The sequence below is a fragment of the Lissotriton vulgaris genome, chromosome 2_1 (assembly GCF_964263255.1).
Source record: "Lissotriton vulgaris chromosome 2_1, aLisVul1.2, whole genome shotgun sequence".
NCBI lineage: Eukaryota > Metazoa > Chordata > Amphibia > Caudata > Salamandridae > Lissotriton > Lissotriton vulgaris.
Window position 1 is genome coordinate 290,748,595 of NC_141687.1, and position 144,179 is coordinate 290,892,773.

Consider the following 144,179-nt stretch of genomic DNA (forward strand, 5'->3'; position numbering starts at 1 on the left):
GTAGATTATTTCAGAATATTGAAGTGGCAGAGTGGAGTGGTGCAGGGTAGAATGGAGTGGTGTAGAGTGCACTGGCATATAGTGGAATGGTGCAAAGTGAAGTGGCCAAGACTGGAGTGGTGTAAAGTGCAGTAGAGTAGGTAGAGTTGAGTGATGCAGATGCACGCCAACCGACCAAGGTATGTAAGGCGCGCTGATTAAGAGCGCGATCAGAAGACCTTTGACCTCCTGAGGCGGAAGCCGGGAGAGACGCTTGCCGATTTTAACATTTGAGTGTATTCTTGTTGTGTTTTCTGAAATCACCTTCCACTCTCCCCTGGGCACCCCCGCACAGCGGATTCTAGCGCTGCCGCGGGCTATTATCTCTTGCTTGCCGCCATTCCCCGGGACACATAGGCCATGCACACTACCGTCAGGCCACGCCCCCGACCAAGGTATTTAAGGCGCGCTGATTAAGAGCGCGATCAGAAGACCTTTGACCTCCTGAGGCGGAAGCCAGGAGAGACGCTTGCCGATTTTAACATTTGAGTGTATTCTTGTTGTGTTTTTTAAAACTCACCTTCCACTCTCCCCTGGGCACCCCCGCGCAGCGGATTCTAGCGCTGCCGTGGGCTATTATCTCTTGCTTGCAGCCATTCCCCGGGACACATAGGCCACGCCCACTACCTCCAGGCCACGCCCCCCCGACCAAGGTATTTAAGGCGCGCTGATTAAGAGCGCGATCAGAAGACCTTTGACCTCCTGAGGCGGAAGCCGGGAGAGACGCTTGCCGATTTTAACATTGGAGTGTATTCTTGTTGTGTTTTTTAAAACTCACCTTCCACTCTCCCCTGGGCACCCCCGCGCAGCGGATTCTAGCGCTGCTGCGGGCTATTATCTCTTGCTTGCCGCCATTCCCTGGAACACATAGGCCACGCCCACTACCGTCAGGAAAACCCCCTGCATACTATATATCATGTGCATCTTCCAGACGCGCAGCGGACGCGCCTAAGGCAAGCCCGCCTGCGCCCGTCCGCGCCTGGACCAGGCCGAGGGCCATGCCCCTTACATCTCAGCCACAAAAGACCAGGCAATATAGCATGGAAGCTCTCCTCAGTATAAGGCCTTTAGGAACGGATTGTGGCTTGCACTTTTATCATGCTACAGAGCTCCCAGTGATCTGTCCAAAATGTAAACAATCTCTCAAACCTAAGCAGGTTCAAGATGCGAAACAGGATTACTGTATGTTTTTGTTAAACTGCAGATCCCTGCCAAAACATAGGGTGGAAATTGCCCTTTTGTTAGAGGAACGCATGCCAGATGCAGTGTTTCTCACTGAAACGTGGCTCGCGTCGGACTCCGACCCTGTCTTAGTGACAACCCTTCCTCCAGGTTTCCAAATTATCCGGCAGGATCGTCCTGATGGGAGAGGAGGAGGCCTAGCCATCATATTTAGAGCAACACCACTGTCGAGTAATCTCTGAAGTAATTCCAGATTGTGAGAGCTTAGCATTTACTCTGGAACTCTCCCCTAACAACTGCTTTTCAGGAATGGTAATATATCGCCCCCCCCGGGGCCCCCCAAACAGTTTCACAATCTTCTTCCATCGATTGTGGCTGAACGTGTTAGCACTGCCTCTAATTATACTTTGCTAGGGGATCTCAATTTTCATTTTGATACTGCCCTGGACCATACAGCTATGACACTTGCAGACGACCTATCTGCACTACAATTACTCCAACGAGTGAAGGCACCGACTCACGCCAAGGGCCATTTACTGGACCCTGTGTTCAGTAACTGTGCAGACCTGGTAATTGGGCTACCAATCTCCCTCCCGTGGACTGATCATCTACTGGTGCCTTTCACCTGGACCACATTTAAGCCACCCCCCGTGAGACCCACAGTAAGACATGCCAGATCCTGGGCGCGGTTACCAGTCGATGACTGGGCAAGTAGACTCGCGATTGACCAACCCTCCTACAATGAGGACCCATGTTTGGCCAACCAGGATTATGAAGACTTGATCACACAATCCCTTGAAGCCACTCTCCCCCTGAGTAAAATAACGATGAAACGTTCCCATAGAACTGCCCCCTGGTACTCAGAGGCTCTCAGGGAAAAGAAACGCCAATGCAGGAAAATAGAAAGACTATGGCGTCTAGATTACTCTTTGGAAGAAAAAACCCGATACCGAGAGGCAATTAAAATCTACAAAGCAGAGGTCAAATCTGCCCAATCTGTATACTTCTCTGATAAAATCATACTAGCTAAATCCAAACCTAAGGAAATTTTTCAAATACTGAAAAAACTCACAAAACTTCCATCTTCTAGCTTGCACGAGGAAAAAACAACAGCCCACTGCATTGACCTGGCAGAATTCTTCCACCAGAAAGTTAATCAAATCTATTCATCTTTCCCCTCTACAGCTACTGTCCCCATAGCTCAGGATCAAACAAATCTGGGGGACACTTTATCAGAACCCCTACTAACACTGGACCACTTCCCTCCTCTAGACCTTGAATCCTTGGATTTCATTGCCTGCAAGGTAAAATCTGGGTCTCCATGCGACCCAGCACCTCCAGAAGTCATGATGTTGGCATCCCAGCTCACTTTACCAACCATTATGGACCTCCTGAACGCCTCCATCACCTCTGGCACTGTCCCTCCCGCTTGGAAGCGGACCATGGTCCGAGCTCTGCTAAAAAAAAACAATCTGGATCCCTCTGACTTTAGCAACTACCGGCCGATTTCTCTGCTCCCCTGGGTGAGCAAAATCCTTGAGAGATACATCAATCTTCAGCTGGTGAATTTTCTTGAGAACAACCAACTGTTAGATGCCATCCAGACGGGTTTCAGACCCAGACACGGAACAGAGACTGCCCTTCTAGCAGTCACTGAGGAAACCAGAAAAATCCTAGATCAGAGGGGGTCAGTGGCAGTGATCCTCCTTGACCTAAGCGCGGCATTCGATACGGTCAGCCATGACACCCTGCTGAGCCGCCTCTCGAGTGTCGGAATAGCGGATGGAGCTTGGCTATGGCTCAAATCCTTCTTGAGGGACAGATCATTCCAAGTTTTTGATGGAGAGACAGTGTCCATGAGCAGGCCGTTGAGGGGTGGAGTCCCACAAGGCTCCTCTTTAAGCCCTGCGCTTTTCAACATCCATATGAGACCACTGGCTGAGGTTGTTCGTCCATTTGGGGTTAAGATTATTTCTTACGCGGACGACACCCAGCTGGTGGTCTCCTTGGCGCAGGAGGCCGACCTGCCATTGTCAGGTGGGCTAATAAAGTGCTTAGAGGAGGTAAAGGGCTGGATGACCTCCTCATCCCTTAAGCTCAATGGGGACAAAACGGCGCGGATGCTTCTGGGCCCCTCAAACCCCACCTTTTTCAACTCCTTGTGGCCTTTTTGTCTAGGTACCCAAGAGCCTTGGGGTGTGGCTGGACAAGATCCTCTCATTTAACATCCAGGCTACCTGCTTCGGACTTCTTAGGATGCTAAAGAAAGTCCTCCCTCTTTTACCTATGGAGGCAAAGCAGGTGGCCATCCAAGGTCTGATACAGTCCCGCTTAGACTTCAACAACGTCCTCTACCTTGGCGCCCCGGAGTACACCTTGCGTAGACTACAGATAGTGCAGAACTGTGCGGCCCGCACACTGTTACAGCTGCCACGCAGACAATCAGCCAAACCTGGTCTGATCAGCCTGCACCGGCTGCCAGTGCGATAGAGAGTCATCTTTAAGGCCATGTGTATTGCCCATCAGGCCTTTTGGGACACAGGACCAATGATTACCCGGTACCTAGTAAAACAGTACCAACCCAGCAGAAACCTTCGCTCTAGCCAGGCCTTTATGGCTATAGCTCCGAGAATAAAAAAGGCAAGGGCGGGCGGCAGGACGTTCACCTATAATGCCGCCAAGATCTAGAACTCACTTCCTCTTCATCTCAGATCCAACCCTAACCTCTCCTCATTTCGAAAAAAGCTGAAGACTGTTTAACCCCCTCAGTAATTCTGCAAGTTACCTCTGTCAAGCAATTTCTATTCTGGTCTCCAGCGCTTGGACCCTCTGGGCAGCAACCGCGCTCTATAAATTTACTTTTCTTTTCATTTCATTTCATTTCAGTGGCATAGAGTGCAGCAGTGTGGAGTAACAGGGTTCAGTGGCGAAGAGTGCACTCTTGCAGATTAGTGTGTCAGAGTGCATTGGCATAGGGTGCAGTGTCTCAGGGTGCAGAGAGCAGTGTCACAGAGCGCAATGGTGTAGCATGCAATGGCAGAGTAGAATAGAGTAGACTATTTCAGAGTAGAGTGAAGTGGAGCAGGGTAGAGTGCACTGGCATATAGTGGAGTGGTGCAGAGTGAAGTGGCCTAGAGTGGAGTGGTATAGAGTGCAGCGGCGAAGAGTGCAGTTGTGCATAATAGAGTGCATTGGCATAGTGGTGCAGAGTAGAGAGGTGTAGAGACAAGCGGCATAGAGTGCAGTAGTGCACAGTAGATTAAAGTGGCGTTCAGTGGATTCACAGGGTGCAGTGGCACAGAGTAGTGTCAGAGTGGAGTAGAGTGACGTAGAGTGCAGTGGCGTAGAGTGTTGCAGAGTAAAGTGGTATGGAGAGCAGTGGTGCAGAGTAGAATAGAGAGGCAAAGAGTTCAATGCAATTGTGTAGAGTGCATTGACGTACAGTATAGTGGCGTAGAGTGTTGTATAGTATAGTAGTGTACAGTTTAGTGGCAAAGAGTATTTGTTTTGAGTAAAGAGGCATAGAGTGCAGTGGTGTAGAGTAGTAAAGAACGCAGAACCTACAGACCTCTTGAGGCGGAAGCCGGGAGAGTCGCCCTAGCGATTTTAAAAAAAAAACTTTGTGTAAATTGATGTGATTTTAATACTGATTTTACCTTGTTGAGTGTATATTTTGTGAAGCAATACAATTGTACCTCGATCCCCTGTGCCACGTGATGCTCCTGGTGTGGACGCCTTCCCCTGGGACACGCAGGCCACGCCCCTCACCCGTTAGGCCACGCCCCTTGCGCCGAGCATTTAAATAGCGCGCCAAGCGGAGCGCGAGGCAGAACCTACAGACCTCTTGAGGCGGAAGCCGGGAGAGTCGCCCTAGCGATTTTTAAAAAAAACTTTGTGTAAATTGATGTGATTTTAATACTGATTTTACCTTGTTGAGTGTATATTTTATGAAGCAATACAATTGTACCTCGATCCCCTGTGCCACGTGATATTCCTGGTGTGGACGCCTTCCCCTGGGACACGCAGGCCACGCCCACCACCCGTTAGGCCACGCCCCTTGCGCCGAGCATTTAAATAGTGCGCCAAGCGGAGCGCGAGGCAGAACCTACAGACCTCTTGAGGCGGAAGCCGGGAGAGTCGCCCTAGCGATTTTTTTAAAAAACTTTGTGTAAATTGATGTGATTTTAATACTGATTTTACCTTGTTGAGTGTATATTTTGTGAAGCAATACAATTGTACCTCGATCCCCTGTGCCACGTGATACTCCTGGTGTGGACGCCTTCTCCTGGGACACGCAGGCCACGCCCACCACTCGTTAGGCCACGCCCCTTCCTCCACCTCTACTTATTATGTGTTGCCACCGGAAGCGCAGCGGACGAGCGCAGCGGGAGCGCCGTTTGCGCGCCGAAGGCGCGCCTAGGGCAAGCCCGTCTGCGCCCGCCCGCGACCAGACCGCGGCCGGGGCCAGACATGCTGCCGGTGGTGGAACACAAGGTGGAAAGATAGCGTGGTCAGGTGAGGACCTAAAGGCATTCGATCCCCCATCTAAATGCTGCCCTCACACCATAGATCCTATAACCTTCGACCCCCCTCAGACCTGTAGCAATTGCGGGATAGCGATTGGCAGCGTTGCCCCCGCGATAACCCCCAATCCCAAATCCCCACCTCAAACAAGCCTCAGGGCGGGCCTACTTAACTGCAGATCCCTCGCCAAACACACAGATGAGGTCTGGCTTCTACTAGAAGAGCAGGAATGGGATATCCTGTTCTTAACTGAAACGTGGATCAAGGAGGATAACCTGACCTCCATCGCTCTTGCAGTCCCTCTGGGATTCAAAATATGCCTCGCCAACCGCCCTGGGACAAAAAGAGGCGGTGGCGTAGCTATTATTTTCAAAGAGCATCTAGTATTGACATCCTCAGCCCCCACTGCTATTCAAGGAATCGAAGGACTCCACTTCTGCTTCCAAGTGAGCCCTCAGCTTTCACTAGCAGGACTAGTGATATACCGCCCCCCGGTCGGCGCGGACCCCTACCTAACTACCTTATTAGACACGATTGTCCAGAGCTCGCTCCTCCACCCCCTTTTTTTAGTGGTAGGTGACTTCAATATCCACATGGATAAAGCCGACTGCGCCATGGCAGAGCTGCTCAGAACAACGTTAGATGCTGCCGGTCTCAGACTGATCAATGAGGGCCCTACACACACTGGGGGCCACACTATTGATCTCATCTTTTCTAATATCAAGAATGTGCTGTCTGAAACACCCCTCCCTCTGACATGGTCAGACCATTCACTCGTCCCATTTACTCTGAACATTCTGAATGACATCCCGGCGTCGAGTAAATGCTACTTTATGAAAAGGCAATGGAAAAAACTGACCCCTGATACCATGTGCCCGGTCCTGGCGCAAACCACCCCTTCCTTGACAAATAATACCAATATGGATGCTATACTCCTCAATGAATGGATAGGAAAGATGGTTTCCTCCATTGCCCCAGCCTCTCGGGCTCTATCAAAAAGAGACTCCCCCTCAGCTCCCTGGTTCTTGCAGGAACTTAGGGATGAGAAAGCGGCCTGTAAAAAATTGGAGAGACTCTGGAGAGTAAACTACGGTTTAGAAGAAAAAACTAGATATAAGGAAGCCTCCAAAAAATTCCGGAAAGCCATTAGAAATAATAAAAAACGTTTCTACGCGGACTCGATTCTCCAGGCAGAACAGTCTAGCAAACAAGTCTTCAAAGTGGTACAGTCATTCTTCAAACCAAAATGCATTGAAAGAGGTTGTTCCCACAGCTACGCTATGCGAGCAAATTTCAGAGTACTTTGATCACAAAATTAAAAAAGTGTACGACTCTTTTGGTCCAGTAATAAAAACAGTGAAGCAGGACACAGCGAACAATGGTGAGCTAGGAGAGACCCTCACCCAGTTCATGCATATTCCCCTGAATGAGGTAAGGCATGAACTCAGCCACTGCAAATCCGGCTCCCCTGACGACCCCTGTCCAGCTAAACTATGGAGTGCCATAGCGGACTCGGTAGCTCCCACACTTCAATGTATTTGGAACTCTTCCATCACGTCAGGCGTTTTCCCAGACGTCTGGAAGCACGCTACTCTCCTTCCCCTAAAGAAAAAACCAAATGGGGACCCAGATGACCTCACGAATCTCCGCCCAATATCCCTCCTAGCTGCCCCGGGAAAAATGCTGGAAAAAGTTATACAACGCCAACTGAGTAAATTTCTGGAAACCAGCAACATTCTACATGAAACTCAATCTGGCTTTCGGCCCGGCTTTAGCACAGAAACAGCGCTCATAGAGGTAGCCGAGTCAGTGAGGTGGTCGATGGATGCAGGAAATTCAGCAATGCTGGTACTCCTGGATCTGTCGGCCGCCTTCGATACGGTGGACCACGCCAGATTACTCAGCCGGCTGGCAGAGATAGGCATTCAAGACAGAGCGCTGGGGTGGATAAACTCCTACCTATCTCAGAGAACGCAGAAGGTGGCACTTGGGACGATTTCTTCCACACCCAAAACCCTCAGCTGTGGAGTCCCGCAGGGATCGGCCCTCAGCCCCCTCTTGTTCAACATCTACCTGGCTCCCCTCTTTACGCTAATTGCCAACTGGGGTGTCAAGGCAATCTCATATGCCGACGACACCCAGTTGGTATTTCCATACTCTGAGATGACGCAGGACTCTTTCTCAAACTTTAAAGGCTGTCTCCAGGACATTGCACACTGGATGAACACTAATAAATTAAAACTAAATGCCAATAAAACCGAAGTCATTTTCTTCGGCAAGGGTCCCACCCCCGCCCCAGATCTCTGGTGGCCTTTGGAGATGGGCCCCCCCCCCTTCACCCAGTCACTCGGCAAAAAACCTTGGAGTGAGATGGGATGATAAAATGTCCTTTACATCCCATATCCAACAAGTGGCCGGATGAAGCCTGAGCAAGCTAAGAAATCTCCGTAAAATTCTTAGACTTCTACCGGAGAGCTGCAGGAAAACGGTCGTCCATGCAACTGTCACCTCACGGCTGGACTATGCCAATGGTTTATACCTGGGCCTCCCAAAATACCTGACTCACAAACTTCAGGTAGTTCAAAATGCGGCTGCGAGACTGCTACTGCGAATCCCTTTCAAGCAGTCAGTCTCTCCGCATCTTCGAACCCTGCATTGGCTGCCAGTGGCCAACCGAATAAAATTCAAAGCTCTGACGCTTGCGTTCAGATCTTTGCATGGCTCCTGCCCACATTACCTAAAAAAACGCCTTCCAAGATACTCCCAAAGCCGCGCACTACGGTCCAATGACCGTGTCCAACTGGTCGTCCCGCGAGCAAAAAAGGCCCGACTTGGCGGTCGAACCTTTTCAGCAAACGTCTCCGCTTTGTGGAACTCCCTGCCACAAGCAATCCAACAGGCCCCCTCCGAACCCTGCTTTAAGAAGATGCTAAAGACCTGGCTCTTCACCCAGCCACGGTAGTTCTCCTATCTTTGGCCCAGGTTATCTGCGTTCTACTAGCGCCGGGACACCTCCTCGTGAGGTAGCTGTTCGCGCTGTATAAAATCCAGGATTATTATTATTATTATTAAAGAGTACAGTGGAACAGTGCAAGCTAGATTGCAGTGGCGTAGAGTGGAGCGTCAAAGAGTAGCTTGTTTCAGAGTAGAGTGAAGTGGTTTAGATTGCCACAGAGTGCAGTGTCATAGAATGCAGTGGTGCAGAGTAGATTAGTTTAGAGTAGATTGGCGTACAGTGGAGCGATGCAGAGAAGGGTGGCATAGAGTGAAGTGGCATACAGTGCATCGACAAACAGTCCAGTTAGAGTGGCATAGAGTGGTGCAGAGTACAGTGCAGTGGCATAGAATGCAGTGGTGCAGAGTAGAGCGGCGTAAAGTTTAGTGGCGGAGAATGCAGTGGAGTGGAGCAGAGTGGAGTGATGCAGAGAAAAAGTGGCACAGAGTGCATTGGCATAGAGTGGTGCAGATTAGAGAGCAGTGGCGTAGAAAGCAGAGGCATAGAGTGGAGTGGCCTAGACTGGAGTGGTGTAGAGTGCCGTGGTGCAGACTATAGTGGAGTGGCGCAAACTAGATTGGAGTGGCGTAGAGTGGAGCTGCATAGAGTACATTGTTCCAGAGTAAGAGCGCAGGGGCATAGAGTGACAGAGTGCAGTGGTGCAGAGTAGATTAGAGTGGATTAACATAGAGTGCAGTGGCATATAGTAGTGCAGAGTAGAGTGCAGTGGCATAGAGTGGAGTAGTGTAGAGTGGTGTAAAGTTCAGTGGCGGAGAGTAGAGTGATGCAGGGCAGAGTGCAGTAGCATAGAGTGGGGTGTTGCAGAGTAAAGTGGGTGTCGAGTGAATTGGCACAAAGTGCAGAGTAGAGTGCAGCTGCAGAGAGTGCGGTGGAGTGGCTTAGAATGAAGTGGTGTAAAGTGTGGTGTGCATAGTACAGTACAGGGTATTGGCACACTGGCTGCCAGGACAGATCGGGGCAGGAGTGGGAGGTAAGGGGGTGAAAAAAAAAGTACTGCAATGCAGTGTTGTGATTGGTCTGAGCACAGTGGATTGGCACTTAGACAGGTAGTGGGAGTCTGGACATGTTCTCCACCCAGGCTGAAAAGCAGCCTGGGTGGAGAACACGCGAAGTGCGCATGGCTGCTTGGCCGGCCCGAGATGGCCGGCCAAACATTCATGCGCACTTTGCGTGTGCAAACCACTCCTCCCCCTGCACAAGCAGCCCAGTCCCACCCGCCCGGAAAGGTGTAGCAGCAAGAAAACATAAAATGATAACATGGAGTTATCATTTCATGTTTCCTTTATTTCCTTGTTGCAAAGCAGTGGGGGGACGCTCCTCTGCCTTAGCGGACGAGGCCCCACTGTATTGGCATAGAGTAGAATGGTGTACAGTAGAGAGGTGTATAGTGAAGTGGCATAGAGGGCACTGTCACAGTTCAATGGTGCACGGTAGATTAGCGGGACGTAGAGTGGGTTGATGTAGAGTGAAGTGGCATCCAGTGCAGTGGCATAGAATAGAGTGGTGCAGTGGTATAGAGTGCACTGGGGAAGAGTAGAGTGTCGTAGACTGCAATGTGGTAGAGTGGCGTAGAGTGTTGCAGAGTAAAGTGGTATGGAGAGCAGTGGTACCGAGTACAGTGGAGCAGAGTAGAATACAGTTGCATATAGTTCAGAGATGTAGAGTGCAATGGTGTAGAGTGCAATGGTGTAGAGTGCACCGACGTAGAGTGTAGTGGCGTAGAGTCTCGGAGAGTAGGGTATAGTAGTGTATTTATTTTGGGTAAAGTGGAGTATAGTGCAGTTCTCTAGATTGGTGAAGAGTACAGTGGAGTGGTGCAGGGTAGATTGCAGTGGCATACAATGGAGTCACAGAGTAGATATTAATGTTAAATAGTTTTATTAAGCATTTGAATACCCGAGTGGGTCTTTGCACTGGCTACAAATGCGGCATGAAGGGTCAGGGAGGAGGAATTTATAAAAAATTGAATAAACAAGTATTGAGGGTCTTCCTGAAAGTCAAAAGATTAGAAGAATTTTTGATATGCAGAGAAAGCTCATACCAGGCTTTAAAAGCTCCCAGCACAGAGCCTCGGCCACCCCAAGCCACACGTTTGAATCTGGGCACAATCATGGATTTGGCAGAAAATTATCTCAAGGATCTGTTAGCAGAAAACCAGTTGAAATTATTTTTTAAGAACACAGGCCCTAGATTGTATAGTCATTTGTATACGATGCACAAAGCCGTGAAAGTAATGGTCTGCCTGATGTAATGAAAATAGTATTTGTAGAGCGCGATAGCTACCCTGAGGCGTCCCAGCGCAGTAGACATTAATGTGGAGAATTAATTGAAAAGGAGGGTTTTTAAAAGTTTGCGGAAAGACAGCAGGTTGGACTCCGCTCACAGCGGGATAGGAAGAGAGTTTCACAATTAGGCTGAATTATAGGAAAAGGAGCGGCCGCCACTTATAGCTCTCTTGACTTTCGGGACGAGGGCGTGATGGGCTGTAGCTGATCGGAGCTGTCTGGGAGGCTGAAAGGGGGAGATCAGTGAATGGCAGATGTCCGGGCCATTATTCCAGAGGGTTCTGTGACCGATGCACAGGACCTTGAACTGATTTTGTTCCATGACTGGGAGCCAGTGGAGGTTTTTCAGCCCAGGTTTGGTAGATAATTTGAAGGGCAGGGAATTTGAAGAAGGGTGCGGGTGGCAGTTTTGTATGATCTGAAGCTTGTGAACAGTGGATTGAGGAGCCCCCAGGTATAAAGCGTTCCCGTAGTGTAAGCGGGACATGATGAGTCCCTGGACCATGATTTGTCTCGCCTGAAATGGGAGCAGGGGAAAGATTTTGCGTAATCGTCTGAGCAAGCCATAGCAGGAGGCGGATAGCATTACTGCTTGATGGTTGAAGTGGAGTGATTGGTCCAGCCAGATGCCCAAACTTTTTATTTTGCTTTTTGGGGGTGGGGAGGTCCGAGACAGGCAGGCCATAGCAAGTTGGTATTGAACGAAGGAGTGTGTCCCAGGAGCATTCAGCTCAGTTTTTTCTACGTTCAGTTTTAAGCAGGAACAGGTCATCCAATTAGCCACCTCCTCGAGACAGCCACTTAGATTGGATGATGCAGCATTTGGCTTGTTGAGAGCCACCACTAGCGGAGTGTCGTCGGCATAGGTGATCATTTTTATGCCCAAGGGACGGGCGATCTCAGCTAGGGGCTCATATATACGTTGAATAGAGTGGGGCTCAGGAAGAAGCCCTGGGGAACGCCACATCTGAGCGGGAGGCTGGAGGAAACGGAGTCAGCCTCAAGGACCTGGAAGGAGCGATCTACTAAGAAGGACCGAAGCCAGGTGATGGCTTTTCCTGAGACACCTAAATTAGTGAGTTGGTGAAGCAATATATCGTGGTTTACAGTGTCGAACGCGGCACTTCGATCTAAAAGAATAATGCCGCGTTACCTCCCTGGTCAAGAATTCGTCTGGCCTCCTCCGTTACTGCGAGGAGGGCAGTCTCAGTGCCGTGCTTTGGACAGAACCCTGTTTGGGAAAGATCGAGTAGATGGTTGGTCTACAGAAATTCAACCAGTGTCGCGTTAATGTGCTTCTCCAAGATCTTACTCAGCCAGGGTAACAGGGAGATTGGTCTATAGTTGGTGGGATTATCCTGGTCGAGAGTGGTCTTCTTTAAGACTGCCCTGACTATAGCATGCTTCCATGAAGGGGAAACAGTGCCTGATTAGATGGAAGCATTAAGCTGATCCAAGACGATTGGAAAATTTTATCTTTAGCCGGCAGCAAGGCTCGCGGAGTTGCTGGGTCCAGAGGGGAACCGGATTTGACCTTGTGCATGAGGGAGGTTAGATTACTAGGGTCAAGAGGGGGGGGGAAGGAGTCCAGGTTAGCTGCTAGTCCTGGTCCAGAACTTGTGGGGGACGCCAGGGCCAGGACACACTGGGAGAGGGGGAAGGAAGTATAGATACTTTGAATTTCGTGTAGGATAAATTCTGTTTCAACATGTTTTGGCGTCTTTTGTATTACGAGGTTACTGGGGAAGTTTAAGCAAAGTTTTAGCTATACGATAGATTGCCTTAGGGGCACAGGCAGCAGCTTTAATTTTTTCTTCATAGAATGTTGCTTGGGATGCTTTGATATCGTCCCTGTATATTTTTATTGCTTCCCTATTCATGGTTTTACTGAGTGGGGAGTACTCTGTTCGCCATTTTCTTTCCAACTTCTTAGTTGCGTTTCAATTCCCGAAGTTTGGGGGTGTACCAGGGAGAGGATGGGCTGCTGCATTTGGCATGCGAACATTGCAGAGGGAGCATCGCGTCTAGGGAGCTGTACATCCAGCTATTGTATTCATCATTTGCTTTGATGGGGTCAGGGTTGGAAGGAGGTCTGGAGGCTTCAAGGGCTGGGAGCCAGAGTCTTTACCAATTACGTTCTTTACAGGTGTTTGGGATGGAGGGAAAGAGCAGATTAGGGATAGCCCAGGAAAGGGGGATCAGAAAGTGATCTGTCCAAGGGAGCGGGCGGGGAATTCCAGCGGAGAGTTGTAAGCAGTGGCTGAAGACCGGGTCGAGTAGATGGTCTTTAGCATGAGTAGCTTCTAGAATTAACTGTTTGAGTTGTAAGGCTGCCAAGCTCGCGGTTAGAGCAGCCAGAGCAGGTTCCTCAAGAGTTTGAACACTGAGTGGTGTTTAGGGAGCTAGAGTAAGATACGGGCAGTGGCATTTTGCAAAGTTTGGAATTTGTGGAGCACATGTAGAGGTGCATTCAAGTACAGACCATTACAGTAGTCAAGCCTGGATAGCACAAGGTAGGTCTACACTGTTTTCCGAAGATGTTGTGGGATGAAAGGAAGTAACTTCTTTATTAGCCCAAGGATGTAGAAAGCCTTGGATGTAACAGCATCAGAGGATGCCAATTTGTCATTATTCAGGACACCCAGTTTGCAAATTTTACTGACCGGAGTGGAAAGGGGACCTAGGTCTTGGGGTCACCAAGAGGGAGTCCAAAACAAAGGCTGAGATCTGAAGAGCAGGACGGTCTTTACTGAGTTAAGTTGTAACCAGTTCCCAGACATCCAGTAGCTGACAGCATGCATACAATTTCAGAAACTAGTCCCTGTGCCAGACTGCTCACTGGACAGGGAGATGACAATTTGAGTATCGTAGGCATAGGAAAGGAGGGAAAAGCCAAAAGCTTTAATTAGCTCAACCAGTGGGGGGACAGACATTGAAAGGCATGGGGCTGAGCCAGGACCCCTCTGGGACCCCGTAAGGGAGAAAGTAAGCATGAGACAAAATTATCCCGGTGAAGCGACTGTTCACAGCCAAGAAGGAACGAGCTAAGTAAGCTCCATTAGGTTAATGTGATACCAATGTCAGCTAGAAAGGCCAGCAGTCTGCCATGGTTGACAGTATCAAATACCACAGAAAAATGGAGAAAGTTTCAGAACGCAAATGAAGGAGAACCCGATTTCTTATGTCGCCTTGATTAATGCCGTTTCTGTACTGTGGCGAGAGCGGAAATCAAATTGGGTAAAATGTTTCAGAGTAGAGTGTATTGGCGCACAGTACAGTGGAATATAGTGGCATAAAGTGTCACAGTGCAGTGGTGCACAGTAGATTAGAGTGGTTTAGAGAGGAATGGTGTAGAGTGCAGTGGTATAGAGTGGAGCGAAAGAGTAGGGTGGCGTAGACTGTAGTGGCGTAAAGTGCATCGATGTATAGTGAAGTATAGTGGTGCAGAGTAGAGTAGTGTAAAGCTCAATGGTGGAGAGTGAAGTGTTGTAGAAGGGAGAGCAGTGGTGTAAAGTGGCGCTATGCAGAATAAAGTGGCACAGACTGTAGTGGCATACAGTACATTGGCATAGAGTGGTGCAGCGACAGAGGACAGTGGCATAGAGTAGAATGGCATGGAGTTCAGTGGTAGAGTGCAGTGTTGCAGAGAAGACTGTCAGAGTGCAGTGGTATATAGTAGAGTGGTATAGAGAGCATTCACATAGAGTGCAGTGGTGTAGAGTAGAGTGTTGCAGAGCAGAAGGGCATAGAGTAGACTGGCGTAGAGTACATTGGCACAGAGTGCAGTGGTTAGAGTAGAGAGCAGCAGCGTAGAGTAAGAAAAATAGGTCTTATGATAATTGCTGCAGCAAAATCTCACTGCTTGCTTCAAAAACTAATGGAGCATAATATACCACCAGTACAACATGGAATGTAGTGGGGAGCAATCCTAGCACATTTTCGTTATGATGGTCTTGGGGGACAGATCTGTTAGTATGCAAAAGTCTAAACCGAAATCCCCTGTGCCATGAATTAGGAAGGGGAGGAGGGGCCCTTTGCCAGTTGGTTGATTTGCATATTTTTAATATATTACTTCAGATTAGGAATGTGTGAGGGCTACTAAGGCTGAAAATGGATGCCAGTGCAAATACCAACATAAACCTCGATGTCGCCAGATGTTAAGCATCAGTTGTTAATTCCATTTTTTAAAAATCATTCTTCATCTCCTACAGACAGCGATGCAGGCCTAGCAGACACTCCTATGTCAGGGACACTAATTAATAACAGCAGTGAGCATGCCATGTAGCCACCCTTGTATAAATTGTATGGGCATGTTGCTTGGGAGCAGGAAAATCAGGTATAAGCGCCATCTTACTTTATAGAGATTGCAGCCAACTTACACAGCCCTTCTCTACCTGCACCACACGTCTGCTGTTCACGCCAGAGTAAGAGTGCTTTGGGCCATATGTATCAATATTAGGAATAGTGATTACCTAATTGTGATTTTCTGCAAATCGCAATTATGTAATCATTAGTCCTGATGTATGAAACTCCATTAATATCATTTAGCAATGCCTAGGGGGATGTAAATCGACTTACTTCACGAACATTAATGAGGTAGGCCTCTATTTCTGACCCATTAGGAATCGCTAAAGTCATGGGGATGGTGGCTTGCTGTCATGCCATGTCTGTCATTGCTTTTAAATAAAGCAATTTTTTTTTATGCATCCCATTTTAAAAAAAAGGAAACTTTTCTTTTAGTTCTTTAAGAGCAGGGAGTAGTCCGTGGGGGCACTGCCTGCACTGCACTACGATTCGCAAAGAGGAAGGGGTCTCTTGGGGACCCCTTCCCCTTTGCGAAGGGTTACCACCAACTTGCAGTTGGTGGCAAAATACAAATGTTTTGCAACAGCATTTCAGTCGCAAAACATTCTTATATACTGCTGTGACGTGGTATTGGGAAGAGAGACCCTAAACACACCCCATCCCAACACCGAATCGCAAACCCTATTTACGATTCGGTAATAGATTAACAAATCACAATTAGGGTTTGGTATATAGCAAAAGGCTGTTTTTCTGGTCGCAAACGGCCTGATTCTGCGATGTGGGCTGTTTACGACCTTAAAAAAGGTAAATACAGGTGGCCTTTTGTCCCTGTTCACATTTGCAATAATGTGCCAAATTAGAAACTAGCACCCACTGGTGTGTGAGGGACAAATTGGATACAACATTAAATGGCACCGCCATGCCAAACAATATTACTCGGACACTTTATGTAAGTCGATACACCAGATTATTTGTTATTATACATGCACGTGATATTAATCACTAATTTCCAGACTAGTGGGTAACATCAGTTGCTTTCACCCCCTTGTAAAGTCTTGGTCACGGAGTATCAGGACTTTAGTACGAAAAAGGCTCCAAAAGATAGTGACTGAATCCTCAAACCCAGAGCCCGACTGAGACTGCATACTAGCCCTGGCAATTAAGTCAGACTGGGGTGTGCTGGTGGGAAACACTGCTGCTGCTTTTGTTGCAGGGGGTTGATATTGCAGCACTGCTTCAAAACTGGCCCCAGTGACAAAAACGGCCCCCATTGGTCCAAAACTGGCCCCCACAGTTCTGGCCCACTGGGAACATGCCTGGTGCCCGCTATGGCCAATTCGGCCATGCTCAAACCACACAATCATAAACAACTCTACCTCTTAGGTGCAGCTGTTTTGTACATGTGTAATTTGGGCCGCCGACAGAGATACTAGTTTGGTAACTGTTAACTGGCAGCCCATGCCTAATGAAGACAGAGTCGGGGCTAAGTCAATGGGTGCCGTTTGTAGGGGTCTATGGGGTATGGGCCTGCACTGATGCACATGTATAAATAAAAAAAGCTCAAGCCTCCTTATGTGCCGTTACTTTGAGTTTGTTGTTAAAGTAATTATTTAATTTGCAGAGATCTTTTAAGGTTTCATGGTGCTGGGTGGCAAAGTCACAGGAAACACCTGAATGTATTACGTACTTGCAAATGACTAGGGACCAGGTCTGGTATTAAGGGTTTAACCCATTCTGCGTCTATGGGGAAATGTGTTGATACATAAAGGTCCAAGTCTTACAGTTTTAAGGAAAAGAGCTAGAGAGAGGATAGAACGGGAGACAGTAAATTCCAATGAGGAGCCAGACTGAAAAAGCTATGCCCTCTTAGGTGGACCTTTTTGAATATGGAGATAGCCAGCAAATATGAAGATGATATAAAGAGTTACACAGGAGTGGGCTGTGGACTTGTAGTGCATGAGTGTCATTGGTTCTTCAGTAGTGCACCTGGTAAAACTATTGTTGCTCCGCCTGCTTATATTTGTTGAGGGCTGCCCCATGTAGTGATTACATGAGGCTTTGCGTCTCAGCACCCTGCTATTTAATATCAACACCAGTGCTTATTTTCAAGGACAGCCTTTCTTTGCGTTCCGGCATTGAGAAGGCTTTGCATCGGCGACTGGCTGTGCTGCTCGCTGCCGATTACCATGGTAATGTATTCACACGCACTTTTACTCGAGAAAACATCAGTTCTGTCAAATTACATATTACGGAAGCACTGCTCTGTATACTTGCAAATATAGGCCCACAGCCCAAATTTTGCCTGGTATAGTTAGACAGTGTGAGCCAAGATTGAGTGCAACATAGCTAAATGCTTAAACGAAAAAATGTCTTAAAATAAATACTGCAGTATTCTTGCCACATTCACTCTTAGCTTAGAACAAGCACTGGCAAAGACAATCTGTCTGGTGTTGGCTGCCAGCCTTTTGGATATGTCAATGCTTATTTTGTATTGTCTGCTTTTGTAAATTGGAAAAAGTATGGAGAACATCCCATAGAGAGGATGACAGGAATCTTTATTGGGCGGCCCTTTCCATCTACCATAAAGCCATTCGATTGGCACGCAAGACTCACATTGCGTCTCTCCTGTCATCCGCAGGAAATGCCCCTAGGGTGCTGTACCAAATTCTGCAGTCCTTTGTTAAGCCAGCAGCGTGTGAAAGTCCAGAGCTGACGTCTCAGCAATTATGTGACGAAGTAGCACAGTTCTTCACCAGTAAGATCGACAGGTTCTATGATAACATCACTAATGCTAATCTATCCGCCACAGGAGGCGTGATAATGCCAAAGGTTCCAACTAATTTCCGCTCATGCTCCCTTAGCGCATTCCCTCCTATCTCTTTAGATGAGGTAGACTGCTATATCAATCAAATTAAGAGTGGAAGCCCATTGGACATTATTCCAGCAAGAATGATGCCAATTGTTGGGAGCATATTGGGCCCAGGTATTCAGAGAATAGTGAACCTCTCATTGGCAAATGGTCAGGTGCCTAGAGAATGGAAATAGACCGATCAGGAAAAATCCTACGATTCCATGGACTGATCAGTCTAATTTAGGACTGATATCTCTACTCCCTTTTATGGGAAAATTAGCTGAAAAGTATCTGAATAGGCACTTATCTAATTTTCTTGAGCAGACCAATTGCTTAGATCATTCTCAGTACGGAGACCGCGCTACTATCAGTAACAGATGATCTTCATAGATATCAAGATAGAGGCTTCTCCGTTGTTCTAGTGCGGTTAGATCTGTCAGCAGCGTTCGATACTGTGTCTCACAGTATCTTACTCTAACGATCTGCTGGCATTGGGCTAAAGAACACAGCCTTAGCTTGGCTAAAAAGCTTTCTATCTAACCGGACCCACACGGGGGCATGGGTACATTTCGTTCCGCTGAAGTGGAGATTGCCAAGGGGGTGCCACAGGGCTCTTGTTTGAGCCCGACTCTTTTTAACATCTATGTAGCCCCCCTAGCAAATATCCTGAGTTTGGTTTCATCCCCGTATCTTACGCGGATGATACCCAGCTATTGTATCCTTTTAGACATCTTACTGACGAAGTGAAGGTTTCCTTTTCCAATGGCATGAAGGGAGTAGCTAAATGGATGTCATCAAACTGCCTTCAATGCAACGTAGGGAAGACAGAGGTCCTGCTTCTTGGAGAAGCTAAGATCCTATGGACCCCAGATTGGTGGCCGCAAGATCTTGGGCCAGTACCTGAACCCAAACTAGTTGTGAAAAATTTGGGGGTACGCCTGGATCGAGATCTTTCTCTGAAGCAGCATGGCAACTCAGTGGTGGGCACATGCTTTCATGTGATCTGCCTTCTTCGAAAAGTCTTCCCCTTGCTGCCAGATGTCACCAGAAAAACCTTGGTCCAGGCTCTGGTTGTTAGTCGTTTAGACTATTGCAATGGGCTCTTGCTGTCAGCCAACGAGGGAGTTAAAGCTAAACTCCAGGTTGTGCAGAATACTGCAGCAAGGCTGGTTTTAAATGCCCCTCCAAGAACGCCATCCAAACCACTCTTGGATAAGTTACACTGGCACCCTGTTCGGAAAAGGGTGATATTTAAGACCTGTTGCCTTATCCATAAGAGTCTAAATGGATTAGGGCCAACATACTGGACAGACAAATGTGTACCTTATACTCCGGTGCGATCTCTCAGGTCCAGTAACCAGCTGCTCCTCACAGTGCCAGTCGCCAAGAAAGTAAGGCAGGGTGGTAGGGCTTTGTCCGTAGCCGGTCCCACCCTGTGGAATGGATTACCCTTGCCACTTAAGAGATGTACAGAACACTTGAGTAAATCACCTCCTTTGGACTTGCTGACAGCGTTCTCTAGGTCACAGGCGCAGAGATACTCCTCTGGGAGTCGATTCGAGCGTGTTACAAACCTACAAATAAATAAATAAACAAATAAATCTTATTTATTAGGGAGCAGCCAAGTCTTTGCTAATATAAAAAAATCTCCCTCGGAAGGCACAGCTTGAAATTTGGCCTCTGTTTTTGAACGCCAAGCAACCGTGACAAAATAAGAACAATAGTTTAAGGCCTGTTTACAGAAAGCGAGTGGGGAGAGTTGTCTGCTTTCCTCTTTCTATAAAGGCTCTCACTTTGAAGTCAGCGAAAGCAGAGTACAACAAGCAGCACCATGGAGGAAGACAGCCTGTAATTTCACCTCTGTCTTTGAATGCGCAGTAAACGCAACACGATAAGAACAAACTTTAAAGGCCTGTTTACATAAAGAGTTTGTGGAAGAATGCAGTAAACACTGTTTAGGCAATGGGAGGGACGAACTGAACCGTGAAAGCCAAAAACAAATTAAGCCTGCAAGTAGAAAGCCAGAAAATGTGAGTTATAAACCACAAAGCCAATGATAATCAACGGGTGTACAGCATTCCTAGGTCAACTTTCTGAAAGTCCCCAAGATGTCTTTAGCAAACCAAAAAGACAGCTTTTGTTTACTGTAGTGGCATTGGAACTTCATGCATCACTGTGGTTAGAGCCACCTATACACTAGTAAATACTATATTTTGGTCAATGTGAGATCCATTAAAGAAGTCTCATTTTCTGGTTACTGTACAGGACGAATTTCTGCTAATAACAGACACAGCTTACAGAGGACAGAGTCTGTGACTGAGGCACTCCCACCAATATTATTAGATCTCTTACAGCTATTAGTCATGCAGATGGTGCAGGCTGAATTTAGTGTGAAAGGCATCTCTCAGAATTCATTCCCTTCTGCAGAACAGAACTCTATCTGTAACTTTACCCATATACGCTGCATCTCATGCCAGCTGTCTGGGGAGACTGGAGGGCTTTTCTTGAAGTCCTTTCCCAGTCAATTTGTTTGTACTAATGCTGCCAGATCTGCCTACATCCTGCGGCTTGCAATATTTCTCCTAAGCTGACAATACTCAAATCCTGTTTGGGCTTGAAGATTTCGTCCAATTTTATCAGTCAGTTTTCCTGTTATATGCCTATTTTGCCCCTCTTGCTGAGCTGAACTACCTGGTTTGTTTTCTGGACGAGCCCAGCATTTTCCCTTCAGTGACCTCAACAATCATTAAAGTACACTGGCAGGCTCTGCCAACAGGGCGCCACCCAATGTGTACTTCCACTAGTCCTCAATCAGGTTATGTGGCAAATGGCAGTAGAAGCAAGTTCTAGTCCAAGGTAACATGACTTTATAAGTTTTGCCTGAGAGAGCATCACTGGCAACACCTTTTGTTTCTTTGTCACTCTCATATGCTTGCTACTCTTTGGTCAGCACGGGCAAGCTTGACATCCTTTTTTTGTGTTTGGCTTTTTCTTGGAACATGGCCCAAGTACTGTTACCTTGGCCTGAGACCATCCTGTGCTCAAGATTTTGAAGCTGATTTTTTTATTACTGTGAGAACACTCCATTAGAGTTCATGCTGCTTGCCCCCCATTGTCCTTGGTGCTGCTTTCCCCCTCCCACTGTCCGTTGTGGTCCTTGCTCCCTCCTGCTGTCTGTCGTGTTCCTTACCCTCTATCCCCATCCCCTCCAGCTCTGCATTTCTAGCCCTGTCCCGCTAATGTCCTCACATTGTACTGTTTGCCCCGTACCCCTCTAATGTTGTGTTGTTTTCCGCTTCCCACTTCCCTGCGTTGTGTTGCCTGCCCTGTCCTCCTCACCCCATCCAGCTCTGTGTTGTTTTTTTATTTTTTTTTTAAACTTATAATGCGCACAGCTACCCTCAATGGGTTTCCCGGCACTAGGGACAGACTAGAGAAGAACTCGCAGAGTGAAATTGCAATTAGAGAAACCTCTGATATTACTGCTGAAAGAGCCAGGTTTTAAGACCCTTACGAAAACGGAGAAGATGACATTCCGTCTTCAGGGTCACAGGTAAGGCATTCCACATCTTGGGCCCCAAATGGGAGAAAGAGTGACCTCCCATTTTAACCAGCCTAAATCTGGGAACGGCGAAATCTCCGTTTCCAGAAGAACGTAATTTTCGGCTGGGCTTATAAGCCTGAACTAAGCCCTGTAGATATTTAGGAGCTAAGCCTTGTTTGATTTTAAATAGGTGACACAGGGCTTTAAATTTAATTCGGCTAGGGACTTTAAGCCAATGAAGGTCGTGAAGTGCTGGTAAGGCGGAAGCTCTCCTCGGGACATTCCGGAAAAGCCAGGCAGCCGCGTTCTGAACAACTTGGGAGTTTTTTAGTTGTTTTCTGGTCGGCTCCAAGATAGAGAACGTTACCGTAGTCCAGGCGTGAGATCACAAGTGCCTGAACCACAGTTCTCTGTGTCGAAGAAGGTAACATCCACAGAATCTTCTGAAGCCATTTCAAGATGACAAAACACATTGAGGCCACCTTCACGGCCTGCTGTCTCATAGTAAGATTCTCATAAATGAGAAACCCGAGGTTGCGTACCACGGCCACGGGCAGAGGGGTGGAAACCATGTCAATAGGCCAATGATGGGGGCCCCATAGGTCCTTACCCTTGCCCAATATCACCACCTCAGTCTTGTCACCGTTAAGCTTCAAAAAATGTCTCTTCATCAATTCAGAGACTCGGGTCAGACCCACTTTCAGTGCTGAAATGTCACTGCCCTCCTTGCTGGAGAGAGAAAAAATAATTTGGGTATCGTCGGCGTAGGAATATAAAGTGAGACCAGCTTCTTCAATGATAGTTGCTAAAGGTCTGACATAAATGTTAAATAATAGGGGGCTAAGTATTGACCCCTGAGGGACTCCGTACGCCGATGAACACATTTTAGAGGAGGCAGAGACAGAAAAGACCTGGAAAGTGCGGCAACTTAGGTAGGAGGCTAGCCAGGCAAGAGCAGAACCCTCCACTCCCAGGGACCGAGGAGTTTCAATGAGGATGTAATGCGACACAGTGTCAAACGCCGCACTCAGATCAAGTAAAATGAGGGCAGATGTTTCACCATGGTCGACACTGTGTCGCAGGCTCTCGGTCACACCCAGTAGTGTGGTTTCGGTAGAATGATGTGCTCTAAAACCTGACTGGGATGGATGTAAAAATCCCGAGCTCTCCACCAGATGGGTTAGTTGTGTATTAATATGCCTCTCCAGGATCTTAGAAAGAATAGGGAGCAATGAGATGCGCCTGAAATTTGAAAAATTGGCAACATCCGCTCCAGCTTTCTTCAACAAAGGGACAATCATGGCATGCTTCCATTCCTGCGGAACAGTAGATTCCAGTAGCGACAGGTTAAGAAGTCGCATTAACACGCGGCGTGGGCCGAGGTCCAATTGTTTTAGGAGTTTGGCCGGTAACGGGTCGCGTGGAGAGCCAGACTTAATACTATTACGGCAGGAAGAGAAAGAGGTGTCATCAAACAGCAGCCAGTCAGTAAGTTTGGTCGAAGAGGAAGGCAGAATCACAGGAGTCAATACAGATCCAGATAACAACGTATCCTCAAAATCAGGACAGTTAAGCGATTTGTAAATGCGTTCTACTTTCTCTATAAAAAATTCTGCAATAGAATTGCACTGAGCCTTGTCTAGAACGGGAGGAGCAGGTGCCTGGTCCGCACCCGTTAATTTTTTCACCACCGAAAAAAGGGTGCGGGGGCAATTCTGGGCAATCGTGACAGTATTAACAATGTGTGCAGCTCTGGCCAATTTACAGGGATGATGGTAGTTTTTAAGAACTTCCTTATAGGCCACTTTACGGGAGGGGAGTAAAAACATCTCCACTTCCTTTCAAAGGTCTTACAGTTGGATCTCATACGTTTTAGATCGTCAGAGAACCAAGGCGCCGGAGAGCGATGAGAAGAAGAAGTCTTGAGTGTCAGAGGGAGGGACTCATCAATAGCTGCGTTTAACCAGGTGGATACTGCGGCATTGGACACAGATACCGATAACTCAATGCCAGGTAAAGTACTCATCAAACACCTGTTAAAACTGGGTATATCGAGTTTACTCCAACGACGAATATACTCCTTTTTGCTGTTATAGCCGGACGGTAAGTTAGTCCGAAAAAGGGAGAAATAAACAGCAAAATGGTCTAACCATTCTAGAGGGCAGGCATAAAAAGGACATTCATATGGGAGGTTGGAAAGGACAGGATCTAATAGATGCCCGGCAGTATGAGTAGGCCCCGCATTACACAAGTGGATATTAAGAGCTTCTAGCTCCGACAAACATTGTTTACTAACGTTGCATTGACCATCCTCAAAAAGAAGGTTTAGGTCGCCAAGAATAGTAAAATTGGCGGACTTCAGGAGTATAGGAGCGATGGTTTCTGCAAAGGATGAGACCCAGGCGTTGGAATTGCCAGGGGGACGATAAATCAGGAGACCTGACAGAGTGAACTGGGGACTAGTAGCTAACTTAAAAAAAGTCCAGCTTCACAATCTGGGAAAGGGAGGGCCTCAAATTTGCATATATAGTTGGATTTGAATATTATGGCAATGCCACCCCCTTTACCAGTATCTCTGTCCTTCCTGACTATTGAATAGCCATCAGGAATGGCCATAGCAATGTCCGGACCAGAGCTTTCATGGAGCCATGTTTCAGTAGGAAACAAGGCATCGGGGTTCTCTTGAGCTATAAAATCGTAAATATTCTCTTTATGCTTAGGGAGTGACCTACAATTTACACTCCAAAAGTGGAGTTTCTGACAGGGGATGGTAGGCTTGAGTACACCAGATCGTCCTCTGGATTTGCCACGCTTATGTAGACGTTTCATGGAGTTACATAACAACATCTTTCCAGTGGCAAAACCACAGTATGTACAACTAAAGTTATTCATAGGCAAAATGCAGGTAGAGCAGCATATCGGTGAAACATATCTGAGTGCTTTCAACTCCTCACTTGTGTAGATGATAGTGGAACCGATGGCAGATGTAAAGGAAGCAGAGCGGGTAGCCCCTAGGCCCGTACTGGCGTGGAAGGGCGTAGACGAGCTTACCTCTGGCGCACCTCCGACGCGCACGCTGGGCTCTAAAGCTGCGCGTCTGCATGTCAGCATTTGAGTGGGGTGTGGTGAATGTCCCAGATAAAGACTAGCACGCTCCCCAAGATGGAGTCTTGGGAGCATCACAAGCCCTGATCCCACACCTAAGATGGCAGGCAGGGGGGAAAGACAGAGCACGAAGCTCACCAAAGTGGTGAGTGATTTCACAATTAGTATGCAGGCAATGCGATAAAGTATTTACACAAATGCTGCGCGGGCTTTCCTATCAATAATACATTTAAAATCGGGTCGTATTTAAAAAGATGAAATGCCGGTCAGCACTTCCAGCAGCAGCGTTTTACTTCAACAGGGAGTAGCACTAGTATGGAGTGATGCGCGAGACTTCTAAGCCCATTAAGTAGTGTTTAAGTAGTTAAGTATCCCATTAAGTAGTGTTTGAGTGGTCCCTCCTGCATTATATTGCTTGCTCCGCCCTCCCCATCAAAATAAAAGTACTAACATGCAGTCAGCTTGCATAGGCACCTGGTACCCTGTGCAATACTGGCTCTCCCCGGTTAAGGATCCATCCATTCCCAATAACAAGAGTCCCATGGATTTGATTCTAAGAGGTGCCTTCTTTTCTAGGGCTCTGACAGAATCACCACCTCCTATGTCCAAATAACAAACCTCATCCTTAGGAAGGAAACATCCCTCATCCTACATAGTCTGGGGAAAATATAAGATCAGTGTCTAGAGCCTTTAGGAAAGCATTAGCAATTGAGCCAATGTTAAAAACATGTATAACACCGAGCACCATGGAACTACAAACGTGTGGGTTGTATCTCAGCGCCATAAGGTATGCAACTGATTTTTACCTAATCTACAAACCTGCCACTAAATACATGTTCTTATTATCCTTGAAATGATAGCACTGACTCTGCACCGATAGATTTGAGTTATTGATTTTTTTCATGTTTTTTCTGTTATTCCAACCGATACCACCTCTTAAAATATTACTGCCTATTGACCGCTCACTGCCCTAGGACTCTAGGAAAAGCCTCACAGTCTGGTGTCAAATACTTGTTTGTTCTTCACAAATAAAATGCTTTTCAAGTAATCAAGTTTTCTCTAAAAGTCTGTTAATACCTAGAATGAGATTTCTACGGTGATTCAGGGCACCATTTGCGGTACTGAAGATCATCTTTACTTTTATGAAAGAGATTACGACCCTCTTCCAAGTCACATTGTAATGGAAGCAGTAACAATGAAAGTGTTGTTCTGAAAGGCCTTTTCATAAAATAAAACGAAACAAAATACTGCCAAATTGATTGCCTCAGAGTTCTACAGTTCACACAAGCTTCATTCTACCACCAAGCTTTGCCCATGAATACTCTTGGACACCTCTTTCTTCCCCAACTGTGCACCCTTTTATAGGGCACGGCATCAATATCGCCCTCAAGCCAACAAAGCTGTGCACAATGACCAAAGCTGAAAATGGGTTACTATGCTTGTCAACCTAGATTCAATTCTTTTATTGGGTATATCTAAGCAGATAGCCCAGATTCTTTAACATTTTCTGTTCCTTGATTCAAGGGTATAAAACGTATTTGCTCTGTTTAATTTGTAATTGAAACAAACTTGGCTGTAATGGCGGCTTACAGATCTCAACAAGTCCTTCAATACTGACAACAAGTGCAAAGCATCCCTGATTTCTGGATAAGCATAACTGGGAAAACTGGCTTCTCTGAAACTTCAGAAACATGGTAGGTCAAGTTAATGAGCATCTAGTCATGCTGCTCTGGGACATACTCCCTCAACATGTTCTCCATTGCTAAGAGCGAGCTCCAATACAAGACAGTGGTCAATTGTCAGATGACTGATATCGGTTTCAATGATACACAAAACTTCATTAACAGAAGTATTTTCAAGGAGTTCCAGTTCACTATGGTAATTTTTGATACTTTGACCCTTTGTCTACTTGTAATGGGGGTCCTCAGCAACCAATCAGTGATTTCTGTGCAAAAACATGAATCATAATCCATAATCTGGCTTCTAAGACCACAGCCAGTCTACGCCATGACAGTGGGCAGGAGCCTCACTGTGTAATGGCCTTGACCACCCCACGGAGTAGCTTGCAAGACAGGAGCTGCTGGTTATCTTTAGGCGGGTAGCACGGTCCCGCTTCAGTTACATAGGAGTAAGGGAGACGCAGCACCCAAAGGCCATCTGGAGGCAGTGTTAGTTCTTGTTTTTCCGGGAAGAAGGCAGGACAAGGCGGCGGTCCAGGCTGCACCTGAAAAAAAAAACGCACCGTTAAATATCGAAGCCAAAGAAACAAAACACCTGACCTTCAGAACAGCCCCCATTCTCTTAGTTGAAGCAGGTGCGTTTTAAGTTAAGTCAATTTCAATTTATAATCTTTATTTCGGTTCTTAAAAAGACACCATAAAAGCACAGATACAAAATACACACATAAAAAGTTTTTAGGGAAAAACACATAAATAAATCAATAAATACGGGAGTCATTGATTAAAATGTTCATGCAATTTAACTCATCATGGGAACAGGCAAATGTCAATGGTCAATTTTATCTGGTATTTCTTAGTCTTATCGCTACACGAATAAAGTTTATGATGCAAAAGAGGGTATATGCGTCCTCTGCTTCCTGTAGGAATCTCAGAGCCGTTCTTGCATGTTTAGGTTTTATGTCTTTCAGAATCCCCACCAGGAACTTACGTCTGGGCATAGTATAAAATGGACACAATAGGACAAAATGAAGGGTATCCTGCGGAGACCTGTGGTCGCAGCCGCAGGTACCCTTCTCCGCCAGTGTGTGAGTAAACCCTGCCGGGACCGCGAGAATATGATGCAGCATGTTTAGTCTGAACCGTGTCATGACAAAGCAGTCCTGGGCGTTAAACATGACTCTTAAATAAGGTTCCATTCAATGCTTTGCTGTGAATTCGTTATAGGTGGAATTTGTGGGTTTACAATTTTCTTTTTCTGCTCTTAATAACTTGAGCTGTGCCAAAAAGAGGTTCTTTACCAGTGATTTACTTTCAGGTGTTATGGAGTCTGGGGATGTGAAAAAGTTTGTGCAATCGATTTCACCCAATGTTTTTTTGAAGGTCTGAGGGAAAGAATGCACTTTTATGCAGGATTCTGGCATTAATGCTAGAACTAATAACAATGCAACCAATTACATACTATTCTGGTTAGCTAGGCCTTACTAATGTGTAAAAGTATCCACCGTGTGATTTTCCAAAATAAGGAAAGGAGTTAATCTGAATATTATCTGGAGTTCCTTCACTTTTGACTCCCACTCCCAGCCAGATATAATGACAAATGATGTTAGTAATGGTCCATTACAGAGTGGCTTACAGCTGATCTTTTTTACAGCTTTAAACAAAGTACTGCTATCAGCATGATTCTTCTTTTAACCAGAGCCTGGCAACCCCTCTGCAATCAATTATGGTCCCCCAAGGGGGGCGGGGCACCTAGTTTGAAGACCTCTCCCCTGAGGAAGGTTAACATGCCCAGGAGCCAGTAATAGCTATTTCCATATGGCTTGGAGACTGCCAACCTCGCTACCCTAGCCCAAGAGGAGCAGTGGTGGGCCGATTCAAAGATTCTTGGAGGGGGACAGTGTGGATGGGACCTCTGGGTACCCTAAGTGCTCATTCATAAAGCTTGGAATCAATAGCCTGCCTCCTATCAACCTAATATATTCCTACAAACACTATATTCATACCAGGTCTGTGTGAGGCCAACTGTGTGTGGCCAAGTATTTTTGGCTGCTAGTGGGCGTGTATTATGGTCTGGTGAGTCACTTTTTACTGATTGATTCACTGATATTACCCCAAATATAACCTGCAGCAAGCACAAATGCATACAGTCTCCCAAAACTTGCAAAACACCTACAAACTGCCCGATTTGCAAATAAAGGCCACTTTTATTAGCTATCTGATTAACTAATGGGGCCACTTTTAATTAGATGCCAGATCTTGTTCGTGATATATAAAACTTTATAAATAAATAAAAATAAATAAGCCTATTTTCTGTCCCAGTTTTGCCCTGCAAGTTCGTTAACCACATGACTGCTAAGGCAATTCCCCTCCTGTGCTGGAAAAGCTCAGCTCGTCATAAGCATGACGAGCTGAGCTAGTCATGAGCAGCGAAGGGGTTAATGACCTAGAACTCAATGACCATTTGTACTGAAAGGTCATTAGCAAACAACCTGAAATATAGATGTGTGAACTTGGTCACTAGTTTAGAGAATGCACCAAGAGGTGCTATACGCCAACCAAAAGCTTTGCACTGCCACTCACTGGCGAACAACAGAACAAAGAAAGTACAAGCAATACACCTTCTGGGACACTAAAACAAAGAATAAATGGAGCTAATAGACATACAAGAACCACCGTGTGCTCTGCTCGTCTGAGTGCGATAATGCTCATTTTGTACTCTAGTTTTCAAACAAAAACTGGGAACATACAAAGGGACAGGATAAAGGAAATCACAACTCTAGAGAATGTTCACTGTGCCTCAGTCTATTCAAACAGCAGCTACAGATGCTCAAAACATAACGAGTATTATAACTCTGTACGGCAGGCCATAATCTAACAACCAAACCACAATCACGAGCACGAGCACACACATACACAAAAAAATCCTATAAGTTTCAAACTAAAGGTAGATGGAGAGAGAGCACTTTGTAGAGATATATTAGTAACACACAAGACATAGGATTGAAACCCGGCATTAATACTTAGCCTTTCCAGGTCAGTAGAATGAGCTCCTATAAGTGATAATGACCCCATTCATTAAGACAGAACTACACTTTCCAACCGTTAATCAAACGAACAAAACAATAGAATTTAAGATCGATATGGGCAGCAATGACAACCGAAGACCTGCCGCGCTATTCACCCTGACCGAGACTGCAACAGAACATGCTCCTTTGTGGTGTGTTATTATTTGAATGTTTAATGTGGATTCTCTACACCGACTACTTCTAGCAAAACAATCAGACGTGCACTTGCTGAACTAGTTTTCTTGGGAATTGGGGGATTCAGCTCAAGGAAAGGATGAAGTTACTTTTATGGTGACTTATTCACTTCACATGCATTTTTCATGAACTTTCAGGGATGTGGTATTCCTATAGCCTGACGCCCAGGACATATTGGTTGGGGTCAAGGGCAACAAGTTTTCATGTGTGTTTTGTCCTTGGGAAAAGTAGGCTCAACCCCCTGCAGCACAAACGCTTTGGATGCCAGTTTGCAGTACCACATTATGGATCAGGGCAGGGCACTGTCTGCAGTTAAGATAATATTTTTGCCCATATGCTAATGCTGTTCAAACCTTTATTTATGGTCATTAATTGAAAGCCTTTATTATTAGGGTGAGCACTCTAAGTAAATGTAAGCTCCGACTGCACTACGGACAGTAGTTCCAGTATGTTACGTTATGTTATGTTAGTATGAATTTGTAGAGCGCACGTTCACCCTGGGGTTTCTTGGCGCTGTGTACCGCTCGGGAACCCGTCCTGCTTTCCCTGTGAGATGGTCCCTATTGGGCATCTCCAAGGTGAAGCCAGGCATCCCCGGCAGTGATGGGGCCGTTGTGGAGATTAAGCAAGCTATTGCCCAGAGTTGCAGTGTGGGACCCATGGTTAGAGAGGCACAGAGGCGAGATTTATCGAGCCCGCTGACATTGGTTCCGTACCCTGCCGCGTATAAAAATGTGTACACACATTTTTAAAGTTTAGCAAAATAAGGCTATGTATAATGCTCCTAGAATGCTCACTGATTTGATGCAAATATTTGCAGAAGCTTGAAAGCAAGATTGATGATTCTTTGCTTTCAAAACAAAATGTTCATAAAAAAATTAAAGCAGGAATTTTGCTAAACTACTGTAAAATTTCAGGTACCATTTCTTTGCAGCATCATTTAGTAACGTGCAGATGCATGCTAGTATTTCCCCAAAATATTCAAAATGGAAAGCCAGTGTAACCAGTTTCAATACGATTATGGGAAACAAAAAGAAACAAGCATTGGCAAAGCCAGTAGGTCTGAAATTGGTGGTTTTAGGTCTCGCCTGTCGATGCGCATGCGCATCGAGCAAGCGAGACTATGGGGGCTTATCCACTCTTTGTCCAACTTGCAAGGAATCGTGGCGATTCCTTGCAGTGCCCGTGACTTTTAAGCTCAATGCGCATGCGCATTGAGCTTAAAAGCGCGTGCACATGCCCCCAGCCGCCTGCCTTGCCTACTCTCCCAGCTGGTGCCGCTCCACCCCCTGCGGCATCAAAGGCTTTCACGGCCGGCCGGCCATGCTTTCAGTTTCACGACCGGCCGGCCGTGTGAAGTGCATTTCAAAGCCTGCTCTCCCTGCTCCGCCCCCTACTCCAGCCGAGACGCATTTCTCCTCCCTCCTCCCCCCTCCTGGGTCAGGTTACCCTGCTTTCTCTTTCGCTTTTTTTTTCACTAGTGATTAACTTTTCCTTCGCCTTGACGCCGGTGGATGCAGCGTTTCCTCGCTCCTAGGTAGGTGTCTGGCTTTTGTGCAGTTGGAAGAGCTTCTCTGCAGCAGTTTTCTTTCGTTTCCTGTGTTTCTGTTGGCTCCTTTGAAGTTGGAATGTCATTGGAGTTGGGTGTTTGTGACTTTCTTCTCGGCTGGGCGGTGTTTTAATGCGGGAAAGGAATTGCGTGTTGTTTATTTTTATTTGTATAGCCCCATACTCTTTTCATGTTCGGTATGGTTACTTCTTGTTGGTCTCAAACTTAAACTTTTGCACAGAAGTGTCTGTAAAGTGAAGTAGTATTTAAATGATTTATCGATGCGTTTTCTTTCAGATAACTGAAAGGTGCAACACAGCATTTTAATGATGTTTACATAATCAGAACTGCATGTATTACGAACAGTAAATGCTGTGTGTTGAAATTCAAGTTCCGCTAACAAAGGTGTGCTATATGCTTTAACAAGTACCGCGCTACATGAAAAGCTAACACAGCATGTGAAAATAACTTTACTTTTCAGGAGCACGTGAACAATAACAACGTGCTGATATCGAATTAGACATGCCTGTTGTTTGTCAAGAGAGTGGAAGTGAGAACTTGTTGTGAACACTGTTTTTAAGTTGTGGTGTTGTGTCTCACTGAGCAGCGCCACACATCACGCATTTGGCATGTGCCCGTTTCACAAAATATCAGCACATTTAGGGAATGTTCCTCAGAGCTCAGCGCGCGTGGTCGGTGCGATAAAAACTTCACTTGTTCATGCACACTAATTGCCTGCCAGCGCCGAGTGATTTGCAGACAGACTGTACACCGCACCGCAGCCGGGTGCTTCATGCCAAAGTGTGCTCTGCAGAGTTTAACATGCTCATTCTCGCGTGGTAGCATGTAGAGAAGGTGCTTCTTGTGTATGTTGTCATGTATTAACATTAATAATAAATCGTATTTCGGAGACTCCAGCATACCTGGTACACAGGTGATTTGCAAGACACGTTTTATTTCTCTCCCAGACACAAACGCATGCAGACAGACATGCTGTTGCTGCAGAGGTCGATGAAATCTCCATAAAATTATCGAAATTAAATATAATTCACTGTTCCTTTGGTTTATCAACTCCTTTACACTTTTGAGTTGCGAATGTGTACCATTAAAGAAAAGAAAATACATTTAAAAAAAGTTCAGAGTGCCTACTTTCTGAGAGGTGTGAGGGCTCCAACAAATAACTTGAAGTAGAAGCTGGTTTTCTGTGTGATCTTGTTTTTTCAAGTCGTTTTTAGGTCTCACCCTCACTCACCCTCACCCTCACTCACCCTTAACCCCTCACACTCACTCACCCTCACCCACCCTCAACCCCTCACCCTCACCCTCACTCACCCTCACCCTCACCCACACTCACCCTCACTCACCCTCAACCACTCACCCTCACTCTCACTCATCCTCACTCACCCTCAACCCCTCACCCTCACCCTCACTCAACCCCTCACTCACCCTCAACTCCTCACCCTCACTCACCCTCAACAACTCACCCTCACCCTCACCACCCTCAACCCCTCACCCTCACCCTCACTCACCCTCACTCACCCTCACTCACCCTCACTCACCCTCAACACCTCACTCACCCTCACTCACCCTCAACCCCTCACCCTAACTCACCCTCACTCAACCTCAACACCTCACTCACCCTCACTCACCCTCAACCCCTCACTCACCCTCAACCCCTCACCCTCAACCCTCACTCACCCTCACCCTCACTCAACCTCAACCCCTCACTCACCCTCACCCTCACTCATCCTCACTCACCCTCAACACCTCACCCTCACTCACCCTGAACGCCTCACCCTAACTCACCCTCACTCACCCTCAAACCCTCACTCACCCTCACCCTCAACACCTCACCCTCAACCTCAACCCCTCACCCTCACTCACCCTCACTCACCCACACTCACCCTCACCCACCCTCACTCTCACTCACCCTCACTCACCCTCAACCCCTCACCCTCACTCACCCTCACCCTCACTCACCCTCACCCACCCTCACTCACCCTCAACCCCTCACCCTCACACAGTGCATTAGGTCTCAGACCATTTCAGTTAGAGCTTTTAGAAATGTTTATGGCTTTTTTTATTTGTAATTCTTTAGCATAGGCTACAGGAAACAAAAATGCTAAACATTTACAAAAAAAACCCATAAACAATTCTAAAAGCACTAACTCTAATGGTGCGAGACCTATTGCATTTCCAATGCTTGTTTAGTTTTGTCAATGTGTGACTTGTTTTGGCATGGTTTTTGTAAAAACCTATTGGTGTAGGAGCTGCCGGGCCATCATCATTATAGCAAACATTGGTACAAGCAAACATGGTTTTTGAACTCAAAAAGCACACACTGCCACAGTTGTTACTGGCACTGAACAAAACTAATGTGTGTGCTGAGATGTTCCTTGTGAAAGAGCAAAATGCTGTCACTCACAGGGAATCCAGCCGATACATAGATTGAGACAGATTTTGAATAAACACAAAAGGTCACGGTCAACCCTAGACCACATTAGGGGCCCAATTATTAAAGAAATTCTCAAAACTGCACCCATGATATAGGTCCTTGCATTAAGTGCAGCTATATGGCTTTCGTGAATTCCCAAGAATTTACAGAAGTATGACAAAAAAATAGTACTCCTAGGAAATATTTGTGAACTGCATTTTAGCATGAGCAAATATGCATGTTTAGATTTGCTCATGCGAACATCTGAGTGTCTGCAAGTTTACTTTCCCTCCAACCACTTTTTCCCCAACTCTGGAAGAAGATTAATGTCTGCAATTGTCGAGGAGTAAATTTCCAACATTTCTCAGTATGGGAAAAGATTAGATAAGAGTTGTCAAAAACCCTGAAAACATGCATGTTCGTAGGTTTGCACAGACTCAAAAGGGCATTCTAACCCCGGAACTATTGATTACCACTACCTTCAGCCCCATTATGTAGATCTGCGGAAACGTGGCAACATAAGGGATTGCAAGTATTCAAACAGTACTATGGGATGAGACCTGGCATAATCAGAAAGGCTATATCAGAGCTCTTTTATCACAAGAGTGCTGCCATAATTTGTCGTTGTACTACATGGCACCAAAGGGGCAAGTGGATTTTGTTCCTGGACAAGATTTATGTAGCAACCTGCCTCATGGACGAGTAGATATTTTATTAAATTCCACACCCCTGACTTTATGTTGGAGCAGGTAACTGCTTGGCAGTTCAGAAAGTAATATTTACGTATGGTATGCAGTTGTGCTTCCCTTTCTTTGTGAGCATAAGAGTGCCCCTATCAGTTCGCTTCTTGTAGTTTTTGGCCAGTTGCAGTTGGGCATGGACATTGTGGAAGAGGCAGCTAAGAACAGTGAATCACAACAGCGAGAATCATAGTGGCCAATTCATTGTAGCAAAAAATAGAACAACGTACCGCAAAAATAAGAACATGGAAGTCAACAGAGATTTGTAACTCGATCACTGGGGAGTTACGGGAATTAAAAATCATTTATTAAAGAATGCTATCAGGCAGCATGTTACCCTGTGTGGAGAAGAGGAAAGGCATGCAAAAGAAAAGAACAAAAAAATGTAAATTAGGAGATGCATACATGGAAAGAGTGGATAACTCCTGTTTGTCAAACAAGAATAAAAACAGGGCTTGGTGCACAGAAAAAAGAGTGAAGTTAAAGGACAGATGGAACTAATCGAACACAACACAAGAGTTAATACAAGCATTAGCAATGCCAATAGGTAATTATCTATGCACTGTCCAGCCAGATCTAAAGAACAAAATACTTTCCTTCGGTAACGCCTTATCTGGTAGAAACTATCTGGCCGCAGATTCCATACCTGGCGGCGCTGTTCAGCTCTGGGTTGGCATCATCCCCAAAACAGATCAACATGGTATCACCCTGGTGTGCTGCAATCAGTTACTTTCACGAATTTCCAGAACAGGAGCGCTGAACTATAATGAGAACTACCACTGGTGTGACAAGATAAAGCCCTGAGAAGGAATTCCCTTAAACTGTATTAGGTTCATGGAGCAGGGAAAATGGGATGGTTGGAAGCAATCTGCGGCTAGACAGAGTTTCTACGAGATAAGGCATTACTGAATGTAGGTAATGTGTTCATCTGATAGACTTCTAGCATCAGATTCATTACCTTAGATATATACCCAAGCAATACCTCCCCGGAGGTGGAACTGCAAAGCCCGTTAAATTAGAAAGTCCTGCAGGACCGAAGGGGAGAAGTGCCCGTCACAACAAACCTGACTCTCCAGCCAGTAGTGCTTCGTGAACGTGTGCAGTTAAGCCCGAGCTGCAGCCTGACAAATGTCCAGGACAAGGACACCACACGCTAATGCAGTGATCACAGCCTTGGCTCTGGTGGAGTGAGCCTTCAGAAGGTTACTTCTTGGCTAATGCATAGAAGATCTTAATGCATAGAATGATCCATCTCAACATGGTCTGTTTCTGCCCGCCTTCTCTTTCTTAACTCTGCGTAGCCAGGAAGTAGAATGACAATGTTCTTTTTGGTCAACACCGTGGAGTCAATCCTCTTCCTTGGAGGGATGAGGCAGCACAAAGAAGGTAGGCATGGTGATATTCAAGCCTACATGAAAGAGAGTCGCAACCTTTGAAAGGAAGTAGGCACATGTCCATAGAAGAAGAGGTTGAGAGGGCACAAGTCTAGGTATGGACAAAGTCCTCTTTCCTTCTTTGGCACTAGAAAGTAGCAGAAATAACAAGCACAACCTACTTCTGATGCAGGCACCCTCTTGATGGCTCCTTAGGTAAAGAGAGCCTGCACTTCTTGAAAGAGAAAGGACAGATGGGCCTCCGTAAGCCGACCGTAAGTGGGTGGCATGGATGGCAGTGTAGTCACAAAGGGAAGTAGCCCCTTTGGATAATCTGTTGGAACCAGCGGTCTGATATCACGAACCGCCAGTGGGGCTTGGAAGCTGCGATTGCCGTAGATGTGGGGGATTGATTGATCAGACAGCTGGCCGCCTGTCCCACATTGTCTAAGAGATCCACACCCTCGGGACCAAACAGGCTGGGAAGCCTGTGGAGGCTAGGAGGAAATAGGCACAGCCGGAGACCCCTTTTGTGGCCACGGAAGTGGCAGAAAATGGCTCGGTGTTGGCGAGGGGTCATAGACAAGCCCATGGACCTGGCCATAGCTCTGCTGTTAAAGCAATCCAGCACTGAATCCGCCTGTGCTCCAAAGTGCATGTCCATGAGGAAAGCCTGGACATCCCCCGAAAAGCCTGTTGTTCTGAGCCAGACGTTGCTATGCAATGCCACAGACAAAGAAATCGCTCTGCCCAGCAAGTCAGTCATGTTCGAGTCCACAACTTATGGTGAACTTAGCTGAATCACGCTCATCAGCTATAGTCTGGAAAAGTAAGGCTTGGGCCTCCTCCGAGACCATAGGCAGCACTTGCGCAACCAAGTCCCATATCGTATGGAAATAACGACCCAATAGGCATGCATGCAGTGCTAGGTTGGCAGCAGAGAAATTTCTCTTGTCAACGTTATCCAGCCTCTTGGATTCCTTATCTGGTGGAGTGGTAGGGAACGCATCAGGATTCATTCTGGAAATGGAGGCTTCGACCACCAAGCTCTCCAGGATAGAGTGCTGGGTAATGAAACTGGGGTCCACAGCAGTGGGGCAATGGTAGAGGGCAATTATCCTATGCACAGGAGCCCATGTGCAGGGTTTGGACCAGGCCCTGCGTAGGACATCTGTACGGGCTTCATTGAAGGGTAGTTGTGGTTCAGAAAGAAAGACTACCAGCTAAAGAACCTTCATCAATACGTTTGTCTTTACTGCATCTGTGGCCAATTATAGGTCTAAGACCTCAGCCACGCTATGCACTACCATTGTAAAAGAGGCTCCCTACTTAGTAGCCACGGTAGGAGGTGAGACCAGGTAAGTGTCAGGTGTGACGTCGAACCCAGTTGACTCCGCCAGTTCCTTCCTCGTACCAGTTGTTCTGTTCCTCTACTAGGAGCTGGTAACCATAAGGGTCCAATGACCTGTCCCATTCATCTCCTTCTCCAGGGCTCTCAAACAAATAAGGTACCCGCACTGTTCCGGCAAGCCAGGACCCGGTCAGAGCTACAGTCGGTAACTTGTTGGGAATAATGATGGGGGTGCACCCCTTCCCCCCCTCCCCCTCACCCCCCCCCCCGGGGGTGTTGTGAAAGGTCTCTGTCTCACCAGCAGCTCCGCTCCAGATCCAGTAAAGGATTCATGTGGCCGAAGGCCAATCCACCAGCGTGGGTCTAGAAGGGGTCCCTCCTGCATCTGTGGGGCCGGGCAGCCTGCATACAGAACTCCTTCAGCTAAGCAAGGGTACCTTTGGATCAGGGAAAATCGAGGACACACGGAGCAGACCCAGGTTCAGTTCCACCAACTCGCCTAAAGAGCCGACACATCCGCGTCTTGTTAGAAGATGACGAAAGACACTGGGAAGAATTCAACTTCTTATGTTTGTTTGCCTTAATTGTCGATTGAAATTTAGAGTGTGATTTCGACCACGAGTGGTTCCGAGACCTTATGCGCGATTGGGACCTCGAGCGCTCAGAGTAGATTGAAGTTGAGCAGTGAGGAGCTTTAGGGAGTGCTCCCTCAGTATTTTGGGATGCATGGTGTTGCAGCCCTCGCAGGTCTAGGAGTTGTGGTCCAGCTCCAAGCCCCACAAACACTCCAAGAGGGGCTCTGTAACCAACATTTGTCTGTGACAGGAATCAAATCAAATCAGGTGTTTGTTAAGCGCGACTACTCACCCGTAAGGGTCTCAAGGCGCTGGGTTTGTGGGGGGTTTGCAGGTTTCAGTCCATCAAGAAGGGGGTTTGTTGAAGAGCCAGGTTTTTCTTTAAAAAAAAATCTTTTTATTATAATCAAGGTACAAATCAATTAGATAGTACGTACATACACTGCATTCTTGTGGCATTTTGCTTATTGGTAGTATTCACAGTACAGTAATTGACAGTATCCTACATATTAATCTTGTGTCTCCCTCCTGTTCTCTTCATCAGAGCCCTCTTCCACCTGTACCCTGGGTGTCTCCCAGATGTATTCCGTGAATTTATTCCAGGCCCCCCAAACTCTGCTCCACTTTCGAGGACAACCTCGACTGACGAACACTGCTTTCTCGGCCACCATAGCTGTGTCCATGTCCTTGCACCATGCGGTGAGTGTCGGCGACTCTTCCAAGCCTCATTTTTGTGCGATGTTGCGTTTTGCAACCATTATCCCCAGCGTGGCCCAAATCTGTGCTGGGCGAGTAAGGTCAGTCGGTTCCCAAATATTTAGCAAACATCTCTTGGGTTCTGGCACTAGTGACACTTCCTCTGCTTGTGATATTGTTCTCATCACCTTCACCCAATACTCCGTGATCTTCGGACATTGCCACATGGTATGATAGAATGTACCCTCCTCCCCACATCGCCTCAGGCAGTATGGGTGTGATGTTGTCCCTATTCTGCAAATAGTCTAGTGTAGTAGGTTCAATGTACCTACTACAATGTAGTATTTTGAGCTGCACTTACTTAGGTTTTGAAGGTATTCCCACCTCACGCGGGGATGCCAGTGCCCCCTGCTATTCTGTGTAGGGGGGTGGCCACGGGGACCTCGGTACCGGGTGGTAAGGCAGCTTGTGGTGCGTGTTTTACCTGCTTATATAAAAATATATTGGAGGGTGCCAGCTCGTACTGTTTTTTAAGACGCTCGAATGTAATTACTTACCCTTTGCTCCACATGTCGCCCACAGTGGATATGCCAATTGCGTCTCATTGAGCCAACCCCTTACAATTCTTAAGTCTTCCCAATCGCTGTGTATCCCAAAGAGGAGTAAGTTAGGTTATAACTCTTTACCAGCCCAATTTAGTGTGTGCCCGTGCCATATGAAGACTGTATGTTTTGTGGGCCCAAGTAATGAGGGGGTTTGCTTCTTGTTATAAAGTGCAGACATCATGCCTTCTGCTCCTAATCTGTGTCTGTCTACTTTGACTGCGGGGTCCGTTTGCGGGGCGTGTATCCATTGATTAACAACTTTCAACTGTGCTGCCCAGTAGAATAATTGTATGTTTGGAAGTGCTATTCCACCGTCATACCATCCTTTAACCAATTTGCCCTGCGCTATGTGTGCCGGTTTGTTCCCCCACAGCAAACTGGAAACCTGAGCTGCTATTGTTTTGCTGTAGCTTGGCAGCACTGGGAATGGTGTATTTTCCAGTGCGTACAGGAATCGAGGGAGCACCATCATTTTAAAAAAACGCTGCCTTTCCCAGCAGTGTCAATGGTAATGTGCCCCAGTGTATCGCATCACTTTTTAAACGCTCTAGGGAGGTATGAGATTTCTTTTTTTAGAATTCATCCGAGTTAGCGGTTATATATATATATATATATATATATATATATATATATATATATATATATATATATATATATATATACCCAAATATTTAAATGTGTCCTCCGTGATCTGCAGTGGATAATCTTTTGGGAGTTGAGGTGGCGGGCCATGAAGTATAAATAAGATTGATTTGGACCAGTTTATGGTATAACCAGATGCCCAACCAAAGAGTTCACATATATTTAGGAGTACCAGAATGGAGAGCCTAGGGGAGGCCATATCCAATAATAAGTCATGTGTATACAGTGAGATGCGGGCTTCCCACTCTTCCGCCCACCTAATTCCCCGGATAATTGGTTCCCACCTAATCCATGCTGCCAGCGGCTCCAGCACAAGGGCAAAGAGCAGCGGTAACAGTGGGCAGCCTTGGCGCGTGCCACGTGTTAGTGGAAAGTCTTTGGATATGTGACAGTTTGCCGTAACATGCGCCAGCGGTTTGGCATATAGTAGACTTATCCATGCGCAGAATTTAGGGGCCATAGCCCAAGTGAGTACGCGCAGCGAATAGGTAGAGCCATTCAACCATATCGAACGCCATTCAAGCGTCCAAGGAAAGGATAACAGCTGGTTTCCGGAATATATGGTATACGGGCCATCACACCATGCAAGCACCTCAAGTTCAGAGCCGTGTTTCTGCTTGGCATGAGACCGGTCTGGACCGGATGTATCAGGGTGGCAAGGTGTGGCGTCAATCTTATCGCAAGGAGTTTCGCAAGGATTTTAGCCTCCGCATTGATTAAAGATATGGGGCGATACGAGGTACAGTCTTCAGGGGGCTTTCCAGGTTTCGGGATCGAGATATATATATATATATATATATATATATATATATATATATATATATATATATATATATATATATATATATTCATATTCCAGAAGACTCATCAGGATCTTGCGAGCTACAGTCACTTCAGCTGCACTATCTAGCATTGTCTGGGCCCATTCCCCGTTCTTGAGTTGTGTTCTCAGGATCCTCAGTATGTTTTATCTTTATGCTTGCGACCTTCTTTTTAGAAAATTTTGATTTTTTACTTTGATGAGCTGGTTCCTTGTCTTTCGACTTGACACGCTCTTCTTTATGTTCTGACCGGCCTCTTCTTTCAGATTTCTGTGAGGAAGTCTGAAAAGATCGAGAGGGACGTGTATCATTATCTTGATATCTGTCAGGTTTTCTCAAATTATCCCTATTTCTGAGGTTATATCTCTTTTCAGAGGGCTCCCTTCGGGGAGACTTGTCTCTCTGTTAAGGAGATCTTCCTCTGGGTTGAGAATATTTTTCTCTAGGAAGAGTTTGTTTATTACTCTCCCACTTCTTTTTTGGAGTAGTGAGATTATTCTTAATAAAAGTTTTTTCAGGATTTTCTGTTAGTTGTGGTTTTAATGGTTTCCCACCCAAACTATCTCTACCTAATTCTTCATAGAACTTTTCAATTATTCTGGCAAGTTCAAAAGGCTGGTCTGTTATTTCTGTTTCTTTTAATTTTTGGCGGCAGGTTGTACCGTCAATTGTCAATTGAACTAATTGTCTATATGCTTTTGTTAATTCATTTAGCTGAGCTAACAGTTCTCGGTCTGACATTTCTTCAATGTCCGGATGTGGTGTATAGCTGGCTAGAACCGGCCATGTAGCTCCTGGTCTACCTAGTGGACCGAGCCTGGTAATGTGATTTTGATGTTTTAGGGCGCCATTAAACCAGAGCTAATGCTCCTGGTAAGTTAGTGGAATTTCAACGTCCTCGAAAGGAACGTAGTCCACTGGAGGTTCCTGTTTTGTAGGAGTGGAACTCGTGTGTCACAGCATTTGCTGCTGGAAAAGATATCCATGAATAGAATACCTCTGTCTGCCGATACTCATGTGCCTCTGTTACAAATATAACTTTACCACCTCTCGATGATCACCATTTTCTATAAGTTTTATAGTTATGGTTTTCCTTATATTTGCCGGGATGTATATAGCATCTGGGTCATTTTGTTGGAGATCTGTTTCATTTAAGACTGCTTGAGCTGCTTTTCTAGCTCTCTCCCTTTTGTCGTCACTCTCCGACATTTTATTGACTGAAAGTTTGCAGAGCAAGTTTTCAAGGAAACAAAGATTAGGTGCACAATATTTTGGAACACTGTATCCTTAAACGTTGAGCAAACCAAAAACTAATACATAGGATTCTCCTCCTACTAAGTTTTGGCAGATATTAACCTTTCACACACTCCAGACGTCTATTGGAGTTTTTACCGGAAAGGGGTCTGTGTGAAAAGCATGACTGAGTTACTCTAATATCTAGCGTTAAATTATCGCCCTATCAAACGTAGGGCGCCATGTAGTGTAGTTCCTATATTCCCAATAGGCTCTGCACATTGGAATAACATAAAAGATAGTTTAGACGTAGGACTGAAGTCGACTAGGTCTCTATTGAATATGTTAGACTTAATTTGTGAATGCCAGCTAGCTCAGAGGTCACTAGAAACTTTCTCGAATACACAAGAAGGGATTAGTTTCTGACAACCATATAACTTGACAACTTTGTTCCCCAAGAATAAGGAATATATCTCCACAGTCGTGGAAACAATAGATGGCTATTTCACTCAGTCAATCATGCATGCTTAGTTTCACCAGAAGTGCAGAGAAATAGAGAGACGGGCATTTTCAATAAAAAGGTTATTTATTGTGCAGTCTTCATTCTCATGCAAGAGAAGTGAATTGCTACAATCGCAATACTTGTCAAAGTAAAATGCGTACAGTAAAAAGAGTATTATGAAATAATACTGTAAAATCATTTATATGGTTTCTAAGCCATAAGATACTTAAAATGGATAAAATACATACAATGATAAAAGATGACTTAATGTATTCAACTGGTGCTTCTAAGATACGCCTACCCCGGTGTACCTAACCTAAGCCTAGTACATGGGAAGGAGTAAGTGAGATGTAGCTTGATTTAAAATAGTTTCTGCCAAGAATCTATCCAAGAATTCTCTAAGGGTCTAATCAGCTCCGTACCTTGTTTGTAGAATGTAGGAGGTCTTGTATCTCTCTCTCTCTCTCAGGACTCGATCTCCCAGTAACCTGCAAGGGTAGCTGGGAAACACCGGAGCTGGATTTCTCGGCAAGAGAAAAGACAGCGTCTCTCTCAGTGCGTCAGCTGGAGGGTCGACTTTCTTCGGCACTCGCTACAGCAGGGCGTCGGGCAAGTAGTTAGTCGATCTGCTCCAAACCACCGTGTGTTTTGCTAGAGCAGATGCTGGTATATTTATACCTGGAAGGTGCCGAGTTTGACGTAAGGTTGGACATAATACGTCACTAAAAACTTGCAGTTCTTTTAGGACTCCAGGAGTTCTAGGACAAATCAATACAGAAGCAGGGGAAAGTCCCGGACTGCTGGAGGTTTGGTCTCTCCAAGAACTCTTGTGATTTCTAGGAATCTGTGGAAGTAGCCATGCCGTATTTGGACTACATTGGCTGTGTAAATATAGTTATGATTCTGATGCCTTTATAAGGATATGATGAGTTATACCTATACAAGAGCATGAATCGGGAAAATTATACTAGAGCCCTAGATTAGTCTACAACAATAGTGGGCAATCGTTGATCTAGTGGGAGTTCACCTGTCTGCAGACTATCACAATACATATGTAACAGGTGTGGGGTAATAGTCCCAGCCGTCTTTTTATAGAGTTCAATGGGTATACCATTAGGTCCCACCACCTTCCCAGATTGAACCGATCGAAGAGCCAGATTTTGAGGTTTCTTGCGAAGATGGGGAGCGATGCTATCTGTCTGAGGTGGAGCGGAAGGTTGTTCCAGGCACTGGCCGCGCAGATGGAGCGGCCTCCCGCACAGGACCCATATGGATTGGAACTAGCCAATTTCTTTGGTGTCATATCCTCACAATGGGAGAAAGTTCTCAATGAAGTTCAACAACACGTTGAAAAAATGCAAGAAGTGGCCATGGGGTAGCTCAGACCGAATCAGTGTTATCTGGGGTGGAAAGGAAAGAACTGACATCAGCGTGCGGGATGGTGCCTATGTAGGTACCGCACACGCCACTTCCGGCATGGATGTTGCTGATGCAGAGATGAAAGAATGCTACCTACCAGAGTGCAGGGACATTACCTGAAAATCTGCCAGATCCAGTCTGATGCCTGGGTATATTCTAAGATAAGGTATCTGTGGCTAGAAGTCTCTATTAGATAAAACATGCAGGTTAAGGACTGCCCTACTCCCATCTATGCTGTTACCAGCGGACAACACCATAAATAATCTAGTTATCTAAGGCACTTTAATATGCATTACCTCATGTTTGTGCCCTTGAGAGTTCAACTTCAGACAAAATGATCACAGCTGTGTGGAGGCAATGCACTTTTTTGTGGAAGACAACGTGTGCGAAATCAAAACAAACACTTGGCTCCAAGTCCGTACCCTTACTGGAAGAGAAGAGAAAAGGCCTTTGTAACACTAAAATACAATAAATTACAGATTAAAATAATCTGTTTGTTGGGGAAAAAAAGGAGATTTCGGGCAGTTGACAAAAGGAGTGACCAGCTTGGCCAAACTGTTTAGCTGTCATTTGGGATGTCTGTGGCTATGTTGGCAGTGGGAGGCGCCTAAAGGTCCAATGGGAACCTCAGAACCACAAATGTTTGGCCCCATAAGATCCTCTACCTCCCTGTGCTCCTTCCCTGGACCTTGATTTCTGGGTCTGACTGTAACTGTTTGTCTATGACAGAGTGGAAGATGGTCTTGTAACCTGGTGCTTTAGCTTTCCCAGGATGACTTGCAATAATTACATAGGTCTACAGGATGCTTCTATAACTCACTGAAAGGGTGGCTACTCAGGGCAGTGCCCAGTTGCTAAGACTTTGTACTCATTTTCTTGGTGATTAAATCCAGAGTATTCTGAGAAGTCGGGGCATACTACTAGTACCAAGAGTAGCACAAAGATTGCAGGTTGCACAAGAGGACTGTTGTCCCAACAAAAAATTGAGTCATTTTCTAAGCAGCAACTGCATAGTATCTAGGACACAATACACGTCTTGAAGCCAAAAGTGTTGCTATCAACAACCAGAGCTCAGAATAGGTGGGATAGGGAGAAAACAGCACACAAATTGGAGAGAAACAAGGGTGTGGCCTCTGCTGGAAGCTATAGTGCAAGAAAAAGCAGGTTTCGATCCATATCGTGAAGTGAAAAAGGGAACTGGAGAGGGCACACATGGATAAGGGCCAATAACAAATGCATAATACATTACACAGGACATCAAAACCTTTATTTAGAAATAGTTACAGGTTCCACCACATGTTGAGAAATGTAAAGAGTCAGTATGTAGGAATAAGAGATTTATCTAAGACACAGCAGGAATTAAATACTAGGTTGTACATTGGTAGACAACTGCCTATATTTTAGGAGCCTTGGAAGCTCATTTGCAGTGTGGCCAAGCAAGGTGTAATTTTGAACACTGCAATGCTGTTCCAGGAATGTCATACAATGAGCTCTAAAGTCTTTTTGGGAGTTAAATAAGGAAAATCATACCTACCAGTAATAAACAGTTTGCAATGTAGTAGATAAACATGCATTGCACTCTCCTACCATGAAGCTGGGTTCAGAACAATGCAGCATGTATTTCTTCAAAGTCTTTGATTCGGCTTCGAATGTGCATGTAATGATTCATGAACAGGTTACCCAAAATCTACAATGTATCAGGATACAGACTTTACCTTATATCTAGTCTCCCCTTCATGCTAAGGTTAGATGTAGATGTGTCGGATATGTAAATGCTTACTTTCACCTACTTGCTGTCAGTGGAGAGAAGGAAGGATCACAAGTGGATCTACAGAACAAACGCCACAAACCAACTGTTTTAAGTTAGTAATTTGGGTACAGGGATCGCCGAGAGGTTTACATCTCAAAACTTTCCCTCAACGGAAAGCCTACTGGTTGATGAAACTGAGAGGGTGTTAAATCTCAATTTCGTGAGGTAAAGTGTCCCTGAGGTAAGGTATCTCCCAGCACATCAACAATACAGTTAACCCCTTCCGCGCTGATGACGAGCCCAGCTCGTCATGAGGCTTACCTGCCGTGCGCTGATGACGAGCTGAGCTCGTCATGTAACGCAGTATTTTCAAAACATCTGCACACAGCGGGAAAAGCCGCCGCAGCGATGCGGTTAGTAAAGGCCCACTCAATATCTAAGTTCTAGATCAATGGAATAAATGTGAGAGATTTATTAAAAAAATTGAAAAGATGGGGTGCAAAATTATTGCCATGAATGTTCTTTGCAAAATTGAGCATTAAAGTAGTGCAAAATCAGAAATATTCACGTCCAAGCGGGTGGCTAAACCAATAGAGACACTGACCGCAATCCTATAACATAGGAAAGTCTTCTGGCACACCCCCAATATCAAGGGTTTTTATAGGAAATCTTCATGTAGAAAGTGCAGATTCATTCTGGTGTTTGCATAAATATCACATTATTAGTAAATCGAGGCACGGTTTTATTCGTCATACTGCCTTAGCACAATGCCACTACATGAATAATGATTCTACTGCATGCCAATGTCGCCAGGAATGACAAGACAAATTATATGAACAATACCTAACTATTATGAACGAATAGGGCATAGTGGAGAAGTGTGGCTCAATGGTTAGAAGAGGCAGACCATGAAGCAGAGGTCAGACCCGGGACCAGGGTTCAATTCCCGACGAGGCAGGGTCTTGAGCCCAAAATGTCCACGGACTCGCTAATTCTCGCTTCGGTGCCTGCTCGAATCATGGGTTCACACTCTGCAACTCTGGGCAATAGCTTGCTTAATCTCCACTATGGCCCCCTGCGGCGGGATGCCTGGTTTTCACCTTGGGGGTGCCAAGTACAGGTTATCTCACAGGGAAAAACCAGGACGGGTTCCCAAAGCAAGCGCTTAGAGACCGTTGGTGGTAATGCGCAATATAAATTACAATTACAATTACACTTACAGGGCTTAACTGTTTGCTGTAGAAATAACAAAAAGTGACATGTGTAGGGGAAAACTCATCATTTTGAAAAAGATGGCCCAAGTTGAGGCCTAGTTTACAGGAGCTAAAACATACTTCTACATGTCACAGGAATTCTGTTTCAATGACAATAGCACTATATGAGTGGGTACGTGTATAATCGAAAGTAAATTCACATTATGTACCTTAATAACGCACAAAAATATGAATGCACAAAAACTCTAACAGTAAAACTTTCAAATGATAACGTGTTTTGCAATATAAACTGTAGAGCAGTATAACGTTCCTCTAAAGTTTCATGTGAAGAAAAGAGGTAATGGGTTAAGTCGCTAAAAATCTGAAGCGAAACAGAGGCTCTTCAAGGGTTGGACACGACCTCAAATATAACTGCAGGACCAATCCCTCAAGTCCCGCATGGAAATCCAAAAGACTAAAACCTAAAAAATCGAGCCTCTTTGATGGATTAAGTCGTTCAGGCAGAATTTCTAGCATGTATACACACAAACACATGTATCGATTTGTAAATCTGTTACACTTTCAGGTAAAGATATATTCCAAAGAATGCCACAGCGGTACTTTCTTTAAACATCACACATACGGAGTGTGATCATGGTACACCTGCTAGGGAATGTTTTACCCGTGCATGGTATATCTGAATTATTTTAACAATCCATCTGGGAATGCTAACCTCAGAGATGGGTTTTCTCTGTGACAAAAGCAACAGAAAAATGGTTTTGTCTTTCTGATATAATTAGTGCACTTAACCAATCGATTGAGCTATGAACCCTCGTCACCATGGTTTTAAATGGGCTGGGCTCCGGCGGTTTTTAAAAGGGGGCCCAAAACAGGTCCCTATCGGGCTCTGTTGTATGGCCTAGAACAGGCAGTCCGTTTTTTTGTGGACTGCAGTGAGAACAGGCACATTGATGTGTGCATGCTCATTTTGCTCACTAGTGCACTGTAGCACTCACCCCACTGACACCCAGAGCCCACGTTCATTGTGAAGGGCTCACTTCCAGGGCCCTGCCCATGGCCAGCCCCCCTCTGCTCTGTAACTAGGTCTGCGCTTCTCGAGTCCACTTACACACGTGTGAACTAATGGCACTATACTGCTGCCGAAGTCTCAGGATTGTGCAGACATTCTGGAAGTGGGAGAACACATTAAGAAATCATTGAAGATATTATCCCATTCCCCAAATATTTGAAAGAAATCCATGGGCCTCGCACTTCTACTACACTTACAAAGTTCATTTGACAAATCTGCCTATCAGCAATACATCTGGTTACTAATTCAACTGTTCATGTAGAAGAGAGCAGAGAGGAACGCCTGGCAAACACACATCAGTCATTTCCAGGAATACTCCCAGATTACTACGATATCTTCCAAGAAGGAGTCCAAAATAAGCATGCAAGCTCATTGTACACACGAGCATAGGCTAAAACATGTGGTGATATAAGAAACAAGCAGTGGCAAAGCCAACTGCTCCCGCCTATACTAGAGCTATTAGATTTGGCAATGTTACTAGAGCTATTAGATTTGGCAATGTGTTTTAGCCATGATTTAGACCATGCCCCTAACTGGATAAGACACAGCCCTTTAAGAGGTCTACCACACCCCTTTTAGAGCACCCCCAGTTTTTTTCCACTTAAATCCCTGCTCTTCACATACCTAAAACATGTGGCAGGAAGACCATAACATGCCCTAGACATTGGACGATATGAAAAAACAAGACGACATTTGGTTAAAAGAAATGTAGGCAAGAAAGAAAACCAACTCTCTCTGTGTACCTCTTAGAATATTTTATCCACTGCCAATGTTGGTATTCCACAATCTTTGCAACTACGTTATTGCCACTAAAATTATTAACTCCCTTGTTAACAAGTTGAGTGGGCATGAATGTAATAATTCAAAAGGTGTACATATTACAATGGCCATGAGTGGGTTAACTCTATTTAGTCCTTCCCAGACATTCATCACAGGTATTCGGTTCGGTACTAGTAGTCTCCCTCTGTTTGGTTTTTATTGCTTTCAGTTCTTGTAGCTTCTTGAAAATTGTGTTGCTGTTTTTCAATGGCTATCTAAGAGAGATTGATGGTCTGGGTAACATTCTGGTGAGGATGTTCTAACATGACCAGTAATGGGGAGAACATGTATTCTCCTTAGACTATTATCTTGTGTGAGGAACTGGGGTGTATAATATGGTGTGGTTGTGCAACCTCACCATGTAATACACTTACCAACACCTTTAGCACCCTTGGGCTTCATCTGTAAAACCCTAAGCCCTATCTTGGGAGCTGAGGCACAGAGCAGCCAGGCCTACACAAAGGAACAAGTGTAAAGCATTTAAACAGTCCCAAAATAATTGAAGAAATTGACATAAGCCTCAAGAAATCCGACACCTATTTATAAAAACAGACTGCATTTGTATAGGAATTTAGACACTAGGACAGTAAAGATCCACCAGACAGTTCCAAAGATGAAGATTTTACAAGCAATAGTAAAGCAAAGTAATTTCACTCAACCGTGAACAAGCCTTGACAAAGTCAATACATTGGACACTTAGACACGTTTTCAAGGAAATCGTAGGTTTAGGTAAGTGTCAAAGTGATTGGTTATAAGTACTTGTGGTGACCATCTCCAGCAGGGAGCTGGTCAGAGGGACAAGCAAGGTCTTCAAGAGCAGTTACTATCATAGAGGAAACATTCCCTCTGCAGTTCTAGGCACTGTAACCATGTTGAAATGGATTCCTGTGGAATTGTCTTGATGCAAGGGATGAAGGATGCTGAAGAAGCTCTAGGGAGGCTGTGGATGTGATGTGGTTGACAGGGTTTTGCCTGCAGGGATTCTGCGATCCACAAAGATGGTGAGGAATTCTTCTTCATTCTGTCTGAAGTCCAGTCACCACTGAACTACTAGTCGCCCGTTATCTCAGTCACTGGCCAACACTTTGAGTTGATAACTTGCCTTCTAACGGTCCCAGCAACTGTCAGACAGCACACTCGTGTTCAGCGAACTCAGAGTCAGGTCTTAGCCCTTAGTGCTGCACAGCGGCGGTGGCAGCAGCTTGAAAAATCCGGGCTACCAACTTGCCCCAGCATGCCTCAGCTGTAGTCGTTGCCCTGTCCATTGAACAGAGAGCCAGTCAGCTGGCTCTTGGAGTGATCTTCGCTTGATTAGGTTCTGGAGATGGCTTCTCCATGAGCAGGCCACAACAGGTACAGTGCCTCTCCTCGCTAGCCACCAGGTGCAGTAGTTGCAGTCCTAATTGCCTCAGCCTCTCTTTGTTGGACCCTCGGTGCAGCAGGACAGTCACTCTACCAAGTCGGTCAAGAATTGGGGTCTGGGTGCAGGGGTGCCCCCTTATGCTCAGAAAGCAGCCTCAGGTCAGGATGTGGCTGGCACTCAATGGTCTACCAGGTTCCCTCCCACCTGGTGACTACTTTCTGTGGGTGTGGTTTTTGGCTGTTACAGAATGCAAGCAAAACAACAAGTGAGAGAGGGCAAAGCGATTGGAGCCACTCTTAGTCCCCCTGAACTGTCTATATCAAACAACAAGAGTGTATCCGTTCTGAAGAAAGAAGAGTTAGTAAAAGGAATTACTCTAGTTAAAAAGAAGAACCCTCACTCACCAACCTAGTTGGTGACATGCTTCATCATCGGGTTCCCACCAGAGAAGCAGACTGCATCTCTGGTGTGCTACGATGAATGATTACAGTGGAGCGTTGTATTTGCGTGACACTAGTGAGTGTAATAAGTGAGGAAAGTGATTTAAAAAGTGCTGCGGTTTCATCCAAAAAGACTTTTAATGGTGGAAAAATCAGCACGGTTAAAAACAGGTGAGTCGGCTATCCCTAACTGGTCGTAATTGACCAGATCCATCCTAAAATAAGAAAAAAACGTTTGGTCAACATGTTTCATCTTCTGGGAGTATTACATGAAGCATTGGTCAGGACCAGCGACACCACAGCGGTATACGCACGCTAAGGCGTACCCTAATATTTGGTGGAATCAACCGAGCAAACTCACGGTTAAATAACAGCCTTCAAGCATTTCTCAAAAGCCGTGGATATCTGTAAAACAAGAACAGAAGGCAATTTACATAGCACATGTTACACATGCATGAATGTACTTAAAAAACTTGTAGTGGTTAGGCTCAAGCCATCTCTTCAAAAATGCCGCAGTTGCAGGCAGTGCTGTTCTATAATGGTAAAACAATTGCGCCAATGACATGCATAGTTATAATGTCACTACACGTTGTTATCAAACACAGAAGAATGCATATATAATTCTACGCACTCGCGTGTATTTACAAAAATAGACAGGTGTATTTGCCTGCAAACCAGCATGGGTAGTACCGGCAGAAATTATATTAAGAGAACATGACTAATCCACCAACATGAAGATGTAGGAGGATAAGGCAGACTGTGCATATCAATGTGAATACCAGCTTTTAAAATCATGAGAGAACACAGGGCTTACGTTAAAAACTGAGTAACACCACTCCTTGGGTTCTGGTGGGTGGCAGGACTCCTAATCAAAATCTGTAAGGGATTAACGGAGTTAAAAAGACTCCAAGCGTACACATTGTTAAATTATGTGTGCCGACAAACAACCAAAACCCACTTACTTAGTACTAGTCAACCGCCCGCGTGGTACCTGCACGATCCCAACCGACCCGGAGATGTTGAAGACACTATTTAGGGAATTTAAGTAGAGAGTGTTTGCCCGGGAAAAGTGTTTCAAGCGTCATGCCGCATTTCAGTATCACGTGACATCCCAGGGATATGTGGGCTACGCAGCTGACGCCAAAGATCTGAAGGTCGCAAAGGAGGCTAAAACGCTAACCTTCCTTGCCGTTTGTCGAGACCAAAAATCGAAACTTTATTGATAGTTGCAAAGATACAATTCCACTGGTGAAGGTTTACATCGAGCACCTGTGTCATTCAATGCACTCTAGTACCTTTTATTGGATGAGGGACCCCTAGATGTAGTTCTAGAAGGTAGCCTCAGAGCTGGTCTTGTGGTTGAGGCAGCTCATCCTCAGGCATTCAATTGCAGTTTGGAGGCCAATCTTGCAATCAGTCGAATTAGGTGTAGCATCCCTTGCTTTGTTTTGTAGATTTAGGAGCTAGATTTGTCCAGTGTTGATCAACTTCATCCAAGTAATTAATCATGGACGGATCATATTCTTCTTTTCTTCCCAATTTATGGTCTCATCATATTTTTCTTAAGCTTTTTCAGGTGCTTCAACAGGTCAGGTTATTGTTTTTACTTTGTGGAGTGAAATAACTGGCAGCTTTCCCTCATTTGGCAAAGAGTGTTTTTACATCAAAATATCAGAAATGTCAAAACCTGGATTTGTTGCGATACCTTGGTAAGCATAACGTTAAGTCCATCATGATAGATAGAAGTAAGCTTTGTTTTACAAGAACGCCAAAATTGAAAAGGCGTTTTTCCATGTTCTTTCAGATCAGAGTCATTGTCACACAGCCTGGCATCAGGTGGTTGTGTTGAAAGCAATCTTCAGAAATGCATCTGCTACAGCATCAACGCATGTGCTTTGTTAACGATTCAATTTGGTTTTCAACAAGTGTGCAGTCTTACTATGGTCACAATACCAACTCTAAACCCAAGGGTGGATAACGTTAATTGATAGTAGAGTTTGTGTCCTGATACACTGTGGTTTCTGGAAACATGATCAGAAATCATTCGATGCACATTTGAAACCGATACTAAAGTTTTGGAAAACAAGCATTTGCAATGCAATAGGTCTCGCATTAGTGAAAGTATAATGTTTGATAGATTTGTTTTTTGGGCCAAAAATATCCAAGCAGTAGCATAGGTAATAATAGAAATTCAACAAAGCAAGAAAAGGGTGCAGTACCACAGACTGTTACTAGGTGTCCCTGTGGAGTTGCAAAGGGGACTCCATTAGCCACATAAGGCACTGCACGCTTAATGCAATATCATTTGAACCACCAATAGCTCAAACTTTCACTAATGCAAGGCAGATTGCAGTGCAATTACTTTTATTAATCCCTCCTGTGTATCCTCCAGCGTTGTATTGTAGGTACTTAGAGTTTCTTGTTGAGTACCTCGCCGAGTTGCTATCAAAGAACTCCGCTGATTCACAGGCTAAATTCTATGCTCAGTTTCGGGTGCCTCCTCCATATTGTTTCATGTTTTTTCGCTGCTTTGTGTGTGTTTTCGAAGCACTGCATTATGCAATGAAACTTTTAGTGATGCACACACTCCGTCAAATCAGAATTTGCACCTCATTGTGCATCATTGCGGCATCCTTTTTTTTCTTATAGTAGTGCACAACATTAGTGCAATCAAGCAATATCACAGTAATATGGTGCAGGGCGAGGGTGCGCAGCACAAATCTGGACACTGCAATCCTGCAAAAATACATTCTGCTGTCTTTAGTGCAGGAGCAAGATAGCACCTCACCAAAAACAGCACAGTGCTGAAAGGTGGAGGAGGTTTGCAGCCGCCAGTCCATCTTTCAAAACCAATGTTTCTGGCCTGAGAGGAACCCCCTGCAGACAAGTGCACTGTGTGACCGCACCAGCCTGTGAGGGAGGGAGAGGGAGAAGAATAACTGACTGTGCACCACTTTATATGTGGAATACAATCGTTGTCCCTTCGAATGGCCTGTCTGGCCCAGCTCCTGTGTAAGAAGTATGGCACGAGGCAAGGCGCCCCTCATGTGCATGGAGCCAGACTCCAACGTATATGAGACAATCCATATGACAGAAGGGGCCAGAAAGCACTAGTGACCCCTTCCCTAAACCCAAAGTGCCTCCCCCGATGGGGGGTAAATGCAGCACACATGCCAGTTGTGCACTGGGGTCAATTTATGCAAATCATCACCAAAAAGGCTCATTTGGCTAAAAAATCTGTGCTTGGACCAATGTTTACAGGTTGAAATTCCAGTATGCCCACTCAGCCCTTCATCCTTTAAAAGTTGGTAAAATAAGTACTATTGTTTTTAGTAGCACTAGGCATCTATTTCCTTTAAGTAGTTTCAAGTCAGCTCCTCAGGTGCAATCGTTTGCTGTTTACACCTACGGGGCAGAGGGCATGGAGTACATCTCTGAGGTGGATGCACACATGATCCCACACCCAATCCGCAAATAGAAAGCCATTGCCAATACAAACCCTCCTTTACATTCGCATTTCCGAAAAGCCCTTCCTATGTTTTTTCCTATTAGAACAGATTCAAGTTAGGCACAGAAAGCAGGTCAAGGCATGTTCGTTATTAATACAGCACTTGCACTGCCGTCAGGCCAAGGACCAAGAAGGAAATGCAGGAGAAAAAGGCGAGGGGCTTGGATGAGAGAAGGGTGTAGGGGAGGTCAATGAATTTAATCTTCTCGTCCGCACCTCGCGGGGACTAAAATGAATACATACACACCGAAAATAATTCCCTCAAAAATTCTCTGAGAGTGTATAATCTATAAGAGACACATATAAGAAAGTGCCCCTTTTTAATGGCCCTTTAGAACTTTCCACTACGCAAGGGTGATAAGTTCTATGTTCAAGTAAGGTGGTGCAATCTGGAACTGCCACGAGACAGGCATAAATAGATGCGCGTTCACCTCTGATGTAGGAGCAGGGCGATGAGCGGAAGTGGGAACATCGTTAGGCAGACGTCTGAGGAGGCTGCAGGGCTGACCATCTCTGCAAGGCCTGTCATTAAAGGAGAAAGTGCTATTTTGGCCAATTTGACACTCTAGGTGGCGCATATTTTGAGGGTATTTACTGAAGTAATAATTCTGAGAACACAATTGCTTTTTATACAGGAGACTGCAATGAAGTCAGCTTTGGACAGTGTAATCTCAATTCCAAGCAAGTCAACAGTGCATACAGGGGGACAAAAATGAGACAGGGACACAAAGAGGAGTGGTGGGGCGGGCACACGGAGACAAGGAGTCATGGCAGCTGCCGCCCTGCTCGTCGCTGCTTGCTCCCGTGGCAAAACGCCATGGGAGTAAACCTTTCAGAAGAGGTGGGACAAGCACCCATCTTTAACCATTTGCATGATTTTAATCTAAAAAGACACGCAAAAGGCAATCGAATGCGTGGGAGGAGTCAGACCCACACAGAGTAGCTACAAGAAGCCTTGCAAAACAGCGCAGGTGCACTGTGCTAGGCTCCACCTAAAAAACAACCTGCATTATTCTGAAAACAACCATAACTATCAGGACAGTGCACAGCAAATGATCTATAACACCATATGCTGCAAACTAGATACTACAAATTTCGGTTTTAAAAGTATTCATTTTCTCTGCCTAAGATGGATACTGTCCTACTGTGATTTGAATATGTGGAGTCACCTAACTGCAAGCTTATTGTCTTAAGTTCCGTTACAGGTGCGCACAATTACACTGCAGTGCAGTTCATCAATACCCTTAGTTTCTGCCCAAGCATATACTCAGTATTCGGCTTTTTGGCTTTTCTGCAAGTAAAATTGATACAGCCTTTTCAAGAGCACCACATTTCCAATCATCATCTAATGCGGATAAACACCAATTAATCATTACGCACGTTATTAGACGTGCCAGCTCCAAACACTTTTATTCTTAACATCATCTACTCCTAGTGACTCACAGAAGGAGGGTGAGTTTAAAGCTCTTTGTTGCTACACCAAGCTTCTGGTCTTGTTCTTATTCTGGTACCTGTAGACTAACTGGGTCAATTGTGAACCAAGACTTCAACTTCCAGAACGCAGCGTTTGTCAACTGAAAATATGACCTACAGGTACCTAATAGTTTAAGCATTGTAGACAGTAATGCACCACATTCCATCCACTATTTGGGAACACATTTTAATAATAACATTTTCATAATATTGTGTGACCAAAAGATACTTACAGGCAGATCTGTATAGTACAAGGTATCTTACCTGAGGTGCAAGCACGATTTGTAATGTAGCATCAGGCACCACAACGAAAATCCTCATGAGCTGAGCATAGTGTGGTTTGAGGCCTCGACCCTGGGATGGCGACAGAATATAAAGCGGCATGTCCGTATTAAGCGCTTTTATGGCAGATTCCTTTGGCCCGCTTCCCATGACTTTCATTATTTTGTCAGGTCCAGAAGACATGACTCTTCTGCCACGAGAGTCTTCATACTCGAAGCCTACAAAGGCCCGGGCAATATCGTCCCTCCTTCTTCCTCTGCCCATGACTACAGCATTTCGCTTCCCTGGTACAGCCTTGTTTGGAGCCGGCCAAGAATTTGTGTCTAAATCTCCCTCTTCTTCAGCCCGTGTCCTGATGACAATGTCCCATGGCATCAGGTAATTAGTCCCCGGAATGAATCCCTGCTGATCCAGTCCTGTATGAAAATTGTATGACTTGGCAGAGCCAAGTTTCAACAGGGACCAGCTGGAGAATTTGGGCAGCAGACCTTTGGGGCAATTTGAATGCAGCATTCCAGGCAGATACTCTATGGTAGACACCTGGCGATCTATTAAACTTGGTCTTTTCTCGATTTTGGCTTCCACCCCCTGCCCATGGGCTTCTGCGTTATCACCACCAGCTTGCGGATCTGCTGGGTAAGTGCCCAAACTTTCCATTGACTGCCCTAAGCTGAGAGCAAGGCTCAAGCTGGTGCTCTCCCCCTGAGTCTGTGGCTCCTTTTCTTTCATTTTCTCAAGCTCTACTTCTTGGATGGACTCTGGCTCCTCGTCTTTGGCCGGTGCTGGATCCGGTGTGCTGGGCTGAAATATTGGGAAATTGATGTGGTCCAGTTTCCCGCAACATTTTTCCTCTAGCAGCTGGAAAAAAAAAACTTTCATCAAAACCAATAATAGTAATCTCTAAGAGAATTGACAAAGTTGAGACATGAAGGCAGCAAGAAAATGACAAACTATAGTAAATAACTGGCAACTAAAACGTGTCTAATAAATTAATAAACTATAAAAATACAAATTTGGTATTTTAAAATAACTTTTGTTTTCTACAATCGGGTTGTTTTTCACCATTCTTTATTAAAAGGTGATAAAAACCTAGTTTATATATTTCTACCCTCTAAGTTCGGGTATTCATGTATTTCAACACAGTCAACAGATACACTACTGTGCAAGAGAATACAAAGGTAGCTTGAAGCCTGGGATGGGTATGCTGTAGAGGTAAATTAAAATCTCAGTAGGGTCTTGTGCAGGAGTGAAGAGAAGAAAAAGACCAGGACTGTGATAATAGCAGCCGCCCTAAATGACGTCAGATTTTTACTTACTATAGACATGAGTAGCTGGTGGAAGGTTGCACATGATGGGAGGTTAGGTTGTAGAGGCACGCGTGTTCATGGATGTGCGTTATCCTTTTAGAGTGGTGAATTATACCATTTAGGGCAGCATGTGCACGAAAATGAAAACACGTTTAGTTTCTGGTCTTTGGGTTGGGAACCACAATATAAGTCCTAGGCACACATATTTCAAAAGTTATTTTTATTTTATTTAGTGTATCTTATATAGCGCACGGCTACCCCAACGGGGTGTCCCGGCGCTCGTTGTATGTGAGTATATTGATTTACTGGCTCTTGATGGAGTTTAACAGAATAAGAATGATTTTACAGCTTTTCGGAATGGTAGTTCTTCTTGGATAAGTCGAATGGGTTGGGGAAGGTTATTCCAGAGAGTGGTGGCACCTACTTGAAACGTTCTTCCACCTGAACGTACCTTTTTGAATTTAGGGATGACAAGAAATTTTTTTGAACTGGAGCGGAGGAGTCTGGTGTTGCTGTAGGGGCGGAGGGATGAGGAGAAATATGCAGAGCCCTTGCCCCTTACAGCTCGGTGGGTCAAAGTCAAGGCCTTGAATTCTGCTCTTTGTTTGATCGGAAGCCAATGGAGGCGTCGTCTGCGAGGGGAGATGTGGTCACGCAAGGAAATGCCACAGACCAGGCGGACTGCGGCATTTTGAACCATCTGAAGACAATGGCAGGGGCCAGAGGAGAGTCCAATGTAAAGGCCATTGGCATAATCCAAATGGGACGTAATCAATGCCTGAATGATTGTTCTTCTGGTGTTGTTGGGTAAAAAGTTAATACATTTTTTGATCATTCTGATTTTCAAAAAGCATGCAGCCGATACCGTTTGGATTTGTTTATGAAATGAGAGACTGGTATCCCATCTGACTCCGAGATTCTTCACAGATTCTTTGGGTAAGGGGGGTGTGTTTAATTTGTGGGGCCACCAAAGATTGGAGTCAAGGGGGGAGGATTGGTGGAAGAAGAGGACCTCAGTTTTACCGGCATTAAGCCGAAGGAAATGGTCATCCTTCCGACTGGCTATGTTGTTGAGGCAGTTCTTTAATGGGTCGAAGGTGAACTGATTAGGGTTATAAGCAAACAGTAGCTGAATGTCATCAGCATAGGAGGTAGATTTTATACCTGATTGGGCAATGATCTCAGCTAATGGGGAAAAGTAAACGTTAAATTGTGGTTGCAAGACTGACTACACGGTTGAAATCCAGATGTATTGTGAAGAACGTAAGTTTAATTAGGAATGCACGCTTGAATGGAGGTATATGTTGTAGTCGATTTTTTCCTACTCGGGTATTTGAGATCATCATTTTTGGCGAGACTGAAATAGGCACAATCTTATGTTTTTCTGGGAGTTTAACTTTACAGAATCAAACTGTGGGTTTTATTTTTTATATTTCCTCTTGTTATATGCACAGTATAACACATTAGCTGAGCTGTATGAATGCACTCGACATATGAAATTCACAATCTTATGCTATTTGCTAAGAGTTTTGACTGAGGAGCTTAATATATTTTTCTTGTTCTTTACAAAGCACCAGGGCTCGAGTCGGGGGTCCACGCGGGGGGACAAAGTACCCCCACTCTTTTCACAGCGTGGACGCCGTACCCCCTGCCAAGAAGCTGGGCCCCACAGAAATAAGCTGAATTTTTTCCTGGTGCCATTTTCAGACACCGGGACACGTTCAGTACGTGACGTCATGGGGTAATTTGCATATTGTCAGTCCCCCCACTTCTTTTGATAGGACTTGAGCCCTGCAAAGCACCGTACAATCTGATGGCATTTTCCCAGCAGAGTGGCTTTTATTTTGGGCCTCGAAAAATTTTCTAAATGTTACCTGCGCTAGTATATTATTTAATTGAACACACAAAGTGGACTCACACAATTCAAAGTGTACTGTAAGCAGTAGCCATACTAAAATTATTCATTTAAAATAATAAATCATTACTCCTGCTAGTAGAGCATCATATCCTGATCAAAACGCATGGCGGGTGGCTAGCTAGAAGTGGAGGAGGTCGAACATTTAACTCGGTCCTCCTCATGTGAGAGAAGAAGCTGGGCGGACAGAAGGTCAGATGGCAGACGAGGTCAGTGAGCACCAACTTACTCAGTCAGGCCACCTGGTCAATCCGGACGGTGGGCGACAATGTGACTCAGAAAGCACCCCTCCCGCTGGTGGGACCGGGAGAGGCTGGTCTCTTGCTGCTCAGCTGATGAACCTGCACAAAACTTTCCTAACAAAAGTTATTCGGATTTGGGCTCAGCCTCACCACTGCTAGATCGATCAAGGAAGGCTGGAGGATTAACTCTGCAATCCATTACTTACAGAAAAGCTATGCAAATCACAACTCGTACACCAAATGCAATGCTTAGGAACTTAAATAATTTATACCGATAAGTAGCAACCCTTACAACATCAACATTAATAAAGACTAGCACATACTTCAACCATTCACTGGTGTCTCTTTCCATATTGATAAAATGATTATAATTTCATAATTTCATTCTAGATTATTAGAATTTTTTTTGACAATCAATTTGATTGAATTTTGAATCTGAATTGGACAACAAACAGCACCATTCAGAGCTACAGAGTACATTAGCAGGATAGGGGAAAAACACATTGCAATGACATCAATATCACAGAAAGAAATCCAGAATAGCATATCCACATGCACCTGGAGAGCGAACCACAGCATCTCATTCGTCGAGTACCCCAACCCAATTCCCCCACATGAAATGACATTTCTCGGGGCACCCCCTGGCTACGTATGGAGGGCGCTCCTGCGCAGCACACCAGTCCACCCCACGGCGCCGGCGCCTTAGAGTGGGAGGGCCGGTGTCCAGCTAGTGAACAGCGAAGTCCCTCTTGGCAACCACCAACGCGGTATTGAGGAAGAACTGCTCAGACATGGAACCGTCCAGACCGTCGGTGACGCCCAGCAGAACACGCATGGGATCAAGGGGCACTCCCAGCCCAGGACCCCTGTCAGGTCTTGTGTTAACAATTCCCAATACCCCCGAATCACATTGCATAGCCACAATATATGATAAAAGTCAGCGCGGGGGTGGGAGCAACGGGGGCAGTTAGCATCGGGCCGAAGCCCAGAGCGGTGGAGACGCAGGGGTGTAAGATAGGCGGCGCGCAAAAAATAGACTTGGACCAGGCGCAGTCTTGCTGATACCGCAATCGTCCTAGGGGCAATCAGGGCGTCTCTTCAATCCTCATCCTCTAGAACCCCAAGCCAGCCCTCCCACTTCTCTCGGAGCAAGGAAAGGGAGATGGGAGTATTGTTGACAAGTGAGCTGTAGATCCGAGAGACTCCACCCTTCCCCAGATCCCCAGTCAGGACTTGCGCCTCAGGCGGACTGTATTCAGGCAGAGACGTGCCATCTGGAATGTGGGAGTGAAGGGCGTGGCGCAGCTGTAAGTAGCGAAAGAATTGAGAGGTATGGAGGGAATGCCTAGCCTGTAAGTCTTGGAAGGATCGGATATGGATACCACTCCAGACGTCACCCAACAAGGATACCTCAATGAGGTCCCATTGTCGGAACCCTGACAGGGAGGCTACTTTGCAAAGCCTGGTGCCACACTACCAGGGAGTGTAGCTAGTCAGCCTGCCCACCCATTGAGTATGTCGTAATGATGCATGCCAAGCCAAGAATGCTCCGCGTGTGACCTCGGGAAGAGCACGAGGATCTGTAGCCCCATAAAGCATCCCCTGGATAGAGGAGAAGTACAGGATGTGTAGCTCCAAGCGATACGCCGGGTCGGACCAGCAGCCATTAAACCAATCGTGGATCGTGAGTAGACGAGTCGCTAAATAGTAGAGGTAGAGGTTCGTCATTCCGAGACCTCCATCAAAAGGTGCGATTCGGCATTGGGCCAGGGCCAACTTGGACCTCCGACCCCCCAAAGAATTTTGTGGCCATGCCATCCATCTCCCGGAACCAAGATCTAGCAAAGGAGAGGTGTGTGTTCTGGAGCATGTACAAAAACCGAGGGAGGATCATCATTTTGTATAGGGCAATCCTGCCCAAAGGGTTCAGTAGCAGCGTGCGCCACTTAAGGAGGTCGGCACGGATCCGCTTAACCAGCGGGGTGACATTGAGCTCCCATGCAAGGTCAGGGAGAAGGTAGATCCAAATCCCCAAGTACCTGAAAGACAGCCGCCGAAGCGGAATCGACGACTGCCAATCAAAGCACTCGCGTGAGAGATGTAAGGGGACTTGGATTGGTTAAGCCGCAGGCCGGATACTTGTTCAAAAATGGCTAGTGCCCGAAGGCATCAAGGTCCCGAGCGAGCAGGGTCAACCAAAAACAGCAGCACGTCGTCCGTGTATAACGCGATCTTATCCTCTTCCGCTAGGCCAGGCCATCACCAGCCAGTCAGGGAGTGGTCGCTGCGGACAAGGCAAGCGAACGGCTCCATAGCTGGAGCAAAAAGGATCGGGGAAAGAGGGCAGCCCTGCCGCGTACCCCGTCCAATGGGGAAGGGGCGGGACAACGGGCCATTAACGAGGACCTGAGCCCGGGGACGGCGATATAGTAACCGCATCACATTACGAAAAGGAGTGACAAAGCCCATCTGGTCCAACACCGTGTCCAAGTAGCCCCAGTCAACAGAGTTGAATATTAGAATTTAATCATTCAAATTATTCATAACATATTTTTTGCATAGAGAATTTATCTGGGCCATGGTGTGGGGTTGCATGTCACACAAGGCAGTCAAATAAGAGTGTAAGAATAGGGAATGACAGCAGCAAGACAATCTTTTCCTTGTTCCTTCCATAACTGTAATGCAATTACAGTTCATACCTGACCCCAGCAAATATTGGAAACCTTTAAACCAATGTAACAGACTAACATTCTGACACAAACTGACCTCAACGAACACACTACAAGCAAGGTAAAGACCTGTAACACATCTGTACAGACTGATTCTGTACTGACGAGAGTACAAAGATGCAGAACCCTCTTCATATCACATCAGAATCAAGAATGGACTAACAGAAAAAGCTAAAGATACATGTTGAAAACAAACAAGACTTTCAATGACACAGGATATGAAACTAAAGCGAATATTAACAACAAAATTCTAGTTATTAGCAAAGTTAATAAATACACAATTGGAAAACATCGGGACACTAGGAGAAAGAGAAAATAGAAGCATCAAATATGAATGCAAGTTCTAAAATTTGTAGTAAGAACATACAATGAAATGGCCCCCACTAGGCGATAGTGTTCTAGTAAATCCTGGAAATTAGAAACTCACACAGAGACTCGGGCTCAATAAGGGACTGAGCAACAAGGTTTCTATCTAAACAGTTTGGAGTACTCCCAAAATAGCAAGGAGCGGAGAACTAGGATTGGATTTGCAGACCCACTGGCTTCTCCCCTTGCAGACTATGTTCCCAAACATTTAAAGCCAATGTGCTTGCACAATCTTAAATTGTCCAGTCACAGTACATTTCCATTTCAAGTGCCGATATTATTTTTAAGATTTGTATTATGTGATCTAGGTTATCCCTTCCTAGGCAAGGCATTAAACTCAAAGGCTGAACAGTTTAAATAAAAACCTTCACCTAATTTGAAAATAACCACCGTCATACCTGGTAGAATTCATAATTAGCTGTTCGGATATCAAAGGGGTCGTCACGAGGAGCCTGCTTCCGTCCACAATTGCAGCTGCCTGTTGATCGTGCTCGACTGTTGTGATAAAGTATTGGGGGGTTTCTTTCGGGTTCAGTTTTCTCCCCTAGAAACAAGACACATTTTTGACAAGATTAGGGATTTTCAGCCTTTTGAGGCTACTCTGTTGAAAAATGCAGAACTCAATAAAGAATGGTGATCTGACCTAAAAGCAGCCATTTTCTCAGTCAGACGAGGCAGAGAAACACTGAAAGCAGGGACACAAAGACAGAGTGGAGAGAGAAAAAGAAAGGGAGAAATACTATATAGTGTCAGGATATACAACATCACCATGAAAAAGGAAGTTGGTGTTAGATGTCTGGATCCCACGAACAGGTCAACATCAGAATCTCAGAATCTCTGATGCAGTAGGATGATCAACAGTGGGCCATCCAGTCCCAGAGTCTGTTAAGCTGTGCTCCAGATTCAAATTATCATCTGCAACTTATTCGTACAGTAGAAGCATGTTTTTGCACTTTCTCCATTTCATGCTTGGGAGGTACCAGAGGTGAAGTTGAGACCTTATGATGGAACTAATTTTGCCACTGAAACAGGCTGTTGTGAGCGATTAAATATATGTGGTGTAACATAACTGTAGCATAAAGAATTCTTGCATGCAATCATTCACAATCTCTTATGGAATGTTCTTTGAGGTTTATTCCAAACTTGATAGTAGAACAGTGGCTTTGTAGGGTTCTGATTGGGCCAGAGGCTGACTCGATTGAAAGAATAGTTAGAAGAATATCGACACTTAAAGGTTTACTGTAAAATGGAACAACATTTTATTTAAGGAGGCTAGCATTATGCATACACCTATTTACTTCCTTCTGAGCAGCAACCATTAACCCTTTCGATGCTGATGACGAGCTCAGCTCGTCATCACCCACGGGTGTCGTGTGCTGATGACGAGCTGAGCTCGTCATGAATAACTGACATCCTGAATTTTTCAGCACAGGACGGGAAAACTGCCAGCAGCCATGTGGTTAAAAGTTCATTCCACCGAACACAAACTACATCACAATGAAAACATGACTCTCAAGTCCATATAAATCTGCATGAATTCCATGTTCTTTTGTTTGCTGTTTCTGAGCAGATAAGTATTACTCAGAGCTCTATGATATTGTGGACAGATTTTTTTTATAGTGATAATTTTTATCTAGGATTGTAGAGTTTATGTTTATTTCCACAGTTTATAAACCCAATTTATGGGTTTGAAGGTTCATTGGTTGTGCAATATTAAATGTCCCATGTTGGTCCTCATGACCAGCGCCTATACTTCATGAGTTTTGTTTTACGGGGTTAAACTGTTTAGTTTAATTTTTAATTCAGTTTTCCGCATTGTTTTTTATTTTATTTTTCAGTTTACACAACATAAACAAGAACACCCAATTGGCATCATTACAGTGTATGTATACAGATCGAAGACCTCATTATCGGCACTTAGGACTGTAGGCAGCATCAAGGGAGGCACGGACTCATGGGGAAGAAACACAATAACAGACAAGTAAAACATCGTGGGGAAGTAGCCAAGCCCGGCACATCTATATTTCCACATTGTTAAAGCAGATCATGTAAACCGTTAAAAATAAAATATATATATATATATGCACACACACACACACACACACACACACACCTTACTTGGCGACTGGTGTGCTCAGCTCGTGAAGACATTTCAGCTCTGTCTCAGCCGAGCAGTGCAAAAAAGACTAGAACTCTCTAGCGTGGTACACTGCTATATTACGTGTGGCCGGCATAGACAGTATCAGCAGCCAGAGTGGTTTGGTTTCACTCCATTGGGAGGAATGCAGATAAAGTATGGTGGTTTCAGAAGGAATTGCAGCTTATTTCGGAGAAATGCGTGAAAGCGCTTGAGCAGGGTTCACACGTTTAAATGAACTGTTCGGTTACCGGGCAAAGCAAGTGCGATATAGGAGTATGGTGACACAGTGGGAGATTATTTAAATGAAATATAAAGGGAGGGAAAATATATATTTTAACAATTTATACTGTGAATAGAGGGAGTAAAGTGAAGACAAAGCCACAAGGTCTGAGGAGGAGTCGAACTTCACAGGAGGATTTAATCCAAAGATTGTCTATCAGGAACTGCAACAAGCAGTTAAAGCTGAAATTAAGGAAGTATTGAAGACCAAGATAACAGCTTACAGAACTCTAAGCCACTTTACAGAACTTTAACAAAGATATTCCCAAAGAAGGACAAAGAGATATCAATGAGTCTGATGATGCTTTATTAAGAACTGAAGGTAGGTTAAGGTCCTATTCCAGTTTAGTGCTCGGAGGGTCTAAGTTTTATACCAGGGACCGAATGGAAGGACAAATGTTTGATGAATTCCTGACTCCGCTCAGAGCTGTTTCCATGTCTTGTAACTATGGAGCCATAAAAGATAGTCGGATACCAAATTATTACTAATGTGAGAAATAAAAAAAGTCAAACTGTGGGTGTTTGGCGATGTATGAACGATACTGATAATAGCAATGAAAACCTTTTTAAAGGGGAAGAAATGGGTTATTGGTGTGGAAGTGGTAGCCGCGTGTCTTCGTTGTTCTGCGGTGCGGAAAGACTAAGAATTGTGGCAAGTGTTTTAAGAAGGTAAATAGAATAATACAAATTTCAAAGGAAAAGTGGGCAGTAAGGGTTCAATGTCTTTTTACAATGAGTGAAGAGACAAGCTGAATTTCTAATGCGTTGGGGTGATGTTGGCTCCGAATTGTTTTTAAAAGGAGGAAAGGGTTCTACCAAATGTGATAATTAAAAACAACCCACTGGACCTTCAGCATGCATAGTAACTGCTTTATGCAAGACATTTGTGTAAATGGAAGATCCTGTTCTTCTGGAACTATCATTACAAAGCAGTTATTCTTAAAACATTTTGAAAGGTTAATATACCTAAAGAGTTAGAGCCTTCATACTTATCTACATAAGCTTTTGATTGGTGAACTACTGATCCGATTAAGTTTTACAGAATCAACTTGGTATTTAGAGATCTGTAATTTAGACCTTCATCTTTATGAAGCACTCAAATGAGGAACTGTGTTGCGGTAGAAAGACCAGGGGTAGCTAGGTAGAGTGTTGAATCCCGGAAGTAAAGAACAGGTGTTAGTGATAAAAGAACTGAAATGTGGGCAGTTTTTCACAGAAACTTGGGAGAGTTGAAGGGGTACACACACAATAGCACTGAAAGATGGTCCTTGACCGGTGAGAGACATAAATTGAGGGCAGCTGAGGAAGAAAATTAGTGAGGTCCTGGATACATTGCCTCCCTTAGTTTCGGTCACCAAATCATATCACATGGTGAGGCTAGTGTAGATTTGAGAGAGTTACATGTGAATATTTTAAATCAACAGTCATCCTTTATCTAACATTAACAAATTAGTTGCAACTCTGGAAGGTGCAAAATTGTATTTCATCATGGATCTTCATTCTGCCTACCATCACATAGTGTTGGTTCGCAAACCTCTCAATCCGAGAGCATTCTTCACATCAAGAGGATGCTTTTTGGGTTAACCTCTATGACTTCTGTATTTCAAAGGATTACTAAATAGCAACTTTTTGCAAATCGCCATTTGGTAATTACAAACATCCATGTACAAATGTGTTCTGGTGACTTATATACTCAGATTACTTTCCTATTTTCACTATACTAATTCACCACTAATTCTTTCTGGGTTCCGAAGTAACGTGCTATTTGCCCAAAAAAGTGCTTCAACACCACATCAAGGGTAGCAAGCGCTATATAAATGCAAACCTTTTTCCCTCTTCTATCCCTCTACTATCCTTCTGAATCCAAATAACTGACTAACATATCCACCACTTAAATGACTTTCATATTTTCACTATACTAATTCACCACTAATCCTTTATGGGTTCCGGAGTAGCGTGCTACTTGCCAAAAAAGCGCGCTGTGACGCCTCGTCAGTGGTAGTAAGCGTTTATTAATGCAATTACAATACAATGCAATCCTTCAAATGTGTATACCAACAAAAAACTGTCTCCGTGTCCGGGCAACTCGGAGTCCCAATCACATCTCTGTCTGTTATTCTTTTGTGAGCTGTATGCAGAACAGCACAAAACTATATTAAGGCCACTGTTGAGAAATGTAATGATTCGGAAATGTAAAGAGGCACAGGAGTACTTGCAGCTACTTCAGACTGACAGGTGTGTCAAACCATTCATAGATTTATCATGATCTCTGTATTGCAGGAGAATTGTTGGAAAATAATGATCGCATCTTTTGAGCATTCTTTTTACTGAAAATTGTCTGGTTCCATTTATTTGCTACTACTTATATGGTATTGCAGCATACGTGTTTTGTATTTAACCAAAATGAGAGGAAAAGTAATTGTATCGATTGTTTTTAATGCACCCAGACGCTTTTACCTTCCATTGTATGTAAGTTTTGAATATATTGTATGCTGGCTGTTATTTTTATCTCATGAAAATTATTGCATTTTTAAATTGCTTGTATTGTATATATATGTGCTTTTATGGTTTGTCTCAAACCGAATAAAGACTTTTGAACTGAACTGTGTGTTGAACACAGTTTGCAATTCCCAGTGAGTCGCAGCTAGACTTACCTCATTAATATTCAAGAGGTAGGTCTTGGTTTGCGGCCAATTGGGAATTGCAAAAATCAAAGGGATGGCGGACTGCTGCAGTCTGCAGACCACCATGTCTGTGATTGCTTTTCAATAAAGCAATTATTATTTAATTTTTTAATGCAGCCTGTTTTCATTAACGGAAAACGGGATAAGTTTCAAAAAGAAAAATGGAATGCTTTCTTTTTACTAACATTTGCAAACAGAAGGGTTCCCTTTGGGACACATTCCCTTTTGCAAATCGGTTACCACCTACTTGAAGTAGGTGATAATATGTGAATGTTTTGCAACCGCATTTTGTTTGCAAAACATTCACACATACCATTGTGATTCGGTATTAGGAAGGGACGCCCTAACCACGCCCTTTCCAATACTGAATTGCAACCCCAATACGCGATCTGCGAATAGGTTACCAAATCGCAAATCGGCCTTTGTGCATTAAAAAGAAAATCACATTTTTGCAGTCGCAAACGACCGGATTCTGTGAATTGTGTCATTTACGACCTCAAAAAAACTTTGCACACCTGGCCCTTTGTTTCAACTGTTCAGGGAATCGAAATATAGAATACATGTTTCTAAGATGATAGTCGAATATTCCCCAAGAACAAGGTAGAGACTCATTGAAGTAGTATATAAAACTTTGAAGGAAAAGGGGCTTACGTTAAAAAAAGAAAGAGCTAATTATTTTGTGATAAAGTTGACTATTTGGGTCACCCCATGTCAGGTGATAGGGTTGTAACCGGAAGTGCCTGCTCATGGCTAAAAAGAAAAGCTATGTTGTTCTCAAGTTTGTGTGAATATTATAGCAAGTTTGTTAGTAATTTTACTGAAAAAAATGGAACCACTCCAACAGTTGGTGCATAAAGGAGATGAGTAATAGGGAGCATCTGATGGAGTCAAGAAGGAAATTGCAAATGCTTTGATACTGAAACCTTTTTGTGAGGATAAGCGATGCATTGTCAAAGTAGATACTATTTTGTTTGGTGTAGGAGTGGAGCTTTTTCAAGTTGCAGAAAGTGAATGTGGCTTTCGCTAGGAGGACTCTACTCTGTACTGGAAAAATATGAAAAGCTACTTTTGACTTGGGTGTGGGCGATGGAACACTAACTACAACATCTGGAGTAGTTTAATTTTTCAAACAGGCCACAAACCACAGGTGGGAATTTTGTCTCTGGGTGGAGGCTGGAATTCTAATTCATGTATTTGCAGTTTGATACCTGGTCAGCAAGAGTAGTTTTAATGTTGGATATGGTCCTGGTAAGGTAAATGTGACGGCAGAATGCTTGCCTACGCTGCCTTTGTTAGAATTCAGGGATTTCTGTAGGGGTTTATGAAGAGGACATTGTGGCATCTGTTAAATCTGGAGTGGAGAAGGCATTGCCAGACCACAAGAAAATACCTGGTGATGTCTTGCATTATTTATCATAACCCGAACGGTGAAGAAGATTTATTCTCTGAAGATGGGAGGTGTGCTCCTCCTTTTTGAATACGTGATGATATACTGAGGATAGGTCATGAGTGTCATCCGGAGCATGAAAAAGTTGCTGCATGAGAAATTTTGGTTGGCCTGGTCTGGACTGGTACATCATTGCGTGAGAGAATGTTCCAAATGCAATTACAGCAAAAGCCAAACCAGCTCCTCTTACACCAGTTCCCTAATCCAAAATGCTGTGGGAGAAAGTAGCCTTAAATATTTCAGGAACTTGTAAGAGGTTGCCAGTCGCCTTGCAGCGTGCCCTTGTTTTGACAACCTCAATTCAAAATAGCTTGTGGTTGCAATTGTGAACCTTCTGTGATTAACTTTTTTTTTTTTTTACAGATGGTTTCTAGAAAAGGGAATCAAAATGTTCAAGTGGCAAATCAACATATAACAACACACGTCTTTCAAGATGAAAGTATTCTTAGCTATGTATGACATCAAACATTACAGCTGCGTTGTACGATCTCCACTGTAATGGCTTGGTACAACATTTTAAAAGACTGAATATTAGGGTCCTGAGGACCAAATTGCATGCGATTTGTATTACACCCCACAGCTCCACAGAGATCAGTCCTTTCAAACTTCTCAACGGCAGACAGCCTGCCTTAAAGTGATGCCCATGGTGGTGCAAGAAGTAGCTCAAGAGTACCGGTTTTGATTTACGGTATGAAAGGGTTGCTGAAATGATGGTGAATAAACAGATCTGCGTGATGTTCAAAATAGGATTGCAATTTTGGTGTGCATCAGCCTGATTTATTGGTGGGAAAATTGTTGAGGGCCCACAAACTCAGTTTTATTAGAAAAGGGTGTTCCACTCTTAATAACCCTCTTCAGGCTGTTACGGTGAAACTGCGTAATGTTGTAATGCAAGATGGAAGTGTGTGGAATGTCAGAAGAATGGTTAAATGTGCACTGAAGTGTTGTGTTTCCACCAATAACTTGCTACTCAACTTCAGTAATAGCAGGTTTTCTACATTCATGCAGAATGCTTTCTATTGTTCAGAGTGTGGGATAGCCCTGTAGTTTCTCCATCATTACGATTTGTTACGACAGTTGGATTAAAAGGACCATGCTGATTAAACATACGACTGTTTACTCTTGCTGTCACGAGGTTTAGGGTACAAAATCTGCGTGGGCCTGACAGTGCGTACCACGAAGGGTGCGAGACTTCAGGAACCGCACTTCAGCTCGATTTCATCACTGTGGTACTACTGCACAGGTAAGGCATAGGTAGTATTCTTATGCACAGCCAACATGTCAAGTATAGGCGAACAAGTGTTTGGTGGTGCTACGGGGTTTCAGACTTTTTTGGCTGGAAGATTTAGTAACCTTATAGTTGCCATCGCTCTTATTACTTTTATATCTTGCATATTGTTTGTAGGTGTCTTTTTCAAATTTTAGAATCCGAGCTGTGTACTGTGTACTGTGGCCAGCACTGAATTCCATCTTTTCACTGTGGTTCTTTTATCTGCCACAATCGCAGCGTCTTTCGTAAGCTCCTGTTTGAACTGATGTACTCTTGCAAAAAATTGGTGTTTCAATGCACCGGACTGGTAATGTTTTTCTTACTATCCCATATTGACAACCATGGTAAGTGCTGTGCTTCCACCCGGACCAGAGGTGTTCACTTGGAGGAAGATTTGGTAAATACATGAAAATGAGACAGATCCGTCACTGATCGTCATGGTGAAAGTGCCTGCTGCGATTAGTTACTGTGTTGTTATCAAAGTGATCCAACAGCTACCATCAACAGCTTTCGGTTTTCTTTCTACCACATGTGGTTATTTACACTTCTCGTGTAAGCGCATTTCATTTACACTGTACTGGTCTTATTATTTGTTGCCAAATCTGCGGTCTCGTTTCTTTCAACTACTGTATGCAGCCCTAGTGCATCCCAACTTGCCAACCTCACTTCAGTTCCATCTTGCAGAACAGGTGAGGCACCCGAGGAGGAATCGTTCACCAAGGGTTCAATCATTCTTTTAGCATCTGCTGCTGCAGTAAAACACAAGTCATGTGACGCTCTCTGCGCCCACTGCTCAACAACAGCATCAAAGTGACTCCTGCCCAACTACAGGAGGCACCAAATATGGACAAACAATGCACTGATAACAAACATAGCAGCCGCCTTTTTAGAATTCCAAGTTCCAACATATATGTTTGAATCCTGTGGTAGGGGACAGCATTGCAACGTAGGCAGGAGAAACCTGAATCTGGAAGCAAAGCTAAAGCGTGTGATGCCGAGGCCAAAGTAGCTGCCATTGGCTGTGTGAAGTGGGAATCCCTGCCGATTTAATCAGAGGCGCAAAGGCAGCGGGTCAGATATGGTACTGTCCTACTCAGGAGCCGGCATTGCACAATATAGCTTTGCTTCCAGATTCAATTCCCGCCTGCCTACGTCACAAAGCTGTCCCAAACCAGGGGATTCCTCATATATGTTGGAACCAGGCTACCCAGGAAAAGTCAGCTTATGCTGCAGTCCCTTCCACAAGCCGGCTGTCCACGAGGATTATTATCTACTTCAGTAATTGCTGCTTCCCATAGCACTCCCTATGGGGAGATGAGTACAATATTAATTCTTCAATAAGGGCACTAAGTGACACCCTATATGCACTTCCGCCCACTATTTCGGATTGCAACACTTTATTCCCCTCCCCATACCAGATACTGGGCGCTCTTGCTACCGCCCTGATGATGACCTCAGTTTAAAGTAGGTTGAAACGTTATCGACATCAGTCCTATGTAGACTCCTACCATAATGTTAAAAGTTTTGTTCAAAAGGAATCATATGTATTTTTAATAGTGATGTACGATTTTTTTGTTCATTCCATCACCCCTAACTGCACCTCTTCTTCACTAAAAGCATGAGCATCAGATCCTCTATCTGCAAACAAGTATACATTGGATTTAAAACATGCAATGAATACATTAATTGCAAAGGAACATATATCTCTCAGCCAGTCTTCATTATATGCTTTGGTATCTCAAATTGGATACACCCTTGGTCCTCGACTACGAGGAACACATTTTTTTCGCTGTATAGATTCAAATCCTTGTGAACCATTGTTTCTTTAACATAGTGAAATCTGCACAGTTATCAAACAGCATTTTAGAAACAGAATGTGCACTATAAAAGTGCATTTCACACCACGCTGTTTTTATGTCCTGGGAAAATTTGCTTAAAAATTCTAATTTATTCCCTATTTCTTTCCAAACCAGTCAAAGGAAAGATGACAAGAGTAGCCACAATCACTTGAAATGGATTTGGCATTTTATTTGAATTTTTTAGATTTGCTTCCTTGTTACCCACATAACAGTTTAAAATCTACAGGACTAAGTTGAACCTATATCACTAGCCAGCACTCTCACTCTAAAAATCGTTCAAGCACCACTGCGTGGAGAGGCTTGGCGAACACTCAGGCCAATAGGCATTAAGTCTCTGCCTCCAAGCAAATGTGTCTTTGGGCATCTGATCTGCTTTTTGAATTGACCGGCATATCTGTTTTCATTTGGAGTGCACAGGCAAATCTACTCGCCCACCTGCTAAGACAAGGGAGATTTTAAAAGGGTGAGCTATATTTAGGGCCTACACGCCCGTTCTGGGAGCAGACAAAGACCGGGTGTTCTGTTCACTCAGAAAGTGAAGGAGAAATAAAAGCAAGAATTAAAGGCATCTTTATCTTGTCATATTAGCTCTGTGTTCAGAGACAGAGATCGGAAGTTAGTTTACATCTTCCTACAATTTCTTTTATTTCTCTGACTGCAGAGTTCCAGGATTTTATAAAGTGAACTGTCTGACCTGCTGTACAAAGAATGTGATATGAAATGCTGTAGAGATTTTCACATATTCTTATTTATACACTATATAATTTTATTAGTAAAACTGCACGTTAGAGGGAACGTTTTTGGCCATTTCAATGAGTAATTTACCGTCTGTAAACAACAGTGCGCTACCCCGGCATGCTTTAGTATACTATTCATTAAAAGTACGTTTTTAAACAAACTGAGAAACACACCGGGATGGCAAGGCTATTAGTGAACGAAAAGGCAAGTCAGGGATCATGTGTATCATATATATGGGCTGGATTATTATTATACATGAAGCAAACATTTAGTCTATTTATTCATACAAAAGGTGTGCGTGTTTTTTTTAATACAGTAGAAAATGCTCAACTCGCATTTGAATGCGCGCTCAAATCTGATAATTGAGAAAAAAGTAAATTAAACTATTTGCCTAGGATCACATAATTTGAGATCAGTTTACAGGTCCAGTTTATTACAGTTAGGTCGAGTAGATTATTCAAGTTACTAGACCTGCAGGTCTAGTTACATTTTATGATTTTTCGAGGCCCGAGTGCTGGTTCAATGATAGCATGCTCACAGAATATAGCAGCGCAAGTCTGCCAATTCATTCAAAGGGAGACTGGAATACATTTGCAGTAAGCAGTCAGGCAGCTGAACTGCTGCATCTGCAGTACTGTCTTGTTGACCCACAAAGATCTTCATCTGCTAAAAATTGTCTCAACACTGGAAGAGGGCAATAGGAATGTTAGTCCTGTTCCTAAGCACAAGCAGACCTGCGAGTCTCACACTTCTGCCTCCATAAGAACTTCTGTGATATATAGATCGCTATGCAAAATCTTAGCGCATCCACATGCCCTTAGGACCTTCTAAAGGGAATAGTGACTGATAATTATTTCAGTATACTTAATATTGGTCAGATGGCTCAAAGATATATCATCTGTACTGCCTAGACACATACGTATCATGCTTGGGAGGAGTGAAGGGGTCATATCTCAGCCACATAAGGGACAGAAACCTACATTGTTTTTTAGATGGAGGAGGAAGATTCTTACTTTCATTGCCCTATTCAACTATCATGTAATAAAGACATACACTTCTTAATTATATAGACGTGCCTGACCTTTTTGTGTTATTTGATCAAGACTAATACAAAAAGGGTGAAAAAAGGGTCATGGGGGAGTTTAAAGACCTAGCCTAGGTTATACCCCTTATTCAATAACTTTAAACACCAGAAAACCTAGGGGTCTAATGTGGAGGAAATATCTAAACCTCTAATCCAAAAGCTGAATTGATATCACAAACATTAGGAGTGGAATAAATAATAACCTGTCTTGAAGGAGGTGTTAGTGGTTGTGAAAAAGGACTCGCTCAGTTCATAGGATCCCCATCAAACTATTGTATGATCAATTATATCATCTGGTCATCCTACTGTGGTAAAAAGTCTCTAGATCATTGAGACCCATTTATACCCAGTTTAGAGAGCGAGATCACTGCTCACAAGCACTTGGTGACCAGTGAAAAACCATGATGGGTAAAAAAGCAGTGCAAAAAGAAGAAGAATGTGGTGAATATAAAATAGGGCAAAACAGTACCTTTATTGTGAGTATGCACTCTTCCTAACTAAAAACAAAACGAACAGTGCAAGAATGCAGTATGGAAACAAATTACTGCATTAGTGGTCAACATGTTTCAACCTGAAAGGGAAGGACCCAAGGCTTTCATCAGGACCTCTGTTCTTTAATGATGCTACTGCTTAGTGAAAATATAATTGAAAAAGTGACATTTCAAAAAGGATACAACGTGTTAGTTGCAACTCCTCCATGTAGATAGATCCATTGCGTGATCTATAAAAACAACAAACACCACCCAGAATTCAGGAAAAATATATAACAAAATATTTCAACACACCATGTTTCTTACAAACAATTGGTAATTGAAACCACTCACCCAGTGCTACCGGGGAGAAGACCTCACCTCGCCTGGACTCAAACTCAGGAAAAATTGAAGCCACGCTCTAAAGAGAGTAAGGAAAGCCTACTGTAGAACGCTGAGTTATGAACAGCTAGTCATTAATGCTCCCTTTTCTCAATTAAACTTCTACAAAACGAAAACAGCTCTTGATATCATTTGATTCAACCTATAAAACCAATCTATGCCTCAAAGTATCAGAATATCTACATTTAAAAGTGCCCAAATGGTCTCTGTTTGCTAACAAGGGTCGCACCTGTAAATTATCACCAGGTAACTTCAATCCATTCAGCAAGAGAAACCAGCCTGTGGACTTTAAGGCCTCCTAAGCGTCCATTACATGCATGCTCACACTCACCTCTCCGTCGTTGCCCCAGGTGAATTCCTGAGAAAGGGGGAGGCAACGCACGGGGAGAGTGTGGAACATTTAAACTTTAGCTCAAACCACGCCCAGACTGACGTCTGAGGTATTGCGCTCAAAGTAGTTGTATCTCGCAAAGGACTTAGTGCTCAATAATTGATACACCCTCGTTAGACATGAAAACAGTGAACAGGCTCATTATTATTCAAATGTTGGGCTCACCTCATTCGAACTCTTTGCAAACAGGGGGACCGCCCGCTATACCGTCGCATGCCGTCCCACGCATGCGCGGAAGTATCTATCTCGCGTGATTTCCCTCGAGAGACTACAGAATGACGTCAGTCATGTCGGAATTGTAGTTTGTTGTTATACCGGCAAAAGATCTATTGAATATTTCACTCAAATCTCGCCGCCAGTGTAGTCTAAAAGTCCATATCCAAAATGTAATAAGCCCAGAAGCTTATGAATGGAATTAACAGAATGTGTGACCACCAAATTGTCCCTAAGTACGTGAGGTCATTCCCTAATCTAAAAAACACCAATGTTCAATAGAGGCAGTTGTTCAGTTCCACTCTAAGGACTCCATGTGATTGTACAAGTAGTGAGCTGAACCAGAATGTATACATGTTAAAAATTGGACAAATGCAAAAAGACCAAGGACTCCTCTATTCATAATTACGCCCAAACCTCGAAACCCATCACAAGGTAGTCCAGGGTATTTCGTCATTCAGCCCTTGGCTGTCCAGCTGTAATCGATAGATCCATTTCTGCTCCTTCTATCGATTACAGCTGGACAGCCAAGGGCTGAATGACGAAATACCCTGGACTACCTTGTGATGGGTTTCGAGATTTGTCGCCCTATTGGGCGTAATTTTGAATAGAGGAGTCCTTGGTCTTTTTGCATTTGTCCAATTTTTAACATGTATACATTCTGGTTCAGCTCACTACTTGTACAATCACATGGAGTCCTTGAGTGGAACTGAACAACTGCCTCTATTGAACATTGGTGTTTTTAGATTAGGGAATGACCACACGTACTTAGGGACAATTTGGTGGTCACACATTCTGTTAATTCCATTCATAAGCTTCTGGGCTTATTACATTTTGGATATGGACTTTTAGACTACACTCGCGGCGAGATTTGAGTGAAATATTCGATAGATCTTTTGCCGGTATAACAACAAACTACAATTCCGACATGACTAACGTCATTCTGTAGTCTCTCGAGGGAAATCACGCGAGATAGATACTTCCGCGCATGCGTGGGACGGCATGCGACGGTATAGCGGACGGTCCCCCTGTTTGCAAAGAGTTCGAATGAGGTGAGCCCAACATTTGAATAATAATGAGCCGGTTCACTGTTTTCATGTCTAACAAGGGTGTATCAATTATTGAGCACTAAGTCCTTTGCGAGATACAACTACTTTGAGCGCAATACCTCAGACGTCAGTCTGGGCGTGGTTTGAGCTAAAGTTTAAATGTTCCACACTCTCCCCGTGCGTTGCCTCCCCCTTTCTCAGGAATTCACCTGGGGCAACGACGGAGAGGTGAGTGTGAGCATGCATGTAATGGACGCTTAGGAGGCCTTAAAGTCCACAGGCTGGTTTCTCTTGCTGAATGGATTGAAGTTACCTGGTGATAATTTACAGGTGCGACCCTGGTTAGCAAACAGAGACCATTTGGGCACTTTTAAATGTAGGTATACTGATACTTTGAGGCATAGATTGGTTTTATAGGTTGAATCAAATTATATCAAGAGCTGTTTTCGTTTTGTAGAAGTTTAATTGAGAAAAGGGAGCATTAATGACTAGCTGTTCATAACTCAGCGTTCTACAGTAGGCTTTCCTTACTCTCTTTAGAGCGTGGATTCAATTTTTCCTGAGTTTGAGTCCAGGCGAGGTGAGGTCTTCTCCCCGGTAGCACTGGGTGAGTGGTTTCAATTACCAATTGTTTGTAAGAAACATGGTGTGTTGAAATATTTTGTTATATATTTTTCCTGAATTCTGGGTGGTGTTTGTTGTTTTTATAGATCACGCAATGGATCTATCTACATGGAGGAGTTGCAACTAACACGTTGTATCCTTTCTGAAATGTCACTTTTTCAATTATATTTTCACTAAGCAGTAGCATCATTAAAGAACAGAGGTCCTGATGAAAGCCTTGGGTCCTTCCCTTTCAGGTTGAAACATGTTCACCACTAATGCAGTAATTTGTTTCCATACTGCATTCTTGCACTGTTCGTTTTGTTTTTAGTTAGGAATAGTGCATACTCACAATAAAGGTACTGTTTTGCCCTCTATCCTATTTTATATTCACCACATTCTTCTTCTTTTTGCACTGCACTTTTACCCATCATGGTTTTTCACTGGTCACCAAGTGCTTGTGAGCAGTGATCTCGCTCCCTAAACTGGGTATATATGGGTCTCAATGATCTAGAGACTTTTTACCACAGTAGGATGACCAGATGATATAATTGATCATACAATAGTTTGATGGGGATCCTATGAACTGAGCGAGTCCATTTTCACAACCACTAACACCTCCCTCAAGACAGGTTATTATTTATTCCACTCCTAATGTTTGTGATATCAATTCAGCTTTTGGATTAGAGGTTTAGATATTTTCTCCTCATTAGACCCCTAGGTTTTCTGGTGTTTAAAATGTGATCAAGACTCCCGGCATGTAAAGTCCTAAATCATATCTCATCTAAGATTGATACCGCTCCTTTTTTTTTTTTTAAATGTATATATATGTGGGAAGGTGAAGCCATCAATACCCTCACAATGCCAACATTTTAAGGAGACCAAGATCATATACTGATGTCCTTATACCAATGCAAACAATAAGGACTGTAGTCATGCTCAAACTAAGTCTATACCAGGTGTGTGTATTAAAGTAAAGGATGCCAGGTCGTTTTTAGGCCTCGCCTGTCAAAAGCAGCGCATGCGCTACTCTCGCCAGAGAGGACCTTTTGCAATCGATTCTCCTAAAGCCTCACATGCACACGTAGGGATGGAAAAAGACGGCTGCTCTCGCCATTTGTCCAAACCTAACAGTATGCACGTGCATGTAAGGAGAGTGGACAGTCCGCCACCATTTAAACACGGCGTGCTTTCACTGTAAACACAGTTTAAAGTGAAAGCACGCCGCCAATGCGCACGCGTGTGCACTGCGTGCCAGCCCGGCGACCTCCCTTGTTAAAGGACTGTCTCGGCCTCCAGAGACTTTCTTCTAAAACACAAAAATGTCCCATTTTTAAGGGAAGGTCGGGTGAACCAGGACATTAATTACAGAGTAGTGCAGGCTCACATGTCGGCCCTTTCAGGACAGAAGTTCACTTGTTTCCACTCTCCTGCTGTGCTGCATCGTCTCATTCAAGCAGCACAGAAGGATTTCATGTAATGAGGTGTGAATCAGGGCCCGTCCCGGTTTTTCGTTCTGAAAATCTGATCACCCTACTTTAATGATGCATGAGAAATAAAGCTAGCAGATCGTTCACCCTACAATTGCTAGGATTCTTCTTTTCATTACACATAGAATGTTTTTTAGTCTCCTGTGCTGCTCCGGCCCGACCCCTGAATACTGTTGTTAGTGTCAAAAATACAAAGGAACAGTCACTGGTTTAAAACCTTGGAGCTTCCGAATCATTGTATATTTTTATGACGGAACAATACACGTCTCCGCCTGCCATTCTAAGAATTTTACAATAGCTGTCGGCATTTGTAGTCCCATCTATGAACAACTTGACTAGAAAAACACAGAAAGAACTACAAACCCCATATGTCTACGTGTAGAAACCTTAGGGTATTTAAAGAACATCGCTGGGATCACCATGGCAGCACGGTGAGGGGTGTGGCAGCTGTCAGTGAAGAAGTTGGGGGCGGGGATGTAGGCGTGTCTTGTTTACTGCTGCCACAACATGTCTGTGAGCGATTAAACACGCCTCTCCCATGCGGTGTTTACTTACCTATCTCTGCTGCACAGTCAGTATAGTAACGTGGAGTGTGTGTGATCAAAACCTAAATTGTGGGGTGGGATGGACGTTCATGCAATACAGATGGGCTCTTAGACTTTTATACCATTCTAAGCATGGCACACGTGTGTTCGCCTGCAACCCTAGCGCAAGGCAAGGGATGTCTGGGAGAGGAAGACCCACAGGCTATTACACAAACTACAACAGCAAAACGTGCTTTGAAGGGGCGTTTTAGCACGCGGATAGATGATAAACTAGGAATACCCTTATCACCTTTGCCCCTCCAGGCAGCGTCAAGAATTCATGAAATGCTGAACTCATCTGTGTTCCTCGCGCTGCCCACTGCCCCCTTTTGCAGGCAAATCGCATTACCCTGCCTCATGCCGGGGTGACATCCCACACCTTGCGCAGCAGCCCAGGAACATTTGCCCGCTATGGTTTGTTTCTGGTCGGTATGGGAATCTTTCAAATCGAAACTCGAAAGCAGTTGCATGAGATAGCTACATGGACGGATGCTTTTGCACTGCTGTTCTGTTGACCCACAAAGCTGAGACCTCCGGTACACAAATGCCTGGTCTGGAGCTGGAGGCGGCAGACGGCTGCGGCCTGCACGCTGGGGAGACAGTGATCCGCAGAGGGAGTAAGTACTGCACTTTGATGCAAACTAGTTAGTGACAGACATATAGTATTTCACCTTTTAATCGTTCACAATTAACTTGTGAATAACCACAATGTATACAAGCACAACTTTATGAATTTTGTTACCAGAGTTGCTTGCAGCTTGTAATTTTGCGCTACATCCACTCGGGCGATGTTGTTAATCATCAAGATAATATTTATATTTTTGAGGGTAGGATTCGCTTCGACCAGAATATGCCATGAATGGTAACCACTTGTGTTATATATCTGATAAGTTCCATATAATTAGATATTGCTTACATACATGCCGCTGTACATTTTTTGGCACATGACCACTTTGCACTGCATCACTTTTCTTTTGCAGTAATATGCACTTTACTTACGATTGCATTGAATCATGGCTTCATATATTCTGTAAAGAAATTTTGCCAAGAATCCATGTATGTGACTTGGTCATTGGAGGCTTATGATAAATATCCATATACTAGTGGATTCATGATTTATTATTTTGTTTTATTATTTGCAACAATAAGAAATACAGTGGTGGGATTTTTTTATCATGGATTTTTTAAACATTTGTGAAGCATGAGAAATTTTCTAGCTAACGACAAGGAAAGTCTCAGTCCTATTAAAGACAAGTAGGGGTGGAATATACACTACTACCTTCACTTTATTAAATGTATTAAATCAGCAGCCTTTAAAGAATATATTAAAGAAACAAAATTTGGTCTCGCATTTGCGACATTTTGAACTATTGGCATTGTAATTGACAATGCCTTTCATTTATGTGTTTACAAAAACCTGCAAGCAGTATCTAAACACCCACTTTGTACTTATAGTCGATGCTTAGGAGAAGCAAGGCAGGCAGTAAAAGATGCATTTACTGGCAGCCTTGCTTCTCATGTAACCTCTATAATTACAAAGTACGTGTTTACGCAGCGCTTGCAGGTTTTCCAAACACATGAATAAAAAGCACTGTAATTTACAATGCCAATAGTTCAAACTCTCGCAAATGCGAGACCTATTGCATTGCAAATGCTTATTATTTGTAGGTGCAATGATTAATGTGTTAATTGGTATAAATTAAAACTTATTCATAACCTATTTTCCTGCTATTTAACCCTTTCTATGCTGATGACGGAACCGCTCCATCATCAGCTGCGGTGGCGCTGTGCTGATGACGGAGCGGTTCCGTCATGGCCCTGCCGCCGCGCCTGCGCGGCGCTGATTTTGCGCCTGCGCGGTGCTGATTTTGCGCCTGCGCGGCACTGATTTCGCGCCTGCGCGGGGCGTTATATTGAGCTGGCGGGGCCATGACGGAACCGCTCCGTCATGAGCGCAGCCCAACCGCGGCTGATGACGGAACGGTTCCGGCATCAGCATGCGGCCGCCCCGCCCACTTAGCGCTGCGGCAGAATAGCCGCCGCAGCGATGTGGTTGAAAACAGAAAAAATATAAGAAAAATGTATTATTGACAGGCAGCGTTTTAAATTCAATAATTAGTGGTACTAATATTAATTGAAGTGAAGCACAATAGAAATGGCAGTATCTGTTGCAATATCCTGTGTTAACAAAAGTAGGAGAAACAATGACTGTAAACAACAAACTGCACTATGAATAGGGCTCCCAGTTTTCTATTGGTTTATACAGCCTTACTGATGTACACAGATAAAGACTGTGTTTCGATGTACGTATTTATACTTAAAACCGGGAAATTACAGAAAGCAAGTCATCTTATGACTGTCTCTCCATGCGGTCATTCATGACCAATACGGAGGTAGAAATACTGCATGGCTATTAAAAAAAACAAAAAAAAACACAAGATATTTCTTTAAATAGCTGTCAATGTGCTTTTATTAGAGAGCATCGTTTTTTAAATATCGTTGCTTATAGCAGCAAAATGAAACAACCATATGTGAATGTAGCCCATGACCTCTTCAGGTCCCAGGTTACCACTCCCCACGCCGATGCAGTAGCACAGAGACCACTCCCAGCCCTCCAGCTGCTCAGCCCGTGGTTCGAGCCCCAGACCCTCAGAGCCACCGCCAACATTCTCCTTGGATTCATTTTCCCTCTTTCAACCTTTTTTTTATGTCATGGACCCTCTTGCCTGATTTGGGTCCTATTTCACTCTATTTTATTGGCAATCGCTTTCCTTGCTCTTTCTCTGCCCTTTTCTTCATTCCTTTTTCCCCTGTCGTTGGCATCTTTCCCTACCCCCTCACATTGCCTCCTTTCTTCCTTCCATGCCCTCTGGAACTGTTATTTTCTCTTGTTGGGCTGTTTCCTCTTTTCTGCCGCCAACCGCTCTGTGCCGGTTCACTGCCGGCAGCTCCTGACCCCTGCCCTCCCACCTCTCAGCCTGCCCCTCCCAAACCCAGGGCTACTTAACCCCTTCAGTGCTGCGCGAATTCCGCTGCGGTGCTGAAGGTTCTAAAGAACCCATGGACTCATGACGGAACGGTTCCGTCATGAGCACAGGCCAACCGAAGCTCATGACGGAACCGTTCCGTCATGAGCACCGAAGGGGTTAATCGATGCCTCAAGGCGATCATGTGCCACTGGCTCACCAAAGGCATGCATTGTCTGCTCCTGGACCGCACCCAGCGCCAGAAACCCTGGTTCTACCGCCCACCACTGCTATACCTCCGACAGACTCCGAGCCCTCTACCCCAAGAACCGGGACATCAGCTGCTTCACCTCGCTCCACGAAAAGACCCTTCACCTGCCACCATTGCCGCTTCACCTGCAATACAGGTTTCCCCACAACCACTACCCAGTCGACACCCAACCTGAGACCGCAGCTCCACTGCACGTTGCTCAATGCCCGATCCCTCTGCAAGCAAACGACGGAAATCACAAACACCATAACCAACCTCTTCACCGACGTGATGTTCATAACAGAAACCTGGCTCACCCCCTCATCGGCACCCGACCGCTATCACAACTCCCCCACTGGATGATCTACCGCAACCGTCCCAGAAGACATGTCGAAGGCATTGCCATCATCCACAAGGACTCAAATTCACCGCCTCGCATGACGACAACCCCGATCATGGAATACCCTCAACTTTCAGAACCAAACATTTGCCAAAACCACCATCAGAGGAACCCTCACCCTCAGACCCCCGTACCAGCTTCAGCAATTCCATCCCCGATTTATTGCCACCCGACTATAGACTCTAACCACTACATCTTCCTGGGAGACCTGAACTTCCACTTAGTAGACCACGACAATGCCAACTCCACCACCCTCCTTGAGAACATGAGCAACATTGGCCTCTCTCAGTTGGTCACCATCCTCACGTACAGCGCAGGACATACACTAGACCCTATCTTCTCCACCAGTGACAGAGTCAAGTTCTTCCACACCACCAAGCTAACCTTGACAGACCACAACATTATCCACTTCACCCTCAACAGCCAACGAGAGACCCGACAAGACTTCCCACCCACCCACACTAAAACTAGAGCTGTACTACAGAACCCCTCGGGATCACAGCCCTAAAAGAAACAGAACCCGTTCCCTCTGATAAAGTTAAACTTAAGCTATCACAACTTCTCCATCTGTATATCCTCAGCCGCCAACACAATCACTCCCGCAAAGAACACCACCAGCTACTGACCTACTAAGCACACCACTTGGTTCACCTCGGAGCTGCTGAAACCCAAACGCAACTTTAAGAAGCTAGAGAGACACTGGCGTTCCAGCAAGACCCCTGCTAACCTTGCCACCTTTAGATCCGCCAATCAACAACTACCTCCACAGTATCAGGGAGGCCAAGAAGGAACATCATCAGAAAATTACCCTGCCCCTCTGCTACCGAAAAAACGAGACACCCCTCCAAAGCCCTCTGCGACACTCTAGTGGACTACTTACACCACAAGATCACCAACTTCTACAGCAACTTCGACCCCCAACCTAAACTACCTACACACCCAAACGAATGCCTCCCACTCCCACCAGATCTCCGACTGGAAGGACCTCACGACCAAAGACATCATCTACATAATGAACTCTATCCACTACCGAGCCCACACCGAGCGATGCTCACACCACATCTACAACCTATGAAAGGAGGTAATCAACAGCTTCCTCTCAGAAATCCTCAACACATCCATCACTACAGCCACCATTCCCGATGCCGGGAAGCACACAAAAGCCAAACCCCTCCTGAAGAAACCCTGCGCCAACCCAAAAGATCTTAAGAACTACAGCCCCAACTCGCTACTCCCCTTTCCCGCCAAAGTTTAGGAGAAAGCCATCAACCTCCACCTTACGGACTACCTTTGAGAAAACAAATTGCTTGACGTCTCCCAATATGGTTTCAGGCCCAATCACACGTCCGAGACTGCCCTGACTGAAGCAACGGACATCTGATGCCTCATCGACATCAGTGGAACAGCCACCCTCCTCCTCCCCGACCTCTCAGCAGCCTTCGAGACCATCTCCCACCACAGCCTCGTCACCTGACTTCACTATATCGGTGTCCAAGGCAACGCACTCAACTGGATCTCCTCCTTCCTCTCCTGCCGAACACAGAGGATTCAACTACCACCCTTCTCCTCCGCACCCAAAGACATCATCTGTGTCGTCCCCCAGGGCTCCTCCCCCTGCCCCACCCTCTTCAACACCCACATGACACCTCTTGCAGACATCACCCGTGTAACCACGGACTCAACATCATCTCATACCCCGACGACACCCAGTTCGTCCTTCCCCTTCCAGAAGATGCAGACACCACCTAAGCCAACTTCTGTAACACCATGACCGACATTGCCAACTGGACGAAGTCCAACTGATTAAAACTCAACTGGGATAAAACAGAGGTCCTCATCGTCGGAAACACGCCCTTCCCTTGGGACGACACATGGTGGCCCACCGCACTCGGCCCCTCACCCACCCCAACCCCCCACGCATGCAACCTCGGAATCTTCCTGGACAGCCAACTGACCATGAAGCAGCACATCAATGCAGTCTCCTCTGCCTGCTTTCACACCCTCCGCATGATCTTCCAATGTATCCCACTCTCGCCCAGGAAGACAGTCATCTAGGCTCTCGTCTCCGCCGACTTGACAGCGGAAATTCACTGTAAGTCAGCACCACCAAACAGCTCCTGAACCGCCTCCAGACCATCCAGAACTCAGAATCCACACTCCTCCTTAACATCCCCAGAAAAACCAGCATCTCCCCTCACCTCAGATCTACACAGGCTCCCTGACCGGGAAAGAAGCCTCTTCAAACTCCTCTCTCACGCCTACAAAGCCCTCTAAAATTCTGGACTCATCTACATCAACAACAGCCTGTCGTTCCACCAACTGACCAGGGAGCTACGCTCCTCCACCCTCGCCCTTGCCCACATTCCCCCGAAGCCGATGCAGCAGTCGCCCTGTGTCCTACCTCGCCACCAAGTCCAGGAACGACCTCCATCTACGCAACTCTCTTAACTGAAAGTCTTCAAGAAGAAGCTCAGGACCTGGCTCTTCGACCATCACGGCCAGCCATCCGAGGCTCACAGAACCCTTGCGGCAGGAGAACCCCCGATCTACAAGACCTAATGATTGATTGAATGTACACTTCTGGCTTACGTAAATATAGAAATATACTAGTTGCCGAATCACTGGTTCATAAAATACAAAATAAATATGGATGAGTCCTGATAATATGAGACAAAAATAAATATGGATATAAACAGGAGAGAATGTTAAAAAAAAACATAAAATCGGAAGACTTACTTGTAATATAATTGTATCCTCTTATCTATTTAAAAAAACAATTAAATACTTTAAATATATATATAGTACTGGTATAGATTACAACATAAGTCTGAAGAGAAAGTAGATGCCTACAATCTTTACAGTTGACAGAGAACTAGCAGACTAGAAGTACAGCAATCAGTACATAGACACTTTAAATAAGAACAGGCCATTATGAGGGCCCAGGCTCTCGCGTCTCTCGATTGGATTTGTGGAGAAGGTATACAAAAGAAATACTTAGAGATCATGAGGAAGGGAGTTTGAGATTTCAATGTCTGAGCCTGAGAAAGACTGTCATGCGCTGTGGTTCTTAAAGACACTTCTCTGTGGAATAAACGTCTTGAAGCTCAATAGTGAACACCATGTAATGAGTGCAGAATTCTATAAACCCTGGTGACCACTTTATAAATGCATGTGGAGTCAACAGAAAGACATCTCAGCATGATCAAGATGAGAGATAAAAGTGCTGATTGCTTGACAAAAGATAAGCCACTGACTCCACTGTGGGCTTGAGAGGGGGAAGATGAATTTTAGAAATGTCAGCTAGGACTTACCACAGCCTAAACTCCAAAGCATTAGGGATGCTATTATTGATTTAAAATCGCATTCGGCGTTATGGAATTTTAATGTGCTTAGACTCAATTTATGTGGGTGTTGAGCCTAAGCTTTATCTCAAGGGCAGTGACTAGGAATTTGGTGAAATCAGTACTGTTTGGCTTACATTAAAACCATTGAGCGGATCAAGCCATAATTGTACAGGGAGAGTCACTGAAAAGGGGCGATGAGCAGAAACTCTGTTTTCTAAAGATTAAGCTTCGGACGATGCAGAGTTCTGCACACTTGAAGGTTCAGGGCAAGACATGTCAGTAGAAGAGGAGACTTGCAGGTAGATAAGAATCTTGCATTTAAGTTGTGAAATATGCCAAAGTAAGTCAGCAAGGATTCAATATACAGAATGAAAAATGTCGGAGAAAGAGTAGAGCTGCGAGATATGCCTTGCAAACCGACGGGAGCGAATATTCCAATTCGTTCCGGGCACCGCAGAAGGACGATAGGTCCAAGGAGGATCTAGACCGGGAATACCGGTCTCTTTCTCTGCCAGGTGACCCAAGGAAGCTTTTGACAGCAAACAGCCTGCCAAAACTAGAGGGAATCCCCCTCTTACATGTAATCGCACCTTAGAGAGTGCGACACATAAACCAACAACACAAACACTATATTTTAGTTTTTTTGCACCTTATACACATACTCACTTGGTCCTGAGGAAAGCCAGTTTTAAATTTAATAAGGCCTGGCTGAAACATGTAGACCACACAAGACGCAGGAGGTCTTAATTCGCACTCCACCGCGTCTAACTGCCTTTTTATTGCTAACAGAGGCCCAGTTATTAAACTTATTTATTTACCCTCGGGTACTGGGACCTACTATATAGCTTTTAACTTCACTTTCTCACTCACTACACTGCACACTCAGCGAATATACCAGCTCCGCAGTAATCTGGCGTCGAAGCACACCCGGGACACATTCGGTGTCACTGTGGTGGGCCCAATGATGAAGCATGCCACCAACCAGGTTGGTGGGTGAGGGCTTCATGAACAAACCAACAGGTTTGCCAGCTAGCGTACTTCTTTGAGTCCCCCTCCCCCTGTAAACATAGCTAGTCCTATTTGATCATTACATATAATCCTGGGGATACGGACTAGCCTTTCTAGTCCTCGCTCTCTACTTTGATTTGGTGGTGGCTTACATTAAAACCATTGAGCGGATCAAGCCATAATTGTACAGGGAGAGTCACTGAAAAGGGGCGATGTCGGAGAAAGGGTAGAGCTGTGAGATATGCCTTGCAAACCGAAGGGAGCGAATATTCCAATTCGAACTACTGAAAGCACCAAGTCAAAAAATAGAACAAGCTGAAGACATTAATTTACCTAACACTTCTTTTTAGTACCAAGGATTTTGTGATCGAACATATCAGAGGGAGGCTGTAAGCCTAGCAGAATCAACACAGGGAGGAGTCACCTTAGTCAAGGACTTATATGGCACAAACTACTGCTTGGATCAAGGTGGTATAAATTCAAAAGCCTACTCAGAAATCCGATTAGAGGAAGCTGTTTTTAGAGATGAACTGCTTGAGTTGATCAGTCACCAACTCTCTAGGAAGGAGAGACATAATAGGGGACAGGGGTTTTAGTATGTGCCTGCAGACATTTTTTCAATACGAGCTTAAGTTGTGTGATTTTGAGGCAAACCTGGAACTTACCCTGGTTAATTGAGAAGGTCACCTCTCTGGGTTAGGTTTGGTTCAGTACCTGGAGAGTTTAAGGTTTGAAATACAACGAATTCCCGAAATTATCCGGCACTTTTTTTAAATAGATGGTTGTGGCTCTAGTGTGTGAAGGTAGCAAAAGGGTAAACATCTTTATTTTTTCCATTTTCTAATTATAAATACTGGTCTAAGTGTTACAAGTTATTCATTGTTCAATAATGGTGAAATAGCAGGTAAATTAGTACCTCTGTAAATTTTTAGATGAGTAAATCTGTATTTTGCGTGTCCAGACTTCTGTATAAAAAATGTTTTAGCAAACATTCTGCAGCTGGAACATAGGTTCTGAATAAGTAGCGCTGAAGGATTTTAGCACCATTTCTATTCAATGGGCCTAAAGTGTTTCTTTGCTCATTTGAGTCCAACCGATTATTCGGTTTCAAACTTTTTTCTGATGGATCCAAGTAATTAGGACTTCAGCTTTAGACTTGCTCTGCCAAATACGGAGTGATTTGACATTCGGATAGTTACTGAACAAGGCAATAGCCTCAGATAAGGGAGATCTCTGTGCTTGGTGTCTCAGAGCCATGTCCGCTATCATGTGGACTGGTCAGCAATCTTAGTCTTTGTGAAATATAGGAAGAAGACAATCTGAAAACCGTTTTACTATTCAAATACTGCACCATGCACAATCTCGAGACCACCAAAATTGATAATGATAACACCCAGGGTTGGAACCCTTATACTAAGTGTGGCTGATGTATTACGAAGTAGGTAAAAAAACCAGAATGCTACAATCTTGTTTTGCCACTCCAACGTAGATATTGATATAACAATATTGTATTCGTCAAAATAATTGTCTTGAACTGTTTACAAGTGTAATTGGGAGGTATATATGCAGGGTCTCTATGATTATGCACTAGTGGAAAACCACATTATGACAAATGTATGCGTCACAGTCTGGAGCAGTATTATTTGGTTATTTTAACCATTACTGACGCTTTCTAGGCAAAGCTGCACCTTATTTGTACATGTTTAACAGCAATCAGAAACTGAAAATTGACCAATTAATCTTTGTAAAGGATTTTCTATTGTACTTTTTTTTAGTAACATTTGATATGTTCAATTAGAAACCATTTTTGAGAAATCTGCAAATTATGCAGCAGGTGGTGGATTATGTAGCAAGTAAAGCAAATCCACACTTTTATGGAATAATGTCAAAGTATCAAATATTTCAAGTGGATTACATGACATTAAATCTGGTAGCCTATGAAGGGCCAGTTTTGAGCTCCACAACTAGGCAACGAAAAGTAGATTAACACAAGAGATATATATTTCCAGGAAGCTTGCAAGGCCCAAAAATACTATAGTGTTCCCTTTCAAGGTAGCCACTGCTTTACCCAGCTCCTGGTCATGACAAGCAACTAATGAAGACAGAATAAAAGCCAAACTAAACATGGCATCATGCACAGAGAAAGATGACCCAGTATCATCCCAAGCATATGCCCCAACAAAAAAGGGAAAGGTGGCCAACAGGGTAAGATGTTTGAGAAGCTTCCCACAGCTTCCCCTACAGCAGTGCACCAGGAGTCAATAGGAAGGTATTACAGTTGGAACAACAGCCATGCTCAAGAGGCTGAAAGAGTAAATTATCTAGAATCTTCTCAGAGTAGAGACGGTTCACTCCCTTGACACAAACTGCACGGACCTACTCAGGGAGCAAGCACATTGGTTCATGTAAGTGTTCATCTAAAACACTCAACCAAAGTCCAGTCAGGTTTGTGGCCAAACAATTGAGGGCATTAGACTAAAGCTTACCATATAGACCCACAAGGCGATCCAACTTGCTGCTCAATCATGATTCAGTCTAGGTTTTGCAAAGGATGTGCAAGGTGAATGAATAAAGCGTTCACTCCTCAAGACCCTCACCTAATAGAAGTTAACCACCAGAGAGTAAAGTTTTGTGTCAACGCCCAGCTAGGTCACGTATTTAGCAGCAAAAGAATACCAGCCACACCGGGAGCTCAACTAACAGTAACAAAGGGACTGTAATGAGGAAGGAGGAGGTGGCTGTATTTTATTTTAATGCAGAGGTGAAAAGAAATTAAGAGAAATGCTTTGACATGGAAGTTAGCAGGTGTATCACCGCGGACCAGTATCCCTTCTTGCTTACTATTATTTTAACTTTTGGCACATCAGAAACTATTCCATATTGCAGAAAAACGAGTGACTTTTACAATTGATAATGCAAGCATTTCAAAACTACAGAGCTTTGTCTGCCAGCCACCTACCTGGTTTCGGGAGGAAATGAAACTTATGTACACAATGCTGGTCAGATAAGCTCCTCTCCTCACAGAGTTGATGTCCGCTGCTCCAGAACTTGTAACAGTCTTCACTGAGGTGGAGGGCATACTTTTGAAAAGCTGGTCCACGGGCATGTTGGCTATATACACGAAGTGCTTGGGACAACTGGTTCTTATGAATAGTGGTTGTGTAATTATGGGGCAGGTTTGATTGGTATGCGCTGTGGGCCATGGGCAGTGCCTTTTGGCAACGGTTTTCAGAAAATTTGGTGTCAGCGTCTAGAAAACCTTCCAAGACTTTCATGTTGCTCAGGACTTTGGCAGTCAACCCTCCAACATAGGGCGCAGGCTCGTCATCTTTATTTTCAATCACAGCTTCGTACAACTTCAAAGCTACTGACATCCACTTTTGATAAGTGGGAAGCTCAAAGTGTGATGGTTGTGGGTTCCTGCCCACGCTATCATCAAAACCCTTTTTTGTCAACACAAGATCCACGTGCTGGAAGAGAAACTCCTTGAGTGTGCAGTCAACTAGCTGACCAGAGGAGCTTGTGTTACTTTCGATATTGAAAGACAGTTGTCGGCTATGCCTCATCAACTGAAAGCGCCGGGGCCCGGAAATGGGCATGGGAGACTCATTGTCCCTCAGCACACAATTATGCTTCAGTTGTTCCAACAACATGCCAACGGGGTCTTCATCTTGTCCTGGCACGATATAAACAAACGCCTGGTTGGCAGGGACAGTGAAAAGGCAGTTGACGCTTTGGTTGGTCAGCACCCTGCTTTTTCGAAAAATCCTGTAGATCTGATCTTCTAAGGCATGCTGCAATCTTCTTTTGGGAGAGTGTTTTTTGGGCTTGTCGCTTAAAGAATCCGGATTTTTGCTCTCCACTTTGAGAGCACCGTTCAGCTGAAAAACGAAAAGGAGCCTAGGAGGGCAGGACCGGCAGTTTAGTTTCCAGTCCAGGCCAACCGAACAGTCCTTGATCGATGCCTTAAGGGAAGGCAAGAGCTTCTGGCGAAGGGTGTCAAGGGCCCGGAAGACTTTGTCATAGGTAATGTCAAAGGAGCAGGTGGGGTGGGCCAGCAGCAGGATGTGGCACACAGAGAAGAGGTAGAGCAAATTCATGCAGTAGAACTTCTCCTCTTGCTTCCAGAAGTCGTGGGCCTCAGCATGGGTGGTGTCGTCGCCCAGAGCCCTGCAGGCCTCCAGCAGCTGCTGGCTGTCACACACGGAGGTCAGGACCAGGAACAGCACCTTGCTATCCTGACTATGATAGGCCTGAATCAAGTTATAATCCTGCTCTTGATGCTCATCAATATCCTGTCCGCCCGATTTTCTGTCATAATCATCCTCGTCTTCCTCCTGGTCCTCCTCTATATCTTCCTCTCCAGCCCTCTTGTTAAACCCCTGATAATCATCTTTATCTTGCCCCTCGGACAACCTGTTGTATTCCTGGGGCTCCTCACTTTCCTGTTCCTCAGATTTTCGGGTGCTGTCCGGGCTCTCCTCCAACTCCTTTCCTGCAGGCTGCTTCCTCTGATACTGCTGTTGTTCCTCCTGTTCTTTTCCATCATTCTGCTTTAAATCAAGGCCCACTGGGTCGTTCCCTACTAGGTTCTGTGTCTCCTCCTCAAAGAGTCCACTCGGCTTTCGATGAAAGAGGGGGAAAACCTGGCGGTCGCAGAGAGTGTTCACCAGGTTTTGCTTCTCGAACATAAGTCGGGCCGCCGCCTTGCCGAAGAGGCCCACCACGCAGACCTCGTCATCCTTGCAGTGTAGCTCCCTTACATCAGAGCTGAGCAGGTCTCGTAGGACAGAGGGGGCAGCTAAATTCACACGGGGGGCCTCCCGGCAGCCCATACCGAGGCTGCTGAGGCCGCTGACTGCGGACGCAGTGCTTTGCTGAACACTGTCCGTGCTGAAACTGGAGAAGCGGATCTTCGTTCCAAAGGTTCCGAATGCCGGGGAAGACAGATTGGAAACAGACCGCCTCTTCCGCGGCGTTTTTCTTTAAGATCATTTTAATAGATGGTGTCCGGGAAGGTGTTGGGTTATAAACCCTGCCCAACCTAGCATGGCCGACACTCTAACAACATACCAGCATGGCCGCCATCTTGAAATGGTAAAGTATTTTATTAGTCCTTATTTTAAAGTGCCGTTAAGGAGTGAATAACGTTTGTTGCAGATGATATTGTAAATAGCTATATAATTACGACACTTTTTATGGTGTAAAAACTGCAGTAATTAAACGTTTAACTTTGTAATATTATTTTGAATACTTGATATTTTTGAAACGTCATGAATTTGTCCATCCGTGACTTCGGTGGTGAAAGCTAATCCATTTATTTTAGCTGTGGTCGCATTTCCACAAGTCAATGTTGTTTGTCTTTAATGTCTCAAGTATATCTTTACTATTTAGCTAAAAAAACATACTATTCAAAGCAAATTCACATAAAACAATTCAAGTAAAACGAGCATCGGCACAGCTAATATTTTGGGACCTTATAAGTGAGCGATGCAGCACGTTCTCCTGGGTGCTGAGCTACCAGGGATTAAAGAGCTATACAATTTCTACACACTGGGTCATGCAATCTGATCCAGGAACACATGCTTGCCTCAGGAAACATTTATGCATGGACACATTCCAAGGCTTTTTAACGCACAGACAGAAAGACAAGTGCCTTGTTCCCATGGATCCGAAAAACATCGGCCTGGGGAAGATCTTTCTCCTACCTCGTTGCAAAGACATTAAACTCCCTACCTCTGCACCTCAGGAAATCACCAATACTGCCTCGATTCAGAAGAGACCTCAAGACCTGACTATTCCACTGAACTGCAGATTCCCCTTAAGACTCTTGTGGGTGAGTAGTCGCGCTATATAAGAACCCTGATTGATGCAAGTCACCAGCACTATTGATTTGAAAATAGGGGACCCCTACTAGTAGTTAAGTTTGCTAATGGTAGGGACTAATATTGAACAAGTATGAAAAGAACTAGATTAGCAAACAAGGAATACATACTGCCCTAATATAATCTACATATCATTTGCACTTGAAGTGATTAACTTTCAAAATAAACCACATAATAGATAGCAAGGATTATTGATATACATGTGAGACTATACATGATAATATAAAAGTTAAATCTTGTTCTTATTTGTGTCCTCATGTCTAAGAAGACTTCTTCAAAGAACAGCATAATTTCCATTCTAACTAAATGTCTAAGAAGACTTCTTCAAAGAACAGCATAATATCCATTCTAAATAAATCTATCTAGGATATATAGTGCCCAGTTTCAACCTTTTGCCATTTCAATTGAAGGAAGTATGCATATTTCATTGAAAAATAGACGGCGTTTCTCCTCTATTTTTTCACAGAATACTATCAGAACCTCTAGTTCCTCTTTATATATCATCAAAGAAGGCGCTAAAACAGAATTGAAAACCTGTGTATGATTCATTCGTAGAGACACAGTTATAAGTAAGTGATATTTCACTATGACAATCCTCTCCCTATGAGCGTAGGATCATTGTTTCAAGAGCTAGATGAGATTAATAACTAGATTTTTAAATTTCATTCGCTTTTCATATTTTCACATGTTTCCCCCTCTCTTTTTTTCTCTTTACTGAATTCTTATTCACAATCTTTTTGACTTTTGACCGTTCGAAGGAAATGTTATTTTACACTTTTTGTCCTTTACATGTGGTACATTGACCAATAGGCACATTAATCAAGTTAATCTGTATGCTTTTGTAAGAAACCTATAAATATAAGGTTTCACAATAAATGTCGCTTCATGTGTTTAAATTTAAACTGAATTCTGTCCTGAATGTTAAAATGGAAATTTAATGAGAGAAAGATACATATAATGTTTTTGATAAATACATGTCTATCTATAGATAAGAATAACACAGTAGACATTTTTTTCTAAAAAGCTTTTTTATATAAATAATATCTTGATTAATAAGAATTAAGAAGCTGTTATAACTGAATAAATTTTGAACTTGTCCTGACCCTATTTTTCTACATTTGCATAAATTTGGATATAGCAACTATTGCTTTAAATCACGGTTATCAAATAACTTATATTGTTTCTTTGTTCTTTGTTATTCTCTTTTCAGATATTTATGTCATTTTTTGTCCTGTATAAATTTGTGTCATATATGTAGGACAGGTTACCCGATGAAGGCCACAGGCCGAAACGCGCGTTGTTTAACACCATATTGCCTGCATCTGTGAAAACATCGACCTAAATTGCGTTTTGTATATGTCTTTCTATGTATTTTTTCTTTGTCTCTGTAATATTTATGTTAAATAAAAAAAATTCTTTTATGAAATAAGAAAAGAAAAAGAAGGAAAAAAATTCTATTAACTAAATAATAACTTTTCTACTCTATAACAATCAATCAAAATAAACAATATATCAATAATCCTTGCTATCTATTATGTGGTTTATTTTGAAAGTTAATCACTTCAAGTGCAAATGATATGTAGATTATATTAGGGCAGTATGTATTCCTTGTTTGCTAATCTAGTTCTTTTCATACTTAGTCACCAGCACTATCACATTCTGTATGCATCAGTGCCCTGAACTATTGTCTGTGTTTGTGTTCATAGATCAGTCAAACATATCTTTTTAGACTTGGCAGTAACCTGTAGTGAGTTAATCAAAAAGGAGAATTGACACTTGTAGCTTCATAACCATTGGTTATAATGGAACACCCTCATAAACGCTATGATGTTGAATGCGGTATATATCTGTCATCCGCCCCACGTTCAGCGTTATGGCATAGTCATCGGGTGTCCAATTATCGTGCTGTATGCCAGCCTCATCCTGAGGCAACCTCTGGTCTGGGTAGCAGTGTCGAGAGAATGTGAGACACCCCCAGAGGTGAAGGTGAAAAAAGAAGAAAGGAAGATTTTACTTAAAAGACAATGCTTCTCCAGTGGAAAACTTTAATGTGACAAGGAGAGGTAGTGTTGTTAAAAAGAAATGGATATAGTGGTCAATCAAGTTACTGGATCACCTTATATCTCTTAAAAAACGGTCTGAGGCTGGCATATAGCACGATAATTGGACACCCGATGACTATGCCATAACGCTGAACGTGGGGCGGATAGCAGATATATACCACATTCAACATCATAGCGTTTATGAGGGTGTTCCATTATAACCAATGGTTATGAAGCTACAAGTGTCCATTCTCCTTTTTGATTAACTCACTACTGTATCGGGGAACTGAATGGATCTTTATTCCTCCTCCCTACTGATTGATTACGTCAGTAACCTGTAGTGGACAAGGAAGACGTTTGTCTATATCAGGCTTCTCCAACAAGTACATTTTGAGCTACTGGTAGCTCTCATGTATACAGCCAACTCTACCAAATTAGAAGCTTTTGCTTGATTTAAATAATATATGTACGGCAAAATTGAAAAGTGTGCAGTTGAGGCAAAAATGTTTGAACTTTAGAACTCAGAGGCTAAAGTTTGCAGAAAAATTATTGCATTTTCAAAATATACTTAAAGCTGATATTTGAGTGAAAAACAATACTTATTACCAATACTATTCTCTTGGTGGCCGAGGCATTCCATCTATGGCTGTTATGTATTACACATGTAGAGGCATTCCAAATTGATAAAGTCATTTTTATGTCTCGCCTGAGCCAGCGCATGTGCTGCTCTGGAAAGACATTTAGTAGTTGCTTTGAGAAGTGCTACTTTGCCGGCTTCAGCTTGCTAGAACCGCGCACAAGAGCGTGCGCGCGACATGCACAGCTTTCTTCTTCTTCTTTGATCAAGCGCGAGTGAATGCTTTCCCCTACCTCCAGCTGACATGCGGCTTCTTTGATCAAGCATGCTTGAATGCTTTCCCTGCCCCCTTCCTTTTCCGACTCCATTCTTGAGCACAGCGACGCAAAAGTACGTGTTAAACTTTCTTGTGCATTCTTCTCTCCAGCCTGTGAGGCACACGCAGCTGGAACAAGCTTCATGCCCCAGGCGATTTTTTAAAAAAAATCAGCCGCACAGCAAAAAGCAATATGGAAACATTGTGGGCCATTTGTGTAGCCAGAAGCATACTGCATAGCCTCCTCCATGCGTGTATTTCTGTGTTGCCAGCTCCTGAGATTTTGCGCATCTTTCATTCCGCCGCCCGTAATGCATTTTTTTCTCTTTAAGTGATCTTTTGATCGGTCACGGAATTCATACTTTTTTTCACTTCGCCACCCGTAATACATTTTTTTTCTCTTAAAGTCATCTTTTGAACGGTCACGGGGTCAAAGTGCACCGTGACACGCTAACCCACTTTACTGACTGCAACATAGTTGTTGTTGCAGGCACGAAAGCCATGCATTTCTCCAATGGCACTTCCCCAAACATAACTAGAATGATGGATAGTCGCACAGCAAAGTTCGATACTGAGGTCAAAACTCAGTATATATACGGTTTTACCATTTAGGAGGTTTGCAGCCCGGGAGGCATCTCTTGTCTAGGACGTCCAGTACTAACGAAAAAAAGTTCCTCCAATGTGAATTGGAAGCATCCCCTGGCGCTCCACTCTGAGATCAATTCAAAGAAAAAGTTCCATGTAACGTTTGAGTTGAGATAAAGTCTTATATTGTGTTCATAAATTCAAATTTCAAAACATCCTTTCATTTCCAATTATAAAGTTCATTGAGCGATGTTTAAAGTGACGATAACACATATTACAGTCCAATGCATTTCGGGCTGTCTGCCCTTCATCCGGGACAATAGCTAGAAGCAAGACGAAAACATCTTTTAAATCAATGTACCTAATGCATTACATGTTTCAAAACATCAAACACATTTCATGTCATGGTCGTGACAACACCAAAGAACGACTTAGTGCTCTCCCCTAGAGTGCGTGCATGCAAAAAATCAAAAAACAGCATCAAAGTATCTCACGTGTTATTCTTGTTACTCTGGGCCAAACAGGATGCTAAAAAAATAAACATGAAAAACGTGTTGTCTTCTATTGATGATTAATGACATAAGTAAGTGGGCTGGGGGGATTGTTACTTACTTATCGTACGCGAGTTGCGTTTCTGCAATAATTCAAACGGGTTCTTCTTCGCGTCTGGCGCGAAAAAACAATCTGGAAAGTGGCAGCCATTCACATTGTGCTTTAAAAGATGTGAAGCTGTGATAGTGTGTAAAACACTACCTGATACGCTAGAAGTTCCGATCACGTGATCGGGTTCCCACCAATCTGCGGTGGGTATTGTGTGTTGTTTACATAACGAAAGGGGTGCTAGAAGCTGACACATTGACTAAGCCCTGTCTGAGAAACAAATGTAACACATTCCACAAAATATATGTCTAAACAAAATGAAAATCTAAACAGATCGGCCCACACATGCTGTCCAATACAAAACATAGCGATGTAAAATAACTGTATCAAGATGCATGATTATAAATAACACAGAAATTCAATGCGATCATTTAGGCCATTAGGCTTGCTCGAATTTAGTGAATAGATCCAGTAATTTTCTCTTTGTAGGAGAAAACGGTTATTATCTCTGCCTTCAATTTTTTCAATTGTTCCAAGTACCACATATTGTAGTTGGGAAATATTATGATTGGCTTCTAAAAAATGGGTAGCTATTGTAGATCTCAAGTTTTTTGTGCGTATGTTGGATTTATGTTTGTTGAGTCTAGTCTTTATTTTTCGTTCTGTCTTTTCAACATACGTTTTACCGCATGGGCATTTCAACATATATATATCAAATTCGAACTGTCACAAGTTGCATTGACTTTCATTCTAATTTTGTTACCCTTCATTGGATGGGCTATTTGATTGCCTCTTATTATGCTGTTACAATTCCCACATTGTAAACAGGGACGTGTTCCACGATATTGTTTTTGGTCAATTGTAGTACATTTTAACATTTCACCAAAGTTTTTATTCCTGGTAAACACAAAAATTGGAGGATTTTGGAAGGTTTGTTTGAAATCTGGTTCAGCCTTGAGAATGTTCCAATGACTTTTAATGATCCTCTTGAAGTTGAAACTCACGGTTGAGTATTTCGACACAACTGTCATTCTGTCTTGTTGAGGTTTATGTTTGATGGTTAATAAATCTCTTCTTTGCATGTTTTCAACTTTTTGTTCGGCTTCATGGATAAGGGGTTCTGGGTAACCCCTTGTGCGAAATCTCTCTCCCATTTTTCCAATGTTGATTTTTGCTTTTTCAGGATTTGATGTGATGCATTTGGCTCGCATCATTTGGGATAGAGGTAAATGTCTTTTTAAAGATTCTTGGTGGAAGCTATGATAATGGAGGGTGTTGTTCCTGTCTGTGATTTTTCTGTACATTTCTGTTTCGATTCTTCCTTCAATTAGATTAACTCGAACATCTAAGAAAGTCAAAGATTTTGAGGAAATTTCCCAAGTGAATTGAATCCTTTCTTCTGGTCTGTTGAGTTCAATTAATGCCTGTTCCAATGATTCAGAAGAGTTCTTCCATAAAATAAAAACGTCATCTATGTAACGCGCAAACATCTTGAGATTGTTTTTCCAGTGTGGGTTATTCAAAATATGTTGGGTTTCATAAGATTTCATGTACAGGTTCGCGTATACCGGTGCTGCGCTATTGCCCATGCTCCTTCCAATGAGTTGCTGATACCAAGCGTTGTCATACTTAAAGTAGCTATGGTATAAAGTGAAGATAGTGAGTTCCATGAGAAAAGTTTGAAGTTTTGGATCGTAGTCTGTGGAGAGTATAGCTTCTTCCATCGCTTCAATTCCCGAACCATGCGGGATGGATGTATACAAAGACTTAACATCTGCAGTGCAGAGTATCAGTGGTTCTTGGTCATTCAATTCTAAGGCATTCAGTTTTGATAGGAAATCTGTGGTGTCCCGGATATATGAAACCATATTTTGTACCGTGGGTTGCATTAGTCTATCGATAAACTGACCAGTTGGTTCATGTAGACTGTTTCTCGTTGATACAATTGGACGTAATGGAGGGTCAAGTAGATTTTTATGAACTTTGGGCATCATATAGAATGATGGACTCTTAGGGTGTGTTGTTTTCAAAAATGTACTCGTTCTTTCATTGATGATTCCTTCACTATGAGCTTTATCGATTAAATTAGTGAGTATCGTCTGATATTCGTTGGTTGGGTTATATTGTAGAGGTGCATAAGTGTCTTTGTCACTGATGTGTTCTTGTACTTTGTGCTTGTACATAGTTGTGCTCATAATAACTAGTCCTCCTCCCTTGTCGGCTTTTGTGCATATGATGTTTTTGTTGGCTGACAATCTTTTAAGGATGCCCAGATCTTTGTTGGTCACATTGTTCTGATGCTTTTTTTGGTAATTTATCTTTGATAGATCTTGTCTCACTAAGGTTTCAAAAAGATCAAGTGCCTTATGACTCGTGGGTGCCATGAATGTACTTTTTGGTCTCAAGCCTTTGAGTTGATCTTGGTCTTGGATTAACGGTCTGTTGGATACATTATTGAAAAAATGTCTCAGTCTTAGTTTTCGCATTAGTTTAAAAAAACTAATTTCCAATTCCAAAGCATTGGTTCTGGTCGTTGGAACAAACGATGTTCCTTTCTGTAGTAATTTTAACTCTTCATCTTTCAATGTGTAGTCTGAGATGTTAATGACTAATTGTTTTTCGTCTGTTTCTTCTTCTCCTTTTCTTTTGTGATCACTTTCTCCTTGTCTTTGGAGGTCACGCTTCTGGTATGTGGTCCTTCTTTTTCCCCTCCTGAGTCTTTGATATCTTGGGAACCTCGTTCTAAAAAAGGAACTTCCGGAACGTTAAGGATATTAGATGTTGATGGTTCACCTTCTCTGGGTGGTTCACTTGCGAGGTTGGTGGAGTGCTTTTTGGTAATTTGCATTCTGTTGGAGGGTGGTTTATTTGACATGTCACTCCCTGAGGAGGAAGTGTCTGTATACAAAGTGTACGGGCGGTTTCTGCGTCGTTGGGCGTACACATCTGCCCATGTGTACACCTCTCCTAGCTTGTAGTCAAGCGTGTCACGCCTGAACTTTCGAATCTTCCTCTCATTTATATCCTGAGTGTGTTTGTCAATTTGATCTTTAACATCTTTTAGAAGAGTGTCTAGTTCCTCCCCTGTTAGCATAGAAGACAGTTCTTCTGTGGTGTCATCTATTTCTTTCTTTAATTCGTTCAAGATGCCGGATAGTTCTTCCATGATCAATAATATAAGGTCCAACGAGCACTTATTGAGTATAGCATACCATTTGTCTCGAAATTTCTGTGAATTCTTACAAAGAGAAGGTTTCAGGGCAATACGCAGTCCTCTCGGTATGCGTTGGAGCCTGTGGTATTTAATCAATGTATTTGCATGTAGTTTCTGGTTGACATGTCTCTTGGATAGATACAATAATTGTTTGTGATTCTGTTCTTTAGTTTTATTGGAAGAGGTTGGGTCGATCTGTTCACCGATGAGGGAGTAGATTCTAGAAGCTTCCCCTTCGTCAAAGGCGAATGTTTCAGCTCTTGCTTCAGTGCTTTTTGCTATTTCTTTGTACTGCATTATGGAAATGTTCTTGCTATTAAACTAGTAATCTTAATTGAAGTATGCTTGTATGGCGTGCAGACAATTCCGTGACAAGAATAGGAATATAACTAGAATTATGGATAGTCGCACAGCAAAGTTCGATACTGAGGTCAAAACTAAGTATATATTGGAAAGGGGCGACCAACTCGGTCCCCCCGAACGTATGGCCGAGTGCCTCGATCCCCCCGGGAAGCCATTTTTGGGCGGGAGGCGCGTCTCAGCTGGTATGCCCGAAGCGGCGTAGCTGGGGCGCGCCCGTTCCCGCCCTAGAGTGGGCTGGCCTAGACACTGACGCAGCCAGCCACGCCCTCGGGGCAGGCAGGGACGGGTATACGCCCGCCCTGAAGACGGATAAAAAGGGACGCAAGACCAGAAGACATCCTCTTGTTCTTGTGCTCTGAAGCTGCACCTCCTCGCTGCACGTGAGCTCAGGACAGAACGAAGAGCCAATTTTGAGCGTTTTAATCTCTCTTTTTGTCTTCTAGATACTTCGTCTGAAAGATGCCCAAGAAAGGCGCGAAGAGAATGTCGACTGACCAGATGGTTCGGGTCCTCATGAAGGAAATGTCCGAAATAAAGAAGCAGTTGGCGGAGCGAGACGGAGAGGAGGGATCGGGGCGTCCACCGGCCGGAGGGAGGCCAAAGAGGCCGAGAAGGGGGCCGGTCGGGGGAGACGTCCCGGTTCCCTGTTCCCCGCTCGAGGCGCCAGCCCCGGTACCGGCCCCGGTACCGAAGGAAGGGAATCCGATTCCCGTTGTAGTCACCCCGACATCCGCTGAGGATATGCCTCCCGAGTTGGCGGCACAGTTAGCGGCGTGGTTGGGGGACAGTAGCGAGGGCGCCACGGCTGCCGAAGCGCAAGCACTCATGAAACAGTTGCGCGAGAAACGTGATACAGCCAAGGTGCCCGCGCCGGATGCGGCGATAGACAAGCCACGAGGGGCGGAAGCAGCGTCCGGTGCAGGTAAGCGGCCATTGCCGATCGCGAGGGATGAGTCAACACCCTCTCGTAGAGAAAAATTGGGGCAACATGTTCCTTTGGCAATAAAGGAAAAGATTTGGGCTGGGGAATACGTAAACATTTTCTCCTTGCTTGTTGATCATTATGAGGTTGAAACTGTTAAGAGTCAAAAGGATCTGATGCATCCAAGTGTTTGGCGCGCAAAAATGGCCGCCTTTAAAGCAAATGAGAATATTGGCAACTGGGGCAATGCATGGGGAATTTTTACGTCAATGTTGGGGGAACGTAGGCCTGAATTGCTCCCTGAGTTTCCAGTATATCAGTCACGAATTATGGGGTACTCGATATCGCACCAAGGTAACCAATGGTTCTGTTATGACAACCTTTTCAGGAAAGCGATGGAGCATAACAAAAGTTTAACCTGGGACTGTTATGATTCTTTGACATGGGATAAAATGAAAGAGTCAGGGATGTTGAAAATACCGTTGGTGGGGAGTACTGTTGGTGAGTCCTCCCGCCAATATGGGGGGACGCCCTTTCGGTCGGGTACGGGTACCGACGATTATCCGAGACCCGCCGGCAATACAGGGAAGAGGGGTTTCTGTTTCAATTTCAACAAAGGTAAATGTACTAGGCCCCCGGGATCTTGTAAATTCAAGCACGAATGTAGTGGTTGCGGGGCACCCCATCCTGAGTCCTCGTGCAGAGCCAAAACGGGTGAAAATGGGGGTAGAGGAGGCGCCAAACAGGTCTAATGTAGTCCGAGGGGCGCCCTTACCAACCCCGATTGATACCTTGGCGATGATTCCCTGGCTCAGCGAATACCCAGATCGTACTTCTGCTGGGGTGCTGCGAAACGGTTTTTCATATGGTTTCCGCATCCCGGTGGGGGACTTTCAGGGTGTCGGGACGTGCAAAAACCAACTTTCCGTCTTGCAGCATACGAATGTAGTACAGGATAAGATCCGGAAAGAGGTTATCCGAGGTCGGGTTGCCGGCCCGTTTAGTGTTCCCCCGGTACAGAATTTTGTCTGTCCTCCTTTAGGGGTGGTCCCCAAGAAGGACCCAGGTGAGTTTCGATTGATCCACAATTTATCAGCTCCTCATGGCCTTTCTGTGAACGATGCAATTGATCCAGGGGTATGTTCGGTGCGGTACGCATCATTTGATGAGGCCGTAGCCATTTTGAATCGCCTGGGGCCCGGGACGCTGATGGCGAAATCAGATATCGAGTCAGCGTTCCGTTTGCTCCCGGTATACCCGGACGACCAACGTCTTCTGGGATTCATGTTTCAAGGTTCATATTACATGGATAGGTGTATGCCGATGGGGTGCTCTATATCTTGTACATATTTCGAGAAATTCAGTAGTTTTCTACAATGGGTTTACACGAAGGAAACGGGTTTTCGAAATGTGATGCATTACCTTGATGACTTTCTGTTCCTTGGGCCCGCTGGGGATGACGAATGTGCCCGGGCCTTGACTGAATTTTGTGTATTAATGGATCGATTTGGCGTGCCATTGGCACCAGGTAAAACTGTGGGTCCCACGACTTGCCTCGAGCTTCTGGGGATCGAGTTGGACTCTAGTGAGGGTTGTTTTCGTTTACCAGCTGCCAAAATGTCGAAATTCAGGGCAGCCCTGCAAATGTGTATAAATGCATCTAAAGTTACGCTGCATCAATTGCAGCAATTGGTGGGGAAGTTGAACTTTGCTCTAAGGGTGATCCCGATGGCCCGCCCCTTTTCCCGTTCAATTGCCCAGGCGATGGTCGGCCTAAAAGAGGGTCATCATCGCACGAGATTATCGGCCGAGGTCCGCCAAGACATGCGTATTTGGTTAGCATTTTTGGCGGATTTCAATGGTCGAGTCGTCTGGAACAAACCGGCCTTGTCCTCTGAAGAGCTTGGTCTATGGACGGATTCAGCGGGAAGCATGGGTTTCGGCGCCATCTTCGGCACAAAATGGTCGGCACAAAGGTGGCCAACATGGTGGCATGAAGAGGGGCTGACGAGTAATATTGCTTTCCTTGAACTGTTTCCCATTTTGGTGGCCCTCAGAACCTGGCCCGATGGATTCAAAAATCACTCTGTCATATTTTGGTCTGACAATATGACCGTTGTAGAATGCATCAATAGTCAGGCAGCACGTTGTAAAATGATTTTAAGGCTGCTTAAAGAAATTGTCTTACTGTGTATGCAACGGAACGTGGTATTCAGAGCGAAACATGTCCCAGGGGTGATGAATCAGGCTGCTGATGCACTGTCTCGTTTTCAAATGCAGGCTTTCTCGGGTTTCCTTCCCTCAGCGGACCCAGAGCCGGCACCCTTTCCCGAAGCTCTCTGGTCTCTCGGTGCCCCGAACTTCGTTACCTCGTGGGAGAGAGTCTAGCACCAAGGACGAGGAAGGCATACGAAGGGGCGTTTCGGGCTTATTTAGCCTTTTTGGGGACTGAGAGAGGGGGGCTTTGGGGGCATGAGGATTGGGTAGTACATTTTCTGATGTCCTTGCGTAGGGCTGGGAAGTCGGTGGCTACAGCCCAGAGGCATCGTGCTGCCATTTCCTTTGTTGCCAGGGCTCATAATATCCAGGACCCGACAGCGTCTTTTGTGGTACAGAAAGCGCTGCGTGGGTGGCAACGCCTTGAGGGTCGCAGAGTAGACGAGAGGCGCCCGATAGGTCTGGATAGGTTGTCCCAGTTGCTGGCCACACTCCCCGCCACATGCTCGTCTCAGTTCGAGGCCTGTTTGTTCCGAGCTGCTTTTACGCTTGCATTTCACGGGGCAATGAGGATAAGTGAGCTGGTGGCAAGGAACAAGCAGGATGTGGCGGGGGGTTTGTGCCGGGAACACGTTCAGATCAGGGGTGAGACGATGACTGTATCCTTTGTCAGGTCCAAAACCGATCAAGATGGGATAGGGGACTGCATAGTCATTTGCAGGATTCCAGGGTCCTCCATGTGTCCGGTAAAGTGTTTAGAAGACTACCTAGCACGAAGGGTGGCATCATGGGGAGGGACATTGTTGAGACACGCTGACGCCACCCCACTGACGAAATTTCAGTTTCAGCGGGTGCTTGCGATGTCAATTACCGCAGCGGGCTTGGACCCGGGCGAGTTTGGGACCCATTCCTTTCGGATAGGGGCTGCCACTGAAACTACAGCCAGGGGTCTTAATGTGGAACAAGTAAAACGAGTGGGGCGTTGGTCCTCCAATTGTTATAAGAGGTATGTGCGGTTGCACATGTTGTGAAGCTGTAATAATGTACTCACGCTTCTTGTCTTTGTTTGGTTTTCAGTTACGCAAGCCTTCGAGGCGGGGCGGACTATGCAGTCGACCCAACACCAGGCCAGCGGTCAGACATCACCGGCTGTGAGAAAAGAGGTGTGGGTCGTGGGCCACTCATACGTGAGGCGTGCCGCAGACGTATTCGAAGCAGGTGACATGATTCACGTAGCTGGGGAATACGGGTACAGAATGTCCTTCTACGGAAGGGGCGGTCTCTGTATTGACCAGTTTCAGGCATTCTTTGAGGGTTTGTTAGGGCGGACGAGGTCACCGCCGTCTATAGTCATAGTACATTTAGGGGGCAATGATTTGGTCACCACCGGTAGACGACTTCTCCTAGAGGCAATGCTTTCCACTGTAAGTTGGTTGGCAAGGAAAGTTCCGGGGTGCATAATTGCGTGGTCTCATATGATCCCACGAAAAGTGTGGCGGGGGGCTGTTTCGATTCGTGCTTTGAACCATTCTGTTAGAAAACTTAATAACAAAGTGAGTAGGTTGTTCCGTTCCAAGACATTGCATTCTATCTCGCATGGTTGTATTAATGATGACAGTGTGTATTTAGGGGATGGTGTGCATTTGTCTCGGGTGGGAAATGAGTTACTCATAGGAGACTTCTTAGCATGGTTAAAAACGTTGAAACATGACCTTTAGGTAGGACTTTTGTGGGGGGCCCGGATAGCCGGTCAACTATCCGGGCCTGTGGCGGTAAGGTCATGATCGGTGAGCACTAATTAGTAGATCCCTATGAGTGGGCGTCACCCAACACGGATGGGAGCGCTCGGGAGAGGTGGCCATTGGCCCCTCAATGGGGAGGCGGTCCCTTCTAAGGATGGGTCGCCGGAAGTAAAGGAAAGGCGGTCAAGGCCCCTTCCTTTGTAGGAGGGGTTACAGCCCCCTCCTGGGGAATTTCCCGGGGCCAGTGACATCTGCGACGGCAGATGCGGTAAGTTGTGTGGGGTTGGGATAAGGTCTACGATACCTTCGAGATACCTCACACGAGTATTCGAACGACCTTTAACTGGCGTCGAGTCTTTAGGTGCCCCCGTCAAGTCAAGGGAAATTGGTAGTAGTTGCACTTGAGGTACGCCTCCGTGCTGTCGCCCATCCCAAGTGGGAGGGGTAAGTCTGGTTAGGGATCTTGACACCGGTTATGACCTTGCCGTTGGCCCTTAAACGTTAGGTTGTACAATTTCAATATGTCAAGAAATGTTTTGTAGGATGCTAGTTCGGCTAGGAGAACCTCTGTATTAGAGAATCTGTTAAGGTTAGCCAAACATCGCAATATGGTAATGAAATTGTACATAACATGAAACGTTTAATGTTTTAATTTTGTTTTAATAAATACGGCCGGGATGGTCACTCCATCCCACTTCCAAAAACTTCAAGAACTGTTTCCGGTTTCCCTCCTTTTGGGGATTGTGTTGAGAGGGGGTGGCGGGTATCTCGGCCATATGGAAAGGGGCGACCAACTCGGTCCCCCCGAACGTATGGCCGAGTGCCTCGATCCCCCCGGGAAGCCATTTTTGGGCGGGAGGCGCGTCTCAGCTGGTATGCCCGAAGCGGCGTAGCTGGGGCGCGCCCGTTCCCGCCCTAGAGTGGGCTGGCCTAGACACTGACGCAGCCAGCCACGCCCTCGGGGCAGGCAGGGACGGGTATACGCCCGCCCTGAAGACGGATAAAAAGGGACGCAAGACCAGAAGACATCCTCTTGTTCTTGTGCTCTGAAGCTGCACCTCCTCGCTGCACGTGAGCTCGGGACAGAACGAAGAGCCAATTTTGACCCACCCACCAGCCCCTGAAGACAGCCAGTTGTGTATAATAAAGTTGATTAATTTTGCTTCTGTTTTCGTTTACAGGTTGTAGTGCCATGTTGATGTTGAGTTAATAAAGAATGGTCGGTTTGAGTATGTTTGCCATTAAAGAGATTCAGATTTAGTGTTGAATTTTGATGCATGCTCTTTCGGTCATAGTGGCCAATGTATTCTTAGGTTTAATTAGCACTGTCGTATTTATTTTGGTAGGCGGTAAGGTCATGATCGGTGAGCACTAATTAGTAGATCCCTATGAGTGGGCGTCACCCAACACGGATGGGAGCGCTCGGGAGAGGTGGCCATTGGCCCCTCAATGGGGAGGCGGTCCCTTCTAAGGATGGGTCGCCGGAAGTAAAGGAAAGGCGGTCAAGGCCCCTTCCTTTGTAGGAGGGGTTACAGCCCCCTCCTGGGGAATTTCCCGGGGCCAGTGACATCTGCGACGGCAGATGCGGTAAGTTGTGTGGGGTTGGGATAAGGTCTACGATACCTTCGAGATACCTCACACGAGTATTCGAACGACCTTTAACTGGCGTCGAGTCTTTAGGTGCCCCCGTCAAGTCAAGGGAAATTGGTAGTAGTTGCACTTGAGGTACGCCTCCGTGCTGTCGCCCATCCCAAGTGGGAGGGGTAAGTCTGGTTAGGGATCTTGACACCGGTTATGACCTTGCCGTTGGCCCTTAAACGTTAGGTTGTACAATTTCAATATGTCAAGAAATGTTTTGTAGGATGCTAGTTCGGCTAGGAGAACCTCTGTATTAGAGAATCTGTTAAGGTTAGCCAAACATCGCAATATGGTAATGAAATTGTACATAACATGAAACGTTTAATGTTTTAATTTTGTTTTAATAAATACGGCCGGGATGGTCACTCCATCCCACTTCCAAAAACTTCAAGAACTGTTTCCGGTTTCCCTCCTTTTGGGGATTGTGTTGAGAGGGGGTGGCGGGTATCTCGGCCATAACGGTTTTAGCATTTAGGAGGTTTGCAGCCCGGGAGGCGTCTCTTGTCTAGGACGTCCAGTACTAACGAAAAAAAGTGCCTCCAATGTGAATTGGAAGCATCCCCTGGCGCTCCACTCTGAGATCAATTTAAATCAATTCAAAGAAAAAGTTCCATGTAACGTTTGAGTTGAGATAAAGTCTTATATTGTGTTCATAAATTCAAATTTCAAAACATCCTTTCATTTCCAATTATAAAGTTCATTGAGCGATGTTTAAAGTGACGATAACACATATTACAGTCCAATGCATTTCGGGCTGTCTGCCCTTCATCCCGGACAATAGCTAGAAGCAAGACGAAAAAATCTTTTAAATCACTGTACCTAATGCATTACATGTTTCAAAACATCAAACACATTTCATGTCATGGTCGTGACAACACCAAAGAACGACTTAGTGCTCTCCCCTAGAGTGCGTGCATGCAAAAGATAAAAAAACAGCGTCAAAAGTAAGTGTTAAACTTTCTTGTGCATTCTTCTCTCCAGCCTGTGAGGCACACGCAGCTGGAACAAGCTTCATGCCCCAGGCGATTTAAAAAAAAAATGTTTTAAAAATCAGCCGCACAGCAATAAGCAATACGGAAAAATTGTGGGCCATTTGTGTAGCCAGAAGCATACTGCATAGCCTCCTCCATGCGTGTATTTCTGTGTTGCCAGCTCCTGAGATTTTGCGCATCTTTCACTTCGCCGCCCGTAATGCATTTTTTTCTCTTTAAGTGATCTTTTGATCGGTCACGGAATTCATACTTTTTCACTTCGCCACCCGTAATGCATTTTTTTCTCTTAAAGTCGTCTTTTGAACGGTCACGGGGTCAAAGTGCACCCTGACACGCTAACCCACTTTACTGACTGCAACATAGTTGTTGTTGCAGGCACGAAAGCCACGCATTTCTCCAATGGCACTTCCCCAAACATAAAACATTTGTTAAAAGTTCTTCACTTCATACGTACCCCAACCGTAATGCATTTTTTTGGGCTTGTGTTAACTTTCAATCATGAACACGGTCTAAGTGCACGTGACACGTTCTCCAGCTTTTCCCACTGTGACCGGACTTCCACTTTTTCAAAGCTGTTCTTGGAGGCACAACAGCTATGCATTTCTCCAACCACACTTCAAACTGCTGCTACAGGAGGCACACGGCATGTTTCCTTTTACCATAAAGCAAACATAATCCACATCCATAAAACCACTGAGAAACTAACGCTCGTCTACCTAGCACATGCAATGTGGAAATATTGACAGAAATATTCAATAAATATCAGAACCTGCCAGAAACGGAAGCTGAGCATGATATTTACTTGTCAATTAGGTGTAAGCAGAGTCTATGTCACTTGCATATGAGCAGAATGTATGTCTTTTTTCCGTTTTTCTCTTGGTATGCCATATATTGGTAAACTATATTTGCCCACTTTCCAATGATGCAACATCTTGTGCGTGTTCAACATAATTTGTGACAAGAAATGTCCGTGGTGGTAATATTGTGGTCTTGGTTTCTGTTCCCCACAACGTGCATTTTGTATTTCTGTATACTCGCACTCTTTATTCAAGTTGCGCTATATCCTCATCTAGTGACATTATGCTGCCAAACATAGGCCCCCCACAGTTTTTTTGCCAGCACCACGTCACATCTGCCCACTGCATACGTCCATGTCTGACCTGTGCAGCACCTCGAGCATTATTACAATTATTTGCAATGGTGATTTCTTCTTATTGTGATTAAACATTTTTACTAGAAGTATAAAGCCACCAGTTTTAGGTCTCAGAATGACATCTGTTCTTTTTTTCGGACCATTTGGCATGTGTATGCAAAATAAAACAAGCATTTGCAATGCAATAAGTCTCGCATTTATGAGACTTTGGGCCATTGGCATTGTAAATAACAATGACTTTATGTATGTGTTGGTTTTTAAAATATAAATAAAATGCATTGCTATTTACCGTGCCAATAACTCAAACTCTCGCAAATGCAAGACCTATTGCATTGCAAATGCTTGTTTACATCTCTTCTGGCAACCCTACCTGAGCCACTGAGGTGATCACTGCTAGTAATCTTGCATTGGGTGCCCACTAAAGTAATCTTGGATTAACGGTCACTACTGAAATAGAAGTGCCTAGTGAATTTCATTGAACAGCACTAGCTCCTATTATAGAAAAGGTTAGAGACCACCCTAGTATGTGTAAAGATCAAAGAGTGGTTTACCAGTAAGGCGATAGCAGTCAAATTTTACAGACACGTTCCCAGCATGGATTGCAATGGTACAGTATGTCCTGCTCATAAAAGGGAATGGTAATTAGGGGGGAATTTCATACCGCACAGACACCCTTTCCTAATGTTGCTCACTCACTGTTGTCCTTAGATAAAGCAATTTAGACCTCTGTAAGTAGAATTCACAATCTCAAAGCCAATGTGGCAATTCCATCTGAGCAGAATGAAAATACAGAGATTTTACCCAAGTGCACTGTGCTAGTAGATACTTTTCCCTAAGTAGGCCATTTAAATGGCAGACAGAGACGCTTCAGTAACAGCACAGTGAACTGGTGCCTGCCGGCTGAGAGGTAGGATTAGTGTAACCCGTGCTAGGAGACCGCTGGTACCACAACTGTAGATTTACAGCATCGAAAATGCTTTGTGAGTTATTGGCTTGGTGGCTAGCACTATATAAGGTGCTTTGCAAAACAGCCACTCCAGCCACACCCGGACATACCCAATACCTCAACCAGACACGAAAGAACACACCATCATAGAAATACAGACAGGTACACAAAAAAGACAGATATATGTGCAAACGCATACAAAACTGTGACTGTGATGTGTTTTGGTACGTAATAAGTAAGGTGTAATGAGCTCCGGCGTAGGGGGGCGTGGCGAACCGCCAAGCATGGTGGCCACAAAGTAAAAGAGCACCGAAACGGGGCCCACTCATCCTGACATAATTTCCGCCGCTGGGTGCCATCTGACCCTGACTTCCCCTGATATTGGTGCAGAAGTATGGCAGCGATATACTGTGCCGACCAGCATGCATAGATCGTTTCTGGGGTGGAGAAATACCGCTCATGCTTGAGCCCTGCACTACGGAGCAAGACAGAGGCTGTCACGAGGGCCCGACCCTGCAGGCTGCTGTGCCACAAACTGCAGCTTGGCGTATCAAGGCACCCTGCTGCACTCACCGTTGTGCTGTCCCAAGAGTAGTCCCCTGGTTCTGTTGGTGCGGTGTGGTGAGCCTGTGAAGTGGACTAGCGACGGGTGCTGCATGGGGCTGGGCAGTACCGGTTGGCGGTGGTAACTCTGCCCTGGGGGTTGGCTGGGGTTCTGCCGGGGTACTGCTGAACTGCTGTGGGACCTAGCCCCCAAAAACTGGAGTGTGCCATTGGGCCCGGTGCCCCAGAAGGGCGCCGACTTAATCACTGCATGAATATGACCCAAGTGGCCTGTGGTGTGGACCGGAGAAGAGGCCGCAACGCCATCCACCCAGGAGTGTGCGTTTCTGCAGTGGATCAACGCAGGAGCCCCTCCCGTTTGGTGCGGCAACCTGGCATCTGTGAGCTGCTGCCCAAGCGGACCCACCTGGACCCTGCGGATCCTGTGCCCACCTCCAAAGAACAAGGCCTGATCCGGAAGGCGCCCCCTTGCCGGTGTAATGAACAGAGTTGTCGCATAGGCAGCCGATAGCCCCACACGTGTTGCTCCCTGCGTCCCTGCGACACCCAGGGCTCCCGACTGGGGTCGTGACTGGTGCCCCTCCCCCAGCACCACTGGACATTATAACCAAACAGGCACTGCTTCTATGGGCTGTGTGTGGAGTGTCCTGAAGAGAGTTCAAGTCCCTTGTGCTAAGAGTGAAAGTACAGCACATGCAACTTTGGACTATACGTACCTGCCACCACAAACCCAGAACCTGGCAAGGTTGCACGCCTCAGATATAGGCGGTGTCACCACTGCGCTTCAGGACTCAATAGAAATAACTGCGGGGTGCGGCGGAGCCTGGACTATGACCCCTTCTGCTGCTCGTAGAACACTACACAGAAGATGCACACATGGTTTGGAGAGTGTTGGCACCTGGGGCTGCTAGTTCATGAGCTAAACGATCTGACTGTGCTTCTGCTGTGGGGCTGCTGATCTACGGGGCTGCCCCATTGGCAGCAAGACTGGCGCTTAATGCTCCTCCCGTCCTCTACTGCGCCAACTCCACTGGCTGCCGGTAAAGCAGCGTATCAAATTCAAAATTTGCAGTATGATACACAGATGCCTGTTCGGTATGAGCCCCAAATACCTAAAGGAAAAATTTGTTCCATATACTCCCGGACGCACTCTACACTCAAGTAACCATCAGCTGCTACAGGTTCCAAAGATTTGAAGAGCCAGACAAGGCGGTCGAGCCCTGTCATACAAAGGACCCATCCTTTGGAATTCCCTACCCACTGCACTGAAACAGATCATCAATCTTGAATCCTTTAGAAAAAAACTCAAAACATACCTCTTTACGCTGCCATAAATTAAACTGACCTTCCCCTTCTACAGCTACGATCACATAGCAACTGTCCAGTGCAAGCAAAAGCGCAGAGATATCCCTTCGGGAATTGAATCAGGCGCTTTATAAGCACATAAATAAATAAATAAATTGGATTCTAACTGCGGAGAGCGGACCGTCTCCACTCCACGACTGAGTGTGGTGGGGCTGCGCTGTGGACCGAAGCCTTGACGGAACTAGCAGTCCTGGCCTGCTGCGGGATGACCAACCCCAGCTGAGTCTACTATTCCTATGCCTCACTTTGTTTGGCAAGCCAAAGCACAAAATATAAGCAATACGCCACTTATAATATTACACCTTCAGATTCCCAGCTACTCCACTACAGGCCGCACGAAAGGCAAGACATCGGAGATGCCACCTGTTGACCAACGGACCCAGAATTACCTGGACATGACTTTACAATCATCCTCGATCAGCTGTGTCCCACGACTAACGAAGACACACCTCCGGATAACTGGACTTCATTTTACAGAAGATAAGGAACTCTCGTAGATCTACTGAACAACAGATAGGCTCCCTGTCCACTTGGTTTACACTTCTGAAGGCGAAACATGAGAAGCTATCTACCATAGTTAAAAGCAATAAACAGTCCCTGAACGGAACTGTTACCAAAGCACAAAGAACACTCTGAGCATATAACGCGAATGCAAAAATAGATGGCTGACCTACAGGGCAGGGCGGAGGACGCTGGGGGCATGGCTCACCGCAACAATATCCATGTGCTGGGTTTGCCAGAATGCTCAGAGGGCCCGAGTGCAGCGCAGTTCATGGAGTAATGGCTATGGGAGCAAATAGCGCCAGAAAGACTGTCGCCTCTCTTCTGTGTGGAGCGGGCAAACCGGATCTCTCTGGGAACTCAGACAGCTGGGGCGCAGCCGAGAACAATGATTGCCTGTATCCTGAACTACAAATATTGCGATCTCCTCAATCAAAGGGCAAGGGAAAGAGCACTCATCCAATACGAAAACCACCGTATTTACCTATATCCAGCAGAATTGCAGCGTAGAACCCTTTTCTGGAACAGGCTCTGCTAGGGCAGGAGTCTGCATTTGCCATGGCGGCTGCCATGCGTGACACCAACCCGCCATCCTCTTCTGAACACTCAGATGATCACATGCTACATTCGGATTCTGACAGCAATGATCCGTTGTTCCCATCGATCACCCCACAAATAGTGCAGGCATTGATTGGCAGATAATATGTGAACTAAGAGGATGATTTATACCTCATCCTGCCAAAAGCCCACGCTGGAGCGAAGTAAGAACTTGCCAATGTGCCTTACAATATTTTCCTTCCCCCAGGTGCTCAATACTTTCTTACATATGACAAGGGCCCTGGTAAATGAGGAGCCCCGTCTAGAACAAAGGGTCTATGCTTTGTCCAGGAACCACCCCCTTGCAGTTTCTGCATTAGTTAGCCAATTCGACCGTCAGATTGTTATGCTTAATGTTTGGGCCAGCAAGGTTTTAATGCTAGTCCTAGTATTGGGAGTTTTAGTTGTGTTGAATTTTTTGGGGGAAATGGCTCACTTCCAGTTTTCTTACATATAATACATATTGTGCATACCGGGGTTGCTATAGTCCTTATGGCTACAAGCGTCCATGGGGAGGTTGGGTAAATTTGAAAAAGTGTTAACTTGGAATGTAAGGGGGATGGGCTAAACGACACCGGATCCATGCCCAATTAAACAGACGGAAAATACAGATAGCCTTTCGCCAGGAAACTCACCTAACAGATTCAGAGGTAGCCAATGGAGAGGTTAGATATTCACTACATCATACTCTGCTTTTGCAAGAGGTGCACTTATATGGGTCAGACACAGGGTGCCATTCATGAAATTAGAGCAACAAATAGATTCTCAGGGGAGATACACAGTGCTTCATGGGTTACTGGATGGGATACACATAGTACTTCGCAGTGTATATGCTCCAAATTATGAACAGGATAAATTCCTTACTAATCTGAATACAGTTCTGGCAGACTGGGCGGGTATCCCATGAGTTTGGGGAGGGGACTACAACTCAACTCTAGATATTAACCTAGACTGCTCTCACTGCAGAGTTCCTAAGGGCTTAGTCAGAGGGGTGGGCAATCGAAGATGTGTGGCGTCTCCAAAACCCTACTAATCGCGAATATTCTTTCTATTCTCCAACACACCAACTGCACACTAGACTGGATAGAATATTCTGCTCTTCATCTATCACACCTCCAATATCACAAACTACATACTTGGGTAAGACCTTATCCGACCACAATCCACTTGAAATCCTACTAGAATGGGGGAAGCTACCCTCCCCAGTCCCGACCAGGAGATTGCCCCATATGTTGGAAGATGCTGTCTTCCGCGATAAATTAGATGTGACGAACACCAACTACTTCAATGAAAACACAAACTCGGCTTCATCCCGTTTAATAGAATGAGACGCATTTCAGACGGTGGTGCAAGGCGCATCCATAGGCTTACGGCACTCGAAGATTCCCTACAAGAGTTGGAGTAGACAACTAATGCCGACAGGTCCACTCACAAACACCTATAGGAAGGGAGGATTCAGCATGCTGAACTCCTTGAGGATTTACACCTCATTGACTACCGAGCATACACCCAGGACACGCATGCTGAAGCACATAAATCTGGCACCCTATTGGCCTGACTACTACGAGATGGGGCTCCCCCTATATCAATCCCGGAAGTGGCATTACAGAATGGCACCATAGTGTACACACAGACAGAAATCAACGCTGCATTCAGTGACTATGAGAAATCATACAGTGCCCCAGAACATATACTTCCGGAGCAGATGGACTCATTCGGCGGTAAAGGTAGACAGTGGCAGTGTCTCTCTACCCCGCTTGGCGCCAGGTAAACATTTGCAGAGCAGAAGACTCTGCTGGCTTTGTTCTCTCCTAATTAGCTCTATGTTATGCTACTTTTTAAAAATTGATAACGAATTTTTAAAACCTCACTGTGTGTTCCTTTGTGTAAAAATTGATGTAATAATTTTTAAACACGCATTTACTGCGCACTCACGATCTTTGGAGCTGCCAGGGTCATTCAGGCTCGTTTTCTAAGTCTGCTCAGTGTTGCAGCCTGCCCGCCCCGGTCCGACTCGGTAGCCAATACCGTTGAGCAGAGGGCGGGACAGGTAAGAGCCAGAGTGAAACGCCCAGGCACTTCCTGAAAGCTCGAGTCGAGCGGTTAGCGCTCTAGCCTTCTAGCACACAGGGCTATTTAGGCTGCGAGGAGGCGAGGCGGATTGCGGCAAAGGTAGACAGTGGCAGTGTCTCTCTACCCCGCTTGGCGCCAGGTAAACATTTGCAGAGCAGAAGACTCTGCTGGCTTTGTTCTCTCCTAATTAGCTCTATGTTATGCTACTTTTTAAAAATTGATAACGAATTTTTAAAACCTCACTGTGTGTTCCTTTGTGTAAAAATTGATGTAATAATTTTTAAACACGCATTTACTGCGCACTCACGATCTTTGGAGCTGCCAGGGTCATTCAGGCTCGTTTTCTAAGTCTGCTCAGTGTTGCAGCCTGCCCGCCCCGGTCCGACTCGGTAGCCAATACCGTTGAGCAGAGGGCGGGACAGGTAAGAGCCAGAGTGAAACGCCCAGGCACTTCCTGAAAGCTCGAGTCGAGCGGTTAGCGCTCTAGCCTTCTAGCACACAGGGCTATTTAGGCTGCGAGGAGGCGAGGCGGATTGCGGCAAAGGTAGACAGTGGCAGTGTCTCTCTACCCCGCTTGGCGCCAGGTAAACATTTGCAGAGCAGAAGACTCTGCTGGCTTTGTTCTCTCCTAATTAGCTCTATGTTATGCTACTTTTTAAAAATTGATAACGAATTTTTAAAACCTCACTGTGTGTTCCTTTGTGTAAAAATTGATTTAATAATTTTTAAACACGCATTTACTGCGCACTCACGATCTTTGGAGCTGCCAGGGTCATTCAGGCTCGTTTTCTAAGTCTCTGCTCAGTGTTGCAGCCTGCCCGCCCCGGTCCGACTCGGTAGCCAATACCGTTGAGCGGAGGGCGGGACAGGTAAGAGCCAGAGTGAAACGCCCAGGCACTTCCTGAAAGCTCGAGTCGAGCGGTTAGCGCTCTAGCCTTCTAGCACACAGGGCTATTTAGCCACTCGTCGGCTCTAGCGCGCAGCGGTTTCGCGCAGGGTGGCGCCTAAGCCTGCGCCTAAGACGAGCCAAAGACCAGCCCGTCTGCGCCCGTCCGCGACAGGACGGGACCAGGGGCCATGCGGAAATCAGGCATAATATGCACTATCCTCATTCCTCCAGGATAACCTACTCTCCTACGACGCTTCGGGATCTACATGTAAGTCCCATACATGCTTGTGGTATAGACATAAATTATTCACTGGAGGGCCCTTTCGCTTGCATTCATTGCAGAGCTGAATTTACCACTCAATGTCAGGAAGCCGATGTTGAGGGAAACCATTCAGTATGTTCTTCCCTCCTTAGAGTTAGGGACAAAGATACCAACACCCCCAGTTCTACTGGAGGGAAACATATTCTTTGTAACATAAGATCCCTACCCAAACATACATCTGAAGTGTGGGACCTTATCTCCACCATTGAGCCAGACTTATGTTTCTGCACTGAAACTTGGCTAAAACCCCACTCAACCCCTGCTATCGCTCTGGCTATTCCTACTGGATATAAAATAATACGATTAGATCGCCCCATTAAAACTGGAGGGGGGATTGCGATCATTCACAAACAAGAAATCAACTGTACTACAGTAGCAGAACTAAGTACGCCTGACATTGAAATACTTATTTTTAAAATTGCCTTATCACCTAAACATACAAGAATGGGTGCTTTAGTACACCGCCCTCCTGGACCCACTACCAATTTCTCGAATATTCTACTCGAGACTCTTGCACCTTATGTCTGTAATGACAGAGATTTCCTTCTAATTGGAGACTTCAATATACATAGTGAGCTGAAAGATTGCATAGAAGCACAATCCATTCTTAATGATCTTCTCCTATTAGGACTAAAACAATGCAATGTGGGCCCAACACACCAAGCCGGGCATACCCTAGATCTTATTTTAGCCAATTTTTCTTCAGTTATTTGTTCCCCTCCTACCCAAGTCAGCTGGACCGACCACTTTATTATTGAGTTCCATACCCCCTACCCAAAATCTATCTCTCATGGGCCGATGTCTCTCCCCAGTGAACGAAGACAATGGCATAAAGTCAACAAAATTGCCTTTTCGGATAAATTCATTGAACCATCTTTTACCACGGCGGATCAGATAGAAAATGCCCTTAATAAATTTGAAAAAGCCTCAATAGCTGCCATAGATGCTGTAGCCCCTATGAAAAAATTCAAACCACGGCCAGCTAAAAAACAGGAAGTGTGGTTCTCTGACAACCTTAGAACATTAAAACTAACAGCTAGGAAGTTAGAGAAAAAATGGAGGTGCTCTCATTCAGATACTGATAGAAGCATTTACTGGGAGTCACTAAGTACATACCACAAAGCTATTCGTACTGCAAGGAAAACCCACATAACATCTCTTATTTCAGAGGCAGATAATTCCCCCAGGGTTTTGTACCAAATACTACAATCTTTTGTCATACCGACAGCTAGCGAAAGTCCTGACACTTCATCACAAAAGCTTTGTGATGAGATATCCCAATTCTTTTCTAATAAGATAGACCTGAACTATAAGAAAATCATGCACTCTAATAAAACTATGACCTGTGAAGCAGGCCTTGCTTTATACGAAATAGAGAGTAACCACAATGATTACACTTTGGATATTTTCCCCCCCATTACCCCAAAGGAGCTGTCAGCACTCACCATGCAAATCAAAAGTGGTAGTCCCAATGATACAATCCCTGCCAGACTTATGCCCTCTTTGCTGGAGGTATTATGCCCCACGATGGAAAAACTCATCAATCTCTCACTTAGAACAGGCTCTGACAATGGAAACAGGCGTTAGTTAGGCCTATTAGAAAAAATACCGCCATTCCATGGACTGAACTAACAAATCTTAGGCCCATCTCTCTGCTCCCTTTTTTGGGTAAGCTGACGGAAAAATATGTAAATCAACACCTTTCCCACTATGTTGAAAACACTGGCGGCCTAGACTATTCCCAATCTGGGTTTAGGCCGAAACACAGCACGGAATCTGCCCTCTTGTCTGTCACCGATGATTTACATATGCTTCAAGACAAAGGCTACTCCGTGATTCTAGTGTTATTAGATCTGTCGGCAGCGTTCGACACCGTGTCACACAACATCCTTATTGACCGGTTGTCGAACGTAGGAGTTAAGAACAGAGCCCTTGACTGGATAAGGAGTTTTCTAACCGAGCGCACCCAGACTGTCACCATGGGTGCTCACCGGTCAGCAGAGGTGGAGATTTCTAAAGGGGTGCCACAGGGCTCATGCTTGAGCCCAACACTTTTCAACATCTATGTGGCACCCCTGGCAAGAGTGATGCGAAAATTTGGTTTCATCCACGTATCCTACGCGGATGACACGCAGCTCCTCTTCCCTTTTGAAACTCTCACCGCTGAGATAAAAAACTCCTTCTCTGCTGGTATGAAGGCCGTTGCACAGTGGATGTCCACTAACTATCTACAGTGCAACGTTAGCAAAACAGAAGTTATGCTATTTGGCGAAGCCAAGCTTCTACGGGCTCCGGATTGGTGGCCTTCCGATCTTGGTGTGGTCCCAAACAGGTCGTGAAAAACCTGGGGATCCGCCTCGATCAGGATCTGTCTTTAAAGCAACACACCAACCTTGTCGCAGGTTCGTGTTTTCATGTCATCAGCATGTTGCGAAAAAATTTTCCTTTGTTGCCAGACACGTTTAGGAAGACCTTAGTGCAAACCCTTGTTCTGAGTCGTATTGACTACTGCAATGGCCTGCTCCTATCTGCCAACGAGGGAGTGCTGGCCAGACTTCAGGTAGTCCAGAACACAGCGGCGCGCCTAGTCCTGAATGCCCCACCAAGAACAGCATCCAAACCTCTTTTACATCAACTTCATTGGCTCTCCATACGACAAAGAGTCAAATTTAAAATTTGTTGTATAATACATAAAAACATAAATGGACAAGGCCCTACCTACCTGCAACAGAAATTCACCCCCTACATCCCGTCTAGGCCACTCAGATCCAGCACAAGCCATCAACTGGTGGTTCCTCGTGTCAAAAAGACCAGACACGGAGGCAGAGCACTGTCCGTAGCAGGACCCAATCTATGGAATCGACTTCCCCTAACTCTCAGACTCTGTACCTCTCACTTACAATTTAGAAAACTACTTAAAACTGTTCCATTTAAAAATGAGATCTAAACCATATCAGTACTCTCATCTGTATTTGTTAACTGGCCCAAAAGCGCAGAGATACTCCAGCTGGAGTCGATTCCAGCGCTATATAAGCTTGTAAATAAATAAATAAATAAATAAATAAATTCTTAGGAGGACTGACTTTCCCTAAACTGACAGATAACGCCCAGGAAGAATTAGACGCCCCAATTACAAGACTGAAATTGAGGCGGCCATCAAAGAATTCCCTTGTAATAAGAACCCCAGCCTAAACGGCTTACCAACGGAATTTTACTCTACCTTTGCTGGCACTCTCACCCCACACCTTGCCTGTCTATACAATGCGGCCCAGGGGGGCCCGTCCCTCTCACTAACTACCATGCAGGCCCTAGTTATAGCCCTACCTAAGCCAAACAGAGATCCTCGAGACAAGTCAGGATATCGTCCCCTTTCCTTATTATCCACAGAATACAAGATACTTAGCAAGATTCTGGTCCGCCTGCTCCTCTCATACCTTCCCAAACTCATACACGAAGACCAATGTGGTTTTATACTGAGTCACAATACCTCCCTAAATATAAGGCACCTACACTGTGTTATGGAAGCATCTGCCAAGATCTCCTGTGACACTGGCTGCATCTCTCTTTTTTTGTTTTTTAAACTTCTTTTAATTGAGTACAAATTCCATTAACATTCTGACAGCTTAGGAACACATTTGACAGAATTCATGCTTCCGAGTACATATGGTTCATCTATTACAATTACACAACTATTATATTTTGTTTCATTGTATTTGGATTGCTACAGTTCCATACTCTTAATACTCAACTCGAGTCCACTGATGATCCACTAGGGGAGGAGCACAAATGTTCCCTCTGTAAGTTTTCCACTTGCCCCACATTCTTTCCCATTTTTTAGGGCATCCCAATGCATAAATGCCACCCTCTTAGCCACCATTGCCCTACCCATGTCTCCTCCCCATTCTTGATATGTCGGTGCTGGTTGAGCCCCCCAATGTTTGGTTATATTACGTTTTGCCAACATCATACCTACTGTTGCCCAATCCTGACCCGCATGGTTGAGACTTGTTGGTTCCCATCTGTTTAAAATACATCTCTTGGGCTCTGGGGTGATCGTCACTCCACCCACTTGCGTAATTACGTTCATAATTGTCTCCCAGTAGGATACTATTACTGGACATTCCCACAGTGTGTGATAGAAGGTGCCTTCCCTCCCGCATTGTCTCAGGCAGAGTGGGTTGCAAATTTCCCTATCTTATGAAGGGTTACTCTGAAATAATAAATACGATGAAGTATTTTCAGTTGTGCTAATCTCAGTTTGGAGGATATTGCCACTTCTCGAGGGGATGCTAAGGCTTCCTGCCAATTGGTCTCGTCTGTGTCCGCCATCTCCCCTTGCCCTTTTTCACGGAGGCCTTGTGTGGGATCTGGCTGATTGTTAATAATTTTGCGATAAGTGAGGGATATGGCCTTTTTATCTATCCGTTCTGTCAGGAGCCTATCCTCTAGCGGGGAGGCTTCGGGGAGTACAGTTCCCGTTGGGATAGCTTTCTCAAGTACATGCCTAATTTGGATGTAGCGAAAGAGTTCTGTTGATACCATCTCGTATCGTTCTTGGCGTTGTGGAAAAGTAACTAGTTCCCCCTTCTGCCAAAAGTCCCCCACCGTTGATATTCCGATTCAATCATAGTGTTTAAATCCCTTACTGGTACCTAGCCTTCCCTGTAGCTGAGTTTCCCAGAGCGGAGTCTTTTGTGTTATCTGTTCATCCCATCCCAGCTGTTTGAGTGCCTTGTGCCGAATTTGTATTGTGTGTGCTGTGGGGACCATTAGTGATGTCTTCCGACTTTTATTAAATAGATGCCTCATGACTCCTCCCTCCCCTAAACTATTCCCGTCTGCACAGAATGCTGGGTCTGCTTGTGGGGCGTGGAGCCAGTGATTTACTACAATCAGCTGTGAGGCCCAATAGTACATTTGTATATTTGGAAGGACGATTCCTCCATCGTAACAACCCTTTACTAATTTCTTCATGGCGATTCGGGGCGGTTTGCCATTCCAAAGCATGGTGTTCACTTCTGTCTCAATCGCCCTAAAATAAGACGCGGGGACCTGGAACGGGGTGTTTTGAAGGGCGTATAGGAATCTGGGGAGTGCCATCATCTTAAAAAGTGTTGCCCTCCCGAGCAACGTGGGTGCTAGGGAGCGCCAGTGTCTTGGCGAAGTCTTTGCAGGTGTGCCATGAGTTTTTTTTCTCCATAAATTCTTCTGGAAGTAAGGTGATATAAATTCCCAAATGCTTGAAGCAGCCAGCTGTAATTTGTATAGTGCATCCCTTTGGAAGCTGTGGTGTAGGACCGCGTAGAATGTAGAGGATTGATTTGGCCCAATCAATAGTATATCCGGAGAATTTGCTGTATGCTTGTGACGGGGCGGCTGGTCGGCAGGGTGTGAATACTGAGGTCTCTGTTGTACATGATTGGTGGTCAGCTGTACCTCTCTCGCCTTTTTCCCTCCAGCAGCAGGAACCGTTACCTGGGGAGGACTGGAACCGCCATGACTCTGTGAGTCCCTGGGACTGCGAGCCGGACATTGGACAAAGTTACTTTCAGTCCGGTTGCTTGGACGACGAGACTCCGCCCACTTCGAACGTAGCCACGTTAAAAGAAGGCGGATCCCGGAAGACGCCGGAACCCTTTCCCCCGGAGGACGAGACTGGCGTGGAGTGGAGACCGAGCACGGAGGAGAACGCAAGTAGACGAGTTGAAGACAACAAGCCAGGAGGCCAACGTTCCTGCGAAGCGCCCCGCCACGTTCCCGCGGGAGGAGCGTGGCTTTCCAAGGTACGGGGCAAAGTTGCGGGGTGGGCGGGTTGGAGTGGTTAGACCACTGTGTAAACCGCCTAGTCGTTTCCCTGCACCCTTCCCTCACGTACACCTCGACCACTCGTTTGTTAACTACTTGCACCTGGTTTCCCTCACTCCCGGTCCCTGTGTGGAGCGTTTTTGAGCGTCTCCCTAATATCGTCTCTCTGTTTCCTTCTTTTTGGGCGGCACTCTCCCGGACTTCGCCTGGAGACCGAAGCTGACGTTTTCCACTCTGGCTGCAACACCACCCGGACGACGCCGGAACACCCTGGAACTGCCTGCTTTTCCTCGGGGCGTCAGAACGGAGCCCGACGAGTTTGCCCGTATAAGACTAACTTCTCGTAGAAAGAAGTCATACTTGAAAATAAAACCCTCTCTAAAAGCACTATTCAAGTCTTCTGAATCCGTTACTGACCCAGCAAACCCCACCCCAGTACAAGTGGTGTCAGAAGTGGGATCTCCATCTGAGTCCGTCTGTACTGCCGAGATGGACGCCCTCATACAACATTTGATAAAAGGACAAGAAAAACTGGAGTGGGCCGTAGAGAGACAATTATCAGCGGCTCAAGCTGACAGAGACCTGTTTAAAAATACAGTCACAGCTCAACTGGAGTGCATGCAGAAAAATGTAACGAATCCCCCAGGTGTAGTGCATGTAGAGAGCAGAAGTCATACACCTAGCCACTCGGGAATCGCCTTACAGAAATATGTTCATGGTGAAGACCCGGACGCTTTTCTTATGAACTTTGAAAGGGCCGCTAGAGCCCTAGGCTGGCCAGAAGAGAAGTGGCCGTTTTTTCTTGCCCCGTTGTTAACGGGAAAGGCTCAGTTTGCTTATCAAGTAGCCAATCCTGCAGGAAATGCTCCTTACGCCCTTATCAAGAATGTAATATTGGACCATTTGGGGCTGGACCCAGAAGCGTACCGAGTGCGTTTCCGAAAGGAGAAGGGAGTGTCTGGTGAGAACCCCAAAACGTTATTCTTTCGAATAAAAATGATGGCCGACAAATGGCTTAAACCGGAAACCAGCACAAAGGAAGACATATTAGCAAAAATCTATTTGGAGCAATTCATGGAGGCCCTTCCTTATGGGTCACAGAGGTGGTTGAGACAACACTCGGGCCTGACTGTAGAACAAGCTATTGAAATGGCTGCCAATTATGCAAGAGCTCAACCTAGGGAAATCGGTTGGGAGAACGAAAGACAGTCCAAACAAGCTCCACCACCAAGGGTGGAAAAGAAGGGGAAGCCCATACCTGATACTCCAAGACCAAGACCGTTAAGAATGGAGTCTCCTATGACACGGGGACCGCAATGCTTTGAGTGTGGCGAGTGGGGCCACATTGCCCGGCTCTGTCCCCGAAAACATCCAACAGAGGAACCAATGGAAGTGGGCTACCTGCCGAAAGCGGTCCTGTACTCCGCCGAGTTGGGGACGTCATTTTATGTGAGTATAAATATAAACGACAATGAAGTGAGAGCCCTGTTGGATTCTGGATGTAGACAGTCTGTAGTGCAAGAACGCTTGGTACACCCCAACCAGTATCTCCCCAATACTCTGGTACATATCCGTTGTGTCCATGGAGACGTCAAGCCATATCCCTTAGCACAAGTTGTCATACGGTCAAAAGAAAAACCTGCCTGTAAAGTGAAAGTGGGGGTTATGGACTCGTTACCCGAAGATGTGATATTGGGGGTAGACAATCCCGAGTTCCTAGCCTTGTTCCGGAAGAGGTTGAGTCTTCCGTGTCCCTCGGAGAGGGAACCTAAACCAGCACTCCTGTTGCCGGATCCATGGGTTATGGATCGTAGTTTCAAATTCGCCCAGTCTGAAGATAGGACTTTATACAATGCGTGGGAGTCTGCACACAGTACACAAGACAACCCGGACACCCCTTTTCCAAGGTTTGTCATACGTAAAGATCTCTTGTATCGTGAAGCAGAGGAAGGGAGTACGCCACAGCTTCTCGTTCCCGCATCTTTCAGGGAACAAGTACTGTTCTTTGCCCATGCACATTTAACGGCCGGACACGCCGGTAAAGAAAAGACCACGGAGAGCATACTACGGCATTTCTATTGGCCAGGTGTGTATAAAGATGTGCAGGACTTTTGTAGGAAATGCGACGTCTGTCAAAGACGTAATACACACAGACCTCCAGCTGCTCCTTTACAGCCTATGCCCATTGTGGGAGTCCCGTTGAAAGAGTGGGGATGGATTTGATTGGACCCCTGCCCAAATCCTCATGGGGACACCAGTACGCATTGGTCTTAGTGGATTACGCCACTAGGTTCATAGAGGCCTTTCCTTTACGTGCACCTAACACCGCTAATGTCTCAGAGAAGTTGGTGGAGCTCTTCGCCCGTGTTGGGTTCCCAAAAGAGATCCTCACAGATCAAGGAACTCCATTCACCTCCCGCTTGATGAAGGAAGTGTGCAAAACATTCAGCATTCGACACCTAAAAACCTCGGTTTATCACCCTCAAACCGATGGCCTTGTGGAACGCTACAATCAGTCACTGAAGTCGACCTTGAAGAAACTGTTGTCCACGGATGGGCCTACATGGGATCGGTTGCTTCCTCTGGCATTATATGTGCTGAGAGCGCAAAAACAAAGTAGCCTGGGGTGCTCAGCTTTTGAACTGCTGTATGGAAGACTCCCCAGATCGTTGCTTGAAATCACAAAAGAAGCATGGGAAACCCAGGAAAGCGAAGAACAAAGGTCCCTCTTGGAATACACCTCCCAGTTAAGGACGAAATTGGCCAAACTCAGGGGCCTAGCTGAGGCCAATTTGGAACGGCAAAAAGAGAAACAGAAACAATATTATGATCGAGGAACCAAGTTAAGGACACTTCAGGTTGGAGACTGGGCACTTGTTCTTCTTCCTACCATTGCTAACAAGAAGAAGTGGATGGGACCATATAAAGTGGTAGAAACGATCGGCAACACCACCTATAAGTTACGGATCACGCCAAACAAAACGCAAAGCTACCACATTAACTTACTAAAAAAATGGATCGGTCCTATACCACGGAACAACAACATGGCACAACCCCTGGAGTCCGACAACACAACCACACTGGACCGCCTGGTCATCAATACTGAACTGTCCGGTAAGATGAAAGAAAGTCTCATGGAAGTCCTCAAACCGCTGGCTCCTATCTTTTCAGACCTTCCTGGTAAGACAACATTAGTGGAACACTGTATCGAGACCCTCCCCGGAAAAACAGTAAAGCAACGACCTTATCGGATTCCGGCTGCCAGACGTGCGGACGTAAGGAAAGAGGTCCAGGACATGTTAAATCTGGGAGTGATCAGACCGTCGAAAAGCGACTGGGCATCTCCGATGGTGCCAAAACCCGACGGATCCAAGAGATTTTGCATGGACTTTAGGGCACTTAATGCAATCTCCACATTTGACGCCTATCCAATACCTAGAGTCGACGAGTTGGTGGAAAAACTGGGTGACGCTGTGTTCATCACCACTCTCGACCTTACTAAAGGCTATTGGCAGGTGCCTCTTCGTGAACAAGACCGAAAGAAGACTGCCTTCTGTACAGAAGAGGGTCTGTATGAATTTACTGTTCTGCCTTTTGGTCTTCACGGTGCCCCAGCCACATTTTAGAGACTCATGAACTGTGTGTTGAAACCCTATAAGTCGTTTAGCTCGGCCTATCTAGACGACATTGTGATCTACAGTAAGACCTGGGACGAACATCTACAACACATCCAGACCATACTAACAGCCTTGCAACGAGCTGGCCTGCATGTTAACGCCAAGAAGTCCCGAGCAGCATTCCATCGAGTAAACTACTTGGGGTATGTATTGGGTGAAGGCACCATTGCTCCACAGGCTGAGAAAATCAAGGCCATCAAAAATACAGTATTCCCGAGCAACAAAAAGGACGTGCGAGCATTCCTCGGTTTGATCGGATACTATAGGCGGTTTATTCCGAACTTTGCTGAAGTCGCCGCCCCCCTCACCGATCTTCTGAGAAAGTCCGTCAAACCCAGTGAAATTCAACGTCCTTCCCAGGAAGCTGTAGATGCCTTTGAACAGTTGAAACATATTATAACGAGCGCTCCTGTGCTGGAGTCACCCAACTTTGAAAAAACTTTTGTTCTTGCCACAGACGCTTCCAACGTCGGATTGGGCGCAGTGCTCTCACAAAGAGGAGATGATGGGATCGAACATCCCATCTTGTATGCCAGCCGAAAACTGTTTCCAAGGGAGTGTAAATATTCCACAGTGGAGCGAGAATGCCTGGCCATTAAGTGGGCCGTTGATAAATTACAGTATTATTTGGAGGGGAAACCTTTCATCCTCCTTACGGACCATGCTCCTCTGAGATGGATGTACCAAAACCGGACTGTGAATCCCAGGGTTCTTAGATGGTTCCTTTCCCTGCAGCCCTACTCATTTGAAGTGCAGCATAGAAAGGGCAAAGACAATGGCAACGCTGATTTCCTGTCCCGTGTCTTTCCTCTCCCCGATCGGGAGATTCCAGGGGGGGAGGTGTGTGACGGGGCGGCTGGTCGGCAGGGTGTGAATACTGAGGTCTCTGTTGTACATGATTGGTGGTCAGCTGTACCTCTCTCGCCTTTTTCCCTCCAGCAGCAGGAACCGTTACCTGGGGAGGACTGGAACCGCCATGACTCTGTGAGTCCCTGGGACTGCGAGCCGGACATTGGACAAAGTTACTTTCAGTCCGGTTGCTTGGACGACGAGACTCCGCCCACTTCGAACGTAGCCACGTTAAAAGAAGGCGGATCCCGGAAGACGCCGGAACCCTTTCCCCCGGAGGACGAGACTGGCGTGGAGTGGAGACCGAGCACGGAGGAGAACGCAAGTAGACGAGTTGAAGACAACAAGCCAGGAGGCCAACGTTCCTGCGAAGCGCCCCGCCACGTTCCCGCGGGAGGAGCGTGGCTTTCCAAGGTACGGGGCAAAGTTGCGGGGTGGGCGGGTTGGAGTGGTTAGACCACTGTGTAAACCGCCTAGTCGTTTCCCTGCACCCTTCCCTCACGTACACCTCGACCACTCGTTTGTTAACTACTTGCACCTGGTTTCCCTCACTCCCGGTCCCTGTGTGGAGCGTTTTTGAGCGTCTCCCTAATATCGTCTCTCTGTTTCCTTCTTTTTGGGCGGCACTCTCCCGGACTTCGCCTGGAGACCGAAGCTGACGTTTTCCACTCTGGCTGCAACACCACCCGGACGACGCCGGAACACCCTGGAACTGCCTGCTTTTCCTCGGGGCGTCAGAACGGAGCCCGACGAGTTTGCCCGTATAAGACTAACTTCTCGTAGAAAGAAGTCATACTTGAAAATAAAACCCTCTCTAAAAGCACTATTCAAGTCTTCTGAATCCGTTACTGACCCAGCAAACCCCACCCCAGTACAATGCTTCACAGATGTCCAAGAGGCTGGCAATGCAGTGTCTCAGGGAGGCTACATAAAGTAGTATATCATCAGCGTGTGGGGAGATACGGTCCTCCCACCCCTATGCCCATCTGAGGCCTCGAATGATAGGGTCCCACCTTATCCAGGCTGCTAATGGTTCTAACACCAGAGCAAATACATGTGGTGATAGGGGGCAACCCTGACATGTGCCACGTCCAGGGTGAAAGTTAGCTGAGATATGTCCATTTACTACTACAAGTGCTAAGGGTTTCCTATAAAGCAGCTAAACCCATGCGCAGAATTTAGGGATGAAGCCTATGTGTTTCAAAATGGCAAACATGAAGGGCCACTCCACTATGTCGAAAGCTATACGTGCATCTAAAGATAGGATAGCTGCTGGTTCCTGGATCGTAGGAGTAAGTGCTGTGTTCCTACCCGGCATGAAGCCGGATTGATCTGGATGTATCAATTTAGTAAGATAGGGCGTGAGTTGGCTAGTATTTTGGCCTCCACGTTGAGCAGTGAGATCGGCCTGTATGACGCACATTCCATGGCTGGCTTTCCGAGTTTATGAATGGGTACTATTGTCGCTATACGTTGGTCTCTAGAGAGTTTTCCGATATTTAGGCTGTCTACATATATCTTCAATAAATAGGGAGTACTTGTCATAGCTGTTTTTTACCTAACTCAATGGGTATGCCTTTAGGATCCTAGGGCTTTCCCATATTGTATAGATCCTATGGCCAATGCTAACTCATCTGTGGTGAAGTCTGCTTCAAGGTCTTGGGCTTCTTCTGGTGTAAGTGTGAGCTTAGTGATATCTCTGAGGAATGCCTGCGCCTCTCTGACTGTAGTAGTGGTTTCCAGGGTATATACTTTCTCGTAGTGTGCTGCTAGCGTGTTAACTACCATCTGGGGGTCTGTTATGGGGTCTTCTGCATCCACTTGTAACTGCGTCACCCATCGAGTAGCGCGCTCTCTTTTATCCAACCAAGCCAAAATTTTCCCCGCTTAGTCACCTACTTCGTATACTTTATGTTGGGTGGCTAAAAGTTTAGACTTTGTTTCCTCCCACATATATTCTCTATATCCTTGCTTTTTTAAATAAAGGTCATGGGCAGTGTCTGCGGTGGGGTTTATTTATTTATTTTTATTTATTTATTTATTGCTATTTGTAAAGCGCAGCATATACCCGTAGGCGTCTTGGCGCTGGTTGTTTGCAGAAGTCTAGATGATATTAAAGTTCTCTGAATTTACCCTTGTAAAGTTATTGAGTAAACAGCCACGTTTTGAGTCTCCGGCGAAATTGGAGCAGCGTTGGACAAGTTCTAATGTCCAACGGGAGAGTGTTCCACAGTTTTGGTGCCGCGACCGTAAAACGACGGTCGCCCCAAGATACTGTTTTGACACGGGGAATCACTAAGAGATTGCTGTTGGAGGACCTGAGTTGACGGGAAGGCTGATATGGTATCAGTTGCTCACTCAGTGAGTGTGGGCCCTGTCCGTTAAGTGTCTTATAGACAATGCATAGTGACTTGAATTTGATCCGGTTCTGGTTCGTCAGCCAGTGAAGTCGCGAGATGGCATCTGAAGTGGACACATATTTAGGAATTCCGAAAACCAGGCGAGCCGCAGCATTTTGCACTGACTGTAATTTTCTCAAGACTCTGGTTTGTGTGTTCAAAAATAGGCCGTTACAGTAATCCAGTGACGATAAAACCAGGGAGCTAACTAGGGTTTTGATAGCCGCCACTGGAAGGTAGGGACTGATTTTTTTGATCATGCGAAGTTTATAGTGGGCTGTGGAAGCCACTTTGTTTGCATGGTCCATGAAATTGAGGCCATCATCAAAGATGATACCCAAATTTCTTACCTTGGGGACTGGTTTGGGGATAGCTCCAAAACTAGCTGGCCACCATTGGGCTGACCAGTTCGGCGAGAGAGGGCCAAATATCACAACTTCAGTTTTTTCTGAATTAAGTTTCAGGCAATTAGTTGCCATCCAATCTCCTATCTCCGTCATTCCCCTCTGAAAGCGTTGGGCCACTTCTAGTCCGTCTCCCCTTATGGCCAGAACCAATTGCGTGTCGTCCGCATATGAGGTAAGGCCCATCCCATGTGCTTTGATGACATTAGCAAGGTCCGACACGTAGATGTTAAATAGTGTCGGACTCAGGGATGAGCCTTGAGGTACCCCACATGGCAGCGTCAGCTTAGCAGATTGGTAAGATCCTAGGGTGACGGCCTGAGTTCTCTCAGAAAGAAAAGTTGCCAGAAGTTCCTTGGCTGTGTGGCAAATGCCCATCTTCTCGACACGATCGACCAAGATCTTGTGGTCGACCGTGTCGAAAGCCGCCGAGAGGTCTAGCAGTACCAGTACTGCAGTTCCGCCAAGGTCTCTAATTCGGCGCACATCATCGGCGGCTTTGAATAAAGCCATTTCTGTCCCATGATGTTTCCGAAATCCGAACTGGGTATCGTCCAGTAAACTATGCCTCTCAATATATTCTGATAATTGAATATTCATGGCCTTTTCCACCACTTTGGCCAGAAAAGGCAGGCTGGCAATTGGCCGATAGTTTTTTAACTCTGTCTTGTCTGCTCCTGGTTTCTTCAAGAGAGGTTTGAGCAGCGTAGTTTTTAAGGACTGAGGATAGTTTCCTGAACACAGTATGGAGTTACATACCTGTGTCAGGACCGGTATTATTGAGTCCATCACTGGGGGGAGGACCGAAAATGGGCAAGGATCTAGTATGGATCCTGACTTAATAGTTGAAACAATACTCAATATTTGGTCATCCGTTATTGGTTTAAAACTGGGAAAGATTGGAGTTTGGGATTTTCTCAAGGTAGAAGGCACTGTTTGGGTATGTAAAATATTAGTAGATTTGAGGGAAAAAGCCTGGTAGATGTCATCTACTTTAGAAAAGAAGAAATTTGCCAATGCATCACACAAGGTTTGGGATGGTGGTGGTGTTAAGTCTTGGATATGGCCTGAAAGGGATTTAGTGATTTCATAAAGCTTTCGGCTGGAATTTTTTGCTTGCTCTATTTGGTCTGAGTAGAAGGATTTTTTTGCAGCTATAATCATACTTTTGTAGACGGCTAGAGATTCTTTGTAGCGTGTCCTACATGCCTGATCATAATTCTTCCTCCATTGCCTTTCAAAATGTCTATTTTGTTGTTTTTGTGTTTTTAGTTCATCTGTGTACCATGGTGCCGTAGGAGCAGATCTATTCTTTGAGATTGTCTTGGTGGGAACGAGGAGGTTTATGGCCTGACTCAGCCAGTCATGGTACAGCTGTGTTGCTACAGCCGGTTCATGGCATGTGTTCTCTCCGCTTGATTCACTTCTTGTTCTAAGGCTTCTACCTGTATTTTTTCGTTCCTTTTTGTGGCCAGCTATTGCCAAAACGGCCTTCCCTCGAAGAACTGTCTTATATGCTACCCATAGAACTGTTGGAGAGGCGATCGAGTGTTCGTACGTCTGAAAATATTGTTGCATTGTTTTGGTCAGAGTTTTCCCAATTTTAGGATTTTTGAGAAACCCCGGATATATAGGGAAGGTTCGGCGTGGAGTTTTAGCTGGATGCATATACTTCACTATGACTGGGGTGTGGTCGTCAATACCTCTGGGCAGTTGAGTCGCCTCTTGTAACTTTCCTAGACTATCTGCCAGTGCAAGTATGTAATCTTTCCTAGATAGTCTATTGTGTACCCCAGGGTGAAATGTATATTGCTGTTCCAAGGGAAATTTGTACCGCCATATATCTGAGGCACTTTGCCTCAAGGAATTCAGCAAACAGGGATTTGTACTACCCTGCTCTCTTTGTGGCATATGTTCGAGCCTATTATTGATTGTGGCATTGAAATCGCTGCCTTTGAGGAGTTCTCCTCCAGGGAGGGCGTGGAGGAATGTGCTGAGGGCTGGAAGCCAGTGAGTGAAGTGCCGACGGGTTGTATACTAAGACAATATTATATACCTGTCTATTCCATTGCCATGTAATGACTGTGAATCATCCCTGGCCTTCCGTCCATGTTTTTTTAACTATGATTGGGAACTGTTTTAGAATCGCACAAGTTACTACTTGTGTAACGATATATCTGTAAGAGACATTAGTTAGTGATAGATTCCTTACCTTAGAATATCCCCAGCAGTCAGACTGGATCCGGAATTTTTTTGCGTAGCAATACCCTTGCGCGTCGGTAGGTGTCGTCTGCGGCTCCGCATCCGTTGTCGGAGTAGTGGGCGCTGTGATGACGTCGTCGGAGTACTTAGACGCCGCCTCCGCGTGCTGACGTCAGTTCTTAGCCACAGCTTTTCTACTCCAGAAACGCAGAGCCATGCTAAAAAACAACACTGGTGCCAAAGAAACTAGGGCCCTGAAAGGGTATGATGACCTTAACCCTAGATATCGGTTCGCAGAAACGGGGAGGATGGGTGAGTCGGTAAGGAATCTATCACTAACTAATGTCTCTTACAGATATATTGTTACACCAGTAGTAACTTGTGCATCTGAAAGAGACACCTTAGTGATAGATTTCTTACCTTAGAATAGATACCCCAGCAATACCAACCCCGGTGGTGGGTCTGCGAACCAATAATCACACCAGAAAGTCCTGGAGGACGGAACGGCCAAAGAAGCTATTCCTCCGGACTTGGCTGTCCAGGCAATAGTGTCTTGCAAACATGTGCAGCGAGGCCCACATAGCTGCCTGGCAAATGTCCTGCAAGGGAACTCCTCGGCCCAAGGCAGTTGTAGTCGCCGTGGCTCGAGTGGAATGAGCCCTCAGCCCAACAGGGGGTTCCTTCTTAGCCAAGGAGTAACACGCCTGGATACACAAGATGATCCCCCGCGAGATGGTCCGCTTGTGCACCGCCTTTCCCTTCTTAGGGCCCAAGTAACCAACAAAGAGTTGGTCATCCACCCGGAACTGGTATGTGCGATCTAGATAGAAAGAGAGCGCACGTTTTGGGTCCAGACGGTGAAGCCGCTCTTCCTCTTTTGAGGGATGCGGAGGCGGAAAGAAGGTGGGCAAGGTAATGGACTGCCCGATGTGGAAGGCCGTGACAACCTTGGGCAGGAACGAAGGTCTCGTCCGCAACACAACCTTGTCCGGATGAACAGAGAGGAAAGGAGGTTTAGAGGATTAAGCCTGGAGCTCACTCACTCTCCTGGCAGAGGTGATAGCAACCAGGAAAGCAGTCTTCAGATTAAGAAGGCGAAGAGGACAGTTATGAAGTAGCTCAAAGGGAGCGCACATCAGAAAAGTAAGAACCAGGTTCAAGTCCCACTGAGGCATCACGAAAGGAACGGGTGGAAACGTGTGTGTGATGCTTTTCAGAAATCGATTTACAATAGGGGACTTGAACAAAGATGGCTGGTCAGGCAGCCACAGGAAGGCTGAAAGGGCAGAAAGGTAGCCCTTGATAGTGCCCAGAGCAGAGCCCTGCTGGGCAAGAGAAAGAAAGAGGAGGAGAACCTCAGAAAGAGAGGCAGAAAGAGGATCCACAGCCTTTGCTGTGCGCCATGCCACAAATCAGTTCCACCTGCAGGCGTATACCGACTTTGGTTTCAACTAAATTGACAGAATTTATTCTTGGGGAACACTCTATAGCCTGTCAGCATGCGTCTATATTGCGCCTAAAACATAGCCATGGTAGGGATCTAATTATTGTAAATGTTTATAATAATATTGTGGGCCCTAAACGTGATATGATTGTTCCCGATGTTGAACGCGCTATTGAAGCTGCAATCATTCTCTCTAAGAACAATTTTGTAATTCTGTGGGCAGGTGATTTTAACATTCAAGCCTGTAGATATGCTTGGAAGGGGAAATGTGGTCACCACGAGGATTATGTAGGGGGTGAAAGTGTTTATGTTAATCATTTCCCGCACAGTGATTATGGCAGCGCACTGAATAACTTAATAGCCAAGTTCAATTTGGAATTGCTTGACTGTACAAAAAACAAAAATTATGAAATTTGTCCAACTTTTAGGGGGAGAGATGCCCATTCCAATATTGACCATATTCTGGTGTCCAGCGGCTCAATTTTCACAGCCTGTGAGTGATCACAACAGCATCTCTGTGGAGTTAATGGGCTGGGGTCAAAAAAGCGTTGTGAACGGTAAAGCTGTCCACGGGATTACCGCTGAGAGACCAAATGGTACAAGAATTAAATGGATTAAAATTGATCCTAACAAACTAACAAAGGATATTATTTGTAAATGTACCAGAGAGGTTGAATACTGCCTTGCACCTAATGTGATAGTGCCTGATGTTCTCTCCAATTTTATAAAAATTACATGCACAGTTGAAAATTCCCTGTTAAAAAGAAACAGAAGGGTTAAAAGAAACAAAACTGTGTGGTTTGACAAACATTGTGCCGAGACTCTGAAAAGATTAAAAAGTGTACTTAATGCTAAACCTAGAAATAAAGAAAGAGTCAGAGAAGAACGTATTAATTATAAACTGGCCCTGTCAACCAGGAAAAGGGAGCTACAGGACGAGGCCTGGAATAAACTTGATATGGCCGCTGTAACTAAAAACCATAAACTCTTTTGGGAAACGATAAATGGCCCATTCTTAAAGAATGAAAACATCCACTGACCAATGGCCCATGTTTAGTTTAGTTTAGTTTATGGCATTTGTTAAGCGCTTGGTTGCACAGAGAACAGTGCGTCCCCGCGCTGACAACCCTACCTACAACTCTTCGGCCAGGCTTAAAGAGGCTGGACACAGGGGCAAGGGTACACTATGCTGAGTTTAACCTGGGAAAGAGATGGGTTTTCAGCCTCTGTCTAAACCTGGTTTCAGAGGGCTCCATCCTCAGTTCGATAGGTAGGTTATTCCAGTTGTTGCTGGCGTGGTGTCTGAAAGAGCGTCCTCCCATCCTTGCTCTATGTATCCGAGGTACCACTAATTGCATGCTACCCATCGACCTCAAAGAACGTGTAGGGCAATATACTGGAAGCAAGTCCTGGAGATATGGAGGTGCTTTTTTGTGGGCTATACGGTGGGTGATGCACATGGTTTTGAAATTGATTCTTTCCTTTATTGGGAGCCAATGAAGGGTGCGTAATGCATGTTTCCCAGAAGCTCTCCTAGGGAGGTTGAGGACCAGCCTCGCTGCAGCATTCTGGACGCGTTGAAGCTGTGTGAGGCCCTTTTTACTAAGTCCACATAGGAGGGAGTTCCCATAATCTAACTGGGAGGTGACCAAGGCGTGTACCATGGTTTTTCTGGAGCTAGGGGGCAATAGGTCCAGGATTTTCCTTAGGACCTTCAGAAGTCCGTAGCATTTTCCCGCAACCTTACCCACATGATTGGTGTAGGCAAGATTAGAGTCCAGATGAAAGCCAAGGTTCTTAACTGTGTCCACTGGGACCGGGACAGAGCCCAGTTCAGTGGGCCACCAGGCAGAGGTCCAGATGGAAGGACGTGGACCTACAATAAGAACTTCCGTCTTGTTACCATTAAGGCGGAGACAGTTTTGTTTCATCCAGCCGTCAAGAGCCACAAGGCAAGCCGAGAAATTCTCCGCATCCACAACTGGATCACGGGACAAATTGATCACCAGTTGTGTGTCATCTGCATAGGAGACTATTGCCACACCATATGACTCCACCAGTTTGGCAAGGGGTTCCATGTACAGATTGAATAATGTAGGGCTCAAAATAGAGCCCTGGGGAACCCCTTGCCTGAGACACCTTACACTGGATTTGCATGGTGGGCAATGCACTTGAAATCTTCTGTTTTTCAGAAAGGATACCAGCCACTCATGAGCAGGACCGGTTATTCCCTTTTCCCTCAGTCGGTCCAGTAGTACGGGATGTGATACGGTATCAAACGCCGCACTTAAGTCTAATAGGACTAGTTTGGCCGTGTGACCTTCATCCGCCTTGCTCCGCAGCAATTCTGTTGATAGGAGGAGGGCAGTCTCAGTCGAGTGTTTCGCTCTGAAACCCGATTGAGACGTGTGCAGGAGCAAGTTTTCCTCCATAAAACTTACCAGCTGTCGATTGGCCAGTTTTTCTACTACCTTCGCGCAGTAGGGGAGAAGGGAGATAGGCCTTAGGTTGTCGAGTTGCGCTATGCTTAAGTGGGCTTTCTTTTTTATTGGGACGACTTGGGCCAGTTTCCAGCTGTCCGGCACTAGACATTCATCGAAGGAAAGCGTGGCCATATTGCCTATCTGCTTCGCCACCTGGGGAAGATGATTACGGAGAATTCTCGCTGGTACCGCATCAAGGGGAGAGCCCGAGTGGATGTCCGATAGGATGTTGATAAACTCCTCAGTTTGGGGAACCGCAAATTTCCTGAGTTATTTTTTGACCATATTACCGCGGTTAAGGTCGGGCAAGTTAGTAGCCTCTAAATTAGTCTGAAAAGAAGCATAGATCTTTTCTACCTTCCCTATGAAAAAGTCTGCGATCTCGTTGCATGACTCGGTCGTGGGTGGGACTTCCCCTGAGCTCGCGGGAGTAGTGGAGAGTTCCTTTAGAATCATAAAGAGCTCTTTCGATGTATTCTCTGCACAGCCTATCCTGTTGTTATAGTACTCTCTTTTAGATTTCCTGATCTGGCTGTGGTAGACTCTGAGTTCGCTCTTATAGGCTTCGCGTAGTGAGGGGGCGTAATCCACTCTCCATCTACGCTCCAAGGTTTTGCATTTGGTTTTGGCGGCGCGTAGCTCAGCGGTGAACCACGGAGCGGATTTCGTGCTCCTTGCCATGGGTTTGTGAGTCCAAGGGGCTACATTATCCAGCGCGCCTTGAACCCATTCTTCATACATCTTGTATGCCTCCACCAAATTGTCACTATGCTTTGGGGGGTCCTGTTGAAGGGCTTGACGGAAGGCCTCGTGACTGAATTTCCTCCAGTCCCTGCGTCTAATAGCGGGAGGTTTCCGTAAGGGCCCCCTGTTGGGCAGTTTTCTGAATTGAAATGGTATCAGATAATGATCTGACCATAGGATCTTAATCGGAGCAGAGACCCTTATATCGTCCCAGTTAGTGAAAATAGGGTCTAATAGATGTCCTGCTTGATGGGTGGCTCTATTGTCAGCTATCTCAAACATAAGAGCTCTGAGTTCATTGATTAAGGAAACGGCCTCTCTGCAGTAGACATCCTCTAAGTGCACGTTGAGGTCTCCAACAATCATGAATTTATTATGGCGTAAGGCCGATTGCGTTAAAACATCCAGGAGGCTTTCAATGAACGCCGTTGCCACACCCGGGGGGCGGTAAATAAGGAAGCCCTTAATGGTACAGTTAGGGCTGACCGTGATAGAGAAGAGTCCTGATTCACATTTACTAATGGAAGCTGGTTCAAGAGAGACTCGTAGGTCGCTTTTGTGAATAATAGCTATCCCCCCCCCTCTTTGGTCCCCTCTATTGATGTGAAGAATATCGAAGCCGGGAGGAAGGGCCTCTACTATATCAGGGATGGATTGTTCATCCAGCCATGTCTCGGTCAAGAAGACCAAGTCGGGTCTGTCGTCAGTCAGCAGGTCATAGATATTCAGGCTATGTTTTTTCATTGAGCGGCAGTTCAGTAATACGGCAGATAGTTCCTTACCCTCATTACTCGTTGCTTGGTCTCTGCGGATAGTATGGCCACAGCCCACACATTTCAGGGGCCATTGTTCCACCCGCAGCTTGTGATAGCATTCCGTCGGCAGCCTCCTGCGCAGCTGAAGTAATGCCTGCCTCGTATATGTTATATTCCCATGTTGGTCTGAGATGGTTTGGACAGGGGGACAGGGGCTGGGCCGCGGATGGACGCGGACGGGCGCAGACGGGCTTGCCTTAGGCGCGCCTTTGGCGCGCAAACGGCGCTCCCGCTGCGCTCGTCCGCTGCGCTTGCGAGGCTGGCACATTTGGGGAGGGAGTGGGCGTGGCCAGAGAGATGGGCGTGGCCTCGCGAAGCAGCGATGGCGGCCCTTTCCCTGTCTTTCCCGCGATGCAGCGCTAGCTCCGCTGCTCGTGGGGTGCCCTGAATTAGGCTAGAGGGTGCTGTTAACCTCAGGAGAGGAGTAAGTAAGTTTTAAGAAATGTAAAACATAAGATGCAAAATTTTAAAAATACGAGTGCAACTAGCCTCCGGCTTCCGCCTCAGAGGTGTAGGGAGAAGTCACCAGCGCTTTCAGTCAGCGCTTAATTATAGGCGGGGGAGTGGGCGTGGCCAGAGAGATGGACGTGGCCTCGCGAAGCAGCGATGGCGGCCCTTTCCCTGTCTTTCCCGCGATGCAGCGCTAGCTCCGCTGCTCGTGGGGTGCCCTGAATTAGGCTAGAGGGTGCTGTTAACCTCAGGAGAGGAGTAAGTAAGTTTTAAGAAATGTAAAACATAAGATGCAAAATTTTTAAAATACGAGTGCAACTAGCCTCCGGCTTCCGCCTCAGAGGTGTAGGGAGAAGTCACCAGCGCTTTCAGTCAGCGCTTAATTATAGGCGGGGGAGTGGGCGTGGCCAGAGAGATGGGCGTGGCCTCGCGAAGCAGCGATTGCGGCCCTTTCCCTGTCTTTCCCGCGATGCAGCGCTAGCTCCGCTGCTCGTGGGGTGCCCTGAATTAGGCTAGAGGGTGCTGTTAACCTCAGGAGAGGAGTAAGTAAGTTTTAAGAAATGTAAAACATAAGATGCAAAATTTTAAAAATACGAGTGCAACTAGCCTCCGGCTTCCGCCTCAGAGGTGTAGGGAGAAGTCAGCTGTCTTGCATGGATTGCACATTTCTCTGAGGTTTTTAATTCTGATTTTAAATCTGATGGGTCTATCTTATGTTTTAATTGGAAGAAAATGCAGTTGTTTTTAACTTTAAATGAAGTGACAGATGCAATCAAAAATAGTAAGGGTAGTAAAGCACCCGGGCCCGATGGGGTACCCATGGACTTTTATAAACATGAAATAACATTATGGGCCCCAATCTTAACTCGTTACTTCAATGCTGCGGTGGAAGATAATTTACCACTGACATGCCGCCAATCAATTATTATACCCCTTTATAAAAAAGGATCCAGGTCAGAGGCAAGGAATTATCGTCCAATCTCTCTTTTGGACTCGACAGTTAAAATCCTTAGTCGAGTCCTATTAGTGAGATTGGAAGCCTGGGCCGAGGAGAATAACATTCTGTCCCCAGTGCAATATGGGTTTCGTAGGGGATTAGGAACAATGGAGCAGTGCGTGAACCTGGAACTCATAGTCGGCAAGTATACCAAAGCCAAATCTGGTAATCTTTATTTATGCTTTGCCGACTTGAGTTCCGCGTTCGATCTGGTGGAACACGCACTGCTCTGGCCCATACTACTAACAATGGGCGCCCCCACTGAAATTATCCATCTGCTCGCTCGCTTGTATAGTAATTTATCAAGCAAAGTAAGGTTTGGAATAGATGGACAGTGTACCCCTTTCTTTGAAGTTAAGAGAGGCATCCGTCAAGGATGCGTACTTGCCCCTTTACTATGTTCACTTTTTATTAACCATGTGGATACATTTCTGAAATTGATTAATGCAGATGCTCCAACTATAAATGGTAACCCCGTCCCAGTCCTCTTATATGCGGACGACGCGGTCCTCCTCTCTAGGACACATAATGGACTGCAACAATTAATTGATCAATTCCATATCTTTACTAAGAACAGGAATTTGAAAATCAACAAAGGGAAGACGGTTACCATGGTTTGTGGTAAGAAACCTAGAAAACACAAACCCTTTTTTCTAGAAGGAGAGAAACTAGAACCAGTTAATAGTTTCTGCTATTTAGGGAAATGGGAAATGGATTAATGAACAAAACAGTGTCCTTTTCAAAATGGCCCGGAATACAAATTGTATATTTAGATTTGCTGCTAAACTAGGGGATCGCAGAATTCGTGAAATGCTAACCCTTTTTAATGCTAGATGCGTTTCCTCAGCTATATATGGAGCTGGAGTATGGGGGTATGATGTACAGTGTGCCAAATCTATCCAGGTGAGGGAGAATGTGTTTTTAAAAAGATTAATCAGTGCTCCAGTTATGGCTTCAACTGAGCTAATACATAAGGAATTAGATATGTACTATATCAATGATCTAATTGCCCTTCGTCCTCTATCCTTATGGCGCTCAATATGGGCAAAGGAGGAAACCAAGTTTACGCAGGACGTAATAACAGATTGTATCAAACTTGATCGCCGATCGAACATTCCCTGGCTGAAGCATATACATCATTGGTATAAAACATTATATGGACTGGACATTTATAATGAATTAATAATGGACCCTATTTTATCAAAGCGGGAGCTGAAGGTCTTGTTTATGAAATTTACAGAAGAGACCAGGATGGAAAAATATACTAAACAGAGTACATTCAATCTTTACCAACAATATAATATTAATGTAGGCTTCCAATCTTATTTTGTAACAGTTAGTATTCCCTCCCATCGATTTGTTTTAACCCGCCTCCGCCTAGGAATTGTGCATCACCTTGTGGCTTTTCCTGTGCCTAAAAAACCTGGAACTTGTGTATGCCCATGTGATGGCAAATCAAAACAGAGCACGTGTCACTTTATGTTGTCTTGTACTTTTTATACTTTTGTAAGGAAATATTATTTGAAACCCATCTTTTTAAAATATAATACGCATCATCTACAAACAGCAATGACACTAGTGTTTAATCTAGAATCCCCAGATGTATGCTTTTATGTGGCTACTTATATTTTAAAATGTATCTCTGCAAGAAAATCAATTATTATATGAATTTCTCCAGCTGCTAAATGTACTATTGCACTTTAAATTAGATGCTGCTGAATTACGTACTTGTATTTTGCACACATATGTTTGTTGGACTAATTGCTGCTACTGTATTATATTTATCGTAGGATTGGCTTTTCACTTGCACTTTGTCTCATTTATCATTGTTTTTAGTTAATAGTCAGTCTAGGTGCTGCTAATTGCATATGCACTTTAGAATTGCCAATTTGCACATATACTAATATAGAGACAATATTTAGCACTTTAAATTGCATATTTGCACATAATTAAAGGTCGTAGGATTGTTAAAATCTTAGCTAAACTTGAATGACCTAATGACTATGCACTATTAATACTGTTAAATGTTTCTATCATGAGCGCTATTGTGTAAGATTGTTTTTGTGATAGCTTAATTTAGTATTGTGTTAAATTTCTTTTTATGTGTATGTTGCTATATGGTTGTATTTCTTTACAAACCGAATAAAGCATCTTTTGAATTTGATACCGACTTTGTGGAGGGACGCCTGGCTGCTAGAATGATGTGACAGACTTCAGGAGGCAAGTCAAATAGCCTCAACTGTCGCTGCTCAATCTCCAAGCATGGAGGTGGAGACTGGACAGGTTTTGGATGGAGGACCGTCCCCTGCTGCTGCGACAGAAGGTCCTCCTGAAGAGGCAGATGAACCGGGGGATCGACTGACATACTGAGTAGCTCGGGATACCAGTACCTTCGTGCCCAGTCTGGAGCCACAAGGATGACTTGTGCCCAGTCGCGCTTGATCTTCTTCAGAACTCTGGGCAGAAGTGGTATAGGCGGAAAGGCATACAACAGACCGCAACTCCACTCGCGACGAAAAACGTCTCCGAGCGAATGCCGCCTTGGAAATTCCAACACGCAGAACTGATGACATTGCGCGTTCTCTTCGGTGGCGAATAGATCTAACCAAGGCTCTCCTCACTGCAGAAAGAGACCTTGCGCTACGTCCGAGTTCAGACACCATTCGTGATCCATCATGCACGGCGGCTGAGTTCGTCCGCCCTGGCGTTCAGAGAACCTGCCAGGTGTTGAACCACCAGGGTCACGCCCTGATGTTCCAGCCATTGCCAGAGGCGCAGAGCCTCTTGGTAGAGGGTCCACGACCCCACCCCGCCCTGTTTGTTGCAGTACCACATGGCGGTGGTGTTGTCCATGAACACCTGCACTACGCTACCCCGGACAGAGGGGAGGAATGCCTTCAGTGCTAGACGAATTGCCAGTGGCTCCAAAAGGTTGATATGGAGCCGGGACTCCTCCAGAGACCAGAGGCCTCTGATCTCCGCCTCTCCCATGTGGCCTCCCAAGCCCTGGAGGGACGCGTCCGTCACAACTACATGCTCTGGTTGGGGAAGGGAGAGGGATCTGCCGCCGACCCAATCGCGGTCCGTGAGCCACCACTGCAGCTGTCTCGCAGTGCCCTCCGAGATCAGGACATGGTCGGACAGGTTGCCCTGATGCTGGGCCCACTGAAACTTCAGGTCCCACTGCAGAGCCCGCATCCGCCAACGGGCGTGATGCACCAGAAGGATGCAGGAAGCCATCAACCCCAGAAGCCGCAGCGTCAACCTGACCGAAACTCTGGATAAAGGCTGAAAGATCGGAATCAGAGCCTGTATATCCCAAACCCACTGTTCGGGTGAGTAAACCCGAAACTGCGCTGAGTCGAGAAGCGCTCCAATGAAAAGGAGCTTCTGAGAGGGACACAGGTGTGACTTCGGCACATTGATGGAGAACCCCAGCTGGTGCAAGAGGTCTGCCGGTGGCTGACGACTGTCTGGGGCGAGCCCGCCTTCAACAACCAGTCGTCGAGGTAGGGGAAGACTGAAACCCCTAACCTGCGCAGATGAGCTGCGACCACCGTCATCACTTTCGTAAACACCCGTGGGGCGCTGGTAAGGCCGAAGGGGAGCACGGTAAACTGAAAGTGCTCGTGGCCTACAGTGAACCGCAGGTAGCGCCGGTGGGCCGGCAGGACGGAGATGTGGAAATAAGCGTCCTGCAAGTCCAATGCTACCATCCAGTCTCCTGGGTCCAGGGCAGCTGAATGGAACAGAAAACCCCTTCCAAAGTATATAGCTAGGTCCCTTGGGGGGATCCTAAAAATAATGGGGGTGGTGACAAACAAGCTATATATCAGAGACAATAGTACATCACACAAATTCAGTACATCTTTGTTATGAAAATAGAATTTGTTTATTAATAAATCAATGGCTCAGACATGAGTCCATGTGCAAAATTCAGGGCAAATGTGAAGAGATAGATAAAACATTAAATATAAAACAGGTCAAAGTTGATCTCCACAGAGAACAATCCAAGGTTCATGTCCCACACACTTCCACAGACATTCATTCAACAGACACTCACTTTCACGCTATCTCACTATGGTCAAGCACTCATACATATTAGATCATCGGGGTACACATGGGCCTGCAGAGAACAAATGTATAGACTGCTAGGACTGAGATAACATGGAGGCAAAACACTGAGGGTAGAACGTTTTTGCAACAACTAGATTAGAGGCCATCCATGTAGATCACGCCAACGCGTGTTTCGATGCGAGGCCTATTTAGGCTGCATCTTCATCAGGGCGACGTGGACCAGGGGGTGGGAACATGTACACTCTATACACGATGGTGGGAATTTAAAGTGCGATGGGCTTCAAAGGCATCACACAAAGCTCTCTGTGTAGAAGAGTGGATGGTTCTTAAAAGGTGTCCCGATCAAAGGTAGGTGGATTAGTAGCAGAAGGGGTCCCAGGGTTTTCTAGTAAGACATAGGGTATCCAGACGATGTAATTCTTCTTTTAAGTACGATGTAAACTGGATCACGTAGATCTTAAAACAGAGGGAGGGAGGAGAGACCCATAGGCAGTGATGAGGGTTTTAAACACCTAGGGAGATCACCCCCGTGACTGAAGGGTCCCGCTTAAGTAAGAACGGGTCCTCCGGGATATCAGGCGGGAGGAGCATCAAATATATGAATAATTCAATATCAGGCTCCGAATTATCGGAAAGGTAAGCTCAGTCTTAAAATTGCCAGTGGTTAAGGGGGATCCCCAGGGGGACGATGTAAACGGCCGCTGGAGTCGGTCGTTGTCTCTAGCTCGTCCCCGGTCAAGCGTGGGTTTTGAAATATATGCAGCGTCTACGGCATCGGGTCACTCGGAGCCGGCGGGGGCGTCTGGCCACATTCCTATCCACAGGCTGTCCTGTGGCGGGCCCCTGGACCAAGTACCCAGAAGAACATCTGACAAGGCCTCATTAAACGGCAGCAGAGGCTCGGCCGAACTTGACTGCGGTTTAAGGACCTCAGTGAGGAGGTTAGTCCTCAGGGCCGCGACCGGGAGCTCAAGGCCCAGGGCCTTGGCCGCCCTCATCAGCACCACACTATAAGCAGCCCCCTCCTCCGTAGCCAACCTAGGAGGGGAGACAAAGCCAGTGTTGGGCAAGGGTCCAGCCCACTGGCCTCCCCAAGCTCTCCTGTCCAGTCCACAGAGGACTGACACTCCTGTGCCAGAGGGTCCTCAGACCCCTCCCAATCCACCTCATCACCCACAGCCTGGTACTCAGGCTCAAAAGATGGGGCCAGGTCATTGAAATAAAAATCTCCTAGCGGCGTCGAATACGGCGCCGAGCAGCGCCGCTCCGACGCCAGACCCGAATCGAGGACAGGACCAGGGAATTGAAATTCGAAACAGGGGCACCAATTAAAATACTAACAGGCGTGCTCAGACTTAAAAGGGAGGTCTTCGTCTTCCCAGTCTTTAACAATTCCTGCCTCTTCAAGGCTAGACGAATCCGGTTCCCGCGTGTAATCTCCGTGGTGTTCGA

At 45.3% G+C, this 144,179-nt stretch overlaps 2 protein-coding genes across 2 annotated transcripts; one reads left to right on the forward strand and one right to left on the reverse strand.

The window, feature by feature from the left end:
* Positions 1 to 26,281: 26,281 nt before the first annotated feature.
* On the reverse strand, positions 26,282 to 91,923 carry SMG8 (SMG8 nonsense mediated mRNA decay factor). The gene is made up of 4 exons (XM_086954969.1): positions 89,838 to 91,923; positions 62,606 to 62,751; positions 55,631 to 56,506; positions 26,282 to 27,075 (listed from the first exon to the last, which is right to left on the reverse strand). Exons 1-4 carry the CDS (start codon positions 91,711 to 91,713, stop codon positions 26,878 to 26,880), a joined length of 3,096 nt encoding a protein of 1,031 aa, XP_086811095.1. The 5' UTR covers positions 91,714 to 91,923; the 3' UTR covers positions 26,282 to 26,877.
* A 30,752-nt stretch (positions 91,924 to 122,675) lies between these two features.
* On the forward strand, positions 122,676 to 124,409 carry LOC147729991 (uncharacterized). Its single transcript, XM_086954051.1, has one exon. The coding sequence runs from the start codon at positions 122,676 to 122,678 to the stop codon at positions 124,407 to 124,409; it is 1,734 nt and encodes a 577-aa protein (XP_086810177.1).
* Positions 124,410 to 144,179: the final 19,770 nt, after the last annotated feature.

What these genes read in the sequence shown, in the direction of transcription:
- LOC147729991 (XM_086954051.1), top strand. Translation starts at nt 122,676, where the DNA reads ATGGACGCCCTCATACAACATTTGATAAAAGGACAAGAAAAACTGGAG.
- SMG8 (XM_086954969.1), bottom strand. Translation starts at nt 91,713, where the DNA reads ATGGGCTGCCGGGAGGCCCCCCGTGTGAATTTAGCTGCCCCCTCTGTC. An exon ending in TCATTTCCTCCCGAAACCAG is followed by an intron (nt 62,752 to 89,837) that starts GTAGGTGGCTGG and finishes TCTTGTTTCTAG; the next exon opens with GGGAGAAAACTGAACCCGAA. An exon ending in CTAATTATGAATTCTACCAG is followed by an intron (nt 56,507 to 62,605) that starts GTATGACGGTGG and finishes TTTTTTTTCCAG; the next exon opens with CTGCTAGAGGAAAAATGTTG.